Below are 141,979 nucleotides of genomic sequence, written 5' to 3' on the forward strand. Positions count from 1 at the left end.
TGCCAATGAAGAGAGCATCATTTTATACATCTAGAGAGCATTTGATCGATGCATACCCTGCATCTAGCCATATGAAAGTGGTTCAGAACCAACTGGCCCAGGTGAGGAGAGCTGGGCAGGGAGTTGTTTCTCTCCTGCTCTGTCTCGCTGTGCCTCACCTGCTGGCCTGACCCTTTGACTTCTGCACTCGGAACACAGGATTTGAGGCTGGCCGCTTCTCCTTGGTGTGAGAGTGGAGAAATGTGACTCATTTTTAATCTGGAAAACAGACCCATTCCAAAAGGCTGAGAGGTGAGTTTGCCAGACCTGCCAGTTAAAAAGATAGGATGGAGGGTATATAAGCAGCAAATCTTTCAATGCCCCCCAGTCCCTCGAGCCAGTTGGACAAAAACTGTTTTCCTTTAATGGTGAGAGGGCAGGCCTTGTGGCTCTGCAGCCCGGTCCTCCAGCTCCTCAGGAGGTGGGGACCTCGCTCGAGCGTCTGATTCCATTGAAGTCTCTCTGGCTCACCCCCCTCCCCCCACCCCAGCTTGATTCTGTCACTTTAAGTCCAGCCCCTGAGAGATAGCCAATGGGAGCCAAACCATACATCAGTCTCCCAGCCTTAAAGCTACAGTAGGGTTAGTGGGCTCCAAGTCTCTGGTGCCCGAGCGAGCCTCCTCCACGGCTTCCTGTCCCCTCTGCCCGCTCGGAGTGTGTGCAGGAGTGGGAGCGCGGGGCTGTGCGCGCACCGCTCTCCGCCTCCGCCTCGGCCGGCCACGGCGCTTCCTCCCGCCCACCGTGCCGGCCCGGCCCGGACTCGCACCTCGCCCGTGCCCTTCACTCGCTCTTCCGCGTGATTTCCCCGCCGTCTTTCTCTACCAACTGGGAATGCTAAAACGGGCCTGATGGACGTGTCAGAACTCTGCATCCCGGACCCCCTCGGCTACCACAACCAGTAGGTGCTCGCTCCTCCGTGGTCGGTCGGTCTGTCCTGCCAGTCGGGATGTCTCTGTCCCGGGTGTCGCAGTTCTCCTAGGCATTCTCGAAGTGGCCAGGATGCCGGGGGCACTTGGGGAATGTCGGAGGGGAAAAGCCTCACACTTCCTGGGTTTCCTTCTTGGGGGTGACCTGCACCTAACTTTTCCAGCACCCTCGCCCCCTTTACAAACTCTGACTTTCAGAGCAGCGCCTTCTCATTCACTCTTCCTCTCACGGAGAGAAAATATTTGCGTTTCTGTGGAATGGGGAGGAGCAAGCCCAGAACAGGTGCAGGAAAGTCGCAGAGATGCCCTGTCCTGTCTGAGAAAGCCTCTCCGCTGGCGCGTTGACTTTAACATTCATTTCCACACTGGGGATCGAAAATGATCAGCAAGGAGGCGAAATCGAGGTGGTGTGCGGGCTTGGAAACTGCAGGCGGCCCGCGCTACCTCGGCCCGCGGTCTGGGTGAGGAGCCCCGAGGGCGCGGACGCTGCGCGATTCCTAGAGCCAAGGCACTCCAGGGGTGCGGGTGGCACGGCCCGGGACGCACTGCGCCCCGTACGCCCTGAGAGGGGAGCCCGCATCCCGCCAGGAGTCGGGACACTGGCCGGCGCTGCAGCGCAGGCAAAGTTGGTTCCGGGCTTTGGAGGAGGCTGCGCGGGGCAGAGCAGGCAGGCGAGATTTCCGTGCCCCGAGGCCTCTTTCTCACCTGGCGGGAATCTGGGGTGGTCCGAGAGAGGCGTGGGTGTAGTTGGTGGCCAGGGCTGCGGAACTGGACTCCCAGGAACGCGCGTTCCCGGGCTTGGGCAGCGCGCCGTTTGCGCAGAGTGGGGAAGTGGGGAACTGATCGCACGTCAACCCTGAGCGGGGGCGGGGGTTGCGGGGCTGCCCGGGAGCATCCAACCCTGGGCTCCCAGAGGCCAGGCTCTGGCCACCCGCGGTTTCCTCCCCAAGGCCCCCGGAGTTCAAGCCCCACCTGCCGGGGTACCTGCGCGGGTCTCCCCTCTGGCGCTCCGCGTCCCGCTGCTTCGGGGCTGGGTGTCCCGGCGGCTGGATGTGGGAGCACGCAGTGTGGTCCTTCGGAATGTTTAAAAAATAATAATAAAATGAAAACTCTAGGTTCTCGAGGACCTGCTCAACTTTGTGCTCTTCCCCTTTTTCCTGAAGCTAACTAAACTATCAAAGTCACTGCTCGCTCTGCCATCCTTTCTTTTTTGTACTCCTCCTCCCAAGAACCAGTACTTCCCTAAAATAAATACTCTGGATAATAAATGTAGGGTTCCAGGAAGTGTGTTTAAGGGCCCCCCTCGCTGCACAGACTACCCCAACCCCTGGTGAACCATGCGTGAGAGAGGAAGCAACTTCCCAGCGGCATCTCACGTCAGTGGCCAGACTGCCCCAGCCTCCACGCTGACCTTTTCGGTTCTAGTTTTAGGAGCTCCCTGGGTGCGGGTCCTTTAGGTGCCGCCAGAATTTAGACAAGAGTGTCAGAAGGCGGTGAATGGGTTGGGAGATGAGGGGAATACTTAATTATAATGGATTCAGATTTCCATCAGTTTGAAAAGTGGCTTTTCATTCTGTTTAAAGGTTACACTGATCCTAGCTTGTATGGCTGGTGGTATGGGGGTTGGGTAGTGCCATAAGATGCTCCCTCCTAAAGGCTTGCTGGTGGGAGCCTGAAAGAAACCTTGGGGCGGGTAGGTGAGGCTGTGAACAATGTCTGACGCTTGCGGGGCATTTTCTCCCATAAAACTACCAAGTGCGACAAATATTTGATATTTAAATTATTTAGACTCCCTCACTCCAGAGGTGACTTCTTTAATTGAACTCGAAATATCTGTATATGTGTCCCTGGCTCAAGTCACAGACAATAAATATGAAAATTCGAATGGGGGGGTACATCCTCTGACTATTTGAAAGCAAGGAGAGGGGAAATGGAGGGTTTAACAGCTGGGTAATTCATCGAGTTGACGGCAACCCTGGCTTGAGTTTGAAGAGAAATATGGGTAAAGAGGGAATGTCAGGGGAGCAGCGAAGAGAAATCAGGGGGCTGAGGTCCCGGGTGTCTGGGAAGGGGTTGGCGTGGGCATCATTAATGAAGTAAGTCTGGCCATAGTTTGGATTCCCTACCCTTCCTGGTTTCTCTGCAAAGAATTAGCTTTGCAAGCTCCATAGGGTGCAAGTAAACCCATAAAAATACCCACTGCTGCCACCGAGGACCTAAACATCCCTGTGCGATGCCCAACGCCTGGGTGAGCTGGCCCCATGTACAGGTGTGTGCCTCCTGGTGAGGTTTTGTCTGCTGTAATACTGGGGTACAAATCTCCAAGGACAAGCCTGCGGAGGTCAGCGGCTGGTGTAAGGGGAGGCAGCGTTCTGACCCCAACCCCCGTGCCTCGTGACAAGTAGCTCTAGAGCCATGGGCTGCAAAATAACAAAACAGGACAGCGTTTTTTGGTTTGTCAGAAGGACAGTAGGACAAATCCATTCATTCCAGTGCTGATGTTTCTCAGGGAACATATACATAAGTGCGTTCGTGTGCTCTGTACACACAATTTCTACCCATGTGGCTAAATCAACGCTCCTGGACTTGAGAAAACCCACGGGCGCGGGGACCACGGTTCAGCCCTCCTCACCTGCTAACACGCAGAGAGCAATTTTTTAATGCTTTAGTGTTGCCCTCACTTCCCCAGGTGAGAAATTCCCCCCCCCTCTCTCTCTCTCTCTCTCTCTCACACACACACACACACACACGTACCTTCATACCTTTCTATCTTTCATTTTCATTTTCCTGTAGCCAGTCCTGTAGGTGACTCCATTACCATTTCTAATCAATATTTTATGTACATATATAATCAGCTGGAGTGGGAGTGAGTACGCTGGCCTGTATGTGCCTGTGTATAAATGTGCCTGTGGCCCACCCAGCGGGAGACCCTCGGCATAAAAACCCGGGGCGGGGGGGGGGGGGGCTGCCAGTGACCACTTTGTTACTATTAAAGAAACAAAGAACAAATTGTCCCGAAGGTAAAATATGTGGCTTCACACGTAGGAAAAATGCCACATGGTAATTCAGAATCAGTGACCCAGAGAAAAACAAAGGGGGAAATTAATTTTTAATGGTACATTTAAAAATAAATCAGAGTGAGTACATTAGTCTTGGTTTTCCAAGGGAGGGGCTCTAGGAAATAAACCTCTGTGTCTGCCACCCTCTGGAAATGCAGGCTGCCACAGAAGGGGCTGGGGTGACAGGAGGCTGGACTTGTTCAGGCCCAAGGGTGATAAACTAGGAGGAAACAGTAGACCAATGGGGAAGGGCCCAGTCCCGGAGAAGGCCCTTTCCAGCTCAGTGAGATCCTGACATCGACTGGAAATTTCCTCCCGGGCTTATTATTTCCCCAGTTCCCTTCATTTTAGAAACTAGTAATTGGGACATATGAAAAGATGTTTCATACACAAAGATGTACACACACACACACACACACACACACACAACCTGGCCCACCAATAAATATCCCCTTTAGTCTATAAAAGAGGGACGGAGGGGACTTCTCGGGGAAAGCACTGTGAAGGAAGTGGCTGGGAGAGACTTCATGTCACAACCCTGCCTTCTCAGAGTGCCCCCCGCCCTAGCTCCGGGGGCCCTTGTAACTTGGTTTCGATTCATGTTTCTAATAACTGGACATTTTGCCAAATGGTTTTCAAAGATAATCTAAACTCACTGAAAAAGTTCATCTTCTTCCTCGGTCCTCTGCAAAATGCCTTGTTTCTTTGGACCGCTTGGAACTGGAGAGATCTGTGCAGGTCTTCGCAGGCCGGAGGAAAGGCGGTGCGGGACAGAGACATTGAGAACACGCGTGCGTGGGGGGGAGCGAGGACGCTGGCTGTGTGAATGGGCAGGACGCAAAGGAGAGAGCATTCGAAGACAGAGACAAGAGGCAGGATGCTTTTGAGCGGTCTGCGGTGCCCTTCTCTAGAACTTGTCTGCTTTAGTGGCTTCCTCGACATGATTCAGATTATTTGTGGTACTAATTTAAGGGGAAGGGACAGCAAAGATTTAGACCATCCTCTATTTCTTCCAAGTGAAGTCTAACCCACACTCTGAACACACCTGCTAACGCCTTCCCACACCTACGGGTCGTCCTGGGGCTCTTCCCATCGCTCCTGCAAGTGAGGCCCTCCATGTGCTGGCCCAGCTTGACCAGGAGGTGCGCCCGGAATTAGCCAGAACTCTCTACAGCTCTGCTGGGAGCTTCTGTCTTAGAGTCTGGTGACTCTTGATCAAATGTCGCTGTGGGGACCCCAGCACAGCTTAATGTTCAATCTTTGGTGTCCCTCATAGGCGCTTAGTTCCTAGAGGGTGTGTGGGCCAGGAAGGGGCTTCAGCTAGAGGGTCCATGGACCATGCCGGGAAGCTGAGAAAGGTGGAACTTGGGGGTGTGCTGGAACCATACAAATCTGAGCCCACATCCTGCCTGTTTGCCCTTGAGGCCATTTGCTGGTTTCTAGGGATAAATCAAAGACCTTAAGTATTAGTGACCGCTGACTGGGCTTCATCTCTGGTGAGTCCCCCTTTCTTAGTCCCAGCAGTCTCAGACCTCCGGGAACATACATGTGGTCTTCTTCAGAGATGGGCCCATAGGCTTCCTCTGGTCCCGGGGTCCCCTGGCTTGGCTGGTGTGGCCTGGTCCCTGTGCAGGGAGGTGGTGGTATTTATAATTGCAAATGTAATTAGCAGACCAGCTCTGGGGGACTGGGATGCTCAACTTCTCTGCACATCACAATGACCCTGCGATGGCCGGCAGGGCAGATTAACTGTCACCGGGCCAGCCTGCCTCCTGCCCCTGGTGAGGCCACTGACCTTTCACTGACCGTGCAGAGCTGTCCTGGGTAAGGGTTGCGGCCAGACCCCCTCCTCAGAGGGGATGCCAGGGCAGTGTCTGAGAGAGCTGAGTAGTTGGGGAGTTATTTCTTTCCTAGGCCAGTGGACAAGTGACCCTTGCCTCTTGTGACAGTATCACCCTGTGGGGCCGGCTTCTCGGGGGCATCTCCTCCCTCTCTTCCCCGCACACTGCAAGGATGTGACAGGAAGACCTTGGGCACACGCTGGTCTGTACCTCTGGGGGCCTTCTTGGAGAAAGGCAGGCTCTGAAGAGGATGCATCATGACTTCCAGCATGTGCTCACGAGGCTCAGTGGGCAAGTACCTGCCTGCTGGCCCCTGGGTTCTGCCGAGCTGGATAGCCCTGGAGGTCCCGCTCGGGAAGGGACTTATGGGGAGGCCAGTCCCAGGAGGGCCCAGGCTCAATTTGTCCCTGGGGGCAGAAGACCCCCAACCAACCACCCAACAAAAGATACTGAAAAACCAGACAAATGGAGAGCCACGGAGACGCGTGGACCCCCACCCCCCACCTATGAGTGTTTGTGTCTGCCTATCTAGAGCATCTTTCTGTACTGATCAGGATTAGAATAGAAAGGATCCTACAGCACCTTTATTTATAAGCAGCGGCTTAAGGGAGTGTCAAGCCCTTTCTCGTTGCTGTTAACGCCCCTGTTGTAGAGGATATCTCTGAACCCCGAAACATCAAAAGCTGCATCCATTCCTGGGAGAATTCCCACTGGAGGGTCTGCATGTATGTGTGAGGGAGAGTGTGCTACAGTGCTGTTCTCCTTGAAGGTGGGAGGAAGAGGGGGAAGGGGTCTGCTGTTTCCACACAGCCCCTGCTGCCTGCGAAACCGGCCTGGGCCGAGGTCAGGCTGTGGCCACATTCCAGTGGGAGCTGCGGAGCCGTGGGGTTTTTCCATGGTGTGGAAGGGAGCACAGAGGGACCCGAGCGCTGTCCCTGCGCCCGAGCTCAGTCTTATTCTAAGAGCCTCTCCGGTGTTCTGGCCTGGGCAGGGCTGAGGGACGGCGGAGAAAGTGGGAAGACGGTCCTGCCCTTCCCCGGGAGGACAGAGGGCAACGCTCAGAGAAGCGTTGGGCAGGTCTGGTCCAGTCCCGACGTCCCCTTCTCTCCCGGGATGAAGCCATTGACAGTCTAGAGCTGAAAGGGCCTAACATTTTCTTAAATTGAGGAAAATCATACTGGTTAAGCTGCCCCTGGAATTGGACAAGGTAGAAAAAAGAAACCTATTGGCTGAATGTCTGAAATTCAAATTTGTATGAGCTTGGATTAAAATAAACCCAAACAAAAGTTTTCCCGGGGATTTAGAGACATGATTTTTTTTTTCATACTTTTAACCTATATACATTTTAGTCCCAAAGAAGTTCTTTCTCTCTCTCTTCCTCTCTCGCTCTGTACTTTAAAATATTCTATTCAATTTTGTCGCTCAGCATCTCCGGGATTGAGCCTTTTCTGGGAATGGTTTTCTGGATAATGTTATTTTATTTCTCAATGTCATTCCATCCAGAGGTCAAAAGGCAGTTAAACAAACTCTGACGAGGTTTTGTTTTTATCTTCTGGTTTCAAATGTGATCAATTTTCATTTAAAACTATATCAGGGTCCTCTTCTGCCAATTACAGCAGCAGGCAGCCTTATGCCGGACTGTCCGTGTTTATGAAAGACCATGTTTAAAATTGTACGAATGCAAAGTGCCAATCAGAGTCCAGCCTTTGCATCTAGGAAACTAGGGATTTCAGAACCCCAAACACTGACTGTTCTTTTAACTTGGCTCTCTCTCTTTTTAAATTGTTTGAATTAACTTGAATTTATGTTAGCTTTTTGTTTTATTCTTTTTCTTAATTAAAAAAATTTATTACATTTACTTAGATTTAGTTTTGGTATTTTTTACCTGATGTGTATATATATTTTTAAGATACCTGGTAAATGGTGTGTGAGCATCACTGGCCTTTCCGTGTGTTCTTGGTTTCCGAAGGGCAAAGACAAGGAAATACAGTCATAAGGAGATGCTGTGGGGAGGTGGGGGCTGTGGACGGTGATATTTTAGATGAGATTTGTCTCGTATTCTACACTTTAACATTTTCCTTTGTCTTGACTGATTTTTTTCCACCTCTATTTTTATTACAAGTTCCTCTAGTTTACCCTTGTCCTTTTATCCCTCTTTGACTGTATATGTTTTGGAGGAAGGGATATAGGGTGTGTGGGTCTGTGTGCGGGTCGGTGCGTGTGTCCACCTGGACGCGTGAGTGTGTGTGAGTGCCGAGTGTGTGGGTGTGCTCCAGCACCTGAGTCAGCGGCAGTACCCTCTGCGCTGTCCGTGGTCTGCTCACAGGCAGTGGAAACAGGGAGGGAAGGGCCTGCTGTTCACAGGCAAAGTCCAGGTTCGCTGTGCCCCTTGTCTGAGCACGGGGTGGGTGAGGATATCAGGAAGCACAAAACTTTACTCAAAACCAATTTTTAAATCTCTCGTCTCATCTCACTTCCTGGCACTTGGAGCTCTCGTTCGGGACCTTGATGACGAGAGTAAATGAGCTGGTGTACCCTTTTGTTTTTGCCTTCCTAATCGATCAGCAGAAAACGCTCCCTTTTGATGGTGAAACATCCCTTCAGCACACACGCGGAGTGCAGTATTCATCCTTTTCCTTTTAGCCTCACTCTGTCATTTGTCTCTTGGGCGTGTTGACATTGTCTACCTAAGCAATCAAGCTAACAAGCTTTGGCAGGAAGAACACTGCTTTTACAGAAATAATAGCAATAATGCGACGGTTGTAATAATTATGATAACGGTAATAACAGCTTGCAGCTTTTTCTTCCCCAAAAGTGCAAAGCAATTCTCCTAACCAGTTTCTCATAGTAACTGGATGAGGGTCGCTGTGTCTCTTCCCTGAACATAAATGTTTTTCTGCAAACATAAACATACATGTCTAAATTCACCCAGGAGCGAAAACCACCTGGTCTCTGAAATATGAACCAATGGGCAGAGGAGAGTCCGATGTTAGCCGCGGGCCCCACCCTGAGACACGCCGGGCGTGCCTTTGAATTAGGAGGGGAGGAACGTGTCCTGTAAAGGGTGCTGTATCAGGTCTGACCCACTGCCACGAGCTTCTGAGGCCCGCTCTGCCTCTAGATCTCCCCAAGTTCCTTGGTTCCTCTGGCTGCAATCTCAGGAGCGATTTGCAGACCAAAGGCACACAGAGGACGAGGGGGAGGGGGTGTTATGACTTGGCGCATGTGAATAGCTGGGAAAAGAACTGTGTGAAGAGAGAGGCAAAGTCACCTCAACACCCTTGATTGCCTTCTTGGCCATTCAGCTTCTCCGAGGCTGTTGTTCTGCTCCTGGGTACCTCAACCTGCCCTCTGGAGGCAAAGATTAGAGGGAGGGCATCAGGGAGCTGACCTCTGGATGCCGTGACCCCTCGTGTGACTCTTCAAGCCAACTCCCAGACTCGGATCTGCTCATCTGCAGACTGCTCATCTGGGCAATACTTTTAAAATCGGCCTGCTTTTGTTACTTCCTCTCATCACCCCCCCACCCCACCCCCGCCACACACACACTTTTTGTTATGTGCCTTGGAAATAGGAGGCAGCCTAATACTATAATAGGAGGCACCTAATATACCAGGGTCCCTCAGCTGTCTGTATTTTTTTCTAGTTTAATTTTCTTACTCGTATTCTTATTCACTTTTTTTTTCTAAAAAAAAAAAAAAAGAAAGGAAAGAAAAAACAGCCCAAAGCTTTGGTTTTAATTTATTATTAACTGATTTAACAAACAAAACAGCCCACCCCCCCCCCCCCCAAGGATCCCAGCAAGAGTCTGGCCATGCTGCTCAGGTCGAGATCTGTGTTCCCCCCTCCATTGGTGAGACACGCTATAGCTTCAATTCCCTTGTTGGACCCTGAGTAAAAAATTAATTCATGAATAATAAAAACCAATCAGTCTTGTTGAGTTTAAGAAGGATTAGGAGAAAGGGTGGTTTTTTTTTTCTTACAGAGAACATTCAGAATCTGCATGTCATTGTCCCCGAGTGTTGAGATGGCTTGAGCATGCCTTTATTCTCAGCAAATGAGCTGTTTATTATCCCGGGGTGGAGCGCATCTCCCTCCGTTGTAAGGCCAACTTACTGAAGACTGTTTTGGGTTTCCCACCCACTTCTCTCCCACAACCCCATACCCCAAGCCAGCGACGATTTATTGAAATTAAGACAGTTGCCTGTGGAAGTGGCACATAACCAAATAGCAACAGACCTGGCGTTGCATTATTGGTTCTCCTCCCCTTTCTTTCCCTGGGAAGTAATTGACCAGAGATGCATGTGCCTTTGTAAGAACTACAGAAATTAGACCTGTAGATATTCTTTCAGTTTCCACTAATAGTTTCTACCTTCCAAGGTTGCGGTGAAGATTAAACGGAATTCTTCACAAGTGCCAGGACGTAGTGGGTGTACATGAAGTGTTCGTATTCTTCTTCATTTCTTGATAGTATCTTTGGGAAGTTACTTTTTCATTCTTTCGACAGAACTCCACAATGAGAGTCCTCAGCAGTAAGATTGGGGTGCTTGGACTGATTACTTTGTTTATGCGATCAAGGTAGCTTGGGTTTCCATACGTAACACAGGGATAAGAGAAGGAATTATGATTTGGGATGAGGTGTGGGGGGTGATGAATAGGACATTTCCTCTGAATGAATCCCTGCATCCTCAGTCCTGTGGGCAGAGTTGCCCAATAGAATATAGGACACTGAGTTTGGGCTTTAGATAAACTGTGAGTAATTTTTAGTATGTGTATGTCCCATGCAATATTTGCTAAATCTGGAAACTCTGCCCATGAGCATTTTTCCTAAGTTGTTCTGATTAAGAAACACATTCCCCTTATTTTGTGTGTGTGCGTTTGATGAAGCCCAAAAGAATGATTATGTGTTTAGTGTTTTCAGATTGTTTTTTAAATGACTATTTTTAACTTTTTGCCAATATGAACTTGTTCTGTTGATCATGTCCTTAGAAGTTAGTGGGTACGAGTAATTTCCGTCATCCAGACATATGGATAGAGTTGCTATTAGGAAAGTAAATCTGCCAAATGAGGTCTCTTAACACGGGACCCAAAGCTGTTTAATTTTGCCTTGGGAGGAACAGGGTAAAAGCCCAGTCTTTTCAGGAACCTGTCTCTGCATGATGCGTCCCTGACAAGTAGGTTGGGGGCTGGGCTGCTAGAACCTGAGATCCCAGCAGTTGGAAGCTACCCTTTTACACCTTGGAAGCCAAAGCAATGATCTCTCCCTGCCTTCCCACACAAGGACAGGAGGCTGACCCTTCCGAGGCATTCTCTAGGTAGCTGTGGAGAAACCGCCCCATCAGTGTTAGACGGTGGAGTAGGAGGACAAGGGGCTAAACCTGAAACAGCCAGCGGGGAGCATGGATGAACTAGGGCTCACTAGTGGGGGACCAGCGAACCCCAGTTTCTCCTCCCCAGCCTCTTTGAGCAGCAAAGTCGTACAGCCAGGGTAAACATACCATTGTTTTAAGCCTGGTACCTTCACAGCCGGGAGTATGGAGAATGGAAGAGCTCTAGAGCCCCCTACAGGCGCTCGGCGGTACTGCGCCTCATGGGCCACTATGGAGCCTTCCCAGGGTGGGAAGGAACATGGAGGATCCCAGCAGTGAGCCTGCAGAAATTCGGGATCCTGGAGGAGTGAGCACACAACTCCTGCTCCAGAAAGCAGCTCTGGTTTGGGAACCGCCTTTCAGAGCCATGCTCTGTGCTCTTTTGTGCGCGCGCACACACACACACACACACATACACTCACGGCACACTCTGCGTCCAAGGCTTGCCTGGCCTCCAGACAGGCTGGAAAGTGCTCAGGCCTCCTTCCGTCTGAGGAGCCCTACGGCTGCTGGATATGCAGAAGCAACACAGCCAGCGACATTTTCAGAGCCCAGTGCTTGTCAGTGCTTCTCAACCTTCCGAAGGCCACGACCCTTTAATACAGTTCCTCATGTTGTGGTGACCCCCAACCATACAACTAGTTTCATTGCTACTTCATAACTGTAATTTTGCTAACGAATCGCCATCAGAAATATGTTTTCCAATGGTCTTAGGTGACCCTTGAGAGAGGGTCGTTCGACCCCCAAAGGGGTCGCTACCCACAGGTTGAGAACCGCTGATTTTGAATTCTCTTCTCTAAGACACCTAACTCTCTGGGGTCACTTTAGGGTTTGCTAGAAGAAAAAGTTGTGGGGGAGACAAGAAAGCTAAAAAAATAAACTGTGCTGTCAGAGGCAGGTAGTGGTAATAATAATAATAGTAGCCACCACTGACATTTATTGAGCACTTACTATGTGCCAGGCTTTGCCTAAAGAGCATTTCATGTATTAACTTATTTCTTCCTCACAGCAACCCCGTGAAGTAGGTCCTATTACCATTGACAGGTAAGGAGACTGAGGTACAGACACATGAGGTCACTTGCCCGAGGTCACACAGCTGGGATTCGCTCAGGGCCAGCCGGCCTCTCCCGACCACCGTGTGAAATGTCACTCATCGCGTCTGGAATTTCAGCTTTTCGACGCCGGCTCTCCGCGCACCCTTCTTAGCTGTGTGGGTCAGACACATAGGGGACGTTTAGAGTGGAGGTGGAAGGGAAAATTGGGCCCCATGTCACTTTTCTGAAATGGCAGATGGAAGAACTGCCACAGTGGATCAGGCCTCTCCTCCCCCTCAGCCTGCGAGATTGGCACAGGGGAAGACACCTGCGCTTTTGTCATCCTGAGGTCATCCTCCAGAGCACCCGATGCTCTGCCCCCTTCCTGCCTCCCTCCGGTGTGTCATAAGTGTATTTTGAAGCCAATTCCTCTTCCCAACCTGTACTTTCTCCCACCTCACGCCCCTCCTTGTTCTCTCACACCAGCACATGCAGGATGCAGCTGCAGCATCGCACCCCAAGCCTGCTTCTCCCCACATCTTCCTCAGCTCTCCCTCCGCTGACACAGGGGCTCCAGGCAAGACATGGGGAGCATCTTGTTCTTCCCTCTCTCCCTTCATCGTCCAGCCCCCTCCTCAGCCTGGGCAACTTTGATCAAAATATTCCTTTCTTTTCATACTACTGCTGACTCCCCCAGTCTGCCTGGCAAACTCCTGTTTATCCTTTAAAACCCTACCCATGTATGCCCCTCTGAGTGAAGCCATCCCTGACCGCTCTTCTGCCAGTTGCAGTCTGACCCATGCGCCTGACTGGTTGTAACTTGTTGGACCTGAATACATGCTTATCTGTTCTCACTAGATTATGAGCCCACAGGGTATAAACTTGTCTCTGTGTCCCAGTGCTTAGAATGGCACCTGGCACAGGGTAGGTGCTCAATGCATACTAGTGGGGTTAACCCAGGGAGACGGAAAGTGGGTACAGTAAAGGGGAATTTCAAGGGCACAGAGAGAGGTCAAAGCCATGGAAAAAGTGGCCAGGGGGACCTGGTTCTACAGCGTCCGTACCTTGTTGATCAACAGGGGTAAAGCTGGCTGGCTGGGGGGCATCTGCTTCCTTCTCGGGGGCAGGGCAGTACAGTGGTTAGGAGGAAAGAGCTGTCTCCAGACTGACGGAGCCCAATCCTGGCCCCAGAGGTGTGCTGGGACCAGCTCAAACTGCCTGGGGAGGGCTGATTGTTCAATTTTCAGGCATTTGGTGAGCTGATGGTTAAACACAAACATTATTCAAAAATGAAATTAAATATACTTGCAATTAAATACAACCATTATTAAAAATAAAACTATAGCCCTGGCCGGTTTGGCTCAGCAGTTAGAGCATCAGCCCGTAAACCAAAGTCTCGGGTTCGATTGCCAGTCAAGGGCATGTACCTGAGTTGCAGGTTTGATCCCCAGCCCTGGTTGGGGTCATGCTGGAAGCAACCAATCAATGTGTCTCTCTCACATGGATGTTTCTCTCTCTCTCTCTCTCTCTCCATCTCCTCTAATGGAAAAGTATCCTTGGGCAAAGATTTAGAAGAAGAAGAAGAAGAAGAAATTATATACACTTACATTAAATGCATTGTATTAAAAACAATGGTAATAAGTACTCCAAAGTCAGTACTTCCTAGCCCTGGCCATAGTGGTCGGGTTGGTTGGGGGTCATCCCATGCACCGAAAGTTTGCCGGTTTGATTCCCGGTCAGGGCACATGCCTGGGTTGTGGACTGGATCCCTGGTAGGAGGCGTGCAGGAGGCAGCCAGCCAATCTATGTTTCTCTCTCTCTCCCTCTCCCTTCTTCTCTCTCTAAAAATCAATAAAAAATATTTAGTCATTACTTTCTAATATTTTACTACTTTGGCTTTACATTCTTGAAGTCAATTTACATCTAATGTATCTGTACGGTGTACAAACTAGATGATGGTTTTTCAGGGGGCCCATCTCTTCAGAGTAGCGAGGTGTCAGTGATGTTGCGTTGGTATCTAAAAACTGGCCTCATTGGGAGTATTTACACCATGGAGATTGGCAACTGCTTCAAAGCAGTCCCCCCCCTCTTACAGCCAGTTGCTGAACCTTTACCACCACCCCTCTGCCTGGCTGCATGACATCCTGGCTGTGTGACCCAGGATGAGTGACCGAACCTCTCTGTGCCTCAGTTCCTCATCGGCAGTGATCCCCTGGTTGTTTTAAAGATTAATCATTGATCAACATAAAGTACTTAAAGCAGAGGCTGGTACACAGTAAGTGCTCAATAAATTTTGATTCTTTTTAGTATTTCTTCCTTGTAGCTCCAGGCATGTCCCTATCCAAATTCTATCAGAACGAATGACCTTCCTAGGTGGAACGTAACTTTTATGCCTAAAGTGTAAGGTTATTGCTTTTCCCTGCTGGACTCTTGCCCATGGGGTTTAACTGTAGTAGCTAAGAGCCGGAAGCACAAACACTAGTTTTTCAAGGGGACAGGTGGGGAGGTACGCTCAGTCCTCGGGCCAGGAGAGGGTTGTGCCCAGGGAGGAATTGGGACCATAGCAGCAGCCTACCTAGCTGAACAGGCGAGGCCGGCACAGGTGAGGTCAAAGCTAATGCCCTGGCCGGTTTGGCTCAGCGGTTAGAGCATGACCCTGGGACCAAAGAGTCGTGGGTTTGATTCCAGTCAAGGGCACTTACCTCGGTTGCGATTTGATCCCTGGCCCTGGTTGGGGTCATGCAGGAGGCAACCAATCGATGTCTCTCTCTCCCTCCCTCCCTCCCTCCCTCCCACTCTATGTGAAAATCAATGGAAAAAGACCCTCTGGTGAGGATTAAAAATAATAATAATAATAATAATTTTAAAAAGCGGATGTTAAGAATAGCCAAGCTCCGGGGTGAAGGGAAGCTCAGCAGTTGGCTGTAGTGGGTCCCTAAGACCATGAGAGGGGTAGCTCCTCTCCCTGAAAACGCTGGAGGGTGCAGCCCTGCCCACAATGGCCAGGCCCCTCTGGCTCTGGGAGATGAGGGAATATTCCAGACCATTCCCAGGTTAGCGCACATGCTGTAAACAGCTTGAGCTGCAGTTGCTGGGGAAGCCACAGGCCAGAGCATCTGGTCTGCAGCATCCCGGACGGCGTAGGCCCCGGAGATGGCCGCATGCGCTAGGGCTCCCCTAGACCCTTCCTTGACAGGGTCCTCGGCCCCGGCCAGCTCCGGCCCTGGAGGAGGTCTTGGCCTGGCAGGGAGTTTGCACCAGTCACTGGGAATTGCTTCAGGCTCAGACCTTTGGCAGCAGGAGGCTCAGCTCAGTGGTTACACACAGCTCCCGGCCTGCCCTGCGGCGGCAAGTGAACTGCGAGCCTGCAGACACCAGGTAGCGGCTGGGTCTGCCCAGCTTACAAGCCAGAAGGTGAATCTCAGTGCCGGGGCCTCATTGCAGTCTGAATCCCTGGTCTGTGGAGGAATGCCCTTGCCAGAGAGGAGACAGCCTTGAGAATTAAACCCTCCCTCCTATCTCTCCGAGAGAGTGTTCCTTGGAGCCTGAGCCCTCATTTTACAGATGGGTAAACTGAGGCCCTGAACAGGTGAGGGCCTTGTGTACCGTCCCGGAGCTCATGGGCAGAGCTAAGTCCAGGCCCAGCCTCTTAAGCCCCAGCCCGCACATCACCGCACACGCCTGTCTTTCCGAATGTACCTTCTCTTTGCCCTCAGCTTCAGTAAGGACCCCCATGGCCTTGTGGTCTTAGGGACGTGGAACTGTGACCTCAGGGCTGGGTGGTGCTAATCGAAGACCCCACATTCCACTGTCACACTGGACCCAAGCCAGCCACGAGACTGCAGGAGCCGGACAGAACCACAGGAGGCCTAGACAGTCTAATGCAAATAATCTCAATTTTTAAAAAAAAATCAAAGAATTGGAAGAGTATCAATAGATGGACATTGGTAGATGCAGGATGAGCTGACCTTCCTGGCCGGGTGCCTCCTTCACATGGGGCTGCGGCCACTGCCCCCTGGTGTAGGCGTGTGACCCCTCATGCTCCTCTCTGCTGGCCTTCTCTGTCCTTGGTGACAAAGGAGCTCCTCCTCCTGGGGGCATGTGGAAGGGACAACGGGAGACATGAGGGTATGAGCTTCGTGATACTAAAGACCATGCTCTCTGCCCGGCTCACCCTGGCTCTCCTGGTGCCTTGCCCGAGGCTGCACGAAGATAGGGATGCACTGCCCTGCTGCAGGTCCTGTGGGTACTTCCAGGGAGCATCCCAGCTAACTGTCCCGGTCAGCACCTAACCGGCCGCACCTGATCTGAGTTGTTCATATGGAAAAACAATACAGTGATTAATACATAATAATAAACTCTGTGTTTTGTGTACTCACAACTGTAATTCGACTTTTGCCCTACCCTGTATATAGTAAAATCACATGGATGGTTTTTAAGTTTCAATTGCTGGGCATAAGCCTTGGAAACTTCCAGAAGGAGACACAAGAGGCTGTCATTAGAGTCACCTCTGGGGAATCTGCTTAAAAATCCTGGAATTGGGAGAGAGTGTTGCTTTTGATTCTACTCTTTGGATTGTGTGCGAGTATGTATTCTGTAATGAAAACAATTTTAATTTAAACACCGAGGAAGTTGAAGCATGCAAGCAAACTAACAAGCCCTCCTAAGAAACACATCGAAATAAAAGAGGGTCCTTCTGCAAACCTGGACGCCAGTGTGCAGACAGACCAACTTCTAGAAACAGGGCTCTGTCCTTGCCCGGCTCCCGCCACCTGCTCCCCCTGGTCCCCTGCAGTGCACTTCTCACTCACCAAGGGACCTCTGCTAGCAGCCCCACAAAGGCAAACCGGATGGGGCTGAGCCCGCAGGCTGGGCTCCCAGCGGTGGTGCTGACTGCATGAGCAGCCCAGCGGGCTCTGCCCGTGTTGGCAAGGGCTGGCCTCTCACCAGCTCCTTTCTACACTTCACGCCTCACGGAGCCAGGCTGAGGGAGTCACTGGAGGATCGTGACTGGACGAGTGGGCGGCTGCCCCCCTGCCTGGGAAGCCATTAATCTTGTGTCTCCCGGCCCCTTGTGCTCCCACCCCGCCGCCCTGGCACAGACTGACTCAGGAAAGGACATGAAAAGGGGCCCTGGGCTTCTCTCCATGGTGGACCATGACCCTGGAAAATACCATCTGGCTTTTCTGTGTGTCTTCTGACGCCCATTCCCCAGGTCGGGACACATCAAAGGGAGCTGTGGCTGGTGGCATTTCTCATTGTTATTCCTTTGGCAGGGCCTTCGCATTCAAGGTCACAGGTAGACTCATGCTTCCAGAGGCTGCCTGTGGGACCTGGGGCCTCCTGTCCCAGGACACCTTGGAAAGGGGCTTGTAGAGGGTGACCCAAAATGACGCCAAGGGCGAGACCCTCTTCCCTGCACCGGACAGGCCTGCGGGGCCAGGCCAGGCAGCAGAACTTCCTGGCTCTGCATTTCCTACCCTGCAGTCTGGCGCTTCCCACACAAAATAGCCAGTGTGCCAGGTACCTGATCTGGGGTGTCAGCAAATGTGCACGGTTTGACCTTGGCCCTAGGAATCTCGGCTTTACTCTCAGATCGGCGTTTTCTTTAAGAAAGCGAGGTTGCTGGCTTTCATTTTTTTTTTTTTTCCTGTATTGGTTTTTAGAGAGAGAGGAAGGGAGAGGGAGAGGGAGAGAGAGATAGAATCATCGATGAGAGAGAACATTGATTGGCCACCTCCAGCGTGCCCCCCACTGGGGATTTGGCTACAACCTGGGCATGTGCCCTGACTGGGAATCGAACCGGTAACCTCTTGGTGCATGGGTCAATGCTCAGCCACTGAGTCACACCGGTTGGGCTGAGGTTGCTGACTTTAGAGTAATTCCAAAGTAGAATTACTTGGTGTAAAGTCAGTTTGTGTAAAGTAGAGGGTCTTTGATGAACCCGAATGTTTGGTACTCAGAAGTGGACTACCTTCTGCGAAGTGAGTCCTCCATCTCTGGAGGCATGTAAGCAGAAAGGGACCCTGTGTGGAACGTTATAGAGGCTAACGTCAGCTGGCAGGAGATCGAGCACTCTGTTGTATATGTTCCCCTTCGGAATAAACCCCCTCACTTCCTATCAGCAGGGAGCAGATGGTGGGCCAGTGTGGGGTCGCACTGGACATCCTGTCTCTCTTATTTTCACATCATCTAACTTACCTTCTCACGTGGGGCGGTGCCCCCGAGCCAGCTTGCACTTGCTGGAAAGTTGGTTCCATGACCCTCATAGCTAACACATATCTGTGTATTTTCTCTGTGCCAGGCCCAGCACTGCCTTTACCGATTTTGTTGTTGGTGGTGGTCTTTGAATCTCAGTTGTACTGCAAAACAGGCACATATATTTTCCTCATTTTACAGAGGAGAAGAGGGGGACTCAGAGAAGGTGAGGAACATCGGCAAAGTCACAGAGCTAATAAAAGGCAAAGCTGGGATTTGAACCCAGGCCCACTTCCAGAGTCCACTGTGGGGACACCTCTGTGGATGGCAAGTGATTGCCCCGTATTCATTGCTCTTTGTTGGAAATTGCGTGGCCCTTGTCACTGAGTATGCCTTCAGGGTTCGGAGGTGGTCAAGAAACTGGGTGGTCCCTGCTTGGCTGCTTCCAGCCTGGACAGGTCCCTTGGGCAGGAGGAGGGCCGGAGTGGGGGAGGGGTCAGAGGCACCGCCCTAGGTAATTAGGGGGCGTTGGTTCGGGCAGGCACCAGTGCGCATGCTCATTGAATCCCACTGGTCCTTGGAGGCGGAGCTCTCCTGGCCTTGCGGTACAAATGTCGAAACTGAGGCCCAGAGAGGCTGCGTGGTTGGTCAGCTAGTGGACAGTGGAGTCCAGTACCAATCAGGGCCTACTTGGCTCCTAAACTCAGTGTCACCCCCACCCCCCCTGCGTGTTATGCAGTTCAGCCTCTGCTGTTGCGTTGAATGGATAGCAGGGAACAGACAGGATGCAGTTGCACAGGTAGGGACGATTTTAATCCTCCTTCTCCAGATGGACGCCCGAAGCCCCACGGTGTCTTGTTGAAGTCAGAGGTTGGGGACTGACGTTACCATCAGCCCCTCTGTGTCCCCCTGTGGTTTGCATACAGATGGGTCCAAACCCCAGATGCTGATCATTGGGAGGACATGATCACGTGGCCATGTGCAAGGGGGGCAGACTGATGATTAGATGGCCGGCTGGGTGTGTTTTACCATCAGTGCACACATCTGCATTTGAATAGATGGAGTGCTTTGACCAATCCAACAGGAAGCTCCCGGGGGTGGAGTCCCAGGCCCTGGAGGGGCCCCTTTGGTAGATCTGTGATCTTAGACAAGTCACAGCCTCGGAGCCTCCATTTTCTGGGCTGCATAATGGGGACAATAGACCTGGCTTGATGGGTACAAGTGAGATCTGGTTCCCTGGTAAGTGGTTCCAGCAGCACCTCCGTCCCTCACTCCTCCCTGGTAGGCGTCAGAGTCCACATCTTCTCTGAACATGCTCGCCGGTGGCTAATCTTCTTTCTTTGGGGTGGATTTAATTTTTAATGCAGTCAAGGTCGTTTGGAGGCAAGTGTAGGGAGTTAGCTGGGTGACAAAGCTGAGCAAAGCGATTTTTGATTACAAAGAAAAGTGAGGCTGTGACTCTGTTTCTCAGATAATCTGGCTGTAAGGCAGTTCCCACGAGGAACTCCAAAAGTGCTTTAACCTAAGACAACATCACGAGGAACTGGGATGAGATGCCCAAGGTGGTCACATTGAAGGGACCAGCACTCACCAGGTGTATAAATATCAGTTGGTCACAGTTGGTCTCCTGACTTCACAGTCACACCCCACTGCTCCTGACCACTTCATGGAGCAGATTTGGTGGGGGCTCTGCAGGAATCCAGGGGGGACATGGGTAACTGTGGCAGCCACTGGTCAGGCCCAGGCCCTGTTCCATGCAGAATAAGTCATGGCCCAGCAAGATGCCTGCAACATTCTCGTCTTACCAGCCGAACCTGCAAACTACCCAGAAGAACCCACACTGCTCTGGCCAGGGAGGTCGAATGAGCGAGCGCTTTCCAGAGTCCAGTGGAGGGCAAAGGAAAGGAGGAGCCCTCCCCGCCCCCAACCTGCTACCTCACGGCTCTTGAGAGCTAGCCCGGCAGCGGGAGGCGTGGAAGTGGGCACTGAGTTCCCCTCGGCTTGTGCTGCCATCCCTGCATTTTGCTTGAGTGAACTTCTGGAGAAACTATTCTGGGAAAGGTAGAAATAGAGAATAAGCTTGAATAAGAAAATAGCCAAGAACTGCCCTGGCCAGGTGGCTCAGTGGGTTGGAGCGTTTGGTATACCGAAAAGGGCACAGGTTCGATTCCCAGTCAGAGCACATACCCTGTTTGTGGGTTTGATCCCCAGTCAGAGCTCGAATAGGAGGCAACTGGTTGATGTTGCTCTCTCTCTACCACTCTCCTCTCTTTCTCTCTCACTTTCTCCCTTCAAAACCAATAAAACAGCCCTGGCCGGTTTGGCTCAGCAGTTAGAACGTCAGCCTGCGGTCCTGAGAGACCCGGGTTCGGTTCCCGCTAAGGGCACATACCTCGGTTGCAGTTTGTCCCCGGCCCTGGTCGGTTGTGCGGGTGGCAACCACTCGATGTGTTCTTTTCACATCGATGTTTCTCTCTCTCTCTGTTCCTGTCTCTCCTACTCTACCTGAACAAAAAATGAAAAAAATGTCCTCGGGTGAGGATAAAAAAAAAAGAATACAAAACCAATAAAACAAAACAAAAAAACACCCACACCCACTCTGGCCGGTTTGGCTCAGTGGTAGAGCATCGGCCCACAGACCAATGAGTCATAGGTTCAATTCCAGCCAAGGGCATGTACCTCAGGTGCAGTTCGTCCCCCGCCCTGGTTGGGGTCAGTAGGGGAGGCAACCAGTCACATTGATGTGTCTTTCTCCCTTTCTTTCCCTCTACCTCCCTCCCACTCTATCTGAAGATAAATAGAAAAATATCCTCAGGTAAGGATTAAAAACACCAAAACAAACAAACAAAAAAACACCACACATACCCTTAGGTGAGGAATATAAGAAAAGAAAATAGTGAAAAATGTAATCTGGGGAGAAAGGGAGAGCGTGGGGGTGAAGTCTGAATGGTGGCAGACAGACCCCAAATGTGGATCTGAAGGTTAGAAGCTAGAACAAAATGGGGGAAGTCGGGGGGGTGCCGCGAGCCTGCCCAAAGCCCTCGTTCACGTGGAAGGTTGTCCTTTACTCTGAGACTGGGGCCTTCCCCATTTGGGGTGTGAAAATGGTTTTGCTTTTATGAAATGATGATTATACGAGATTCTTTTTTTTTAATGTTCTCACTTGACCAAATAGTCAACCTTGTCTGGGTTCCCAGATTCGGTGGTGGTGGCATGGGCTTCGGCCTGTGGATTGGGGAATAGGGGATCACTGGCCTGGAACCCAGACACCAGCTGTCCTGCTCAAGCTGGAGCACAGGTCTGCAGGGAACCTGCGGACAGAAAGTGCAGACACGGGAACAAGGTCCCCACATCCTGCCCACCGAGCGGAGGCTCCTGGGAGATGGGTCCGTCGCCTCCATGAAGCTCTGCTCCTCGCGCCCCTGGGGCAGCCAGTTCCAAGTCACAGAGATGGCGGATTTCGTCTGCTTTGACTGAGCGCCTCAGAGAGAGCCACCGTCTGCTCTGAGGTCTGGCCTCCTGCGGGGAGTTGCGTGTTGGAGAAGAAAGGATCCTGTTACCCTTTGTCATGAATGCAGCTCAGGGCCCGCCACTGCTGAGGCCGGCTCAGCCCGAGGTACCCACATGGGAGTACGGAGAGGAGAAAGGCACCGAACTCCTTGTGTCAGAGACGGGGGCAGGAAGGGGCCGTCTGAGCAGACTGGGGATTGTCATTCACGAAAGAGCATGCCTTCTTAATCCCGGGGCCTGAAGGCTTCGGATTAAAGCGATCACGTGAAGGGGCCCACAGTGATGCATTCCTTCAGAGGCACCCCAGGTGTAGGCTGCAGGGAGCCCCAGGGCAGAGGCTGACGGTCCTCTTAGATTCTGACCCTCAGCTGCAGCACTCCTTGAAGCCGTTATAGAACTTAATGACTGACTGCAAGATGCTGTTGGGGGCAAGTATTCGGTGCTGTATTCGTCAGGGTTCTCTGGAGAGACAGCACAAATGAGGTGTGTGCATATGTCTGTCTGTATGTGTATACCTCCCACGCACATATTTTCATATATAAAGAGATTTTAGCGCTGGCCAGTTTGGTTCAGCGCTTAGAGCGTCAGCCTGCAGACCAAAGAGTCCCGGGTTTGATTCCGGCCAAGGGCACGTGCCTCAGGTGGAGTTCATCCTTGGCCCTAGTGGGGTTCGTCTCCGGCCCCGGTTGGGGTCATGCAGATGGCAACCAATCAATGTCTCTTTCTCACATCAATGTTTCTCTCTCTCTCTTTCTCTCTCTCTCTCTCCCTCCCTCTCACTCTGTCTGAAGATAAATGTAAAAATATCCTTGGGTGAGGATTTAAAAAAAGAGAGAGATTTTAATGAACTGACTCATGCAATTATGACTATAGACAAGTTCTAAGATCTACAGGGTGAGTTAGCAAGTCCAAAGGCCTGAGAACCAGATACTGGTCGTATAGTTTGATTCCAGTCCAAAGGCCAGCAGGCTTGAGACCCAGAAAGAGCTGATGTTTCAGTTTGAGTCCAAAGGCAGGAGAAAGCTGATGTCCCAGTTTGAAAGCAGCCAGGCAGGAGAAATCCTGTTACTTGGGAAAGGGTTAAACTTTGTGTTCTATGCAGGCCTTCAACTGATTGGATGAGGCCCACCCACATTAGGGAGGGCAATCTGCTATTTAAATGATTTGATATGATATCCTTGTTAATCTCAGAAACAGCCAGAACAATGTTTGACCCAATATCTGGGCACTTGATTCTGTCAAGTTGACACATAAAATTAACCATCACAGTGGTCAAATGAATTTGGGAGATTCTGTATACCACAGCTCTGTTTCAGTGTGTGTTACTACAGACCTTCCAGTGTGTGTTAGTGTATTAAGGGTTCGGAGAAGTTCTGCAGTAAATAAACCTATTTGAGTTTGGCCAGTGTGGCTGTGGTTGAGCAGTGGTTGCACCAAGAGGTCGCTGGTTCAATTCCCGGTCAGGGCACATGCCCAGGCTGTGGGCCCGATCCCCAGTGAGCGGCATGATGGAGGCAGCCAATCGATGTTCTCTCTCACTGATGTTTCTATCTCCTTCTCCCTCTCCCTTCCTCTCTCTGTAAAATCAATAAAGGAAAAAAAAACAAAAACCTATTTGACTTGTTCACCCAATTGTTTTCCTTATTTTTTGACAATGGCACTTTTTCTTTTTCTTTCTCTCTTTTTTTTTTTTTTGGCAGAGGGGGGTGGGGAAGGGACAAGGTACTTGTTAAAATCCCGTGGGACTGGATTCTATGGACCATACATGGGGACATTGCCCTGGACACGGCAAAGGAGACCTCACTGGTCCTCAGAACTTCCTCTGCCACAACCTCCATCCCTGAAAATACTTGATTTTGGCTTCTTGGGCCTCTGCTCCCTGCTGTATGCGGTGCTGAGCAGGCTGCAGCAGGGGTCTGTCCCTGACCGGGACCACTGCGCAGGCCGCAGCAGGGGTCTGTCCCTGACCGGGACCGCTGCGCAGGCCGCAGCAGGGGTCTGTCCCTGACCGGGTCCGCTGCGCAGGCCGCAGCAGGGGTCTGTCCCTGACCGGGTCCGCTGCGCAGGCCGCAGCAGGGTCTGTCCCTGACCGGGTCCGCTGCGCAGGCCGCAGCAGGGGTCTGTCCCTGACCGGGTCCGCTGCGCAGGCCGCAGCAGGGGTCTGTCCCTGACCGGGACCGCTGCGCAGGCCACAGTCTCCGTGCGCTGTCATGGTCACACCGCACCCAAAGGTGAAAGGACTCGAGAGAGAACTTTTGCAGAGGCCTCAGGCTGCGTTCATTGGTGCTTACTCAGGTGGCCCTGCCTCGGTGCTCCGCTCTTTGTACGCATCATCTTGTCTGATCTTCCCAACCACCCTTTGATTTGGGAGCTGGCGTTTCAGTCAAGAAATAGGCACAGAGAGTTCCCGTGACCTAGCAAGTGAGAAGTCAGGGTTTGAACCCACGCCCGTTACCACCCTACCACCCTGATTCCCATTGTGTGGCTGGGTAACCTTTTGGAGCAAAGGAAGTAGAGGCCACACCAGGCACGTGGTTTGAAATCGAACAGTTTATCTGAAAGCCCTTACCTGACAAGGTGCCTTTTGATGGGAAAGAGAACGTGGGCGAGATTAGGGAACCGGAGGAAGCCAGTCAGGGGAGAGGGAGTTTGAATGTTTGTAAAATGTGCTCACGTTCCAGAGGGAAAGCAAAGGAATGTCAGCTTAGTATGTCCTGGGCCACCCTCCTCCTTGCTGGTGACAGAGAGACCCTGCCCAGCTCTGGGTTTCACTTGGTGCACGAATGGCCGGGTCCCCCGGAGTGGTCCCTGAGAGAGCACTGGACAGGAGGTGATGATAGGCGGCGAGACTCTGCAGCTAGGGAGCAGGACTTCTGGGCCAGTAATTGATGTGACTTGGACAAGTCTGGGTGCTCTCAAATACCTGGCATGCTGTCTGCCTGTCTGTAAGTGAGCAAGGGACCAAGGTCACCGCATCCAATTTTGCATGAGGGAGTTCCGTAGAGGAAGAGTAGTGTGTGCAGCCCTGGGTGACTGTGTGTCTGCAGCAGCCGGTGCGCATCAGGGGCCCAGCCGCTGCCACAGGGGTGCCCATGAGCAATGTGCCCACGCGTGTGCGCGTACCTGTCACCCTAATGTGTTCCTGCATCACATAGTACTTTAAACTATTTATATTCCATTACATTATAGTAATATATAACATGATGTGATGAAGTGATAGGACATAATATATGATGATATGATTAGATATGATATCCTTGTTAATCACCTGTCTCTCCCACTAGAATGAAAACTGCCTGAGGTCAAGGACCTTATTTTCACTGTCAGACCATGTCCAGAACACTGAAGTGCCCAATAAATATTATCAGTAAAGGAATGCAGGGCCAGACTGCTAGGTACCATCTTTCAGTAAATGCCCCAAATCTTTCACCTTCATCAGAACTGCACCCTCTCAGGAGAGGCCCCAGGAAACTGTCCCAGCCTCCGTCCCCTCTCCTCCTCCTCCTCTCCTCCCCCTCTCCTTTTTTCTGTGCCTCCCTTTCTCCTCTCTCACTCTTCCTCTCCCCATCTCTTTTCCTTCCCACTCCCCCTCCTCCCACCACCTCCCCTCCTCCCGCCACCTCCCCTCCTCGCGCCATCTTCCCTCCGTCTCCTCATCTTTTTCACTCTTCCTCTTCCCTCTCCTCCCCTGGTCTCTCCTACCCCTTCCCTTTCCTCTTCTCCTGTCTTCTCCTCCCCCTTCTCCCCCCCAGTACCCCCTCCGCTCCCCTCACAGCACTGTGCTCAGAGTCTTCTCTGGCTCCATCCCAGCCTCCTGAACATCCTTAATGATGATTTTGACTTTTTTCCCCTAAGAGACAAAGTCATTTGAAACCAAGCCTATGAACTAGTTTGTCGGCCAAGTTAGTCACTAACCCAGAGATGATAAATGAGGTGCAGTAATCAGACACATATTTTTTTGAATACTAATAATATTAATATATTTGCAAGAGGGCTCAGTGCCCAGAGGATAGGTTTCCTTGTGAGGTAGTCCGGGAGCTTCTCCTTGGACCGGGTTCGTGGGGTGCTCAGAAGAGGGTAGCGCGTGCCTGGCGGTTTCTCCCGGTGACCCTGCGGCGAGGCATTGTCCAGTGTCCACACACAGCTCAGACAGGGAAATGGACAACGTCGACAGTCTCCAAGGGCCTGCTGTGCTCAGGCAGGTGAACCACCCTCATGTCAGGGTCACTGGGAGACCTCTGCAGGGATACCCCACTCTGATTTCCTCTCTCCTGTGCTCCTTCCCTGCCTGGGAGCAGCTGTCCAGGAGGCAGGCCCTTCCCCTGTGGTAGATGGTCTCTGCAGGGCCGGCCTGCTCCTGGGCACGCAGGTGGAGTGGGCGGAACGCCTGCGCCCTGCCTCACACATCCGCCTCGCCGGGCAGCTCCTCATTCTGCCCACAGCACTGGCTCTTGGGCTGCATGGCCACTTCCTGCCCGAGCTCCAGGAGCCCCGATCCTGGGCACTGGGCTGAGCCTGGTTTGGAGCCGCGGTCCCTGCTTCCGCTCGCGTAGCCTCCCGCAGGGCCGTGCACGCTCCAGCCAAGGCCGCGCCAAGATCCCCGCCAACCCGCACCGCAGCGCGTATGTTAGTGTTCGCCCCGTTAAATAATCTTCGTCGTAACACTTAGTTGGAAGTATTAAAAACTATTTGGAATGTTTGGATGTGAATAATACACCGAGTTTAAAATAGGCTCTGACTTCTTGGAAATCAAGGCAACAAAGAAACTCTTATTAAGAAAATCGAACCTACCAATGTTTTCAGATGTGATGAAATGTCTATGAATACATCCTAAACGAAGCAAGTTGACATGTTATGCTTTATGGACATTTAATTGAATGTTAACCTTTTTTTTTTTTAGTTTGCTTTTTTATGTGTGTAGATTAAGAATATTTTGCAGATTTCCAACATGAAAGTTTTGGGGCAAATTCACAGGCCAGAGGCTCTGTGTATAGAGCTACATGGACAGACCGACCCTATTCCAGCCCTGAAGGCTACGGGGTAGGGAAGGAGCGGGCAGAGGAGGGGTGTGGGCTGGAGACGCCAGGCTCTCGGGGAGCCCACTGGTGTGGCCTGCGGGCCTGGCACTGTGAGGCTGGGCAAGGCTCCGGACTCTTCACTGATGTTTCGTCAACTTAATCTGTAAAAGGGCTTTTGAGCCTTATTCTGTCTCCTGGAGTGCCTCTCCCTTAACTCTCCAGATGCCCATTTAGCTCCCTCCCTCCCTTCATTCAAGACTCGAATGCCCTCTTAGTTAAAATGGTGCCCCACTCTTCTTGCATGTGATCTAGTGTTAGGAAGCCCTTGATGCTTGATGACAAAGCCGCGTAAGGGAGTAGGGAGTGTCCTGTCGTGTACTCCAGTGCCTGCCGGCATGTAGTCTGTCCGGACCTACTTCCTGAGGTCCGGGATAGCTTTGCTCACCACAGTGGCGTCTCCAGCACCTGGGACAGTGCCTGGCACCTAGCAACTCCACACAGGAGATAATTGCTGGCTCCCTAACTGAGCAAATGAATGAACCTTTGCCCTGCCTGCCTCCAGGGGCTGTCGGGAGAATCGGCTGAGAGAGGCATGCTTCAAACGGTAAACTGATGCGCCAGTGGCCCAAGCATCAGAGCGCATTTTCTGCTTGCAAAGAGCTTTCCCGATATTTACTACATGGCTGGCAGAGCAGTGGTTCTCAAACTTCCATCGAGTAACAGTCATGTGGGAAGCATGCTGTAGTGCAGGTTGAAGCCCAGAGATTCTGGTGTGGCAGGTCTGGAGCAGAGCCCGGGCATCTAAATTTAATAAACTCTCTGGTGGTACTGACGCTGCCGGCCCCCAGACTGTGCTGGGAGAAGCCCTCGCCAAGAACTAGTAACTCTCACCGCATTGTGAAGCTAGGACATAAACCTAGACGCATGGGCTGTCTCAAGCTGGAATGCAGTGTGACCCAGGAGCCCATGATTCCGGAGTTGGGAAAAGGGTGGGGATAGGGGGCTGCCCCCCTCCGTGTTTGAGGGCCCAAGAGCCTGCGTGGGGCAGAGCCACCCACCCCTCAGTGCTGGAGTTCTCGTTTTCCCACGTGTTTTTTTAGACCAGAGGGTTTGGGAGCTTCAGGCCACACAGGCTGTTCATGCACATGGGGTCCTGCAAGGACGTGCAGCCTGGTTCACACTCAGCCTGAAGCCCTTGTTGCTGAGCATTGATGGGGGCAGGAGTGGGTCTGGGTGCCTCCAGGCGGGCATGGGTACCATACCTGATGACCTTGGCACAGGGCACAGAGGTGTTGGCATTGGAGGCTGGGCAGCCAGTTTGCTACTTCCCCCAAACAGGACGGATCCTCTCTGCCAGATCTGCTTGTGCCAAGCTGCCTGTGAATTCCTCTGGTGCCACCCCTGGAGGGTGACTGTTGATGCTGAGACTGCAGGTCCTGGCTACCCGGCCCTGTGACAGCACACAGCATGCAGGGCACACATACACCGGCAGTCTGGGAGGACAGGGTGCCAGGCTGCAGTCACTTACATCTCAGACCAGACCCCGACCTGAGTCACCAGGCAGGTTGGAGGGGCCATCAGGCCTTGACCCAAAAAGGGTGCCCAAACCAGGCCTGCCGTTGCCGCGGGTCATCTGGCTCCATTGATTCATTCCTTTGTTCATTCCACAAAAATTTATTAGGTACCTTTCAGGAGGGCACAAAGATGAATAAGACAGTCCCTGTCCTCGAGGGACTTAACTGATAAATGATGCCCAGAGCACCAGAACTACAGAGCAACCAGCACCCCGGGCACTCCGTCAATCTCTGTCCAATGAGCAAGTGCTGGAGGAGAATCAAGGAGAGTGAGGGCCAGGGCAGGGTTTTCTATGAAGAAAGAGGGAAAAGACATTCAGGAGAAAAGGTGTGAAGTCATCAGATATTTGCAGAATGACCAAAAATGTTGGTGTGAATGGCAGCGTAGAGAGAGAAGTAAGAGCTAACGTTGATGAAGCATAGCTCTAACCGGACAATGCTCCGAACCCAGTACCCACACCGTAACCCTTCGAGACGGGTCCCATTGCTGTCACTCTCATCTTCCAGTTGTGTGACCTGGGCCCGGGGAGGTTACAGCCTGCAGGTACCAGAGGCAGAGCCAGGTGTCAAACCACCCCCCAGCCGGCACTTAACCGCTCTGAGCCTCAATTGCTCCATCTGTAAATGGGACATCCAGGCTTCCCTTGCAGGATTCTGGGAGGGATTAAGTAAGCTGTGCATGACTGCACACGGAAAATCTGTGAAAAAATTACATGAGTCACACAAAAAAATTTGGTTACTTTGGGGAGTCTGTCTAGGGGACCAAGGATTAGAGGAGAAAGAATCGCATTCCAATCACTGGATCACTTCTCGGACCCTCAGTGAAGAAAGGTGACAAGGAACCTTAAGGGGAAGGAGTTGGGTGGGGATTCAGTTTGAAGAGGAAGGGGAAGTTGAGGCTGGTGTTCCTGAGGTAGGGATGGCATTTGTCCAGTGGACACTCACCCTGCGCTCCGTTCCTCTCTCTCTGAGGAGAGGGACACTCTGGCGACAGGCTTCCTCTTAATACAGTATGTATGCTTTATCTCTGCAGGCTTCTTGCAGACTTGGTTTAAAGATCTCAGCTCAATACCATTAGTGTATATCTGCAGAGGGCCCTTTGTAAAATTGATTAGAAAGTGGGCTTTTGCATGGGGGTGGAGGGGTGGGTGGGACCTAATCGGATTTGAGCACTAGATGGTATCTCATTCCCTGCATCTACCTACTGGCCTGGGGACCACCCAGGGAGCCAGGGCCCCTAATTTGGTTTGCGAATACATTAGCCAAACAAGCTGAGGGGGCTCCTTTGGGGAGTGAGTTTTGGGGGGATGGGGCCAGGAGATGGTGGAGGCTGAGGGAATGAAGAAGGGGTGCTTTCTGTGTAGACCCTGGATGTAAGCTGTACTCTACATCACCAAGGGGATGCATTTCTAGTGGTTTTATCCTGTCCACAGGAATGAAGCAGACTTTTAAGGGGACTTATTATTGTATGACCTGTCATTTCCTGAGTGCCTGTATGTATACTTTTTCATTTTTCAGTTTTAAAAGAAGTAATATTCATGTCTAATAAAAAGTCCGACAGCACCAGAGTGTACGCAATGACTGTGTTATTCTTTCTTCCCGAATCCTTGATCCCCTAGACAGACCCTCCAGAGTAGCCAAGTTTTCTGTGCTTCTGGTATCTTTGCATAGACTTTCTATTCACCTTCACGCACAGCTTCTCCATCCCTCCAAGAAGCCCGCAAGGGCAGACTGGGTGTCCCATTCTACAGATGGAGAAATTGCGGTTCAGACTGTTAAGTACTCGTTTGTGGGTGGCAGGGCCAGGACCCAAATGGTCACTGGTCTGGCTTTAAATCCCAGGGTCTTTCCACGGAATCCCGTGCCCTGCCTGAAAAGAGAGGGACCAGCTCAAAGCTGAACAAGAGGCACTTGGGTTTTTATGGTCCGGCTCCTCACTTGGGTCACCCATGTGCTATCATTTCATCTACTTACACCTACGCATCCTCAAAGCAGAATGGAAGCCTCCCAGGCAGCTGTGTGCAGCGCCTCCTCCCATTCAGCAGCTCTGTGAGAGTGAGTGGAGTCCCTGGCTGCTGTCAGGTGCTTCAGGTGGCCTCCATCTGCCTCTCCCTGTCAGGCCCCTGTGGGGCGTGGGGGGCGGGGAGGGGCCACTGGCTGTGCGTGCTGTAGAGCGAGGGTGGCATCAGAACCTAGGGGCATTGCCAAGCTTCTTACAGATAATAACAGTGCCGCCCTCAGAAGGTTCTTGCGAGGTCTGAATGCTATGATGTCATGGTACATGGTAAGCTCCCAGTTAATATGAGCAATTATTAGTATTACTAGCTAGATAAACTTGACTACATCACTCATCCACTCTGTACAAGTTAGGTCAACCAGAATAGAAGAATAATATTGTTCTTATATTATTATACTATTTTAAAAGATCTAATATTAGGTAAAATATAATTGTATTTACCTAAAAAAAATAGTGTTGTCTTAAATAGGATTAGCGCGATGCCGGGCATACAGGAGGTGCTCAATGTGTGTGAGTTTGCATTTTTGTTCCCTTCCCTTTGCCAGCTTTAGATCAAGATCTTGGTTCTCTTTTTATCCCTGTTCTGAACTCAATTTCTGTAAAGTGAACCCGTTTTAATTCCTGGTCAACACATTTATTGAGCACCTGCTGTTTACTTGGCACTGTGCCAGGTGTTGGGGACACACAGGCCAATATAGGCCATGGACCCTACCATTTTAGAACAGAGGGGTGACTTGCAGTCCAAGCTGTTTGGGGGAATTGGGGGTGCCAGTGGGGTAAAGAGATAGACTTATGACTTCATGCTTTCTAGTACCTCAGTTTCCCCTTGTGAATGAAGCTACCTCCCTTTTTGTTGCTTGGTGTTTGGAAGAAGTGGTACAAGTTGGCTGATGTGATTTAAGTCTCGTGGAGCCAGAGGGCCTAGCCCCTTTCTTCCTCCCACCCGCTGCTCCCCATCACCAAGTACCCTGTACCCCATGTGACCACTGCTGGAAGCCTGGGGCCTGGCTCGTTCGACCACCCCTCCCCATGCAAGCTGCACCTTCTCAACAGTTCTTTATCCCCACCCCATCTTCTCCCTACACGGAAGAGTTCGTAGGGACCAGAATCCCTCAGCCTCAGTGCTGTCTGTAAAACCCAGAATTATGTAACAGCTGGATTATGGGTGATTAGTAGCTTTGCTTAAAGATGTTCCGTTTACACAAGGATTAGCCGCGGGGTTCCTTTAAATAGCTGGCTTTGCGAATGCGTTTGTATTGCAGAGAAAGGGTAGATGGGAAAAGTGTGGGGAGGGGCAGGACTGGGAAACAAACTGTTGAATTCTAAGCCAGCTGTGTGACCGTCATTTTACTTCTTGGGGCCTCAGTTTCCTTGTTGAGGACAGTGAAAGCGGCTGCCCTGCCAGTCTAAGGCCGCGGTGGTTCTAACTGCAGGGCCTTTGCGTCAGGTGAAGGGGACCCTCCCAGCCAGCCCCACACAGGCTCCAGGATCGCTGCGGCTGCTCCCACAGGGGTTTCAGTCCAAACCCCTAAACTTAGCACCCAAGAATTTTCCAGAACTGGTCCTGGTTCATCTCACTACCTGGATCTCCTGCCAGGCCCTCACCTGACATCTTCCTGGCCCCGGCCCCTGCCACACACCTTTGGTCCCAGAAGTCCCAAGGTACCTGCACTTTCTTGAATGTGTATGCTGTTGGCCACCTCTGTGGTTTGCACATGCTGGTCCCAGCTGTCTGAGAAACCATTCCACACCTGCTCCCTTTATTGGCCTGGTTAACACCTTGCTTGTCCTTGAAGACAGCCCAGAGTCCTCCTCCAGGAAGTCTTCCCTGATCGCCTTGTCCTAAGGAGGATTAGACACCGCTTCTCTGCTTCAAGGGCTCCTGTGAACACGTGTGTGTGACTCTATCATCACTTTGGCCACATGGTTATAAGTATCACTTGTTTGTATCTGCCATGAGCTGCTGGGCTTGGGGGCAAGGTCACTGTTGTGTAGAAATCAGTAAATGTGTGGTAAATGAAATTACATAAATAAATGAGCAGTAACTGCTTTTATATGAGAAAATGTGTTTCGTCCCCAGGCACACAGAGCACCCCACCTTCCGGGAAGCAAACGGCATATCCTTAAGGGAAAAATCCTGGTGTTAGATAACAGGAGTTCGAATAAATCTTAGCTGTACCCCAGTCGTGTGGCCAAATGTCTTTGCCCTCAGTTTCCCCACTTGTAAAATGGGATCATAATTGTTCTCTGGTCTCTTTGGGTTGCTGTGAAGATAAAATGAGTTAATATGTGTGTTGCACTTAGAACAGGGCCTGGACATAGTTTTGTGTTTGGTAGTGGGTGTTTTTGAGGACCCTGAAATTTGTCCCCTGTGGGTCCTCCCAGGCCCCCAGCGTCCCCTCCTAGACCCCCAGCGTCCCCTCCCAGGCCCCCAGCGTCCCCTCCTAGACCCCCAGTGTCCCCTTCCAGGCCCCCAGCGTCCCCTCCTAGACCCCCAGCGTCCCCTCCCAGGCCCCCAGTGTTCCCTCCTAGATCCCCAGCGTCCCCTCCTAGACCCCCAGCGTTCCCTCCCAGGCCCCCAGCGTCCCCTCCCAGACCCCCAGCGTCCCCTCCCAGGCCCCCAGCGTCCCCTCCCAGGCCCCCAGCGTCCCCTCCTAGACCCCCAGCGTCCCCTCCCAGGCCCCCAGCGTCCCCTCCCAGACCCCCAGCGTCCCCTCCTAGACCCCCAGCGTCCCCTCCTAGACCCCCAGTGTTCCCTCCCAGGCCCCCAGCGTCCCCTCCCAGGCCCCCAGTGTTCCCTCCCAGGCCCCCAGCGTCCCCTCTCAGGCCCCCAGTGTTCCCTCCCAGGTCCCCAACGTCCCCTCCCAGGCCCCCAGCGTCCCCTCCCAGGCCCCCAGTGTTCCCTCCTAGATCCCCAGCGTCCCCTCCCAGACCCCCAGCGTCCCCTCCCAGACCCCCAGTGTCCCCTCCCAGGCCCCCAGCGTCCCCTCCCAGGCCCCCAATGTCCCCTCCCAGGCCCCCAGCGTCCCCTCCCAGGCCCCCAGTGTCCCCAAGTTGCTGAGCTGTTTCTCTCTTCCCTCGCTCCAGTGAACTTTCTCACTTTCCTACCCACCCCAACCAGTCAGCACAGAAATAATCCAATTTTACTTGATTATTAGTCATTACTTTCTGCTGCTGTTTTTGTTTATTACTTGTTTTTAAGCATTTTAGATTTAATTGAGTTGATTGATTAACACAGCCGCTGGTTAGGAGATACTCTGTAACCCTCTCCTTCCCCAGCCTGTCCGTTCCCCCGGAGAGCCCGGGGCTGCCGGCTGGGGTCCAGAGGTGCAGGGGTATGGCCGGATGGGCTGGGAGCCAGGTGCCTGGCCCTGGCTAGCTGAGTGACCCGGGCCAGGTCCTTATTCTCCCTGAGCCTGAGGTCTTCATCTGTAAAACGGGGATTGAACTAAATGAGCCTTTTGATCTCTTCCAGCCCTAAAATTCTATGAAAACTCTACCTCTACACTCCCCTGCCTTCTCCTACATTGCGAGCCATCCATTCATTCAGCCTCACTGAGAGCCTGCCCTGTGCCCAGCACTAAGCCAGGCTTCCAAGGATCCGGTGTGAGCGACACAAGGACCCTGCCTTCTAGGAGCTGGCGGGGGAGGCTGACCCCATCGACCTCTAGTGTCCAAAAGTGGCGTGGGCAAGTTCTAAGTTCAACAGGAGTCCCTAACTCCGGAAAGTTGTAGAGGGAGTGACATTTGGGTTTAGTCCAAAACAAAAACAAACAGTGCAAACAAACCTGAACAGACTGTGGTGGGAAGTGACCGTTATGGAGGCCACCCCTACATGGCAAGTCTGTGCTAAGCACTGTCCCCTCGCTTTCTCTCTCATCCTCGCGCCGCCCTCTGCATAAGGGGACGTGGTATCGGTTTTTACAGACAGAACACCTGCCGCTTGCAGAGGCTACGTGGCTTGCCTAAGTGAGTGGGAGAGATAGATGTCGAATAGATGTCAAGGCATATCTCTTTATACAATTCCATACCATGTGACAATATTAAATAATCTGGGAAATGTTTTTAAAAGTTCAACAAATTCCCCAAATATCACTTTCTTTTCATTTTTGCACATTATCTTCCATATATACTCTTTTATTTTTTTTTTCAGTTTTTCCAAAAGAGTTTATTTATTCTTCCTCTATAAGAATATGTAAGAAACGATTTATTGTTACTGAAAAAGGTTAGAACAACATTGTTATACCACTTAATTGTTTCTAATCATTGTTTTATGATTCTGTAACACCTAGGCAGCTTATTCACATAGTTGATCATATATACTCTTTTAATATTGTGTATATATGTAGCCAGTGCCAGGGCCCCGGGCTAGTAATGCTCTTGGCATATGTGGGGCAGGGCAAGGAGGCAGGTGTGCCGGAACGCGGGGGAAGGGCGGGAGGTGACGTTGGGAGGTAGCCAGGGCGGGTTGCAAAGGTTTTTGCAGACCATGGGAGAGACTGTCTTTTATTTCCAACATGTTTTTCCGTTTTATTCCAATTCCCAACATTTCAGCCATTCCACAATTGAACCCAGTGGGTATGACCTTATCATCCAGCGTTAAGGTTGTTTTCAGCAGTATGTGTGCGCTTGTGGGTGTGTGGACACGTGTGTGTTTGAATTGAATATTACAGGTCACATTTCAAGCATGTGGCTTTTTGTTTCTGAGGAAATATCTCAGACTAAAATGACAGGAGTGAGGTAACTGTCCGAAGGGTTTAGTCCTCTGTGTGGCCCTAGACGGGTAAGGCCCCGCCCATCATGAGTGCGGGTGGAGCGCGGGGGCCTCCCGGGCAGTGCACCTGTGTGTGCAGAGGAGCACCTGTGTGGGCAGAGGAGCACCTGTGTGTGCAGAGGAGCACCTGTGTGGGCAGAGGAGCACCTGTGTGTGCAGAGGAGTAGAGCTAAGGCAGAGCAAGGAGGTGCTGGCAGTCAGAAAGCAGACGCCTCCTGAGGACAGGTCAGCACGTGTCACGTGGCTCTTTACCTTCTTCTCTTCAAGAAGCAAAGTTGGAGCTTTTAAACTTCTTTCCAGTTTTGTCCAGCAGGTGTGGCTCAGTGGATGGAGCCATCCCATGGACTGAGAGGTCCCGGTTCGATTCCTGGTCACGGCACATGCCTGGCTTGCAGGCTCGATCCTCAGTGGGGGACATGCAGGAGGCAGCAGATCGATGTCTCTCTCTCACATCGACGTTTCTCTCTCTCTCTCCCTTCCTCTCTCTCTAAAACATCAGTGAAAATATATTTAAAAAATAAAAATAAAATTTTTCCAGTTTTAAAAAACCTTTTTATTAGCAGTTTGCATTTATTTATGTTTGTATTTGCAGAAAAATTGCAAAGCCAGTGCAGACAGTTCCATATACCGCTGTCCATTTTCCCCGATCGCTGACTTCTTACCTTACTGTGGTTCACCGGTCACAACGAAGACCCTGAGGTCGGTGCATTACTGTTAACTGAACCCCATACTTTATTCAGATTTCATTCGTTCTCCCACTGATGTCCCTTTTGTCTTCCAGGACCACAAGCCCACATAGTGTTTAGTTGCCATGTCTCTTTCATCTCCTTTGGCCTGGGACAGTTTTTCAGACTTTTCTTAGTGTGTGACCTTGAAACTTGGGAGGCATGCTGGCCAGGTAGTTTGCTTTTTCCTTTTAAAACTATTTCTGTTTGGAATTGTGATCTTGAGAGGCTGTGAAATGTTGAGATCAAGCTCAAAACTCAGAAGTCGGAGGGACCTGGGTTCAAATCCTATCTTCAGCCTACAAAGGGACATTGAATGAGGACACCCTCTGTCCTCGGTTCCTCCACCCTTACAGTGGGGGTGAGACCGTTTACCTTGGTTGACTGGACAGACACGTAAGCATTCATCAACTCGGGGTTCACTTTTGGTTTCATTTGTGAATGGACACCTACCTGACGGGACTGATTGTTTTCCGAAGAACTTGTTCCCTTCCTCTTCAGTATCCAGGGCTGTGAGATGCCAGAGTGAGGATGGGGAGGGTGTGACAACACTGCAGGAGGCTGATGCTCTGCAAAGCTTTTGAAACATAATATCCTAATTTGATCCTTGCAGTAACTCCATGAGGTAGCAAGATGGGTTATTACTGTTTCATTTTCTTTGTTTTTAACTATGTTTTTATTGATTTTTAGAGAGAGAAGAAGGGAGAGGGAGAGAGAGAAACATTGATTGGCTGCCTCCTGCACACCCACTACTGGGGATCAAGCCTGCAACCCGGGCATGTGCCCTGACTGAGAATTGAATGAACTAGTGACCTTCTGGTGCAGGGGACAATGCTCAATGCACTGAGAAACACCAGCCAGGATGGGTTATCACTGGTTTAGAGATGAAGAAACTGAGGCCCAGAGGAGGTCAATAAGTTGCTGTAGGTCATGGAGGGCCAAGATTTGAACCTGGACCAGAAGAGCCCAGATTTGGGTGGCTACTCCTCCCCCTGTAGCCTCACCTGAGCTGAGCGGGGCAGGCAGCTCTGCGTGGATGTGGTGGAGAAGCCCTGCTCCTCCGAGCCTGGGCTGGAGGAGGGGGTCTGTCGTGGGGGGCAGGACTGGCGTTTGGCTTGGCAGACACAGGGTGGGAGACCAGGGGGGTATGGATTCTCAGTCTGTACATGTTATATTGATCTCAGGTCATTGTATTACAGGGAGGGTTTCATTTCATAATGTGGATTTTTTTTCCTTTAGGTGATTTCATTTTTAACCCTTGAGTTACCTGTGAAACCAGCATGAGCAAAAAGCTTGTGACTGGTGCCCAGCTTCCCAGGTTAACCTCGGGACCAGCCGTTCCCGTACCTTCCAGAGGGCCCACTGTTACCTCCTGTCATGTGTCTTCAGGCCTCTCTGGCACATGGCTAAGGCCTGTCTCCATTTTCCAGAGAGGGAAGTCGAATGACTGGGGCCAGACAGGGCAAGTGACTATCTCAAGGACACACAGCCTCAGAGCTGGGGCAGAAGCCATATTGGTTAGTCGCTGGGTTCTTTTGGCCAGGCATAATAAGAACTCAGAAGACCCTTCTGCTGGTTATTATTATTATTTATTTATTTAATCCTCACCTGAAGACATTTTTCCATTTTTTTTGTTCAGATAGAGTGGGAGGGAGGGAGGGAGGGAGGGAGAGAGAGAGAGAGAGAGAGAGAGAGAGAGAGAGGGAGAGAGAGAGAGAAACATCGATGTGAAAGGGACACATCAAGTGGCTGCCACCCGCATAACCAACCAGGACCGGGGACAAATCGCAACCGAGATACGTGCCCTTAGCGGGAACCGAACCCGGGTCTCTCTGGACCGCAGGCCGATGCTCTAACCGCTGAACCAAACCAGCCAAGGCAGGTTATTATTATTTTTAAACCTGAGATATAAACTGAAATTGCAATTCCACCCTTGAAATGGGAGCTGGGAGATGTGTGTGAGAGACAGACAGAGTGAGAGAGAAGCACATTAGGTGAGTACGTTATGAGGACAAGAAAAAAACAGCCACAATTTATCCTCAATTTCACCAAGACACAGAGTTTGGGGGGACAGTCCTTTTCAAAAGGGGGTCCCGGGACCTGTGGCTGCCGTTCCCTTGATATGGGGCGTTCCTATTCCATCCATTTTGAACTTTCTCCATTTGGGGCTCACAGCCCCCCCCCCCATAGCTCTGCATGCACATGACAGAGCCCTGGCAATTCTTCTGGTTCTAAGTGACATCTCCCCATCTGTCCCCTGCATCGAGTTGCGCCCAGGTTTGCAGATCTCTGGACAGCCTAGTGTCTCACTGAGTAGACTGTGTGCACCCGCCCCTTTGTCCTCTGGGCCCTGGTGGCTGGCCGTGGTGGTCCAGAGACCGGTTTCAGTTCAGGCCTGCTGTCTTGGTCCGTTCGGACTACCATTACAAGATGCCACAAGCTGGGTGGCTTATAAACAATAGACATTCGCCTGGCCGGTGTGGCTCAGTGTCTGAACATGGACCCGTGCACCAAGAGGTCATTGGTTCGATTCCCAGCCAGGGCACCTGCCCAGGTTGTGGGGCAGATCCCCAGTGTGGGGCATGCAAGAGGCGGCCAGTCAATGTTCTCTCTCATTGATGTTTCTATCTCTCTCCCTCTCCCTTTCTGTCTCTCTCTAAAATCAATAAAGAAAGAAACAAACAAAAACAATAGACGTTTCTCACAGTTCTGGAGTCTAGGAAGTCCCAGGCCATGGCTCCAGCAGATTCAGTCTGATGAGGGCCCAGTTCCTGGTTCACAGACAGTGTCTTCTCGCTGTGTCCTCACACGGTGCAGGGGCCGAGGGGCTCTCCAGAGCCTCTTTCATAAGGGCGCTGGTCCCATTCGCGAGGGCGTCACCCCTACGGCCTCGTCACCTCCAGAAGGCACCTCCCAATACCGTTACAAGGGGGGTAGGTTTCAGCACTTCAGGTGGACACACATTGGTCTACGGCACCTGCCATCCTTTTCTGCTCCTCCTTCGAGCCTGGACCCGCCCGGAGGACAAAGGCCGGCTCTCTTCTGCCACCTTTAAAGGCCAGTCTGGCCTGGACGGGAAGACGTAACCACTTGGAGTCACCACACTTCTCCAGAGTCAGTTCTTGATCTTAGCGTGTGGTGGGGGAACCCCGAGTGGCTGGGCCCCCAGACATGGGTGTCAGAATAAATTCGAGTTCCACACTTTACCCTTTAACGTACCGGAGACGCTGTGTGATCCGTGACACTCAACGTCTTTATGCCTCAATAGATTTTCCCATCTGTAAACTAGGACTAAAAATCCAGAGTTATCATGAGGATTAAAAAAGCGTACAGGGGCCCTGGCCAGTTTGGCTCAGCAGTTAGAGCATCGGCCCCTGGACCAAAGGGTTTGATTCTGGTCAAGGGCACGTACCTTGGTTGCAGTTCAGTCCCCAGCCCTGAGCAGGGTCGTGCGGGAGGCAAACCAGTTGATGTGTCCCTCTCACATCCATGTCTCTCTCTCTCCCTCTCCCTCCCCCTCTATCTAAAGATAAATGGGAAAATATCCTCGTGTGAGGATGAAAAAACAAAACAAAACCAAAAGCTTATATGTGTCAAGCACGTTGCACATAGCTAAGTGCTTAACAAGAAAGGAAATTTCATGTTATCATCCCATTTAATGATACAGTAGCATTAATGTCTTTTTTCCTCACTGTGTCCTCACAGCAACCCAGAGAAGTAGGGTAGCTGTTCCTGGATCCGCTGACCAGCCCAGCAGCTGAGGCCTGACTCTGAGGTCCCAGGGGCCACTGGCTGGGTCAGGTGTGTCCATTCTGGCTTACCTGCAGCCACAGGGCAGGACAGCTGCGCCGGCCCCTCCAGTCCCCACTCACCCTCCTCCCGCGCCCAAGGCCTGCTCTGACCGCCGGGGAGGAGGCCCCAGTCTCTTTGGGGCTGCTCAGGCGTGGCTCCACCTCTCACCCGGTGGCCCTGGCGGGCTGGTGTCATTGCCAGCAGCATCTTGGCAGGATGAAGGTTGCATTAGTGAGCAGTCATTGAAATGCAAAATAACATTTTGATCGAGCCAGTGGGCTGTTTATTTATCAGATCAATAGTCAAAATGCTCCATCTGGAGAAGTCGGCGTGACAGTGACAGCTTTCCAAGGGCAAGCCTGGTGACTCCGGTGCCTGCCCACAGCCCAGGGGACCGCCCCAGCCCTGCCTCCCCTCTTCCACATTTTCTCCTCAGATCCAGTTTGTGGAGGAGATGACTGAGACCCATAGTGTCAGCCCTCCTTGCTGTGGCTGGAAGGACCTGCACCCAAGAGAGCTGAGGGATAGCGGCCACAGCTCACGTTCAGTGAGCACGGACACTGTGCACTGCCGCGGGGCGTGCTTCACGTCCACTGTGCCCTTCCGCCGCAGTAACATTCGGGGAGGTCTGGCAACTGCACAGACCGGTTTCGCAGATGAAGACACTGAGGTGCGGAGAGGTTAAGCAACTGGTTGAACAACCAGTAAGTGACAAGGGTGGGATTCGAATCCAGGTGGTCTGGGCCCAGAACCCGTGTTCCTGGGCCCTGGGCCGCCGTCGTCGTCGTCTTCTTCTTCTTCTTCTTCTTGGGCCTTCTTCTTCTCCTTCTTCTTCTTCTTCTTCTTCTTCTTCTTCTTCTTCTTCTTCTTCTTCTTCTTCTTCTTCTTCTTCTTCTTCTTCTTCTCTTCTTCTTCTTCTTCTTCTTCTTCTCCTCCTCCTCCTCTTCCTCCTCCTCCTCCTCCTCCTCCTCCTCCTCCTCCTCCTCTTCTTCTTCTTCTTTGGTACGTGCCGCTAGTGGGAACCGAACCCAGGACTTTCTGGTCCACAGGCCAGTGCTCCAATTGCTGAGCCAAACCGGCCAGGGCAGGGCCTCTTCTGCCTCCTCTCCCGAGGGGTGGGGCAGCGGTGTACCCTTTTCACTTATGCAGAGTCGGGGTTCTGGCTCTGTTTCTCTAACCCCGCTCTCCACAGATTTTCATAAATTACGTTGATTCTTGTGTTAAAGCATCTTTTATAACATTTCAAAACCAGATATTTTGATAAGTGGGACTCAGACTCTAGCCTCTATGAATTGCTTCCAAACATATTTCACAATTTTGGGTGCTTTGAAAAAAAAAAAAAAGAGCCCCGGCCAGTTTGGCTCAGCGGTTAGAGCATCGGCCTGTGGACCAGAGAGTCTCAGATTCGGTTCCCACTAAGGGCACGTACCTCGGTTGCAGTTTGTCCCCGGCCCTGGTTGGGTCGTGTGGGTGTCAACTAATCAATGTGTTTCTCTTGCATCTGTGTTTCTCTCTCTCTCTCTTCCCCCCTCTCTCCCTTTCACTCTATCTGAACAAAAGTGGAAAAATGTCCTTAGGTGAGAATAAAAATAAAACGAAAGTAAAAGCCATACATCTTTTGTAAAGTCTTTAAACCAGGATTAGCAGGGTTCAAGGAGAACTGGTTGATCCTAAGGGTCCCTCAGTGGGGACGGTGGGACTCGGGTCTCTGAGCTCTGTCCTTCAGCACGGGCCTGACCACCTTGCTCTGATGCTGGTCCTGTCCTGTGGCTCAGGCCTGGGACTGTCACATCCTGACTAGGAATTGGCCTTGGGGACTCATATCCCACCCAACTCTCGGGCCTCCTCAAATATGTATTGAGCAGCTGTTGTGTGCCTGGAAGCGTCCCAGACGATGGAGAACAGCAGAAGAGAAAGCCGACACAGCCCTGCCCTCATCTCATGGCCAGAGGTCTCCAGGTGGGGGCACACAGTCAAGGAACAGCTCCAAGGCCAGTGTGGCTGGCACAGAGACCACGGGGACAGCGGGCAGCGGAGAGCCTCACGGAGGTGGCAGGGCCAGGCCCCCAGGGCTTCCCAGCCGCAGTGAGGATTCCTGCTCTCTGGGAGTGTGCTGGGGCGCTGGGCTGTTTTGAGCAGAGGACTATTCTAATTTAGTTCCCCTTTGTTTTTAAAAAATTTTTTTTCTTTATTGATTTTTAGAGAGAAAGGAAGGGAGAGAGAGAGAGATGGAAACAACGATGAGAGAGAACATCGATTGGCCGCCTCCTGCATGCCCCCCACTGGGGATTTGGCTCACAACCTGGGCATGTGCCCTGACTGGGAATCAAACTGACGACCTCTTGGTGCATGGGTCGATGCTCAACCACTGAGCCACACCGGCCAAGCAGTTCCCCTTTGTTTTTTTTGTTTTGTTTTGTGTTTTAATCCTCATCCGAGGATATTTTTCTATTTATCTTCAGGGAGAGAGAGAGAAACATTGATGTGAGAGGGACACATCGACTGGTTGCCTCCCTCACGACCCTGACCAGGGCTGGGGACGAACTGCAACCGAGGTACATGCCCTTGGCTGGAATCAAACCTGGGACTCATTGGTCCACAGGCCGATGCTCTAACTGCTGAGCCAAATCAGCCGGGAAGTTCCCCTTTGTTTTGTAACTCACTGTAGCACCATCTGGGTGTGTGACCCCTGTAAAGATATTTAGCCCCTCTGACCCCCAGCTTCCTATCTGCAAAATGGGGAAAATGGTGAAGTACCTACTTGAACAGGTTGTTGCAAGGAATCAATGACGGAATGCGTCTAGTTCTGTGCTCAGCATAGAGTAAGGCCTTCATCATCACACTGTCATCAACATTACAGAGGTCAGAAGCAGGTTCCCAGGTGGCTGTAGTGACAGGCTCCCACCTGTCCACACCCGTTAAGATGTCTCTTTGTCATCTGCCTGGTTGCTCATTAGCACAAAGACTGAAGAATTGAGTCAGGAAGAGAAATGGATGCTGGGAACCTCAAGCTTCTTGTGTCATCTCTGCTGTGCATAAGGCCGCACAGAAAGGGCCACTGCCATGACCAGGCGGTGGAGGGGAGGGTTGTCCCCCTCACTGTGTCTGAATGCTGCCCCGTGGGAACACACGTGGCGAAGCGGCAGTAAGGCCCACCAATGGCACACATAAAAGAGACTCAGGTGTGTGATCAGCAAGGATCAGAGTGGAAGCTGGCAGTGTGAACCATGTGCCTTAAATGCTGATTCCATCTTGGATTGCATCAACAGAAGTATAGAGCCTAGGATGAAGGAGGTGTCCATCCTATCCTGCTCTGCGCCGGTCAGAACTCAGCTGAAGGGCTGTGCTCAGTTCTTATCTTCTCCTTTAGGAGGAATAGACAGAGCAGATGGCTTCTTCTCAAAGGAGGGCAATGTTGATCCTGCTGAGGAGAGGGCTTGTGGGGAGCAGGAAGCCACCTCCAGCAATCCGGAGGGCCTAGAATCATGCCGTAGGTCCTGAGAGCTGTGTCAACTATACTGGAAGCTCCAAAGGGAAGAAATAGTTTGGGTCTTGACAAGAGCTTTAAAAAAAAACAAAAACAAAAAACAAATGAACAAAAAAACCCAGAACAATCTGAGCATCTAAAGAGGGAAACAGCTGTGTCCTGAACTAGTAATCTCCCAGCTGGCCACAGGGGCAGACCCTTGGAGGTCCCGGGCTGGTCTGGGCGCCTCTGGCTGCCATCCTCAGAGAAGCCTTCTCCGGCCACAGCATTGGGACACTCCTTCATCTGCCATTGTTCTTGTTCTTCCTTCATAGCACTCCTTACTACCTGAATCAGCGCTATTTGGTTATTTATTTAGGGTGGGTGCCACTAGCTATTATTACACACAACCCCAGTGTTTCAGTGACTCAACACAGCAGAAGTTTACATCTTGCCCACCCAACATTCTGGTGAGGGTGTTCAGGGGTCCGGATTCCTTCCAGTGTGTGGCTCTGCCATCCCCCAGGGCCTTGGAGCCCCCTCCTGGATCCTTGGCCTGAATCCTCAGCTTGAGTCCCCTGGAGCCTTTGCCCAGATCTTGCGTGGCCAGCGGAATGGAGCAAGAGAGAGGAGACAGGGAGTAGGGGCAGGAGTACCATGGAGACTATGGGCCAGAAAGGGGGAGTGGCTTATATCACTTAGCCCACATTCCATTGGCCAGGACAGTCGGTGGCTTACCAAAAGGGAAACTGGGAAATGTAGTATTTCTCATGTCTAGGAAGAAAGAAATTGCTTTTGGTGAGCTCATAATAGTCTCAACTATACTTATTGTATTTTGTTGACTCTGTATATCATCTGTTGTTAAAGACACCATTATTTTTGGAACCACTGAAAGGGACCTTCTCGGTGGAAGTCCCAGTATGCAGAGAGACATGCAAATACACGATTAAATGGGAGGCTGGGTAGATTCACAGATGGATGAATGATGGAAGAGAGGGAGTAAGACAGTCTTGCTTGCTATGGGATTGAATTTTTTAGAGACTCCTCATTACCAAGAAGGGGTGCGAGGAACTGCTAACATTTATTGAGCACTTGCTGTATGCCAGGCACTGTTCCAAGCTCTTTCCTGTATCAACTCACTAATCCTCAAGACCACCCTATGAGACGAATATGATAACTATCACCCCATTTTACAGATGAGAAAACTGAGACACAGGAAGGGTAAATAACTTGTAAGGGACAGAACTGGAATTCAAACTCTGGCCGTCCAGCTGCATCCACTAAGCTCCAAGGCCCAGCCCCACGACTACTGTGAGGATTTCATGCCGTGTGGAAACGCCGAGTCTGATCCATGACAGTAGGTGGGATGCTTATGCCACATCAGTACCTGGGGGAGGGTGAGCATAGAAACAGCTTCAGGAAGAGTTTAGATACATTCACAGAGGTCAGCTCTCCAACAGCCACTGAAAGGAAGGATGCTGGAGGTGTGTTGCAGTGGTTCTCAACCTGTGGGGGTCAAAGGACCCTTTCACAGGGGTCGTCTAAGCCCATCGGAAAACACATATTTCCAATGGTCTTAGGAGCCGAGACACCGCTCCTCTCTCCGTCTCTAGGCGGGTCCGCCCACATGCAGATACGCCCACAGACAACATGGGGAACGGCAATAGGGAGGTTGAGAAGCACTGGTTTGGGGCGTGTTCCGATGTGTGATGCTGCCCATCCTCTAGGCACTTCTGTGGCGTTCAGAGCCCAGAGCTCAGAGCCCTGAGTGGGCCGAAGTGAGAGCCACCAGGTACTTTTGGGTCCTGCGGAAGGGCACTCGACAGAGAGGACCAAGGTAGGACCGGTCCCCCCGGGTGGGGCTCTAAGTTGCACGGAGCGGTGGTCTGAGCCAGCTGTGCATCCACAGGGGCCTCCTGGCCTCCTGGGCACGGCTGGCACCCAGGCATCTCGTCCTCCTTTGGCGGCGCCTCTCCTCATCATGATGGATGCAGCCTGGAAGAGCGTGGGTAAAAGTCCCGATTGAAAGGCACTAATTACCCGTCATTATTTTCCATGCCGTAATTGGTGTGGAACGAGATTCCCATCAGTTGTCCGGGATCAGCCTGGTTTTGACTAATCCTTCTAACGACAAGATGCTTAATTACAGATTTTTGCCCGAGCTCCAGCGCACAGGGGAGGCAGGTTCTCACTAAGCCAGTTTGCTGTTGGGTCATTTTGCAGTCCTGGGTCCCCGAGGGGCTCCTAAGGGGAGAAGAGAGTGTTAGGAAAGTATGAGTGAGGAGACCAGGTCATACGGAACTACCACCGGCAGTGGTGGTGGCAGCTGGCGGCGGGCCGTCTGAGTCAGCTCGTTCTCCCAGGCAGGCCACCAACTCACTGTGCTCTCCCCCCAGCCAGCCCCAAACAGCCTGACCTTCCAACTAGTGACTTTGAGTAAGTCGCAACTTCTCGGAGCTCTAGTTCCTCATCCGAAAGCCACCAGGGTAGGCAGGAGAATCTCCGGGAACTTACGATTCACTGGCTTCAGCTGTGTTGGGGTGTCTGTCCAGAAAAATGGGTCTATTATTGAAGGATACACATATGCACGATTTCAGTCACACAGTTGTGATAAAAACCCATTTATTAAAATAGGCGATTCAGACTACTCATGGGGAAGGTCATTTTGAATTAAAGAAATATCTGGGTTTAAGAAAAAAATGTGTATATATAATTAATGGATCTCAGATGCACAGAATTTGATTAATTATAATCCTTGGTTCATAATGCTCTTCGTTGGCCTCCTCACCCACTCTTCCTTTCTCCCTCCCTCCCTCCCTTCCCCCACATCCCTTCCTTTCCTTCCACAGAATAAGAGCCACGTATTCGTGTCCCAGTAGCAACGCTGAGGCCTTGACAGGTGCTCGCAGTTGGCCACGTGGTCCTCCCCGTCGTATCCCCTGGGAAAGGCATGTTTTGCATTCTTTAATCATATTTTATTTTTATTTCTAAACTATCTTTATTGATTTTTTTTTTTTAGAGAGAGGAAGGGAGAGAGAGACAGAAACACCGACGAGAGAGAACATCGACCGGCTGCCTCCTGCACAGCCCCACTGGGGATCAAGCCCACAGCCTGGGCGTGTGTCCTGGCTGGGAATCAAACCGGGACTTCTCGGTGCAGGGTCGACGCTCAGCCACTGAGCCACACTGGCCGGGCTAATCATATTTTAAAAGGAAGTTTAGCTGTGTTACCTTCAGGTGACTGAAAAGCTGATTTCTAACCAAGTCTGGCTGGGGGGTCTGAGGGTCTGTCTCAGTGAGTAGCTCAGGTGGGCCCTGCTTAGCAAATTAATTACAGAAATGCACATAAGAGTCTCTCAAGTATTCAGAAACCATTTTTCTTCTGTAGAATGGATCCCCATTTCAGGCTTATTTATCCCCTTAATTTGCCTAACCAACCACTTTCCCTCCTAATAAATGGCAAGTCCTTGTGGAAAGATCTAGTCTATATCTGGGAACTTGGTTGAGGGAAGAGCTTCGCGGGGTCTAAGCACGGGCCTCCAGCGGCTGGACTTTCTGGAAGGGGTTTCCTGAGTGCTTGCTGGGCACCAGGACGCTCAGTCTGTTTTGCGTGAATTAGCTCATGCTCACCCAGAACCACCCAATGAATGAGGTGTTGTGATTGAGCCCATTTTACAGATGGGGACCCTGAGGCCCAGAGAGGGTGGCCTGTTTCCTCAAAGTGAACAGCTACTATGTGATAGAACTGGCTGGTCCGATGCCAGAGTGCAGGCTTGTAACCAGTCAGTACTCAGCTGCTTGTCTCTGCTCTTAAAGGGGTAGCCCCAGCGAAAGAGGGCCCTGCATGTGACCCAGATTTCTGCATGTGGTGGGTGGACACTACCCTGTAGAGGAGAGCAAGCCAGTCCCTGGCTGATCAGGTCAGTCCATCCCTCTTCTCCAGGGGTTTCTGTGCCTCCAGAAGCTTCTCTTCTGCTGCCTGCCCACCAGTAGGCCACCTCAAGGCACATGGATCCCTGGGATGAAGGCTTTTATATGTATAATTGGCCCTGGCTGGGTTGGCTCAGTGGTTAGAGTGTTGGTCCGAGGACCAGAGTCGTGGGTTCGATTCCAGTCAAGGGCACTTATCTCTGTTTTGGTTCAATCCCTGGCCCTGGTCAGGGTCATTTGGGAGGCAACCAGTCGATGTGTCTCTATCACCTCGATCTCCCCCACCCCCCTTTCCCACTCTATTTGAAGATAAATGGAAAAATGTCCTCAGGTGAGGATTTAAAACAATGTACAGTTGTTTTGTGGAGATAGCCTGGAATTCTCTTCCTCTGGAGGACCATGGGAGAGTATCTGAGTAGTTTGGGTTTCACTCAAACTCCTGGATTCTGTTGGCCTCTGTGTTAGGACATCTTCAGCCCACGGTGTCCAGCAGAGGCAGAACCCCCAGCCAGCTCGGCGGCCCTGGGGCCCAGGGCGCCGCACTGGACACTCGGAGGGCTGGGGCAGGCCGCGTGGGCGGGAGGGAGGCCCGGCCTCATCAGGGGGTGAAATCGAGGCCAGGGCAGCGCGGGCCGTGCCCTGTCCCGAGACGGATCACGGGAAAAGGGTGCCCTCGGGGGCTTTGCCCGCTGACTGCTGCTCTTTCAAAGGCTGCTTAATGTGGCATCTGTCCCTCGTGGAGTCAATAGTCATCGACCCCGTTGGGAACTGGGTCTCAGCCAGCCACAGACAACGGACTCAACATGACTCTCCTCCCCGCATCCTGAGGGGCTCTTCCCACACGCCCCCTTGGCCACCCACCCCACCCCCAGCCACACCCTCCTGGACCTGCTATTGCTTCGCCTCTGAAATCTCCCCTGACCCAGTCCCCTTCCTTTCCGTGTACCCCCTCTTTCTTCCTGCTGGACCTCAGCCTCCACCCTCTGGACACCGCCGTGCTCTGGGCTCTGTTTCTCCAGTTCCACCCTTTCTGACATCACTCCCCTCTGCCCTGAACCCGCACCGTTCATTAGCCCAGCCTCAGTTACTGTGCCCTTGTCCACCCTCTTCCCTCGTACATCGAAGTCAGGGGTTCTCAGCTGGGAGCGATTTTGCACACACACCCCCACCTTGAACATTTGGCAATGTCTGGAGAAGGTTTTGGTGGTTGTCTCTGAATGAATGAAGCGAGACTGGGGCGTGGGAGGGAGCCCCATCCGTGTCGTATCCACTGGGCCCGTCCTGGAGTGCTGCACACTTGTGTCTGTTGAGTGTGTGTCCCTCCAAGAGCTCCTGGGATCCTGGCTGCGCCTGTCCGGTTCCCATTGTCTGGCAAGCACTGAGCGCAGAGCAGGAGCCTGAAATGCAGAGGGACTGTCCCTGAAAAAGACACTGGAGTGGGGCCAAAATAATGACCACAGATATGAGCAAGTTGCAAAAATAAAATCGTTAGAACCCCCCTCCCCCCCAGCTGGGATTCGAGCATCAAATTGGCACGGCTTTTGGTGCCAACTCTAGCTGGTCGGGTTTGCTTCCATCTCAGCCCAGGGACTCTGGGCCTGGGGGCAGGATCTGGACTGTCTCTGACCTGGGCCTGGGGGTAAGGTCTGGACTGGGCATGTCGTGGCTGCACCGCCCACTGCAGGAAGCTTTGGGCCCTTCTGAACCAAGAAAGAGAGGGGCAGGAAGGGAAACCAAGGCTCAGGGGACTGTCCGCCCTGGGTGTCCGTCAGGGTTGTCGGAGCCATGAGGCGGGGGAAGGGAGTGGGGACGGTTACGGCCTGCTGTCCACGGGGCAGCTGCAGGGCTCCATCTCCTTTCCTCTGGCACGTGCTTCTTGTACATCCAGGGGCAGGTCTGAAGCGGGTGGCACGTAACTCACGCTCGCTAAATAGTAGTTGCTGTAATTACTGTTTATGTCAAGTGTATCTCCTGGATCTCTGGAGATAAGGGGGAGGGGTGAGGACGGAGGGCTGGGGCTGGGCGCTGTCTCACCCAGCCTGTTTTATCACCGTGGGCCTGGGATGTTCCCGGGACCTGCAGCACGACAGCGGGCTGGCGGGAGTTACTAATGAAGGAGCACCTGGTCAGCTCTCTCTGCCTGCCCCATGCAGAGTTGTGGGGAGGGACCCACAGGTGCACTTGTGTTTGCCAGGTTGATGGTGAGGACAAATCAGGACCCCCTGCTGGATGGGGGGGGGGCGGGGGAGCAGGTGGCTGTGAGGAGCCCAGGGAGATGCCAGGGCACCACCTAGTAATGTCAAAGGACCCAGAGGGTACCCTCAACTGGGGGACCCTCTGCCAATGGGACAGAAACCTGGGGCTGATAGCAGAGGTGTCTCCATGGACTTGAGGACTCAGATATTCGATGTAGAATACAAGAAACTCGGAAGCCTCTGTCTTCAATCACTACATTCCAGTAAATAATAAATTTCTTTCTTTCTTTCTTTTTAATCCTCACCCGAGGATATTTTTACATTTATCTTCACACAGAGTGGGAGGGAAGGAGAGAGAGAGAGAAAGAGAGAGAGAGAGAGAGAGAGACATCGACGTGAGAGAGACACATGGATTGGTTGACACCCGCACGACCCCAACCAGAGCCAGGGACAAACCGCAACCGAGGTACGTGCCCTTGGCCGGAATCGAACTCAGGACTCTGGTCCACAGGCCGACGCTCTAACTGCTGAGCCAAACCAGCCAGGGCAATAAACTTCTACTTTGTTTTGTTTCTTTATTTTATTCTGGATTCTACATAAGTGAAATCCTATGGTATTTGTCTTTCTTTGTCTGATTTATTTCACTTTGCAATTTGCATAATACCCTGTAGGTCCATACCTGTCGTGGCAGATAATAAGATTTCATTCTTTTTATAACCAAGTAGTATTCCATTATATATATACCACAACTTTTTATCCACTTGTCCATTGATGGGCACTTGGGTTGCTAGGGCAATAAACTTCTTAAGAGTAGGAGCCTTCTGTGTATCTTCTACCTTTGTATCTGCAGCGCCCAGTTTCTGGTTAGAACTGTCTCTGGGGCAATAGACTTCCTGTCACTGGACATCTTCAAGTGCAGATGAACGGGACAGCCCCTTGGGAAGTGTGTTAACTATGAACTCACTAGTGGGACCAAGGACCGTGGAGTCCCCTCCCCATCATCAGATTGCAGGTGGTGCTCTGGATGTGTGACCAAGGTTGTGTTGTAGGGTGAGAGGCGGCCTCTTCCCCAGGTGGAGGCCAGTCCTTTCTCCAGCGGGCTGCTCAGAACACAGGGGCTCCTCCGAGCAGCAGGAGGTAGGCTGCGGCCGCTCCCCCAGTGGACCCTGCAGCACTGAGACCCTCCCTCCCAACCTGGAGCCATCTTGCCACTCGTGGGCTGTATGCTGACCTCTCCAGCCCTTGTCCGTCTCCGGGGTCTGTCCTTCTTTCCTTCCACCTGCTCTGCAGGCACAAGCCTTGGCCTCCTCTCTGCCTCCACATGGCCAGGCCAGGCCAGGGACAGATGGACCCTGACCAGCCCTCTGGTTCCTGGTCCTGGCCCCAGAGGTCTGGAGCAGGGGCTGCCGCTGGGCTTCCCCAAACGCACACCATCATCTCCCTGCTGTGAGCTGCTCTAGCCCATTCAAGAGAGGCCTCTCCTCTCCGTTGGGAGCTGGGATGTGGGAGGGTCGCACCCTGCTGACCTGCTCACCTGCCCAGCAGGGTTCTAGGAGGAGGGGCTCCTTACGGGAACAGGATGCTTCCTAGCCATTCTGTCCTGTTGATAATGCTCCCGGTGACTCTCCCAGTGGGTGAGGCAGGGGCACTTAAAGGTGGAAATTTCCACTTGAGAAAAACAGCCGAGGATGCAGGGAGTTGGGGTTGGAGGTTCCCTGGTGCTGCCGGATGGAAGCAGTCTCTAGGGGGAAGGGTTGGGCAGAAGACTGTCTGCTCAGAGTCCAGGAGAGAAATGGGAGAGGGGTCCTGGAGCCGCCCTCCGGATGTGCCCTGGGCCACTTGCAAAGTCCAGAGGGCAGCCCGTTTAGCTGGGGACCTTTGCCACGGGCCCTGCCTCTGGCCCTGGCTGGGTGCCTTGGCATCTCTGGTTTCGATCCTAGTGATGGTGGTGGGCAGGGGGAGCTCCAAACTTGGACCTGCTTGAATGAAGTCCCAGTGGGACCAGGCAAAATGGGTTACCAGGTCATTGTCCTGCGGGTGCCTGGTCCAGGGCCTGGCATGCCTGGACTTTCAGGTGTAGCCAACGTGCTTTATTCTTGTGCGGCCGGTTTGCCAAATAGTTGGGCCAAATTGTTACCACTTTTTGTCCCCTCGAGCCAGCAATTTGCAAAGGGCTGGGTGCCTAATCTGAAGCTTATGGATCAAACATTGTTTTTTGCTTTGAGGACTCAGAAGGTGCTGGGGGAATGGGAGTGGGAAGGGAGTGTAAGACCAGAAACTTGCTCTAGGCTGTGCAGTTTCAGGACCAATTGACCTCGCTGAATTTTATCTCACTGAAGCCTTAGCATAGAGCCCCTCCCAGCCGCCCCACCCACCTGTGCCCGGAGCCCGGAGCTCATTCCTGGGGACAGTGTCACACCCGGGCCTCCTCAGATCTGACTTTCCCGCTGTGTCCACAGGCTGCTGAACAGAATGTCTGCAGATGACCGGCACCTGAGCTCCAGCTGTGGCTCCTTCATCAAGACGGAGCCATCCAGCCCGTCCTCGGGCATCGATGCCCTCAGCCACCACAGCCCCAGTGGCTCGTCGGACGCCAGTGGCGGCTTTGGCCTGGCCCTGGGCCCCCACGCCAACGGTCTGGACTCGCCTCCCATGTTTGCAGGCGCCGGGCTGGGAGGCACCCCGTGTCGCAAGAGCTACGAGGACTGTGCCAGCGGCATCATGGAGGACTCGGCCATCAAGTGCGAGTACATGCTGAACGCCATCCCCAAGCGCCTGTGCCTGGTGTGCGGGGACATTGCCTCCGGCTACCACTACGGAGTGGCCTCCTGCGAGGCCTGCAAGGCCTTCTTCAAGAGGACCATCCAAGGTGCGTGGCGCCGAGCAGGGCGCGGGGGGTGCGGGGTGCGGGAGGGGCACCCAGGCCTGCGGCCGACAGGAACCCAGTGATCCCCGAGAACTGCCAGGCCAGGTCTGGGCGCAGGGAGCAGAGGTTCTCGGGCCCCCTTTTCTGTCTCAAGTTTCCTCATGCTGGGAGTCGGGATAAGGACTCTCACTCTGGGACTGTTATTAAGATGGCATGCACCCCCATAGGGTGCCCTATAACCCCCCAAATCCCACACAATGCGTCACCAAAAGTGTTCCTCTCTCTGGGATGGGGAACACTGTCAAATGTGTGTCCCTCCAAAGCTGATTTGGGCAGGAAATAGCATTATTTGCCCTGCCATTCCAAACCTCTGGCAATATCAAGCGCCGCTTTCTTTTTTTTTTAATTGCACAAGTGAAACATGACTTTTCTCCGTTGTGAAAGGCTCAGGCTGAGCAAGAGAACGTTCCCCCGACCAATCCCATGGCGGGACCCCGGTGTAGCCTGTTTTCTAGGGCTTTTCAATGCATCTGCATATCAGCTGAGTCAGTCCCCACGGCTGGGGTGGGGGGGGGCTGCCTCTTTCAATGGGGACTGGAGCAAATCATTCTGGTGAAGGCGTGCAAGAGCCCTGGTGGTGCCCTCTGCAAAATGACCCCTAGTTCAGCTGGGCCTGACGATGGGCTGTTATCAAGTTCAGCGCACAGGCTGGGTCAGAGATGGCTGGGCACCCAGTCGCGGAGACTCGCACTGCAGCGGGCCGCGGCCACTCTCACTGCTCCATTCAGCCAGGGAGCTGCCGAGCCCTGTTCAGGGGCTGGCGACAGGACTGACAAAAAGCCCCGTCCTGCAGGAGACGGAGATGAGCTGCCGCCATGCCGCCGGGACAGCACTGAGAACCAGGCAGGACGAAACCCGGGGACACCTGCCCTGTCCCCAGCCCAGACCCTTCATCCAGGGCTTGCCTGCCTGTTCTGAGGGAGTCCTTCCCCCCATTTCCCTTTGGAAGAGACGGGCTGAGCTTCCCCGGGATAATTCTCAGCTTATTCACTCAGCAACTGTTTCTTTACTGAGATCTCGTTAGAAGACAATTTATTAAACCAATTGAGGGCATTAAGATTGGTCATGTTTCGATTCTGCGTATTAGTTGAGACTGGTGCAGTGGCTAGCCACCTGGCATGGGGTCAGACGGCTCCATCCATTACCCGACGGCCAGGCCTTGGGTCTCCGATTCTCTCCCACCTTCAGTGAGAGAAGATCGTCCCTGCCTCAGTAGCGCTGATAAAGGAAGATTAAGGGAGTTAATATATATCAAGCACTCAGACTATTCGCTAGCACCTAGTCAGTACAAAATAAATGTTTGCAATTATTATTTTCACTTGTGCAATATCGCTTAAGCCATAGTATTACTAAGACAGTGGACATATAACTTATTTTACCTCACAGAGCAAGCTTTTTATAGTTACATGTATTTAAATAAAACTCTAATTATTTTGACTTAACAAGATTTCAATTACATTAGCTATTTTAGTTATAGATAGTATTTACTTTTCTTTTTTTTTTTTTGTACGTGCCCCTAGTGGAAACCGAACCTGGGACTCTCTGGTCCGCAGGCGGATGCTCGAACCGCTGAGCCACACCGGCCAGGGCGATAGTATTTACTTTTCAAAAGGAACTTTTTAAAAACCACAAACATGGCAACAATTCAAACAGTACAAACGACTAGAAGAGTAGAAAGTAAGTTTTGTGAACACTCCTGACTCTGGTTCCCTGAACCTTCCCCAGAAGGAGTCACGATAATAATTTTAAAAAAATAATAATTTTTTTTTCTATATTGATTTTAGAGAGAGAGGAAGTGAGAGGGAGAGAGAGATAGAAACATTGATGAGAGCGAACACTGATTTGGCCCACAACCTGGGCATGTGTCCTGAGCAGGAATCGAACCGGTGACGCTCAACCAGTGAGCCACACCAGCCAGGCGATAACAATTTTTTTCAGCAAATATTTATTGAGCACATCCGAGTGAGGCTCTGCCTGCCTCCAGCGCAGCCAATGCATGCATGTGGTCCCTGCCAGCTGTGTACCCCAGTCCGGGAGAGGCCCTGGCATCTCTAGATTTGAAAAGCATTGCATGGTGGTTCCACATCTCCTGCCTCAGCCAGGGTTGAAAACCTCCAGTCTCATTTCTAATCAATAGCATCAGCTATTTGACAAATAAACATGAAAATGTTTGAAACAATTTAAGTTACGGAAATAGCATTTTTTTCTTCCCAAATCAAGAAGTGATCTTGGTAAGATTGACTCTTGGAGGTCAGTTTCTAAAAAATTGCTTTTCAGGGGACAATGACATTTTCTTCTCTCCAGTATGTTCTTTTTTTCTTTGAACAAAGTTGTGGGCCTCACACTTCCTGATTTCAAACTTATTTATTTTTGGTACGTGCCCCTAGTGGGAACCAAACCCGGGACTCTCTGGTCTGCAGGCCAACGCTCCGACCACTGAGCCAAATTGGCCAGGGTCTCCAGTATGTTCTTAACTGAGCGGAATGGAGAGTCCTGGATCAACGTTTTGAAGGCAGAGGATGGTGTACACTCAGAAACCCTAACACACTCTCAACGGAAGACCAGTGCTGAGAACGTCCTTAGCAAGTCAGGGGCCCATGTGAAGGATTTGTAAACAGTCTTAATTACTTGCTACCCCGAATAGGATAATGATCTCTTCTGAGAAGTCAAAAGACACACAGCGGCATTTCAGTGCAGCGCAAACGGAACTGCTGTTGTCTCTTTCTCACGAGGAGCTTCCCGTGTATAACCAGAAGAGGTTTCTACCTCGAACAGGGAAAGGCAACGCGGACGAAGGCTGATGAGTTGCTCTGGGTAGTTTCTTAACTTTTTGGTGTTGTTCTAACAAAGATCCTGATTTTGTTGCTTCTGAACGTAATCATTGTGGAAAAAAATAAGAAAAGTCTAAAAGGTGGGGAATGACCTGTAACTGATGGACAATCACAGAGCAGAGCTAAGAGGAACTGAGCGAGCAGGTACTGAGCCCCTGCTCGGAGGAGGGACCGCAGGCGGCGGAGAGCAGGGAGTGTGCTGCCTGTCCTCCGGCTTAGAGCATCCAAGTCTGCAGGTGTGGCCCGAGGCAGTTTCCTAAGCACCCGCCCAACTAAGAAGGATATTTCTTTAAAAAGTCCAACTTTCACTGAGGGCCTTTAGTCCTAGAATGATCCATGTACCAAAAAATGAAAGCTCTGGAAATCACGCCAGCTCACACCCGCCGCCCTCCTCAGGTCCCTTGAGTCCGCTCAGTTCAGTGGTTCCGCCAGCATGGAAAGAAAGTTTGCAGAAGCAAGGATGTCAGGGCCGATTTCGGAAGACAGGCCTGTCGTTTCTTCTCCACTGACGTGTCCATTGAGCACCGACTGTGTGCTTGGCTAGTGCTAGCTCTGCCGTGGGGGGCGGGGGGCTCGGGCAAGTACAGCCTGCAGGCTGGCCGCCGGCTTTTGTAAATCAAGTTCACTGGGGCCAGCCACACCTGTTTGTTTTTACATAGAGCCTTTGGTGATCCAATAGCAGCACTGAGTCGTTGCAACATAGACCTTCTGGCCTCAAAGCCCAAAACATTCAACTATCCAGCCCTTGACAGAAAAAATGTGCGCACCTTTGTACTCCAGCTTGAACGAGGTAGATGCGGTCCCCCGCCACCCCCGCCCTCAGGGGGCTTGTAGTCAACCCCTATGAGTGCCTGTTAAGTGTTTATGACAACTCTGCCTTCCCTATTCTTTGCTATGAAAAAGAGTTTCTTGTCACTGCTGAGGGTTGTGGTGACACCCACAGTAGGTGAGCCCGAGATGGACATAAACACACCTGAAGGAGCTGCCCCTCCACCTGATTGGATTGACTAGCATATCTAAAGGGGGGAAATGTGCCCAATCAGGATTGATCAGCCCTGGGGGCATAGCTCAGAGGCAGACCTTGGCTAAGGCACCAAGCCCTCGGGAAAGGGAGTAAGCCCTCGGGAAAGGGAGTCGGCCCTGGGGACAGTCTGATGTGATCAAACAGCCGGTTGATCTGATCTTCTGCTTGGCGTGCACTTGCTGGCTGGGCCGACTGCTGGCGAGCCCGACCGGTTCCCCTTTGACTTGAGTGCACGGACATCTCTGGGCCTCCACGTGCGTTCCTGAGTTTGAGCAGTGTGAGTCAGGGATGGAGCCCCTTCCTGGCGGGCGGAGTGAAGCTTCTGCACTGTGATACGAAAGCCTTTGTAGTGAGTACCCAACTTGAGGGCAACTCTGGAGGAGCCACACTGGGACCTTTTCCAAGCCCCACTCCTTGGACCCTGTCACTCATTCTCAGCAGTGACCCTGCCTCCTGGAAGCCTCAGGGGAAGTCCCTCAGCTTGTGGCCACGAGCCCAACACGCCCATCTGCGGCATCTTTCATTCACTGATTGCGGTTATTTATAGCTCCCCATTCACTGCTGGAAGAAGCCTCCTCCCCCAGGCTCTGCCCTTCCCAGCCTTGGAGTCTGTCTCCTCCCTGCTTCCCAGAGACCCTCCTACTTATTATCTCCTCTTTTTTATCTTCTTTTCGCTCTCTATAGTCTCCTGTCCATCAGCATTTAAATACCTCTAGTATCTCCAGTTTAAAAAAAAAAATTATGTATCTCCCCTGAGCCTTCAGCTTCTAGTAGCCCCCTCCCCTTCCTCCCCTCAGTTCCTGACCCACCTTACCAGGCTCTTGATGTGCCTACATCCCTCCCCTACCCATGGCTGCCGCTGCCTCTGGAGTCGGGATGGCTCCCGGTTCCATAGCTCTGGTCCTCAACTTCCCCTGAGCTCCAGCTCCTTTAACAGCCAGTGAACATTTCCACTCGAATGTCCCAGAAGCACCCCAAACGCAACAAGTCCTAATCAGAAGCCATGTCTCTGCCATCAAATGTTTTTCCTTGTATTCCCAGTTCCGTGTCTGTACCACTCTTCCCGTGTTTAAGCCAGAAATGGGTCTTTTCTTTAACTTTGCTCCCTGCCCTCAGTGCCCTCCCCCATTCTAACCAACAGCTCCTCTCTGTCCCCCCTGCCTCTGTCCGGGCCACCACCGACTGCAACAGTTTCTGAAATGGTCTCTCAGCGGCCAGCTCACCCCTCCTGGGCTGTTCTCTTCAGTGCTGCCTGAGAGACCTTCGAACTTCGAACTTCTAGCTTCTGTGGGTAAAATCAAAGCCCTAGCACATGACTGGGGATGTCCTCTAAGATATCCCCATGTTGACCTTGTGACCTCATCTTGGGCCCCTCTCCCTTGCAGGCTGAAAGTCAGCCTGACACTCTATTTCTAGTTCCCAGAACTTGTCCCATGCGTTCAATTTCTAGACTTTGCACATAGTCTTCTACTCTTCTCTTTGTTCCTCATCCCAACCCCCAGTCTCTACTTTTGTCCATTAGATCTCAAGTTAGCTGGCATTTCCTCCAGGAAGGCTTCTTGGACTTCCTCCTCTCATTGACATGTGTAGCTCCCTTCCTGGGTGCTCCTGTAAATCCCCGGCACATCAACAATACTTACCACGGTGTATGGTTATTGAAGTTACTTGTTCGAGTCCCACCTCCACCCACAGTACCTGGCACATAGGAAATCCTTAGTGTGTCTGAATAGAAGGTAATCCCCAAAGTGATCCCCCATTTTCCCAATGAGGACAAACCAAAGAAGTTTGGCCAGTTTGCATATATAAACTTTTTTTTTTTTTTTATCCTCACCCGAGGACATTTTTCCATTTTTGTTCAGATAGAGTGGGAGGGAGAGAGAGAGAGAAACATCGACGTGAAAGGGACACATCGAGTGGCTGCCACCCACACGACCCAACCAGGGCCGGGGACAAACTGCAACCGAGGTACGTGCCCTTAGCGGGAACCGAACCCGGGTCTCTCTGGACCGCAGGCCGATGCTCCAACCGCTGAGCCAAACCGGCCAGGGCGCATATATAAACTTTTAGGGATCTAGATAAAATAGTCAAATGTCGACACATAACAATGTTATTTTTTGTCGTATTGCATATTTTAAGTCACAATGTGCAAAACTATATATATGTATATATTGAAAAACTTTTTCTACTTACATTTTATAAAGCGAGGTTTATCAAACTTTGCACATGGATCTTTGAAAACAGTGCCTTTGCCTTCTCTGGGGCTACTTTTTGAGTCAGTATTTTAAAGCATAGTCTCTCCACTTCCATTTCATTTGCTTGAGACTTTATGAGTGTGTTTGGGCTGCTACCCCTAACAATTTTACTTTGAGCCATAATTACAGCCTCTAGAATCTAGGGAATCGAGACAGTTCTTTTCTGAGTCAGTTTATGACCACGATTTCCACAACGTGGCAGGTCTGTGCTGCTTCTGACACTCACCGCCTGTAACCGTGAGGTCATGTTGTCAGGAATAGCTGGATTTGTGCAAAATGTCTTTACCTTCCTTGTTATTGATTCCCTCGGTGACTGGCACTGAATGCGGTCTTCTCAGGTGGCACTTGTTCAACCTAAAGTGATTGACATAGCACATCTAATCGGAGACTCAAAGAGACACAAATGTTAAGCAGCTTCCTTTCCTGAAGGACAGTGTGTGGGGAAAGCGGCCCTTACGTCCCAGCTTATGGAGCAGTGGTTCAGTCCCAGCCATTGTCCTGGGAGCTGGAGATGGAGCAGTGGCCCCCACCTCGGCGGGCTGGTGTTCCAGCCCAAGGCAGACAGGACATAGGCTAACAAATCAAGAAGTGCAAGTATTGCAAGAAAAACCAGAGACTAAAGGTGATTAAGAGAGGGGTCTAATACAAACGGAGGGTTAGGGCAGGCGTGCGAAGAAGGTGACTTTCAAGGTAAGGTGAAGGGCGGGGAGGAGCCCTGGGACAGCGCTTCAGGCGGAGGACACAGGGGTGCTTCAGGACCGCTGGCCGCAGGAGTGCGCGAGGCCCCGTGGAAGGAGGTGGGGCTGGGGAAGTTGGCGAAGTCACGGCCGTGGTGAAGGCCTCACTTGGAGTTTCTTCTAAGCGAATGAAGCTATTGATGAATAAGTGAACACACAATGCATGACCAGGAGGGGCTGTCAGAGGGTAAAGCCGCCCTGTACCCTTCTTTAAGTTCCCAGGGCGGGTGGCCAACTTTGCAGGTCACTGGGAGGCCCCTTGAGCAGCTCCTGGGTCTGTGACTTAGAAGAGGAGAAAGTGAGAGAGAGGCCCTGGCACAGTGCTCCGTCTGTTCACCTGGGGCCCAGATGCAGGCTTGGAAGGAAACTCCCCTCGGAGAGAGGCAGGGGGATGATTGATGGGTCATTCTGCCTTGGCCCACCTCCAGGCCTTTTGTCCTGGAGCATAAAGCTGGAGGATCCCAGGGGACACAAGACGAGGGGGCTGCAGAGACAAAGCCAGGAGTGGGTAGAAGTTGGGTGTGGGGTACCACTTGCCAGTCGGTTGACCTTGGGCAGGGATTTAGGTCCCTGGCCTCAGTTTCCTCATCTATACAAAAAGAGTCAATGAACCCACAAATTGTATGCTGTCTGGAGGGCCCTGAAGGAATGGGAGGAAGAACAAATCACAATTCCTCTTTTCAGAGACACAGCTGGGGTGCAAGTCAGGTGAGACACATGGGTCAGATAGGGCCCGGAGGGCTTCCCGGAGGAAGGGCCATTTAAGCAGGAGTGAAAGGTGAACACGTATGGCAGCAAGGGCAGCAAGAGCAGGGCCCACGGGAGATGAACGCGCTTTGCTAAGGACGTGGGGACTCTGGTAGCTGCCGGGCTGGGAAAGCGTCACTGAATGTGCTAGGAAGCGTGTAGAGTGATAGTTCAGTTTGAGTGTGACTTCACCTGGCTCAGAATCCCAACCTTATAATTTCTTAGTTGTGTCAACTTGGGCAAGTTCCTTAGTTTCCCTGGGCCTTAATTTCCTTGTCAAGAAATCGGGACTAATGTGGCTAATGAGTAGTTCCTGCGCCTAGAACATTATTACAGAAACTCAATGAGACACACTCGTAAAGTGTTTAGCTCCCTACCTGGCACATGCTAACCATTAAACAAATAGTAATGGTTTTTTTGTGTGTGTTTTTAAAATGTTTTTATTGATTTTTTTTCTTTAAGAGACAGAGGAAGGGAGAGAGATAGAAACATCGATGTGAGAGAGATACATTGGTCGGCTGCCTCCTGTACGCCCCCCATTCGGGATCGAGCCCACAACCCGGGCATGTGCCCTGACCAGGACTCGAACCAGGACCTCTCAGTCTATGGGAGGACGCTCAATTCACTGAGCCACACTGGCCTGGCCTGGTTTTTGTTTTTTATGTTTGGCAACAGAAAGCCACTGAAGGTTTTTGAGCAGGGAGTAAACCAAGTCTCCTTTTAGCGAGATGATTCTGGCAGTGATCGGGAAGATGATCTGGGTTTGGGGGAGTCTAGGGGCAGGTAGACGAGCTGAGCGGCGCCTTTAACAGTCCGGTGAAGGGGTCTAGGTAACAGTCTATTTAGAGGCATCAGGACCAGGATGGGGCAGAAGGGTTGAAGGGGAGGTCAGGCTTGAGAAACTTTAGGCCATGGAGCCAGAATAAAAACAAGAGTGACTAACCCTGGCCGGTTTGGCTCAGCAGTTAGAGCGTCGGCCTGCAGACCAGTGGGTCCAGGGTTCGATTCCAGCCAAGGCCACGTACCTTGGTTGTGGTTCGTCCCCAGCCCTGGTCAGTGTCGTAGGGGAGGCAACCTGTGATGTGTCCCTCTCACATCGATGTTTCTCTCTCTCTCTCTCCTTCCCACTCTATCTGAAGATAAATAGAAAAATATCCTCTGGTGAAGATTAACAAAAAAAAAGAACAGTGAGTAGTTATGAGCCTGACTCTTAGACGACTGATTTCAGCGGCTGGGAGACAGTGAGGCCACGGCGGGAAGAAACCCGGGTTCTGCTGGTGGCGGGGACAGGCAGGGAGGAAGGGGCTGGGATCGAGCTGGGCACATGCTGAGTCCGATCAGTTCACCAGACTTAGCCTGGAGCGTTGGGAATGGGGCCTAGAGCCCAAGAGCAGAACTGAGGGGTTGGGGTCTACGGAACTCTCCTAGGGCCGTGGTTCTCAGAGCGTGGTCCCCAGGCCCACAGCACCGGCCTCACTTGGGACCTTGTTGGAAATGCAAATTTCTGGCCCGCCCCAGACCTGCTGGGTCTGAGACTCTGGGGGTAGGGGTGCAGTGACCTGATGTAGCACACCCTCCCAGAGAGACTTGTTCCCGGGAAAACTGTCCAGAAGATGGGAAGGGGTGGGGGGGCAGGAGGAGGGACCCTGTGAAAGGAGGGGCCGGGGAGGAGGAGCCCTGAAGCTGCCAGATTTCATCAGGTCTAAGATGCACATTCTCTCCAAGTGACCTCCCAGAGTCAGGCTGTGTGCTGTCCACTAGGTGACAGCTGTCTATGGTTGTTACTGCTGTCACATGCCTGTCAAATCGCGCAGACAGCCCTGGCCGGTTTGGCTCAGCGGTTAGAGCGTCGGCCCGCGGACCACAGAGTCCCGGGCTCAGTTCCCGCTAACGGCACGTACCTCGGTTGCAGTTTGCCCCCGGCCCTGGTTGGGGTCGTGTGGGTGGCAACCAGTTGTCGATGTGTGTCTCTGTCTATTTCTCCCTCCTGCTCTATCTGAAGATAAATGCAAAAATGTCCTTGGGTGAGGGTTTAAAAAAAAAAAAAAAAACACGCAGAAAGGGACCAGTGACCCGGAAGGAAACCCTGAGACACAACGGACATGCTTACGAAGCACAGCTCCCTCGTTAGCAGAGAGGAGGATCCCGCAGAAAAACACCACAACGATAACTGTGGTCAAAACAGATCCAGGAGAATCACACTCTGAGAATTTCCCCCTATTTTCTCTTTCATGAATGCACAAGAATGTGACACGGTCGAATCTGTGTCCAGGGCGCCCCTAAGTGCTCTTTGGGTAGGAAAGAGACGGAAAGGCTGGTGGCTATGCTGCTGGTAGGGAAGCCCAGTCCGAGCCGGCAGCTTCTTCCTTCTGTCGTAGGGACAATGGAACGATGCTGCAGTCTTGTCATCAGAGCAGCTTGGATTCGTGTGATAAATACAGAGATGGTCAGAGATGTTGCAAGTCCCTGCAGAGAGAAGCGGGGAAATCTAACAGAGGTGTGAGGGGTGTCCCTGGCTTCAGGAAGGACCAGGACAGGGAGGACCGAGGGGAAGTGATTGCATTTGACGACCGGGAGGTCACTTGTGAATTCTAGGTTATTTTTGGTGGGGCTGGGGGTGCTTGCTTGCAGTTCATTTGCTTTGGTGAACAGGTATTTTCAGGTGCCGGGCTCTGTACTTGAGATACAAATAGGGAAGACCTAATGGCCTCTATCTCCAATACGCACCCCGTTCGGAAGGGAGGGTGACGTGGGAGACTTTGATTATGAAACTCGAAACTAGTTGCTTTCAGTGTGTGGGGGGAGGGGTCAGGGATGGCTGATGGATGAGACCTGCAGGGGCACACCCGAGGGAACATGTGTGCCTCCCTGGGACAGAGGGACGGGAGTGTCACCAAGAAGAAAATGTGAGGCCTGAGACTCCAAGGATGTGGAAGAGTTTGCCAGGAGTCTTGGGCAGAGGGAGGGATGAGGCTGGGAGGCTCCATGTGGTTTCCTGGAGCCTACACACCAGGGCCCTGTGAAGGGGGAGATTAGGGTGGACTGGTCAGAGGAGGCCAGGTCACAAAGGGCCTGGAGGTTAGATTCCATCCTTTACACCTTGAGGAGCAGTGGCACACTTTCTTACAATTTAAATTAATTTTTAACCTTCGTCAACATAATGTATGCACTTAAGTTTAAAAAGTAAATGGAAGTGTAAATTGTACAACGAAAAATGACTGTCCCTGGCCCCATCCATTCTCTCCCCTCCCTCCATGATCCAGTTAGCTGTTTAAAAAAATCTTTCTTCTAGCATTTATCTTCTTAGTTCTTAATATGATTTTATAGCTATATTGATGGAATTAGCCATTTTGACATTATTTTTGACTTCCTATTATAGAAGATGAAGAGTTAGCTCCCATAGCTCAACCTAGCTCACACACATACACACACACACACACACACACACACACACACACACACACACAATCTTCCCACTATGAAAATGGTTCAATTACAATTTTTGGTTAAATCTATTTGCTCACTGCCATTTCCTCCTTGAAGTGCCCTTGACTTGCCCTGGGGTTGATCCCCTGTTCTCCGGATCCCACCTTCACCCTTCCTGTTTCCGGTCTCTCCCTGTTTGGGGAAGCACACGTTGGAGACGCACAGGGGAGGTAAGACTGGTGGATGTGTGGGAAGATCGTCACTCAACCCTTCAGCCCACATGTTCGATCCATACCTCGGCCTGGTATAAAATTCCAGTTGAAAACAATTTCTGCCCAGAAGTGGGATATTATCTGCTCTGTCTTCTGGCTTCTCGATCTGATGCACCCACTTGGAAGATGGATGTGGAGCCCTCGGTCCTTCCCAGACAGGGTTCTGGGTGCCAGCAACCTCAGAGAACAAAGCAGACAATAAAGATAAAGAAACGAAGTCAGAGAGGACGTGCAAAAGGGGTGTGTGTGTGTGTGTGTGTGTGTCCCATGCAGTTCCATCGCTGTGAGGACTCCTGGGACCACTGCAGTCAAGGTTACAACAGACCCACAGCCCAGGACGCCTGGCACCGCTCCACAGCCGGGCCACCTCCCTCTTTCCCTGGCCCTGGCCCTGGCCGCCAGTTTCTCCTCCACTTCCATAATTTCCTCCAGGCCTTTCTTCGTTCACTCTTCTGGGCTCTCAGCAGGCCTTCTGGTCAGGAAACTCATGTTCTTAAATCTTAGATGTGTTCATCCCTCCCTTTGTGATACTGCCCTCTCCACCGTTTTCTCTTTTAGAAACCCCTGATGATTGGACACGGAGCTTCCGGTATCCGTCTTGTGATTCTTCCATCTTTTCTAGCCTATTGTCGGTCCAGCTCTTTGGTTTTTGGTCTGTTCTAGAATAAGTAGCTCCTTAGACAATTCTTTTGACTTTTTTTGTGGTTTTCGTGCTTTTAATTTCTACGCGCCCCATTTTATACTTTTTACTGTACCCAGTTCTTGTTCCAGGAATGCAGTATTTTTTTTCTCAGGCAACAGTATACTAATACTGCTTTTGGAGGTTTATTTCTGCTGCCTGGTTTGTCCTGCTTTTCTCCCACATGCTTCTCTCCCATTTGTTTTGATTAGTCTTTCATATCGAAGGCTTTTCATAACTGGATTGATAATCCTTGGCTGTCTTACATGCAAACAGGGGGAAAAAGCACAGAAGGAGCCCTGGCCAGTTTGGCTCAGCGGTTAGAGCATCGGCCCTCGGACCAAGGAGTCACAGGTTTGATTCCAGTCAAGGGCACGTACCTCAGTTGTGATTCGTCCCGGCCCCCTGGTCGGGGTCATGCAGGAGGCAGCCAGTCGATGTGTCTCTTTCACATCAATGTTTCTCTCTCTCTCTCTCTCTCTCTCTCTCTCTCTCTCTCTCTCTCTCTCTCTCCCCCTCTCTCCCTCCCACTCTATCTGAGATAATTGGAAAAATACCTTTGGGTGAGGATTAAAAAAAAGCATAGAAGGAGCGTTCCCCAGGCTTGTCTTTGTCTACTGGGCTCTTCTCTGATGCTGTTCCTTCTCCCTCTTTGGGAAGACTCCTCCAAATTCCTATCCTCTCCTTGGAGGGGTGGTGGATACTCACCTGGTTGCTGGAATTCTGGGAGTGGGCTTGGGGTGGGCTGGGTGGTCTCATCATTCAGTATACACTATTTATCATCCTCTTCTCAGCCTCACCTCCCTTCTGCCCCGAGGGGGGCCTGAGTCCAGACTTCACACGCACATATTCTCCGGGGACTGTGTTGGCTCCTCCTGTGTAGGTCGTGGGAGGTACTTGGTGGCCAAATGGAGTGGCAGCTAAGTGCGCCTTGAGTACACACTTCCAGCAAGTTCCCATTTCAGCCCCACGCCCATTCCCTCTTCGCTGAGTCCTGAGTCCTCCACACCGGAGGCTTTCTGAGGTTCTGCCGGACACGGCCTCCTTCCGATCCGGAGTCCCCTCCTCCGCCGCGTTGGTTTCCACCTGGTCCCTCTCTGGCAGCTCTCGGTCCTGCACTGCCCTGGGAGGGCGCGGGAGGGCACGGGAGGGCACGGGAGGCCGGCAGACGTGCTCCGCGTGCGTGATGAACCAGAGCGCCCGCAAGGGATCGGGCACAGGGAAGGGAGCAGTGTGCCCAGAGGCAGGCGGAAGGGGGGCCGAGGGGCTGGCACACTGGAGGTGGGCGAGAGGGGCCGAGAGGGGCCGAGAGCTGAAACTGCTGAGGCAGAGGGGAAGGAGGGAGGAAATGGCAGGGAACGGGGATAAAAAGAACGTAAGAAGTATCCAGGAGGCCACCTCAGCGTCTGACCTGGGTGGGTGGGGCGGCCGGGGGGCCCCTTTGCTGAGACAGGGAACACAGTACGAGGAACCTGCTGGGCGAGGACGGTTCAGTTTGAGGAGAGTGAGGGACCCAGGGGACTTCCAGATGGAAGTAAGCAGCAGGTAGACAGCTGTCGGGGTGAAGCACAGGCAGTCGGTCTGGCTGCCCGTCTGTCCTTGCAGTTCTGTGAGAGCTGAAGACAGTGCAGGGATGAGGTCATCCAGCTGGGGGGCGGGAGGAGGGGAGAGAGGAGCGCGGAGGCAGCGGCCCCACAGAGGCAAAGGGGTAGTCTGTGTCCTCCAGGAGGGAGAGAGAGGAGGGAGCGGAACCAAGCGACTCCCGGCCAGCCTGTTCGCTCCTGCAGCTGAAAGTGGTGGCCATCCAGGCTCTGGCGCCAGCCAGCAGCCCCGTCCCTGAGCCCCAAGAGAGGAGTACTGCCCCTCCCGTTGTCCCAGGAGGGCTAGCTGGTGGGGGTGCCCCCGGGCTTCCTTCTCCTGGGGCCCAGGATCAGGGAGAGTAATGGTGGGGGTGTCCCCTCTGCCTCAGGTCAGGTTCTGGGCATTCCTGCCTCCCTCCCACAGGCACACACGGCATCTGCTCTGCGCTCTGCTGGGGAAGGCTCGTCTGAATGTTCTTCGTGTCAGAATGGGCAGCTAGCTTCGGGGCTGACACCCGGAGAAGACTACCCACCGCCGTCTGGCCGTGTGTGCCCCGGCAGCCCTGTCTAGATGGAAAAATAAGCCCAGTAGCCGATTGCTTCTTTGCCCAGACATGCGCGTCCCAAAGCCCTTTCCGTGCTCCGTCACCCAATCCGCACAATTGTACGAAATGGGAACCTACGGTGCCCATTTAACAGATGAGGAAACTGGGGCCCAGAGAAGTGAGGTGACTTGCCCGCGGTGGAGTCTGCCTGTGTCTATACTGGGCACACTTTCAGGTTAGAACCCTGAATCTGTGCTAGCCAGTGCCCATGTCACTGTCCTGTGAGAGCCCCCGCAAAGCTGCCACGCCTGAGCTCGGTGGTGGTGGTGGCGGCAGTGTGTGTGTGTGTGTGTGTGTGAGAGAGAGAGAGAGAGAGAGACTAATGCCCCCTGCTCCTGAGCCCTCCTAGACGGCCCTCAAGAGACCACAGGAACTCGGATGAGTTAATCTCATCACTTTATCGAGAAGGCACTTACAGAAATTACAAGGCTACCAGCCTGGCTTCGCTGGCAGTCAGCCGCTGGGGCCATAAAAGAAATTGAAAAGAACAAAAATAAATAAATAAAATTAGAAAACTCTCTCTCTCTCTCTCTCTCTCTCTCTCTCTCTCTCTCTCTCTCTCGGTCGAGTGTGGCTCAAGTTCTTGTTAGTGCTCAGTCCTCTTGTCCTTGTCCAGCATCACATCAGCAGATGCCATGGACCCTGTGCTGGACCAGCCACCCTGGGAAACCTGGCACCACCCTCCCTCAAGGGGTGACACGCTGGCTGTGCAGCTGAGACCAGGGGACGTGAACAGGTAGCAGCGTGCCTGCAGGTGGCACCCGAGGCGGGTCCTGGGGCTCACTGCAGTGCTTCAGAGCAGAGGCTGAAGCAGACCTCCCGGGTTCGAGTCCCTGCTCTGCCTTGTGCAGGACGCTGCTCACCTTGCTCATCTGTAAGATGGAGAGAAAGGTGTTTACCTCCAGGGTTGTTGGGAAAGGGACAGGCTCAGTGCACGGAAAGCAGAACCGTTGCTGCTTCATAGGAAGCACTAGGTAGTGCTAGCACCTACTGTGTGCCAGGCACTTCAACTCCTGGTCTGGGAGGAGACGGGTGGTTGCAACACAGGTGACGGGATTGAGAAGGAACACCTGCCTGAGTGGGACCCAGAGGTGCGCACAGGCCAGCGAGGCGGAGCTGGAGCAGAGAGGGCTTGTTCTAAGCAGCCGGAGCCAAGGCCTGGAGGCCTGGGCCACTGAGTCCAGGAACCGATAACCACGCAGAGCCACAGGGGTGCCGAGGCTGAAGACAGGGGTGCAATAGGTGGGGTGGGGCAGGGCCAGGTTCCGCAGAGCTTCTAAGCCAGGATAGACTTGGATAAGTTAGTTCATGTATGGGTTTTTTTCTTTCTGTCTATCTGGTAAATTTCATCGTGCGAGCATTGAAACTTTCCCAGGGCCACACAAGCCAGTGACCTAGGAGATGGCGAGAGTTCGGTAATAGAGGAGAGGGGCACATGAATCTTCATCCCTTCCCTTTGGGCCCCGCCCATCCTCAAGCACAGAGGTTGACCTTCAGCCCCCTCCCTGCAGGATGGAAAAAGGTGTGGGCTGGCTGGACTTCAGAGAGAGGGCAGGTGAGAGGGAGAGGGAGAGAGACAGAGGAGAGAGAGGGAGAGAGGGAGAGGGAGAGAGACAGAGGAGAGAGAGGGAGAGAGACAGAGGAGAGAGAGGGGAGAGAGAGGGAGAGAGACGAGGAGAGAGAGGGAGAGAGACAGAGGAGAGAGAGAGGAGAGAGAGGGAGAGAGACAGAGGAGAGAGAGGGAGAGAGACAGAGGAGAGAGAGAGGAGAGAGAGGGAGAGAGACAGAGGAGAGAGAGGGAGAGAGACAGAGGAGAGAGAGGGAGAGAGACAGAGGAGAGAGAGGGAGAGAGACAGAGGGAGAGAGATCTCAAAGCTCCCCTGGGCAGATTGTCCTCTGTGAGCCTCAGTGTCCTCCCCAGCACAGAAAGGGGCCAAGAACACGCACGGGGCCGCTGTGAGTACTCAGTACATAGTCAGGCACGTTGTCACGGGGACTCAGTAGCTGTGTCACTTCAAAGGACTTGGTCGTTGGTGGAAGCTGGCTCATGCGTGTTCTCAGAAAATCCAATACTAAATGGTTTCCATGTGCCATGTGGGGAGACTGATGTACACTGCAGCCTGAGGACAGCCCCTCAGGGAGTTTTGATGTCCCAGCCCCGCGGGTGACCCCCTGGCTTCCGAGCTGTGGCCTCCTGGCTCGCCCAGACTCGAGAACTGGGTCCCCATATTTAGGAGAGTTGGAAACATTTGGACGAGCACCTCGGAGCACCTACTTTGAGAACCGCTGGCCTGTGGGAACCTCGGCGCGGGGGCAGTGTGGGTCTGGCTGGGTAGTCCCCACCCAGCCTTGGCTGGCAGGTGGGGGCCCTGCAGAGCACCTGGCAACGCTGTCCGTGTCTGCTTACAGGGAACATCGAGTACAGCTGCCCGGCCACCAACGAGTGTGAGATCACGAAGCGGAGGCGGAAGTCCTGCCAGGCCTGCCGCTTCATGAAATGCCTCAAAGTGGGGATGCTGAAGGAAGGTAAGAGGCCGCACCCTGCCGCGGTGCGCCGAGGGGCCTCAGGGCCTGGGAGGACACCCTCAGCTGCGGGCCTCCCCGCCAGCGCAGGTGCGCACGGTCCGTGGGTCCTCGTACCCGAGACGCCCCTCTGCACGTCCGGGCTGGGACCCTGCCCCGGGAGTGCCCGTCCTTCTCCCTCACGCCCTGTGCCAGGTTCGCAGCCTCCAGCTCCCGCCCAGCTCTCCGCTCCTAAAGGAGACACGGGGCGTCAGGAAGGCACCCCACGGGGGCCCTAGGAAACTGGCTTGGCGCTCTGCTGAGGGTCCTCCTTTAGGGCAAGCCCCTCCACCCTGGGAGGAGGGGGCTGGAGGTGGTTTCCCTCCCAGGAGCTCGTGGAGTTGGGGTGCGCAGAGCAGAGACATGTAATCACGCCTCACCTGCGAAGGACAGCCTCTGCTTCCCGGCAGGTGCACAGGACATCGCTGTCCCCTTGGGGACAGTCCCCCTTCCCTGTCCCTCCTCCCAGCCCTCTCACCCCCCTTTCCTCTCTTTCCTTTGCCCTCCTCCTCCTCCAGAGCTACAGGGCGATGCGAGCCACGGGTTCCGAGTGCAAAATCCGTGCCTGGTTTCAAAGACCTACTAGGATGATAGAAGGAGTGTAAAATAGCATAGTAACAACTTTTCAATGGAAAAGTTGAGATGACAACTTTTTGAATATACTGGGTTAAACAAAACATGTCATGACATGAATGTCACATTCTTCGCTTTACCTTCTTTAGGACGGCTTCCAGGGAGCTTAAGGGGACATGTGGTTCCCATTATTGGGATAGTGCTGTTCCAGGTCCCCTCCTTTTTGCCTTCCCTGTGGATTAGCTCAGGTTGACTCTTGTGGGGTAGCACTTCTGGGGAATGGGTAGGGTGTGTGTTTCTCCCCTTCCCTAGCTTTCAAGGGGAGCCAGTGGGAGTTCTCACAGGTCGGCTTCAGTGGCCGGGCTCTGGGGTCCTTCCAGGGCGGGAGGAGCAGTGTGGGCTGATGAAGGGGTGGTGGGGAGGGGCTGGGAGAGAAAAGGAAGGGCAGGACTAGAATGCAGCCTGGAGGGAGTTTCCGGAAGCCCAGCCCAGCCTGTACGAGCCCCTGGGGCACCTTCCCATCCTGCTCTCCAGGTGTGCTCTGGGCAGGAGGATCCCAGTGTAAGATGCTTTGTCAGTGGGTGACTCAGACCTTCTTGTGTTGTGGAAATGGGAGGCCCCGCCCTCTGGCTTCCATTCCAGGTGCCACCTTGTTCTGGGGAGGCGCTGTCAGGACGCGGGGTCAGGCAGGATGCCAGCCGTCCGGTGGCCTTTCCTGTTTGGAGAACGTGGACCTCTGTCCACTTTACAGCTTCCGACGAGCTCGGAGCAGAAAGAAGTGCGTTGCTGTCGACATGCTCCTACATTTTAAGGGTGAAAAACCAAGTTCTGTAGGGGTTGGGGAGAGACGACTCCTACCCTCAGTCACACGCTGGTTTGAGAGGAGCTGGGCCCAGAGGCTGGAGCTTCCCGTGTCTGCCCGCCATGGACAGGTCAGGAATAGGGGAGGCTTCTAACCCAGGCCACCTAAGCCTGGGATTGTAGCCACAGAGCAGGGGAGGGAGAGGGAGAGATGGAAAAGTGGGGACCACCACTCAAAAGCCCTGGGCCACCTTGGAACAGTGAAGAGTCTCTTTAGAAAAGGGGGGTACTTCCTAGTGCCCCCCCGAAAGGGAATGATGAGGGGGATCCACTGATGGCAGAGAAGCAGGTGGCCAAGTGCACCACTGACCAGCAACCACAGCCGAGGTACCTGGCCACCCGGTTAAGAGAAGCAAGAGGGATGCTGTGTGTCCCAGGAGGATGGGCTGGGGGCGCGGGGGGACGCGGCCTGAGAGAAACCGGGCCGTGGGGGTGGGTGCCAATCTTGACCAACCCCTGCTGTAAATAGTCCTGTGGTTGGTCCAGGACCAGGGCACAGGACGGCTTCTAGGCAGGGTGGCAGCCTGGGGCACCGAGGCTTTGGCAGGAGCGGACTGGTGTGCAGAGGTAACTTCCTGGGGTCCAGTCTGGAGAGGCCCTTTCAGGAGCTGTGCCTGGAGGAGGAAGGGGCGGCCCCCAGAACACCCCCCCCCCCAGCACTGGCAGTTCTGAATCCAAGGGGGGAAGGATGCCCCAGAGTCTCCAGTGTGGATGAAGGGAGGGCCTCCGCCGGTTCCGCCCCAGTGCAGAGCCCGGGAGAGGCCCTCAGGGGGCACGTGCGCATCGAGGAGCCGGGTCCCTGCCAGGCAGGGGCTCTTGGCAGCTGCCCTGGCTCCTGCTTTTGTTTGGATGTCCCCCGTGATGTGCAGGAGCCTAGGCCCCAGGGACCAGCACGGGCTCCCTGCCGCCTTCTGTCTTTCTCTGGCTCTGCCCTGACTGAAAGGCAAACCCCAGCCTTCCCGGGCTGCTCCCTCTGAGACTCCACAGTGGGCCTCAGCTCCGGGCTGGAGTCCTGGGTCTGGGGGTGCTGGGGAAGAGGAGAATGTGGACGCCAGCCTCCCCTTCCTCTCATCTCACCTCTACATCTGTACGCTGACCCTTCTTCCACGGGACGCTGCGTGATCTGGGGTGTCCCCAGGCTTGACCAGGTGGGACCTGGCTTCCGTCGGCTCAGCCCCTGCCCGGAGGCTGCTGTGGGCTCTGGAATCCATGGCGGTGGGGTGTGGCCCATGTCCAGGGGCCTCTCTTGCTTTAAGCAAACTCAGTTTATAAAAATCTGTATTTTGGGGGCTAGGGGGAGTCATTATTGTCTTTATAGAGAATTGAGTAGAGAATCTGCACCGGTTGGGGGTCGGTGCCTGGGGGTCGGGTTGGAGGTCCTCCTCCTGGCTCTGGGCTTCGGGCTGTGCATGCTGTCCTCACACTCCTGGGCCTCGTTTCTTCACCTGCAGAGCAGGGGTGCTGGCCCCGACTTTCCGTCAGCAGGTCAAGGTGGGGACCACGTGGACAAGTCCTCGTTGCTCTCAGGACAAGTCCTGCACTGGGGTTGCTCTCAGATGTCCGCTTTCTGGGCGTGTTGCAGTGGGATTTGACTCAAAGGCAGTCTTGTTTGCACTCTGCTTTTCGGTGGCCTGCCCATTGTGTGGAGTCGTGGGGGGAATCTTAGGGGTGTCGTCTCGGGTTGGCCCCGTCTGGGGTCTAAAATCCGGATGAGAGGTTCCCCTGGGAAGCCAGTGGGGCTCTCGCCCACAGGCGGCTTTGCAGCCTGGCCAGGGTGTGGCCTGCCAGCCTCTAACCCAGTAGAACTTGGAAACACATTTGCTGCATTTCGCAGGGCCCCCCAAGGCGTAAGGACAGCTCTGGGGTTCCAGCAACTCTCCCTAGACAGCTGTCCCTGCAAACTTCTCCTCACCTCGCTTTACCTCCCTCAAGTCAGCAGCCTCCGGGTCCCACTCCGCTGCCTCCTCCCTGAGCTCCCGCCCACCTTTCCCCAAGTGTTTTCTGGAAGATATTTGATTTCAGTGAAAGCTAGGCTGACGTCGATGCAAAATGCTCTCACTCTCTTTGTGCTTGTGGGAAGGCGGAGGGCTCCTCCGGGGATTCTGGGTAATTGGGTTAGTGGCCAGCTCTTGTCAGGAAATTAAAAGGAGGCCCCGATCAGGTTCCCGCTGCATGGGATTGAATGGCTTTGTATTTAAGGAGCATTCTGCCTCTAGCCCATGCCAGAAACACCACTTTTCTGGTCCTTTGAATGAAGACAGAGGATGAGAGATGCTTACCTTTAAAAAGTCTTTTCCTTTTCCGAAGTACATTTGTGTTCGAAAACACACCAACTCTCCTGCACTTCAGAGGATAGCTTTGAACTAGAGACAGAGCTCTGATGTATGTTTGTATCCTTGGACCACTCTGCATCCTCCATGCACACACAGACACACACATGCACACACACGTATGTCTGATGGTTCATAGGACCATCCCTTGTGGCCTGAAGCCTCTGGGCCACCCAGGCACGAGGACCTGCTGCTCTCTGGCCAGAAAAGTGCTGAATGGAAGAATGTAGGAGATGATCTTATCTGTGCTGAGTCTTTATTGCTGCTCATTCAAGGCTTTCGGTGTTTCAAAGCACTGGTAGCAGGTGTAGTGGTCATACAGACCCAGTAAAACCCCAGCATCACCACTTACCAGTGCCTTGGGCGGTTTACTTAAGCCTCCCTTTCCTCCTCTGTAAAATGGGAATAAGAATAGCGCCATTTTCATCTTGTTCCCACTGTACCGGGAAGGCCCCTAGAGTTGTACCACAAAGTAAGGTGCTGGCCATTGATTTGAGGCAGATACTCTTCATCCTGTTATAAAATTGGTTTTCCTCTGAAGTCCATAAGGCACTTTTGAATCTCCCATAGCCTTTCTCCCTGCTGCATCCACAGATCTACCTGCTTGTTTTCTGCGTCCATTCCCGCTAGAGCCAGGCTCGCCCCATCAGACGCCAGTCAGCCCTCCTGTGCTCTAATCGCTCTTCTCTATCAAAATTAAAATGCACAACTGTATTTTGACTCCTTATATCTATCCAGCTACTGCTCCCTTTCGCAACACAACTTACCCAAAAAAGTTGATGGCACTTACTGTATCCACTTCCTTATCCCATCCACTTTAAAGAAAAAAAAAAAAAAAAACTTCCTTAAAAAGTAAACATTAAGTAGATCCAGAAAAATACATATAGTACTGCATATTATATTAGTTAAGGTAGCCTACGCTTCTATAAAAAAGGGAGAGAGATACTCCTTTTTGCCCTCGAAAACAAAAACAAAGAAGCAAATCCCCCCAAGATCCAGCAGCTTAAGGAGGATAGTTTAGTTCTCTCTCATCTGTCATGTCCACAGTCCAACAGTCAAAGGGTTTCAGGGTTGATTGGCAGCTTGGCCATCCTTAGCAAGTGGCTTCCATCTGTGGATCCAGTCCTCCATCTCTTAGTGAGAAAGAAAGAAAACCTATGCTGGATTATTTGAAGGGTGGGACCCAGAAGTGGCACATGGCCCTTCCATTCACAGTCCATTGGTGGAGCCTGGTCATATGGCTGCACTGCTCTGCAAGGTAGTCTGGGAATTGTAGTCCTTAGCTGGGATACCATGTGCCCAATTAAAAGTCTTGATATGCCAAAGGGAATAACATATTTTAGAGGACAAGCATTGTTATTTACAAAAAATATATGTGAAGTATGAAGAATACCGATACCTTCTATCCACAGTAAGGAAAAGATTATCCTTACTTCGGAAGGTCCCTCTGTTCTTCCTCATTTTCATTACCCTCAGAGGTAACCATTATCCTGATTTTGCATTATTTCCCCCTTGACTTTCTCTATAGTGTTGTCGCATATTTGTATCTCTAATGATTTTTGTTTAGTTTTAATGAACTTATACTATAAATATTCTTCTGCATCTTGATAGTTGAGTCAATATTTCTGAGATGACTGCTTCTTGTTGCATGGTGCTGTAATTTATTCTCATTTCTGGATTACAGAAGTCAAAATGTCTCTGTCTTAACTATATAACTCTGCTACTGTAATGTGAACGCAGCCACAGACAGTGTGAATGAACAGGGCTGCGCTCTGTTAAAATCGGCAGAGGGCTGGGCTGGCTCACCGACCGTAGTTAGCAAACTTCTGCTACACAGTATCATTGCAGGAGTTTAATGGAGTTTAGTTAGCCTTTCTGCTGCTGATGGGTGTTTTGGCTTCTGGGATTCTGCTATCACAAATAGCGCTGTGCACGTGTTTCTTGTGGCACATATGTAAGGACTTACAGGCCAGGTGTAGCAGGGCCAGATATGTACATCTTCAGTTCTAAGAGATGATGTTAAACTCATTTTGATTTAGTTGTACTGATTTACCACTTGTGTTCAAATGTTCTGGTTGCTCCACAACCTCACCACTTTTATGTTTTTGCTAGTTGTGTAAAGTGGCGTCTTCTTACTGCTTTGACACGTATTTTCTTGACACTGAGATAAGCATATTTTACATGTTTATTGGACACTTGGGGGTTTCCTTTTCTGAGAGGTGTCTTGTCCAAGCCTTTCCCGTATTTTTCTATTTCTTAAAAAATCATTGGTTGTAGAAATCTTTATATATTCTGGTCATTTTGTTAGTCATTTCTCAGTTGTTGGTTTTGTCAAAACCTCGTTTGTCACTTTCTTCTCTTTGTGGAGTCCTTAAGTGAACAGAAGTCAGTAATTTTAATAAATAGAATGTATCCATCTTTTCCTTTATGGTTTGCACTTTCATGGCATTAAAAAATATCTTCTCCTGACCTGCTATTATAAAGATGTTTCCTTAATCTGCCTTATCCATTTAAGGTTTTGATCCTGCCAGAGTTTAGTTATTTTTTTAGGATTTTTTAATTGATTTTCAGAGAGAAAGGAAGGGAGAGGGAGAGAGAAAAAAAACATTAAGGTGAGAGCAAAACATCGATCGGCTGCCTCCTGCATGCCCGTTGCCGGGAATCGAGCCTACAACCTGGGCATGTGCCCTGGCAATGAATTGAATGGGCAACCTTTAGGTGCAGGGAGGATGGATGCCCTACCGACAGACCCACACCAGCTGGGGTTGGAGTTGAGTTTTGAGTATGATGAGCTGGTCACCTGTAGTCTGCTCCAGTCGGCTTTACTCCTAACCACACCCTGAACCTGCCCGACCTGGTGCTTCTTGGCTCCCGTTACTCAGCCTCAGCAACATTCCAAACAGTTTCCTGCCCTCCTTGTACCCTTTCTCTTTGCTCCTCTGACAGCCCGCTTGCCTTACCTCTCTGACCATGCTTTTTAGTGTTTGCAAAGTCCCCTTCTTTCCTCGTGACCTTCACCTTTTGGTGTTATTCTGGATGTGGGACCGGGCCCTCTTCTTCTCCTACACCCACAGGTGGTCACTTCTAGATCCAAGACTAGACACAGAGGACCCTCGACCTTACCCTCCATCCCAACTCCTTCCTCGCATTTAAGACTCCAGTATCTAACTGGCCCGCTGGCGTCTCCACTTGGGTCCCTTATAAGGCATCATAGATTCAACATGTCTAGAGAGGAACTCTAGATTTTTCCCATCCCCAGGCATTTCCAGACTGGCACCCCTCTATGACCACTGCTCAAGCAAAACCTGGAAGCCAACCTGGACTCCTCCTGAGTCCATGTCCAAAATGCATTTCAGATCTGCCTACTTGTCTTCACCTCTATGACCATGACCCTGGTCCAGGGAAGCAATAGTTTCCAAACTGGACTTCTGATTCCACTCTTGGTCCTAAGAAGCTAGAGTGGTCTTTTAAAAGACTATTATGATTCTGTTACTTTGCTTCATATTATCCAGGGACATTCTATTGCACTTCGAATAAAATCTCAGCACTTTACTCTGGTTTTCAAGACCCTGCACCGTCTAGCCCCTCCCCACATCTTCAGCGCCATCCGGCATTGTTCTTTCCTGCCCGCACTCCTACTCACTCTGTTACGGCCCCAGCAGCTTACTCTTCACTCTCAAGCATGACAGATCTTAGGGTCTTCAGGCTGTTTCCTCTGCCTGCAATGGCTCCTCATCCTCTGGCCTCAATGTGAAAGTCATCTCAGAAAGGCCTCCTCCCCACTTCATTACTTTCTATTGTACCCCATTGTGTACATCCCCCGGATTTCTCCCAGTCTGAAATGATCTTACTTATTCTTTTGTTTGCCCGTGTTCTTGTTCACTCCGACAGCCTGTTACACAAGGGTTCTTGATTTAGGAACTCACAAATCCTTTTCAAAGTCCAGTGAAACTCCGTTATAAAACACACAAGCACCGAAACATCAAGTTTTGCTGACAATTTAGGAGCTTCACAGAACCGAGAGGTTCCTGAAGCAGATTGAGTCCTGTTGGTGCAGAATCAGACTTTTAGAGGGAGACAGGACCCGAGGAACCATCCAGACTCCAGGATGGCAATTGCCTTTAGTTGGACCGTCAGTCCTAGGACGGGGAGTGGCTGCCCAGAGTGCACGATTTGAAAGGCTTCCTAGGCAGTGTCTGGGAGCCAGAGGCAGGAGTGCGTGATTGATTAGCGATGTCTGCCACAGACTGGGGAATGGAGGGCAGTGGCACTGCCCACAGCTATTTGCCATGTCTGACCTGGTGCATCTGAGTTTAAGTGATTTGCCCAAGGCCACACAGTTAGTCAATAGCAAAGCTGGGAGGAATCCAGTCTCCTGGGTTATGTAAGAATTCCTTCTAAGAAGCCCATTTCAACTCGGCGTACATGGCTTTGCCGGAGCAAAGCCCTTCGCCCTTCCTCAAAGGGGAGAAGAGGAAGGGGAGACTGCGCTGGAACCATTTTTCCTAGGAGGGTGTATAGTTTTGGGGACTTCTTGGCAGCTGGGAATGCAGCCTAGCACAGGCTTGTCTGAATGTCCATGGGGATGTGGTCCCCTGGGTGAGAAGGATCCCCAGGAGAGAGCGACACGAGATGGACACCTTCTCTAACAGGCAGGAGGCCAGGGACTCGCCTCTCAGTCCCATGTCACCCACCTGGAGCAGCGGCACAGCCCTGGAATATATGGTGTGTTTCTCCAGCTGCTGGCTTTCGCTGAGTCCAGAGCGAGGAACTCTGCACCGTGATGATGGGAGCCAGGGTAGGCGGCAGCCCCAAGTAGCCATCCTTTCTGAGGCCTCAAGGTGAGCTCACCTGTCACCCGGAAATCCCCACAGGACAGGTGGCTGCAGGCAGTCACACACACGCAGGGGATGTGGATGAGTGGGTAGGGCATTCTCCTGGGGCACCCATCCGCATGCTCACAAGACCCACGACCTCTGGGCCTCCGGAGCCAAGGGTACACACATCACTCCTCGGTGGTTTGCTCCTCCTCCTGGAGACGGGTCAGCTATACGCTGGTAGAACATAGAGGCAAAGAGTCAACCGCCAAGGCTCCCTGGGAAGAACGTAGATCAGATAAAAGAACTGGAAAAAAAAAAAAATAGGTTTGACACAGTGCCCCCCTGACCTGGGAGATAATCAGAATCATTTGAGGAGCTTTGAAAAAGTACCCATTCCTGGACATCACCCCAGAGCTGCTGACACAGGGTAAGTCCTCAGAGTCTGTGGAGCTCAAAGGCTTTTCAGGGCATTCTGTGATCATACAGGACGGAGCTCTCAAATTCAGGGCAACGGAGTTAGGGCTGGGAGACCAGGGTGCAGATCCTCCCGCTGCCGTTTCCTGGTTGTGTGACCCTGAGCAAGTCACCTGACCTTTCTGAGCCTCATTTTTCACATGGGAAAATAATAATGTCTTCCAGCTCCCTTCACACTGGTGTGCAGGTCCAAGGAGATAGGGAAACAGCTCTGTAGCTGCGAAGCACCGCATTGCACACCCGTGAATCTGCTTCACCATTGATATGCCAAGGACATCACATGGGAGGGAGGGGAGAGGGGTTTCTGGGTTAGGGGAAGGAAGGGTCTTGACCATGGAAGCGTTGCAATGTCAGGAGAGATCCTGCCCGGGCTGTGAGACAGCCCTGCAGAGGAGGCCGGAGAAAGGACATACAGGCTCAGAGGCCTCGGCCGAGCCTCTCCTGCAGGGAGAGAGAGGTGACAGGCAGCGCCTGGGACAGGCGGGGGCAGGTGCAGGGCCAGCTTCTCAGAGCGCTAGGGGTTATTTTTAGTGCCTGGGTGTACATGAAAGAAACCTAAACCGCCCCCTGCTGCTGCCGCCCTGCACTCTGGGCTATTTTTGCCTCTGAAAGGCTGGGCTCTAGTCCAGCTTAGGGAGGGAAACTGAGAAGGTGGGGGCGGGGGGCGGAGTGGGGGCAGAGAATCAGGAATTACTTTACTTCCATTAAGAAAAGCGTCAGAAGCCCGATCTAATCAAGTCAGCAAGTAGGCATCTGATCCCGGACGTGGCAGCTGCCAGCGCTGGGCACCCTGACATACCTGCAGTGGGTGGGAGAGGTCAGCAGATGGGGCACGGGTGGCCAAGGTTTGGGGAGCCCTGCTCCCCTCCCCCCAAGGAGTTTCTGCCCCAGAGGGAGCCTACAGCTTCTTCCCTACTTCCTGGGCCCTAAGCCGGGAGATGGGGTTGGACGCTGCAGACAGGGGACAGCAGCCCAGTGATGAGACTGGTGGGGGGTTGGCGGCCTGGTGTCTGCAGCCAAGGGCAGAGTCTCTGCCCTCTGTCCGGTGGGCACATTCAGGAGAGTGCCTGTGTTGGAGCTGTGTGCCCCTGGGCACAGCCTCTCTGGACCTTGGTTTCTTATGGGTGTTTGTTGAACACTTCTGACCCGTGGCAGTTACAACTAAGGAGGTGTGTTTCTCTCTTCCCGGGAAGTTGGTGGGCAGTTCAAGCCAGACCCTACCACCTTCAATAGGCAGATGAAAGGAAAGAAATCACTGCTAAGTGACTACTGTGTACAAAGCACTTTGCTCTGGCTCACTCATTTTATTGTTGTTAACTTGACTAACTTGACAAAGGTGAAATATTTTTAAAATCTTTTAATAGCTTTATTGATAAAATTCACCCATTTAAAGTACACAAATCAATGTTTTTTAGGTATATTACATTATTAATATTTTTATTTATTTTTGTTAACCCTCACCCAAGGGTATATTTTTTCATTGATATTTTTTAGATAGAGTGGAAGGGAGGGAGAGAGAGAAACATCGATGTGAGAGAGACACATCGATTGGTTGCCTCCCACACTACCTCGAGTAGGGCTGGGGATTGAACCTGCAACCCAGATGTGTGCTCTTGACTGGGAATGAAACCCACGACCCTTCAGGCCACAGGCCAATGCTCTAACCCCTGAGCCAAACCAGCCTGGGTGCATTATTAATGTTTTTAATTATGGCAAAATATATATATCAAAATCCCCACTTTAAAATCCATTTTTAAATGTACGACTTAGTGACATGAAATACGTTCACAATGTTTTGCAAACATCACCACCATTTCCAAAACTTTTCATCATCCCCAACAGAAACTGTACTCATTAAATAACAACTCCCATCCTCCCTTCTCTCTAAGCCCTGGTAGCCTTCAACATACTTTCTCTCTTTCTAGATATTTCTTACAAGTGAAATCATACATTAGCTCTCATTTTGTGTCTGGCTTATTTCACTAAGTATAATGTTTCCAAGTCCATCCATGCCACAGCACATGTCAGAACTTTATTCCTTTTTACGACTGAATAATATTCCACTGTGTGAAGCACGTTTTGTTTATCCATTCACCTGTCAGAGGCATTTGGGTTGCCTCACCTTTTGGCTGCTGTGGCTAATGCTGCAAAGAACATTGGTGTACAGGTGTCTGAGTTCCTGATTACAATTCTTCGGGGTATGTACCTAGAAGTGGAATTGCTAGGTCATATAATAATTCTGTTTAGCGTTTTGAGGAACCACTAAGCTGTTTTCCGCAGCAGCTATGCTATTTTATATTTCCACAAGTAGTTAAATGTTCAATGCACCTTTTTATTTTAAGATCATTATAGAGTCACGTGCAGCTGTAAGAAGTAATACAGAGATTCCATGTTACCCGGTTTCTCCCAATGGTAACGTCTTGTAAAACTCCAGGACAGTAGCACAGCAGACTATGGACTTGACTGTGTCAATCAACATGTAGGACAGTTTCAAGGGCGAAGTATTTTTAATATTAGCTAACATTTCTTTAGCACTTCCTAAGTGCCATCTATAATATTTTAAGTGCTTCGCATGTATTAACTCATTTAATCCTCACAGCAATCCTACAAGGTAGGTACTATAGTATCCCCATTTCACAGTGCAGAAATGGAGGCACAGAAAAGTGAAGAAGTAGTAAGGGGTCCAGTCAGATCTTTCCCTGAGTCTGGTGATTTTTTCTTCTGCTTTAGAGGCACAGACATCTCTGGGCCCCCACATAGTTGCTGCTGCCAAAATAAACAGTCACCAGGGAAGCGTAGGAAGCCACAGTCAGGAAGGCCCCTGGGCGCTTGCATCCAGGTATTACGATGGAGCCTCTCAGCATGGACAAGGCTACTCCGTTCACCTGGTCTTGCCCCCTGCTCCTTGCCAGGGTGACCAAGCCCATCCCACCTCCCCGCTCTTGGTCAGGGCTGGGCAGGAGCAGATGTGAGAACCGGGGCTGCATATAGAAGTCAAAGGCTCAGCCACACCACGGCCCCACGGGGAGGGGCAGAAGTGGTGGGGTTCGGGACTAAATGCCCCAGATTCCCTGCTCCCTCATCCTGGGAGGTGCCTCCAGAAGCCAGAGGACAAGGGGTCCCGGGAGGTGGGGCAGGGCCGACAAGGGTAGCGTGTGGAACTGGAGGAGCAAAGGAAGCACAGCCCCCCACCAGCACAGAAAGCTGCTCACGGGGCACCGTCACGGGCTCTGACAGCCTGGGTGCCACAGCCGGGTCTTCGGTGCGTTACACACTGTGGTTCTCAATCAGCCTCAGGGCAGGATCGACCCACCAGCAATGAGGGGAGCTGTTCTCAGCTGGGGCCACACAGGCTTCCCCGTGCTGTGCGGCATCTCTGGGGGCACCATACTGACTGAACTGTAGGTGATGGTGCCCCAGGAGGGGTCTCTACACTGCTCGTCTTCTTTCATGAAGACTCTTGGCACGTTGAGAGATCAGGGTGCCAGAGTGGCCGGGAACCTGGGCTCCGGAGTCAGACTCCATTCCTACCCGCGTGGCCTCAGCCAGTCACTCAACCTCTCCTGGCCTCACTTTCCCCGTCTGTAAAATGGGATAACAATAGCAGCTACCTCATCGGGTTGTTGCCATTTCTAAGGGAGGTAATATCCATGTTCAGAGCACAGGCCGGCATCTGGCAGCAACTCGTCAGTAGATGTGAACTTCTGCTTGTACTTGTGTCTACAAGATTTAGGGGGGTTGCCGAGAAGGGGGACAATCCCTTATCCAGTCTTGAGTTCAACTAAAGGACTCGGTCTTCACAGATACATATATTCAAGGATCATCATTCTTTTTCATGTTCATGGGACCCTTACGAATATTTAAATTTTGGTCTGTATAGTAAGAGATTAAACCGTGTTGAACAGCGGTTAAAACAAAGGATATGTTTATTATAGGATTTGGAGATCTGGTACACTTTACAAATGAGTATTATTAATGCTAGTTTAAATTCAGAAAGTATCAATAAAATGATACAATCTCATAATCCCAGGCAGTAATTGTAAATTAATTAGTATTTTGATACGCTCCCTGAGCCTACATTTTAGATATTTTGCTAATATAAGGACACAAGCAGAAAGCCAACTCTCATTTCAAGTTGAAGTCTCCCTTTTTTTTCAGTTTGGTATTTGTAAGACTTAAGCATCCTAATCTAAAAGTAATTGCCATTGTATCCATGGAAATTGCTCTCTGCTGCAAGAGACAGGGATCTTGACTGCTAGTGGCTTAAGCACTGATGGATGAGATTGATTTCCCCACTAACAAGAAGTCGGGATGGGCAGTCGCTGGCATTGCACGGGTTTCTCAGGCACAGCATCAGGAGCCCAGGCTCTCTCGGGGGTCCTTTGCTGTCCTCATGTGGCTGCCTCATGGTTGCAAGGTGGTTGCAAGCTCCAGGCTTCACCTTCCAGGACGGGGTAGGAGAAAGGCAAAAATACCTACATCCGTGTGTTTGACTCTTTTATCAGAAAAGCAAAACCATTCCCAGAAGCCCCCACCATGGAAGTTCCCTTACATTCCTTTGGCCAGAACCAGGTCATATGACCAGCCCCTGTTGCCAGGGAAACCGGGAAAGTGGGGAACAGGATTGTTGGGACTGACTGGGGCACATTGTCTCCACAAACAGAATCGTGGTTCTGTCAGGATGGAAGAGGGGGAATGGAATGAAAACTGGGTAGACAGCTAATAATGTCTGCCAGAACCAACTGTTAGAATTTGGTGATCCATTTCTAAAGGTTTCATGGTCCAGCCCTGGCCAGTTTGGCTCAGCGGTTAGGGTGTCAGCCTGCGGTCCACGCCCTAAGGTTCAGTTTCCGCTAAGGGTGAGTACCTCCGTTGCAGTTTGTCCCCGGCCCTGGATGGGTCCTGTGGGTGGCAGCCACTCGATGTGTCCCTTTCACATCGATGTTTCTCTCTCTCTCTCTCTCTCCCCCCGTCCCACTCTATCTGAACAACAACAACAACAAAAAATAAAGGTTTCATGGTCCAACATCTTGCTCTCAGGATGAAAACCCAGTTCATACCTCTTGGGGAGGGGCTTCTTCCTGTTTATTAAAATTATGAGCAGCATATTCAAGAAAATACAAAAACATACTAACCGATAAGTATAAACGTAGTTGAGCAATGTCTGTTTCAGTAGAGTGTAGAGACATTCAGACTTCTGTCCACTGTCTCTGCCCTTGCGGAGCTGACCCTTCTCAGTTCAGAGCAGATCACATCAATAAAGACAAATGCATAGAATTCAGGGAGGTGATTGACCTAAAAACTCTGTATGAATAGAAAATACAGAGCACTTGGCCATGGAAGGAGGGTGCCCAAAGAACTTCGAGTCCATAAACGGTTGTATTGTGGAAAGGTATAGTCTTGTTGGATGGGATGAGGGTAGGAAGTGATTCAGAGACAGAATTCAGCTCAATGAAAGGGGGAAATTTCCTGAGGAATGGGCTGCCTTGAGGGAGTGAATTTCTGGAGGCTGGAGGGACAAATGGAAACTGGAGAAGAGACCAGACCCTGAATTCTTCTGTTTCCTAAGTCTGAGGGACTTCATTTTAGCTGGCATATCATTTTACTCAGACACTGGATTGGACTACAAAGATGAATGAGCCCTGACCAGTGCTGCTCAGTGGATAGGGCGTTGGCCAAGCACCAGAGGTTTGGTTCCTGGCCAAGGGTACATACCTGGGTTGCAGGCTCAATCCCCAACCTGGGTCAGGGCGCATGCAGGAGGCAACCAATCAATGTGTCTCACATTGCTGTTCTTTCTCTCTCTCTCCCCTCCCTCCCTCCCTTCTACTCTCTCTAGAAATTAATGGAAAAATATCCTCTGGTGAGGATTAACCAAAACAAAGGTGAATGCAAGTCCTTGCCCATAGCCCACCAGGGAGCTGGGCGTGTGATGTACTGGGAAGAGTTGTTTGACCATGGTTACCGTAGGAGAGGATGGGCAAAGGGAGCCCAGGAAGGGTGTGGCCAGCTATGCCGGCAGAGCCTGGGAGGACTTTCCAGTAGAGATGATGATTGAACTGGGCCTTCATACACTCAGGACGTGAATCTCCTTTGGGAATAGTGTTGGCAGGAGGGATAAGGTCACTTCCCTTAGGTGGGGGCCCATCTGCCCCACCCTCAGTCCATGAGGAGGGGTCCCTGGATTGCAAAGACACTTCTACCGGAGATGATCATTAGCAAACCCTGCCTGTGGCACAGTGTGTGGGGTCAGGGGGAGCTCAGAGGGGAGCAGACCTGGGCCCTGTCCTCTAAGAGCCCATCGAGTTGAAGAGCTGATGGGAATAGAGGGAAACATGCAGGAGGCGGCATGAGAAGAGCCAGCGACTGCCCGGTCACAGAGCGATGGGAGCGACAGCCTCACCTGGCCTGTTGGAACCACTTTCCGATTTACCGAGCATTTTGCCATTATTATGTCATTTGATTGCACAGAAGCCAGATGCCGTGAGCACTGTCGGCATTACCATTGCCTCCTCCCTGTACCTGACGGTGAAACCAAGGCTGTATAACCCCTAAGGGGCAGAGCCGGGCCTGGGGCCTTGGTCCTCGGATCCCCTGGGCTGGGTGACGCTGGGCGTGTGCACAGGGAAAGCAGACAGGAAGCAAGGAGGGCAAGCACAGCTCACTCCGGTGTCAGCTGGTACACGATCAAAGCCAACAGGGTTCTTACAAAAAATAACCTGATAATTGATACATTTATTGATTGGAGCCATTGACCACTGTGCTGTAAAGATCTGGAGGAGAAAATCTCGAGGAGAGTTTACAGTCTGTGCCCTGGGAGGTCATACCCTGCAATGGCAAGGAGCTTGGATGCTGGCGCTTTTTATTGGGCAAATTACTAAAGCTCTCTGAAAAAAATGGGGATCACTGGGATGATGGCACCTGCTTTATAGGCTGTGGATTAAATAGGACAATGCATACAGAAGGTTTTTTTGTAAATTAGTGCTGTTCATGTTGTCATTATTAATGTGGTTTTCCAGAGAGATATACACAATGCTGGGGAAGAAAAATGATGATTATGATGAAAGTAATAGTTATAATTTCTTGAGCATCCAATGCACATTGGGGACCACGGCAGACCCTGGAGTAGGACCCAGTGCCTGGGTGTGAAGGGTGCTCGATGGTAGGGGAGCCGGTTTGCTCTGGGGGCCCTGACAGAGGCACACGGCCTGGGTGGGGCGGGGAGGAAGGCGGTACCCCCATTGCTGTATCCATCAAGACTTCCTCGTACTTTCTTGTGTCAGGACAGAGAACACCCCTGCCGGAGGGCAGCTGCCATCTCCTTGTCTTGCTGAGGGATGGATACCTCTTTTCACTTTTTGTGGAGAAGTTTCTACTCCTGTTGACTGACAGCTGCCTGGGGTCAGGCAGGCTGGGTGGGAAGGGAGAGCTCATGGGGGGGCCTTCTAGGAGAGGAAGTCGGGGAAGTGGGGAAGGGGCCTCCTGAACTCCACGTCAGACCCTGGCTGGTGGTAGGTGCCCAGGAAGGGGGTCCCCGCTGCCCTTTATGAATGAAGCTTGGCACTCCTACTCTTGGTCCTACTAGCTCCGAGGGGAAGCAGAGCTGGGTGGAGGGCAGGCTTCTCTCTGGTGTAGTAGCCTGGGGAGCTGCTTTGCGGTTGTGTCATAGGACGGGGCCCGGAAAACTCTGCCAAACAGAGAACTTTTCCCCAAAAATCTTCAGGGGAGGAATCACCCTTCCCGCGTTTGCGTGCCTGCTCCTCTGCCCTCTCCGAAGGGGCTAGGAGGGCGAGCGGGCAGACGTGAGCCGAAGCACCAGCACGTGTGTCTGGGTTTTGTGCTAGACAGGACTCAGCTGTCCCCTCCCAGGTCCCGGGGACTGGTGGAGTTGACTGACAGCGGCATTTGCCAGGATGCTGGAGCGCAGGGCTTCTCAAACGCTGGCTTGCTGGGAATCACCTGGTTAAAGTGCTGGCTCTGCCTCCTATCCCCGCCCCCCTTGAGATTTTTGCATTTCGAACAAGCTCCTCATGCTGCTGATGCTGCTGCCCTGAACCACACTTTGAGAAGGGAGGCAGCCCTGGGTGCTCACTCACATCGCCTCAGCCCTCTGTCGCGTGCTGACGTGCTGGTCGGCCACCAGAGCTGCCTCCGCCTGGACCTCTGAAGTGCCAGTGAAGGGGAGAGGTGGCTGAGTGCCCCAAGCTCCTCATCTGCAGCAGGGTCGCTGGGGCACGTTCTGCACTGTCTCCCAGGGTCCTCAGCTGTCCTTAGCAACTGCCTGGTCAGGAGCCCTCATGATTGCCTGTCTTCCTGAGATGGCCCCTCAGATACACTGCCTGCGAGTGCACCCTTGTCAGGGTCTGCTCCTGGAGAACCCCACTACAGACGTGATCAGTTACAACCCACTCTGACCCCTGAAGAGAAAGGGGTTCACCGGAAGCCTATCAGGAGGCTCAAGGACCACCCTCAGAAGGCAGACACGGACTAGGGAAGTCCAGAGAACCCAGCGCCCTGCTCCCTCTGTCCTGGTGACGTGCAAAGCCAGTTGGCCTCTGCCTGTGACACCAGTCCATGCTTCCACCTCAGGTGGGGGAGAGGAGGAGGACCTGAGCCGCTTGGAGATCCATAGTGGGGGTGGGCACAGGCCCCCCCAACAAGATGACCCATAGTAGGGGAATTGCCTTTACATAGGAAGCAGGATGGGATGCTGAGTTTCCAGGTTGTAGGTTGAAAAGGAGGCTGCAGATGAAAATGCTGAGCAGCCACTGGCCCCCAAAAGACAAGTCTCAGGCAGTCTGCTGGGCATAGTCACAGCTTGCTCCTCGCCCTCGGGAGGAGGATGTGGTCTGAGCCCTTAACTGGAAGCCGGTGGGGATGGGCAGCCTCATCCCTGGAAGTTCCTGCAAGGCCATTAGCATGAAAGAGCCCGGCCCTGCCCACGCTGTGAATAGTACTTTTACTTTCCATTGTTCTCGTGCTCTAGGAAACTTCCTCTCCTGTCCCGGAGTTGAATTTAGTAGCTGTCCATCCTAACAAAGAAACAGCCAAGAAGTCAGCCCTGGCGTGAATGGGACATGAATCCCCTTTCTGTTAAGTTCCTGCTCCCTCCCGGCAGGTCTGGGCTGGTAGGATGAGCCCACGCCAGGGGGTGGAAGAAGCAGAGACCAGCAGGAGGGCGCAGGGAAGATGGGCCCTGGAGAGCTCAACTGCCAGGGTGGAACTTGACCTTGAAGGCGGCCAAGGGGCTGCTGAGCTTTCTTCCTCTCGGGACTGTCTCCCGACCTTTCGTGTGTTTCAGTCATGCCCATGTCATGGTAAGGGGAGGAGAGCCGTCTGTTTTCTGTGTTAGTTTCCACTTTGGAGCTGGTGTGATGGTCCTGTCCATCTTTGCAGGTCAGGCACACAGGCCGGTGGCCAGTCTGAGCCTGTGTGCCCTGGAGGAGGAGCCCAGGCCCTGCCCTCTGCCTGCGGCGGGGGTGTCAGGTGGTACCATGTGTCTGTCAGGACAGCAGGAGCTGGGGATGGGGCCGGTTCCTTCTGAAGGCGGTGGGGACCCAGTGACAACACGATCTCTCTGGGACTGGCCTCTCTCCTGGGGATGGTGTCAGTGTGGAGAGGCCACACTGCCTTTGCACCTGCTGCCGAGGCCCTGCTTTTCCAGGGCCACCCGCACCCCCGTCTGCGGGGCTTCGTGTGGGTGACCGGCTCGAGAACTCTGTCCTACACTCTGAGGTGGGATCCGGACATTGACATCTATCATGAGTGCCTGCCCAAGTGCTTCTCAGGTGAAAAGTTTGAAAATCCTTGTGTGAACTCTTCTGAGGTCCCTGCCAGTGGTACCCCTCTTGACAAGCTGACTCAACCCTCCCCGGACCACGGCGGATCTGAAACAACGCGTCTTCCTTCCCCGACACGTGGGGGACGCTTGGGCTGCTCATTCCCTCTTACAGGCAGACAGTCTCGTGAGGGTTGTTTGGGATGGACTTCGGGAGGGTGCTGAATCCCGAGAGGCAGGAGCAGGCCTGTGGCCACCGGGGTGGGCCGTTACTGTAGAAAAGGGTTTTCGGGTTGTCCAGCCACCTGGCCTGAGGCTGGCCATGGGCAGCTGAAGAGGCCATCTGGGTGTGGCCCCGAAGGACTCAGCCAGTGCTGAATCCCAAAGTCAGTGCTGACTGACTGGTGACGTTGAACAACTCTTAGACCTTCTCCCTTTCCTCCCCAACAGGTGTGCGCCTTGACCGGGTGCGTGGAGGCCGCCAGAAATACAAGCGACGGCTGGACTCGGAGAGCAGCCCCTACCTGAGCTTACAGATTTCCCCACCTGCTAAAAAGCCATGTGAGTGCCAGGGCGGCCCCTCCCCCTCTGCCGGCGTCTGTCCGGGGACATCTGGCGTCCCGTGGGGAAATGCCACCTTCCCAGCGCTGGGTTATGGGACGATGTGGATCTCGGGGAGGTGACCCCATGCCTGGCCTTGGTGTCAGGCACTTCAGAATGATACTTTCCTCAGAAGGTCTTTCCCTACGGTACGCCCCAGAATGTGGTTCCAAATGAAGCGTGGTTCTGAGAAGGCCCGAGCTCCGGCGTCCAGAACAGGCCCCCCTAGCACCCACTCGAAGTAGGTTCCTCTTGGGAGATTTCACCAGGCAACTTTCCTGGGAGAAAAATTTCTCAACAGCCTGAATCACCACTGTCAGCGACTTCGTGGAGTCAGAAAGGGGGGGAAGATTACAGCTACATTTGACCTTTCTGGGCTCCTCAGTAGCTGCCTTTCTTCCTGACCCATCCCAGGCTCCACCCCGCCCCTTCCCTCTTTCCAGACACTGACGTTCCTGCTTTGGTCTTTGCAGTGACCAAGATTGTCTCCTACCTGCTAGTGGCTGAGCCGGACAAGCTCTACGCCATGCCTCCCCCCGGCATGCCTGAGGGCGACATCAAGGCCCTGACCACTCTCTGTGACCTGGCGGACAGAGAGCTGGTGGTCATCATCGGCTGGGCCAAGCACATCCCAGGTGAGTCACGCAGGACCAGGGAGAGCGTGGAGCCAGGACCTCCAGCCACTGTCCCCATAGCTGGCTGTGGTTCTGGTGCACGGGAGCCCGGAACTCAAGAGCCCTGTAGAATCTTGGCGAGCCTGTGTCTTTCTGGTTTTATTTTCTCTCCTTGCGGCGTTGGAGTTGAGCAGGTGTTTGGGAGATTCCGTAATGTTCCTACACCGCTGGGGACTTTTCAGAACTGGTTTTCATTCTAAAGTGGTTATGATTGCATCGACAATAGGTGATATGCAAAAGGCAAATGATCTGAATCCTTCTAGACCTTTTGGACATGCTGGAAAACAACGCAGAAGAGGGATTGGATCTCTAGCCTCCCGTTAGACAGGCAGGGTGGAACCGTCAAGAATATAGCTTGGGAATCAGATTGGGATTCAAATTCTGGGCCTGCAACTTACTAGCTGTGTGACCCTGGACGGCTCCACCCACTTCTCTGTGGGAAGGACCTCCTTGGCGGGCTGCGCGAGGCTGGGACGAGGCTGGGACGTGGGCATGCGGTGAGCACGAGGCGCGTGCTAACATCAGTGTGTGCTCGCTGCTGCCACTTGGCCGATCTCTAAGGAAGGCCTGTCTCCTTGTGCGGATTCTGCGATTCGATGATTATGTCTGGCATGGAGAGTGTGTGATGATTGTGTTTCAGCTGGTACAGACTTTTCTTCATTGCGTGCGGTCCCCAGCCCCTCTTGTAGACTTTCCTGTCCTGGATAAACGCTGGGTGCTGATTTTTCATTTTGTCCCTGTAGACACTGATACCCACATGTTTTCCATTACATACATGGTGGGGCACTTTCTAAAGTCTGCAGGTTATTCCTTTGAGGTTCTAGCAAACTTGGCTCATAGTGTGGCGGAGACATCCCATTGGACTTGGATTCTTATTAGCTCTGTGGCACGGACACTTGATCTTGTCTGTAGGTCCTTTTTCTGTTTGTCTGTCATGAGCTCTGGTTCTGGAGCAAAGGTGTCCTAGGCTTTAGATGCCAAGACCCACAGGTGATGGGGGCAGTGAGAAGGTCCAGTGTAAGACGAGTGCTCAGCTCAGGGGAGGGGCCTTCCCGCAGGCAGGGCTGGTCACAGCCCCTGTGGCTCAGGTGGTGCTGGTGTCACTGAGCTGGCAGGATGCCTGGAATTCCCACTTGGGAGGCTCCCTGGTGGCCGGAGGTGTTTTGACTCAGGAGTGGGTTCCCTGGGAATCTGGACTGGAGTGCCCTTACAAAGGAGCTCAGCCTCTCGGGATTACACACTCAGTAGTTTTGAATCTGTCTTTTGCTGGTTCAGCACAGAGGGGGGTCAGGCCACTGCTTAAGACACCTCAGCCTGGATTGCTCCACTAACCCAGGGCCAAATCAGGCACAGTCCCCGGCACCCCTCCCCCATCACACACTCCCCTTCCAGGTTGAGCAGAAACTATATCCAAGCAATGGCTCAGGGGTGGCTCCTGGTGGTCCCCTGGGTCACTGCTTCCCTGTCCTACCACCCACCCCTGCACCGCCTCCAGGAGGGCACAGCACAGCCAGGAGCACTGTGTCCTGCACCCATTCCCTCCCCCGTCCTGTGTTCCCAGCTCTGTCTCCTGTCTGTGCCCAACCAAGAGGGCAGTGGGCAGACAGAATGGTCCTGGGGACACAGACCCTTGACTCAGACGGACCTGGTTTCTGATCCCAGCTGTCCTTACTGGTATTACAAGATATGTCATTTTTCTGAGCTTCAGTGTCCTCTGCTGTGAAATGGGACTCAGAGTAGAGCCCCTCCCTGCTGTCCTGGAGGATCGGCCCACTTGGCCCCGGCCCCCACGCGGCAGAGACCGTGTTCAAAGCCCCCCCCGCCCTTTGCATCATCGTTTCTTCTTGTCCAAAGCTGAATTCTTTTTGATTAAAAAATAAAATAAACATAGGGGCTCACTTGTCTGCCTCAAACGCTAATTTGTCTATTTTGCATAAATCTGCATGCTGAATTATTTGGGCCTGACCTTCCAGTGTTTAAGGTAAAATTAATTAATTGAGTCTTCTGCCACTGCATGTAAACCTCATATTAAGGGCGACGACACATCAAGTGCCTGATATATTTAAACTAATCGACTTAATCCCATCTTAGATTAGACGGAAAACTCATCTGCAGGCCTGCTCAACAGCCCTTAGAGAGAGAGCAGGTGGAGTTGGAGGGGTGCACGCTGGGTCCCACCTGGGACTCGCTGCTCCTGTCCATCTCGGTTCCCGGACAGACAGGGGGACTGGCTCCCAGGACTGCTCAGGAATAGAGCTTTGAAGAGGAGCCCAAGCCTCCTCCATCCTTAAGCAAAGGAAACCACATCTCATGCCTCGGTCTCCTGCAGCCTCCAGCCCAGAGCCCAGCGCCCAGAGGGTGCTCGGAGCTGCCGTGGCATTTATTGGGCATTGACTGTATGTAAGATCTCTCGCTAGGATTTGTGGCTGGTACAGAGAATGAGATTAATTCCTGTCCCAAGGATCTCACTTAGGAATAAGACAGATAATCCTTCAAAAAACTTGGTCATGGACAATTTTATTTATTTATTTTTTTTTTATCCTCACCCGAGGATATTTTTCCATTTTTTATACAGATAGAGCTGGAGGGAGAGAGAGAGAGTGAGAAACATCGACATGAAAGGGACACATCGAGTGGCTGCCACCCGCACGACCAACCAGGGCCGGGGACAAACTGCAACCGAAGTACGTGCCCTTAGCGGGAACCGAACCCGGGTCTCTCCGGACCGCAGGCTGATGCTCTAACCGCTGGACCAAACAGGCCAGGGCGGTCATGGACAATTTTAAACAAAGGTAGGGCAAAGAGTACAATGACCCTGCCTGTGCCCATGGCCCTGCTTCAACAATCATCTCCCAACGGCCAGCCTCGTCTCTACCCGCCCACTTCCCACCTCCTGCTTGCCCTGCGTGAGACGGGCACGTGGAATGCAGCGAGAGGAGCCCAGGAGGGAGTGGAGGGCAGGAGGGGTGTCATAGGCTGCAAGGGGACAGAGCAGACGGAGTTAGGCCTGCGGGATGGTGGGCAGAGGCCACGGAGGACAAGCCCAGTGCAGAAGCGATGTACTCATGCGGGCGCTGGGCGGTGCTTAGCCAGAGGCAGGACCATGTCAGCACGAACTGCCCCCCTTGCCACAGTGGTGAACGCACGGGGTGAATCCCGTGGGGAACTCAGGCCGGCTGGGATGTGCTCCGATTCACAGCCGCTCTTGGTTTGAGTCAGGCTGAAGTCACCCTCCCCCAAATGTTGATGTTTCCAAGTACTGGGCTGCCCAGAGGGCAAGCCCGCGTCTCCGGAGTGTCCGCCCCTTGCTCCAGGTGAGTGAGAGGTTAGGACAGGAGCCCACGGCCTTTCACAGACAGCAGGCACCACCTGATGGATGGCAGCCTCGGGCGGCCCCAGCCTGGGGTACCTTCCCCTGCCAGCCTCAGGGACCCCCACGGGCCCTGCCCACCCCGCTGACATGTGCATGGCCTCCGCAGGGGACCCCAGAGGCATCCTCCCAGAGGCCCCTCGGCGGCCCTGCGCCCAGGGAGCCACGGGCTGGCCCCGCTGGGGGAGCAGGGCGCCAGCGGCCGATGAAATATGGGCTGCCGAGTGACAGCAGCTGTGTCTGGAGTGGCCTCAGGTCCCATAATTACATCTCCCTTTATTACCTCTGCTAATGGCCCTCCAGGTCGACAGAAACGATAATAAATTAACAGATTATGAACTCCACTTGCCACAAATTATGTGCTCTTTTTTTTCTTTAAATTCTAGGAGCTGTGCTGTCAAATCACTGGGGGCCGGGGGGATGGGGAAGAGCCTGAGCGTTATTAGATCAGTTGGTGCAGATAAAGCAACTTTCTGGGGGCAGCAGAGCTCAAGGTGGGAACCCTGGGGGGAGAGGCCAGTGGGCAGGAGCTTCGGCACCGCCTGAGGGGGCCAGGGCCCTCGGGGTCAGCCAGGCACAGCACCCCTCCCAGCAGCCCCCTGTCCCAGCATTGCTCATGACTTGCCAGAGGAGGAGCCCCACCCCAGCATGGAGAGGCAGACGTGAGGGGTGCCCTGCTGAAGGGCAGGAAGGAAGGGCTCAGCCCCTTTGTTTAGGTTTAAATCAAAGAATTTGTGCTTCTAGTAAAGTTGTAGGATGTGATGGGGTGGAAACTAGGAGTTCCAAATGTCTCATCTTTCTTGTGCACCTTCTGGGGGTTTCCTGTGCACAGACAACCACCGTGTGTGTGTGTGTGTGTGTGTGTGCGCGCATGTGTGTGTGTGTGTGCATGTGCGTGTGTGTGTGTGCGCGCGCGTGCGCGCCCACCCCCTCCATGAGTCATACTGTAACATTGCTTTACCCGCTTCTTTTACTTAACTAGATACAGTTGTAGCACTTACCATATGCTAAGCTGTTTCTGGGTGTGTGTTACAGGGGTTACACTTAGGTGGTTTCCTGCTTTGGACCACTTCAGACTGATCACGCAAACACCTTTACACATTTATCTGTGTGTATTTTTGTTGTTGTTGTTAATCCTCACACAAGGATATCCTTCCACCAATTTCTAGATAGAGTGGAAGGGAGGGAGGGAGGGAGGGAGAGAGAGAAGCATCCACGTGACAGACACATTGATTGGCCGCCTTCTGCACAACTCAGACCAGGGCCAGGATCGAACCCAAAACCCAGGCATGTGTCATCGACTGGAAATTGAACCCTCAACCCCCCTGTCTGTGGGCCGATGCTCCAACCTCCGAGCCAAATTGGCCAAGGCTACCCCTGTGTATTTAAACATACTCTCCTTTCTAGGAGAAATCCCTAGCTGTGGAATTGCTGGATTAAAAGGAGCCTACCTTTCATTTTGCGCTTGATTTAATTTTGTCTTTGGACACCTTAAACACCGACAGGTTCAAAAGCCCAAAGTAGGCAGAAATGTGTACACAGATGTCTCGTCTCTTGCCCGATCCCCTCCCCCTTCTTCCTCCTAGAGATAACCGTTTTTATTTCTCATTTTTTCCTCCTCGTGTTTCTTTTTTCAAATATTAGAAAAGGTCAAATATTCCTCCTTCTGGCACAAAAGGAAGCAGCCGTGCGCTGCCCAGCACTTTGCATTGGTTTTCAGAGCTATTTCCAGCTCCTTTGGAAGATGCTGGAGGAGGAGTCAGGGCCGAGTTCCCTACTCAGGCAGCCGAGCAGGGAGGTCTGGTTGTGGGCCTCCCAGGTACATCCTCCAAGGTTGGCACCGCCCCCCCCCACCACGTCTGCCCTGCCCCCTCCCCAGAGGGCAGCCCTGGCTCTGACTCAAAGGCAGATAAACCCACACTCCTGTCTAAAGGACTAAGAGGGACGAACCCAGTTCCTTGGGCACATTTTCTCGACATTCGAGCAGCAAGGCCCAGTGGCATTTGTCCATTCTCTCCTCTGACTTGAACACTTGTTGGGCACCCTTTTGGCACCAGGATGGGCGCTTGGCAGCGGGGGTGGGAAGATGACAGGCAGCTCAGCAGCCAGGGCGCACAGACACCGAGGCGCTGCCGTCGGAGGCCCCTCGTCACCCTTCAGAGCTCAGCCCCAACGTCTCCTGCAAAGCCTCCCAGACGCTCATTGGGCCACATCCCCTGGCCGTGTGTCCTCAGAGCCCTCATCTTGTCAGGGCTCTCCCTATCGTCCTAACTCCACTGTGACACGTGCCACTCAGTGTGTCTTTCTCTTTTGACCGTGAGCTCTTGAAGGCCAGCCCCGGTTCCGGTCTGCGCTTGCCGTTCTGTCCCCGGGGCCTTGCACAGGGCCTGGCGCTTAGTAGGTGCTCAGTAAATGTTTGTTGAATGAATAAAGGGGCAGAAGCGAGTTATTCTCATTCTTCTAGGGATCACACCTGCAGGAAGAACCTCACAGGGGGCTTCTCTCTTTTGTTTTCCAGAGGCCTAGACCTACCTCACCCTCCCTCTCCGCCACCTTCAGTTCAACTGTCTGTTAATTTTGCCCCATCCTCCTCCTACATCCTTCCTCCCATTCAGCCTGCTTTCAGACCCCCACCCCCACCCCAGTGCAGTCCCGCACTTCCCTAGAACACACACCCTCGTGGACGGTCTGATTGGTATCTGTTAATTAATGTCGCCCGAGGCCTCTCTTGCTCAGAAGCCCGATAAGGGAAATTGGATGTCCATTTCTATCTATCTTTTATTACCTCCCGGCTCTCCCCGCCACCACAGGGAGCCAGCCACACACCGGCTCCCACACCGGGATCCAGACAACACTCACGCACCTGACCCCGTGCCACAGCCTGTCACCTGCGAAGGGGCATCCATCCAGGCTCAGCCATGTCATCAGCGTAATTGATCCGGCTCTTTTGTCGGTCACCCCTGAATGCCAACAGCCAGGCGTTCATCCAAGGCCTGTATGTGCAGGTCGGGCCCAGGCACTGCGATGCGTGGACTCAGGGTGCTCACAGGGGAAGGGCAGCCTGCCAAGTACAGGGGGACCCGGCCCCAGGAGCGCCCCCTAGAGAAGAACACATGCACCGGTTGGAAGACAGGGAGGGCCGGTGGTTTTTAGAGCCAGGGGACAGCAGCTGCGGTGGGGATGGGCTCCAGGGAAGCCCAGAGCGATGGGCCAGTCCTGCAGCTCAGGACCACCCCGGCCGCCAGTCCCACAGGGAGGAGAGAACCGTGCCAACAGCATGCTAACAGCATCAGTGATATAGCAACAACAACACCCATCACCGCCGCCTGGCTCAGTGCTTTCACTCACCATCTTCATCCTCACAGCGCGCTGCACCCAGGCAGGGCTAGGTTCTGGGTCAGCAAATGAAGTGATGAGTCCTACATAATAAGCAAATTACCCTGCAAGTCCCTGAGTTTCAGGTGCCGTGATACATGGTACCAGTGGCTTTGTGGATACTGTTCCTTCTTTCAGCACATCTGGTGTGGGCCGTGTTGGAGCCAGTCCCTGAAGTTGCCACCCATGTGTAGTGACCGGCGACTTGAAAATCAGTTCCCTCCCTCCTTTCTTCCTCTCGCTCTCTTTCCTGTGTATCACGATGCTAACTGACTTTGCACAAGTTAAGCACATTTAAGGCAATTCCAGTATATTATTCTCATTTTGCAGATGAAGACTTTCATCTCATCAGTAATAATAACTGTGCTGTGTGTCCTATAACCACTGGCTCATTTAGACCTCACCAGCCACGCTCTGAAGCAGGCACTACTATTACACCCATTTCAGAGATGAGGAAGCTGAGGTTTGGAGAAGCTGAACAGCTTTCCCAAGGTCAGCCTACAGCTAGTAAACGGGGAGTCGGGATTCAAGCCCAGGCAATCTTTAGACCACACTGGACAAGGCAGTGTCACAGTCCCGGAGCATCCCTACGCCCAGGCTCACAGGATAGACTGCTGGGTCATTGTGTTTTTCTTTTTTTTTTTTTTTTTTATCCTCACCCAAGGATATTTTCCATTTTTTGTACAGATAGAGTGGGAGGGAGAGAGAGGAAGGAGAGAGAGAGAGAAACATCGACGTGAAAGGGACACATCGAGTGGCTGCCACCCGCACGACCAACCAGGGCCGGGGACAAACTGCAACTGAAGTACGTGCCCTTAGCGGGAACCGAACCCGGGTCTCTCCGGACTGCAGGCCCACGCTCTAACCGCTGAGCCAAACTGGCCAGGGCTCATTGTTTTTTTCTTTATTGATATTAAAGAGAGAGAGGAGGGGAGAGGGAGAGAGAGATAGAAACATCCATGAGAGAGAACATCGATTGGCCGCCGTCCTGCATGCCCCCAACTGGGGATCAGGCCCACAACCTGGGCATGTGCCCTGACCAGGGATCGAACCAGTGACCTCTTGGTACATGGGTTGACGCTCAACCACTGAGCCAAACCAGCCAGGCGCATGCTGGGTCATTGTTAAATGGAGAGTAATGGGCCTGGGCAGCAGGGGTCTGACCCCTGGGGGAACAAGCTGCCCCGTGACAAAGTGCCCCCTGACCCTGGGGCTCCTGAGCATTTTGTAGCCCCAGGTGGTGGTCACCGGAGGTCACTGGCCGGGAACAGCTGAGTCCTTGTTCCTGGTTGGGCCCCTGGGTCTCTGCACTGAGGGTCAGGCAGCCCTTTAGCACATCAGAACCTTCCTGGCTTGAGCAGCCCGGGAAGCCTGCGACCTCCCCAGACTATTCCGTGAACTCAGTAACTCCTTAAATTACAGATGCGTTTCATTAATCAAAAAGCCTCTGCAGACGTTTGAAAAATACCATAGAACTAATAGTAATGATGATGATAACAAGAGTCAACATTGACTGAGCTCTCGTTAGGTACGTCTTTTCCACGAAATCCAGGCCTGACTCATTCGCCAAGGGAAGGGCGAGGAGCCCTGAATCTACAGAGGGAGGGGCAGGGGCACACCCTGGCCCACCCACCTGACCATGCTGCCCTCCTGGCCCCTCTTCCCTCAGGCTTCTCGAACCTCTCCCTGGGCGACCAGATGAGCCTGCTGCAGAGCGCCTGGATGGAGATCCTCATCCTGGGCATCGCGTACCGCTCGCTGCCCTACGACGACAAGCTGGTGTACGCCGAGGACTACATCATGGACGAGGAGCACTCCCGCCTCGCGGGGCTGCTGGAGCTCTACCGGGCCATCCTGCAGCTGGTGCGCAGGTACAAGAAGCTCAAGGTGGAGAAAGAGGAGTTTGTGACGCTCAAGGCCCTGGCTCTGGCCAACTCAGGTAACAGCGAGTGTGGGACCCGTGGGTGGAGCTTTGAGACATCTCGCCAGGCCCAGGGAGCATCACCCTGAGGCCTATGTGAAGATGCTGGAGCCTCTTGTCACCAAAGATTGTGCAAGGGGTGGTCTGGGGTTAAAGGATGGCGATGAAGGCCGGCACTGGCGGAGTGTTTCCTAAGCCCTGCTTGCAGGGCACTGTGCTGGGCCCTTGGTCTCCAGACCAGCACGCTGGTTAAGGACAGATCGCAGAGCTAGGTCATTGAGTCAAATCCTGCTTCTTTCACTTGGGCAGGTTGTTCCACTCTGTGCCTCAGTTTGTCTGTCAGTAAAATGGGGACAGTAAACAGTCCCTACCCCACAAGACTATGGAAGGGATTTATTTGTACATAACTATATTATTCTGACAACATACCTGGCCCATAATAAGTGCTCAACCTGGTAAATAAATGAGTGAACTTATTTCACTCTTACAAACAGCCCTGTGAGCAAAATTCTTATTTTAACCCCGTTTTCACGGATATGGAAACTGAGGCTCAGAAAAGTGAAGCAAATTGTCTAGGGTTACACAGAGCTAGGAGTCAAATCAAGGTCCTATGATTCCAAAATCAACCTGACCTAATGCCCATTCCTTGAAGCTCACAGTCAAATTGCTTGGGCCCACGAGAGAAAACCTTCCAACTGAGCTGTTGAGTCTGGTGTCCAAAGGAGGCCTCGCTCCATTTCTTTAGCTCCCACCAGCTTCTGGGAAGAAGCTGGCACAGAGGAATGAGCTTGCATGTCGTCGAATCTGTGTCTACATGTGGCATACTCTTGATGCAGGGGACCACGCCGGGGCGTAGAAGGAGAAAGGCGTGGTCTCTACCCTAAAGACAGAGTCAGCACACACACGTGATTCTGCTACAAGGGTTACCTGTTCAAGTCTGGGTCAGATCGACCCAAGTTCACATTCTAACTCTGATCCTTGGCAGCAGTGTGACTCGGACACGTCGGCACCCTTCCTGAGCTCTGTCCTGGTCTGTAGAATGGGGGTATCCCAGGGCCTCCTCCAAGTGCTGTTGTATGAAATGATCGACTGAAGATAAAGCACTTAGCCCAGTGCCTGGCCTGGGGGAAATGTTCAATAAATATTAATTTTTATCATTATTATTAATAGAGGAAACAGTGTTATCAGCATGCAGAGGAGGGAGAGCTGGCTCCCGGATGGGGACAGTTCAGACAGACAGTACAAAGAGGGCCACCAACTGGCTTGCTTGATACTGTTGTACTTTTCCTGAAAGTCCCCTTTCCCAGGACACATCAGTGCCTGGCTAACCGGGTCAGTGGGTCCCCCTAGCAAATGGCTTCACAGAGAACGATCAGACCCCCTTTCCTGGGTCCATACATGGGGGCCCCGCTGCTGACAGCTCACAGGTGCCCCCTTCGCCAGAGACTCACCCTCACCTGCCAACAGGAGGGTTACCTGCCACACCCACCCCCCGGCACCTTCAGCACATGGTGGGCCCACACAGGGGAGCAGAAGGCTGAATCCCTTTCAGGGTGGGGTCAAGGGGAAGCCCAGGCTTCCTTGTCTTGCAGGTGCCCAGCCCTCTGGTCAAGCCCCCCTCTTCCTCTCCTGAAAGCTGCCCTTTATACACCCCATGTGTCTGAGCCCCTGCCGCAGCCTCTGCTTCTGGGGAATCTGACCTGATACAAAGAGGGAAGCATTTCTTAGTTCAAATCCCTTTTATTAATAAATAACTGCAAAATAGTAATTAAAATGTTACATGCTTCTAGAGAGACCATTTCTACCTTAAGATTCCCACCTTGTGATGTGTGTTTTGTGAGAGAATGCTGATGCTGTTAGGGTTTTAGTACAGTTTTAAAAAATTATTTTCTTTATTGATTTAAGAGAGAGGAAGGGAGAGGGAGAGAGATAGAAACATCAATGAAAGAAAACGTCAACTGACCGCCTCCTGCATGCCCCCCACTGGGGATCTGGCCCACAACCTGGGCATGTGCCCTGGCCGGGAATCAAACCGGCGACCTTTTGGTGCATGGGTCGATGCTCCACCACCGAGCCACACTGGCTGGGCAGTACAGTTTTATTTTTTTATTTTATTTTTTTTATCCTCACCCGAGGACATTTTTCCACTTCTTGCACAGATAAAGTGGGAGGGAGAGAGAGGAAGAGAGAGAGAGAGGGAAACATCAATGTGAAAGGGACACATCGAGTGGCTGCCACCCGCACGACCAACCAGGGCCGGGGACTAACTGCAACCGAGGTACATGCCCTTAGCGGGAACCGAACCCGGGTCTCTCCGGACCGCAGGCAGACGCTCCAACCGCTGAGCCAAACCGGCCAGGGCGGCAGTACAGTTTTAAATGGACAGAACAAGCAGATGGTATACAAGTCCATAAACCCCCTACCCTGTACCCAGTTCCCCTATTATGAGCCTCTTGTATTAGTGTGGTAATTTGTTACAATTAATGAGCCAATATTGATACATTATTATTAACAAAGTTTCATAGGTGCCATCAGGGTTTTTACTCTGCGTTGTTCAGGTCTAGAGGTTTTGACGAATGCATAACAACAGATCTCCATTGTCACATGTCATACGGGGTAGTGTCACCACCCTCACATCCCCCGTGCTCACCTGTTCAGAGGGCAGCGTCTTAAGCAGCATTGCAGAGGGGCTGGGAGTGTGGATGGGCACAGGAGGCGAGGGGCCACCGTGAGAGCGGAGGACACAGGGCGACCACAGTGAGACAGCAAGGCTGGCAGGCCGTTTGGATCCTCCGGACCACCTCACAGCAGACTGGAGCTCCAGCTTCCCAGCTGGGAGGAGACAGTGGAGCTGGGAGGCCACTCAGCTGTCACCTTCCTCCCTCCCGTCAACATCACGCTGCAAGGGCTGTCGGGAGGTTCTTCAGTCCAGACATACAGGCGTGCACTCATGCTTACAGATACTCGCACATACACACACACACACAAATGTACACACACACTCACACGAATAAGCACACGCACCACCTAAGGACCGATGGTGGTTTGGTGACATGAGCCCATCAGGAGTTTCTGTGAGCATCGCACTTTGCCTAAATACACACTTGGTCATGTGAGACGAAGTTCCAGGAATCCAGACTTCATGCCCCAGTGGCACCTACCAAGCCATCCTGCCGCGTATGTGCAGGTACAAGAGGCTGCAGGCGGAGGGTCTGACGCTGTGGCCCTGGCTGCACAGTGAGGCAATCAGCTTCCGGCAGAACGGGGGAGAACAGGCCTGTTTGGGGGTTAGGCTAGAAAAGCAGTCTGGGGTCATAGAGGCTCCCGGCCTGTGAAGGGATTGGGTTGTAATAGGGTCAGTACAGGGAACCATGAGAGTTGGGGGGGGGGTGATCTGTCCCCAGCAGCAAGGTAGGAAAGTCACCCAGGCAGACAGTGTGTTAGCTGGAAAAGAGCCAGGAGCCAGGAGATCATTGCCGGGGTCCTGGTGGCAGCCCCGGTGGACACTGTGGGTGCCAATGCTGACGCTGAGTGGATGGGACAGGACCACTCAGATGTGGCTCAGGGCGCTAACACTAGGCCGGAGGGTGAAGCACACAGAGACAGGCTGTGGCCCCAAATCATGGCCCCTTGAGAGCCTGCCGGCGACTTTCATCCCGTGTCCTGGCCCTCTCCAAGGCTCCCTGACAGCAGAAAAAAATCATAGCCATTGATTTTGTAATTAACAGTTTATCAATGCCATCGATATGGACGAGCTGATGGATTGCAAAGAAATTAATCTTGCAATGTTATTTTATTTCATTTTTGGTCGAAGGCAGCTGCCAATTTTGGCCTCCTGGGTAGGGGGGAGGGGGAGGGGGAAGGAAGCTGGCAGGAGGCAGGGCATCTGGACGGCCAGGTCCCAGCCTTACAGGGGCCAGCATATCTTTAGTGCAAGCTCTGTAAACAGTGGAGTGGAGCCCTGCTTCCTCTGCAGCTGGCACAGGGTCCTCACTGGGAACAGGAGCAGAAAAATGTGGAGGGGTCTTGGGTATAGGGCCAGTAATAACCCAGCTCTGCAAGGGCACTCACCCCCAGTCTGAGTCCTCACAATAATGATCGTAACATTTATTGGGTGCTTACTAAGTGCCAGGTAACGTGCTACTTCATTTAACCCTCACACCACTCTGTGAGGTATGCACTCTTATTTGCTCCATTTTGCGGAACAGGAAACAGTCTCAGAGAGGCTAAGTAACTTGCCCAAAGCCACACAGCATCTAAGACTCCAGAGTTTTATCTAGCTCATCCTACTGCTATCCTCCCAAGAGAAAGAGGCAGAAGCCTTGAAGGCACAGGCTGAGCGTGGACCCAGAAGGTCGGGGGGCAGTCATTGGTATCATCTGGTTGGTACAGTTGCCCTTGGCAGTCTGGTATCTAAACCAACCAACATGCAAAGGAATTGCCCTGCTTCTTTAAGCACTGAGCCAAAGCGGCCAGGGCGGGAATTGCCCTGCTTCTTTGAGTGATTGAGGAAACTTGCCCAGCCTTCCTTGGATACACACCTGGAGCTTCAAGCTCCCTTGACGCGCATGCTTCCGTTCCCTCCCACCTCTGGCGGCACCGGGGCTGCAGTTCAGGATGGTGGCTCAGGATCTTTAAGGAACATCAGAAGAAGGCTGGTTATTTTTCCTGAGGCCAGGGAATGGGCTCCAGGATATTCCCTTAGCTTCAGCTCAGACCTAACTGTAACCCACCCATCAGTGGACACCTGACCTGCTGAGATTTAGGTAAATTTTGTTTGAATCCCCAATTCATGGCCAGAGTTCAAAGCTCTCCCCAGGGTTTTAGATTGCAAGGGTCTCTTCCAATAGCTACCTTCACCACTGTGCCCATGTGTCCAGCCATGCTATCTCAGAACCCACCACAGGGCACCCAGACACAGCTCAGCCTCCTCGTCTGTCTGTATTTTGCAACCAGCATTTTGTGAGGTTAGCGATTGTACTAAAGGCTAAAACGGGTGCCTGGCAGCGGTAGTGTTGATGGTGATGATGGTGGTGATGGTGATGATGATGGTGATGGTATGATGGTGGTCATGATGGTGATGGTGGTGGTGGTGGTGGCGGTGATAGTGATGATGGTGGTGATGGTGATGATGATGGTGATGGTATGATGGTGGTCATGATGGTGGTGGTGGTGGTGGTGGTGGTGGTGATAGTGATGATGGTGGTGATAGTGATGATGGTGGTGATGGTGATGATGATGGTGATGGTATGATGGTGGTCATGATGGTGGTGGTGGTGGTGGTGGTGGCGGTGATAGTGATGATGGTGGTGATAGTGATGATGGTGGTGGCAGTGTTGATGGTGGTGGTGATAGTGATGTGGTGGTCATGATAGTGGTGGTGGTGATGGTGATGATACTACTAGCTGGACACTTACTTTTTATTGTTTTAAGCCCTTGACCTGTATTAACTCGTTTAACCTCTTGAGGTAGGTACGGCTATCATCTCATTTCCCAGTGAGGAAAATGGGGCACAGAGAAGTTCAGTAACTTGCCTAAAGTCACATAGCTAGCAAGCGAGGGATGCAGGGTGCCGCCTCACCGGTCTGCCCCAGAGCGCACCCAGCACCAGCAGGGCAGTGGGAGGTCTGTCCCTGTCCAAGCCCTCCCGGGTCTCCGCTTCTATCTCTTGGTGGTTTCTCAAGAAATGTCCTCCATAGATAGAGATCTGTCCCCGGCTCTGTGGACTCTGTGACTTCAGACTTGCAGCCCAACCTCTCTGACCTTTGGTTTTCCTCTCCCTAAAGTGAGGACTTGGATGGCTTCCGAGCAGAGCCCAAGGTCCTGTGGTGGCCCCTTGGTGGCGCTTTCCACCCAGGGCCGCTGACGCTCGCCCTTGTGCCCACAGATTCCATGTACATCGAGGATCTGGAGGCGGTCCAGAAGCTGCAGGACCTGCTGCACGAGGCGCTGCAGGACTACGAGCTGAGCCAGCGCCACGCGGAGCCGCGGAGGACGGGCCAGCTGCTGCTGACGCTGCCCCTGCTGCGGCAGACGGCCTCCAAGGCCGTGCAGCACTTCTACAGCGTCAAACTGCAGGGCAAGGTGCCCATGCACAAACTCTTCCTGGAGATGCTGGAGGCCAAGGTCTGACGGCCCACGCACAGACCGACTCCTGCCTGTGGACAGACAAATGGACGGCCGGTGCAGAGACCTCCACAGCCGCCAGCCTCGACCTGCAAGCCCTGTGTCACGGGCATGAGCCGTCCCAGAAGAAGGGGCTTCTTGCCTCCTGGCCGTGTGCAGAGTCCTGGGTGCTGTGGGGCAGGGGAGCAGGGTGGGAGGGCAGGGCCTGGGGCTCATCTGTAACTGGCTTTTTCTTTGGTATGATTTTCCTTCTCCATGGGCAGTGCTGAGGCCTGGGCCAGGGCTGACATCCCTGAGACTGGAGACCACCGAGGAAAGGCCCCTTTCCCCACCGAACCACCAAGAGGCAGCGCAGACATTTCCTGACCCCCCCCCCCCCCAGCCCTGGCCTGGTGGGCAGTGCTAGCGTCTAGGACCTGGCACACTCAGCCTGTGTGCCACCTGCGGTGTTCCTTTCTCAGAGGGCAGGCCCTGCTCCCAGAGACCCTGCCTACTCTGAGGTTCCCAGGGTCCCACCAGAGGCCCCACGTCTTCCCCAGGCCGGCGGGCCCTCCCTCCACACTTCCCGGGCTCTGCACACGCCCAGCTCCCAGCAGGGACTCGCCGTCGGGAGAGTAGCTGCTAGAATGCATTTTCCTGAGCCCCACAGCCCCCCTCGCCCCCACCTGGCAGTCCTCTTTTTCCTATTCTCCCCCAGGAGCCCCCCTGCTACTTCCAGCCCACTCAGAGCTCAGACCATGGCGCAGCCAGCCGAGGTGACCACCCCAGCTGGCAGTGCTGACTCCCAGAAGAGCGTCCGAGAGCCGCCCTTGCTCCCTGCTTCCCCCTCTGTCAGCCTCTGGAGCAGGTGGTCTGTGGGAAGCGGGGGATATGCAGGACCCTGGCCCCATCCAAGGGCACCCTGGGCACCCCGAGTCCGGGCTGGCAGTCCTCGGAGGATCCAAGCAGGATGTGGAGAGACCCAGCCCAGTCTCGCCTGAGCATGGGAAAGTCCGGAAGCAGAGATGAGAAGGCAGGAGAAACCTGAAGACCTGGAGCTCAGTGGGGGTCAGCAGCCAGGACAGGAGGGGTAGCTCCTGCCACCCTTGGACTAAGGAGGTGTGGGGCACTGCGAGCGTCCAGCTCTCTGGCAGAACCACCCCAGCCCCCTCGCTGCTGTGCGGGGTGACCAGACACCCCAGTTTGCCCAAGATGTTCCTGGTTTTAGCACTGAAAGCCCTGTGTCTCAGGAAACCCCTCCGTCTGGGCACATGGGGACAGTTGGTCACCCGAGTGGCCATGAAAATCCATTGTAACCCACTGGGGGAGCACAGCTCGGGGCACCCTGCCTGGCGTGCACAGGTTGCTGAGGGCGGCTTCGAGATGCCCGAGGAGGAAGGGTTCCCAGCATGATGGAAGATGCCCTGCTAAGCAGCTGCCTTTTGAAGCATCAGAGCCACCCCACCTGGGACACTTTTCTGGGGAATTCACATCCATTCTAACTCAGCCTCCCACCGCTGGAGAGGCAGGCAGACCCAGCCACCCTCGCTCAGACACCAGGAGGCCAGGTGCCCTCACCTACAGCCACATGGTTTTCCTAAGACAAGCAGCTGGTTCCACCCCCATCACACACACACACACACACACACACACACACACACACACCAGTGCTTCAGGCACGGGGTTGTTTAAAACCCAGCAGCTGGAGAGCAGCTGTCTGATGGCCCCACGCAGGAAACGTCAAGGGTTCCCAGGGACTCCGACCAGTGGTGTGTGCTCCCTCCCCTCCCCTTAGGCTGTGGGGAACCAGGGCCACAGTCAACTGGCAGCATTGGAATTACCCTCCAGGATGCTCCATCCCTAGCTCTGGGGGTCCCCATTGTCCCTGGTCTGGGTGGACACACAGTCACCTCAGCATCAAGAATCCAGGGCCAAAGCCGAAGTCTAACAGCCGTTAGCGGCTGTGCCCTGAGGTCTGGACTGGAGAACCCTGGGTCTGAGAACTTGGGTCTGCCTCTTGCTGTGCCGTGTGCTGGAGGAGGCGGGGCCCAGGTCGGCACTGTCACCAGGGCACCCACCCCGTGCAGTGTCACGTCCTCTCCAGCCTGAGGCCCACACCGCCTGGCACGGCGGGGCTCGTGTCCGGCTGGCATCCACAGGCCATCTCTAGGACAAGGTTTGCTGGCTGCCGGGCCCGTGCCGGCGCGGAGTGGGGGCGTTCTGCACACAGGACAGCTCTGCCTCGTGGCACCTCCCTCTTTGGCAGGTCTCCTGGCACCAGATCCCCTTTCCAGCAGAGGGGCGGCGGCCTGAAACCTGGGTGCTGATGAGGGGAGATGGATGCTGCTGATGCTTATGCGTAAGAACTAAGGCAACAGGAGTGTGTCAGTAACACCAGGAGCTCCGCCCTGGGCAAGGCCGCTGCACACTTGGTGGAGCCATTGACCTTTGGAGAGCAAGTGCGGGGGAGGAGGCCTCACGCTCTGGGACCTCCCTGGGAAGAGGGCGGCCCTGGCTTAGTTGGGGATGATGAGGTGAGGAGAGTTTAGGACACCTGGCCCTCCCAAATAGGACAGAATTCAAGTTCACCCCAAAACCTGCTGTTCCCGGAAAACCTGTGAAGCGGAAATAACCCTTCTCAGTTGTATTCTCATGATGCAGGTCATCGACATGAACCAAGAAATAAAATGTAAACATCCAACCTGGAGAAAGGTGGTACTGACTGGGTTTTGTTTCCCCGTGTCCCCACCCTTTCAGAAGCTCCCGAGCTGGCCTTGTCACGTGAGCCCGGATGGTGGCTCCAGTTGTGCACCCAGGAAACCACTTACTTCCCAGGGTACAAGTTAGCCCAGTGGGAGGCTCAAAACCAGAGTGGGGATGGGCGGGGGCGTGGCAAGGCCTTGGAGGAGCCTGCACCTGCATGCACCCCTGTGTTGGGGCCACCTGTCCCTCGGGGCTCTCCCCCTGCAGATGGGGGGTAACCTGAGGGGGGTGATAAACCTCCCACAAGGAGACGGCGGGGGGGGGGGTCCCCATGCCCACAGGACAGCACCAAAGAAAAGCACCATGTGGAAAGATTGTTTTATTTTCTAATAATGATGATGTGGCTGGAATATCTTCTGAAGATGTATATATATTTTCAAAATGGCAGTCCCTCCTTGCATCACCCACCTGTACGTACTTCCTCCTCTGTGTGTGTTCCCCCAAAGACCCCGTGTAAATGAAACACCCTAGGAGTCTCCAGTCCTGGTCCCATGTATCTGGAATCTAATAAAGAAGGAACGGCCTGGAGAATTTCTTCACGTTATCTTTTGGGCCAGCTGTCCCCTGGACAGCACTGCTGGCGGTCCCGGCTCATGCCAGGAGAGGCCGTGGGTCAGCCAGCTCAGCCTGAGTTCTTGGCATTCACGCGTGTTCCGCAAACGAGAAAGCAACTTGAGACGTGTGGTACAGGTCAAGGAGCTGTCTACTGCTTTTTAGACTCTTAATATTAATGGTGAGGCACTCTCTGATTTTCATTAATGCCAGAGAAATGGAACATCAGATGTACGGGTGCCAAAAGCAGTTCATTGCTTAGGACTTCGAAACGCACCTGTGTACGCATGCGCCTAAGGCCCACTGCACGGAGAGCCCACGTGTCGTACGCGGGCGCTCCGACCAGTGAGAGGGGAGGGCAGGGCCTGAAAGAAAGCAGAGAGACTGTATCAGGGTGCCTTTTGCTGCAAGTCGAGGAGCACAGGGCACACTGGCTCCCGGTCCACTGCCTCGGGTACGCGCGGCACTGGGAAGGGCGCAGCGTCAGGCAGGGTCTGGTGCGGAGGTTCGGAGTCAGCAGGGCTCTGGCTCCACACTGAGTCCCTCTGCCCTCTTCCGTCTGTTCACTTTGTTCGCTTTCATGGTACAAGAAGGCTGCCGCCTTTTCGTTTCGCATCATGGGGAGAGAGTGAAAATCTCATTCTACAACCGTGGAAATACCTGGGCTTCTTTCTGAACCTCGGTGGTGGTTGTGCCTACCCTCCGGTGAATCACTGTGGCCGGCTTGGGGTGGGGCCAGCCCACGCAGCAGTCCGGCTGCTACACAGACATGGTTGGGCCGGGAGTCTGGGCGACAACCAGCCAACCACAGTGCCCACCGGACCACCCACCCGCACAGCTGGAAATCTGGCCATTCAGTGAGCCGTTTGCCAGTGTCCTGAAGCTCTTGGAGACAGGATCCACGTGGCAGGCTTAGACCTCAGACCAGGCATGTCTGGTGCACACGCTGTGTTACGTATTGTAGGATAGAAGTGCCTACACACAGCTGGTATTCATGCTGCTGCCTTCAGAAGAGGGTGACTAGGAAAGGGTCAACCACAACATCCTCGGCTGTATGTTAGGGTTCTCTGAGCTCCTTCTTCTTGCCCAGATCACTGTGCTCACACCAGCTCATAGCTCCTCTTTTTCCAGATTTCGGCCTCTATCTCTCCTTATTCATTCTCCAAAGAGTCTCTCCTTTTTGTTACCAAAGAAGTGAAAGGGGAAACACAACTAAGGGTCATCCATTCATTCAACAAATCTTTACTGAGGGTCTGCCCTGTGCCAGGTGCTGTTCTGGGGCAGAGACCGTCTCACTAAAGAGAACAAGCACAGTCTCCATGGCACACAAGTCTAGTGGGAGGAAGACAGAGGCAGTGAGCACAGTGAATTATAAAATTCCATAGTTTGTTAGGTGATCAGTTCTGTGAGGGGGGAAAAGCAGGGTATGGGGGATCAGGAATGGAGAAATGGGATATAATTTTTCAAGGAGTGCTCAAAGCAGACTCAGTGAGAATGTTACATTGAACAGTAAATTGAAAAAAGTGAGGGCCATGTGGGTGTCTGGAGGAAAAGCTCTCCAAGCAGAGGGACCAGCACATGCAAAGGCCCTGGGGTAGGAGTGTGTCCGGTGCATTCCAATGATACCAAGGAAACAAGTGTGACTGAAGTGGGATGGATGAGGTAAGGGGGATGGGGCAAGTCATGTAGGGGACAGGAGGCCAGAGTAAGAATGACTGTCACTCCTCATGGAAGATTTTGAATAAAAGAGCTTTCAGCTTCTGTGTTGATAACAGGGTGTAGAAGGACAAGGGTGGAAGAAGGGAGACCCTCGGAAACCCCTGATGTGGACCAGTGGCAGAGGAGAACAAGTGTTAAGAAGCATTTGGGACCTGACCAGTTTGGCTCAGCAGTTAGAGCATTGGCCCAAGGACCAAAGGGTCCCGGGTGTGATTCCTGGTCAAGGGCATGTACCTGGGTTGCAGGTTCGATCCTTGGCCCCAGTCAGGGTCGTGCAGGAGGCAACTGATCAATGTGTCTCTCTCACATGATTTCTCTCTCTCTCTCTCCCTCCCTCCCTTCCACACTCTCTAAAAGTCAATGGAAGACTATCCTCTGGTGAGGATTAACAAACAAACAAAAAAGAAGTGTTTGGGCCCCGGATCTATCCTGAAGCCACCAGGACTTGCTGACATTGGATGTGGAGTGTGAGAGGAAGAGAGGAGACACGCAACTAGGAGGGCAGGGACGTCACCCACTGAGGCGGAGACTCCGTGACGGCAGGTGTGGGCCGGGAGGGAGAATCGGCCATGGTGAATTCGGGATGCTCCTGAGCCTCGGGCGGGGAGGAGCCAAGAGGGCAGCGGACCATGGGGTCGGCTACATGGGATGGGGAATGAGCTTCCCTCAGTGGCAGATGTGAGCACGGAGGACCCTCACCAGCGGCGATCTCCACCCTTCCCGCTCATGCCCAGCCGGTGCCGCCATCGCTCTCTGCCTAGCCCCAAGGGCAGTGCATAAAACTCATCTTAGAAACCCAGCTTTTGGAGCAGAAGGGGCTCTGCAATCACCTTTTTATGTCATTATTTTGACTGGAGTCGCCTTTTGTTGTCACTCCGGGGGTGCTGCTGGCATCTCGTGGGCGGAGGCCAGGGATGCTGGCATCCTATGGTGCACAGGTGCCCCAGCCACATCAAGGGGTTATCTGACCCAAAATGTCAGCAGTGCTGAGGTTGAGAAACCTCGATTCGTACACATTCTGGTCATTATCAAGAAAATATGCCCAGGATTCCAGGGAACAGAGTTTGGGGGTATCAGCTCATTACCAAGCTCCTCCCACAACCAGATGCCACCTCTACCTCCCTTGGGGCAAACACCGCAGGCTTCACGTGAACGGCTCCTGTGCAGGCACCCAGCTGTGGAGGAGAGGGGGCCCCGGACCGCAGTCTCCCTGTGGTCCCCACCGGTCTCCTTTCGTCTGTAAACATTGGGTTTGGGGAGGAACACAGCACCTGCGGCTTCACGTGTGGAGGAAGCAGGGACCCCTCTGCAGACCCAGGTGCTCCCTGTTTAAAGGGCTAAGAACAAAGGTCACTCCTGTCCCCCTCCTCCTCACCCACATGGCCCTCGCCCATGGTTGTCCCCACATTTCTGCTCCGTGTTTTCTTTCATTCCTCCCCTAGCCTGAGATGGGCAGGGAAACCTGGGCTCAGCCGTTCAAACTCCATCCAGTTTCTGGTGGGCAGAAGCCTTCTTCTTTACAGGAGGGGCGGGGTGCAGCTAGGAGTCTTTAGGGACCTTTTCCTACTTACTTTTTCCAAGACATTGGTGTCACTTCTGCAGGCATCCCTCCCTTGCCAGCCCAAATGCCCAGTCCATCTGTCAGAGGTCTCCTCGGCAGCAGTCACAGGGCAACGCTAAGGCACGGGGGCTCTCACTCGGGTGCTGGAGAGTCTCCGCCTCCCCGTGGAGAAGAGGGACAACCAGAGCCTCCAGTCCCCTCCTCCCGCAGACAGACATGGCAGTGCCCGTGATCAAGCTTGGAGCAAGGCTGAGACGGGCAACAGAAAGGAGAGGGCCAGCCAGGCTCCTCAGCTGCAAGGCCCGAGGACAACCCACCCCCCACATGACCGCAGCCGCACCCTGTCCCCATTCCCAAGGTCCCTCATGCAGTGCATGCCCCTGATGGTGCCCCGATGCCACGTTCAACGCCCAGCCTCTCACTTCAAAGAAACCACAAAAGAACTAAAGTGACCCAAGTCTTACCCTGAGCATTGTCAGCATCACCAGTGGGATGTTAAATTATTAATGCACAGCCAAACTTCGTCAGAAACCCCCCTCTTCGCCCCTCTCTCCCAGGCAGCAGCTGTTCCTGACACCTCTCCTGGGCATCTCCACACTGCGCCCAGCCCCCCAACTCAGCCTCCGCCGACGCCCAGATCCAGCTCCCTGTTGTCTAGATCAGCTCAGCCTCTTTGCTTCTCTCCACTTTTCCGCACAAGCTAGAGAGCCAGAAGCTGATCCAGTAAACAAGTCTCTTCCCAGTGAAGGCTGTGGGGTGGGGGTGGTGGAGGAAACCACCTCGTACATTTCGTTTTGCCTCTGTTGCCAATTCACTTTGCCCCAAAGAACAGGCACCGCGCGGGATCCCACACAGCCGCCCCTCACCTGGCCGGAGGCCGTCGCGCAAAGGCACTATAGTGCCACAAAACCTGGACATGCCCTTCTGGGCGCCCACCTCCAGCCATGAAGACTGGCAGTTGTTTGAAGTCCTAGTTCGGCAAATGCCCAGAAAGGCGCACCTTTTCCGATCTAGGCTGTGCGCTGGCTCCTCAGTTAGCCTTCGTGTTCCTGACCGATTCTAGACATTTTGGCCACTCTCTTCACTCTTTCACTCACCACCTGGCACGGGGCTAGGTTTGGGGGCACAGTGGGGGCTCCCGGTTGAGCAGAGAAGATGGACATCAGACTGGTGGTTCACAAGGGCATCCTACACAGGAGCCTTTCAGCAGCACAGGGGAGTGTGCAGCAGGGGAGCCAATCTGATTGTTAGATGGGGAAGGGTTGTCCAAGGAAATCACGCAGGGACGCAAGTGGAGGCTGAGACCCGGAGGAGTGGAGGAAGCCAGGTGAGGCCGGGGGCAGCATTTCAGGGAGAGCACTGTTGAGGAACAGAGCGAGAGAGACAGGCGGATGTGCTCAAGAAACTGGAAGAAGACCATCTGATTGCTTGGTTGGTGGCAGAGGGGAGGAAGAGGAGGCTAGAAATCAGAGGGGCCAGATGGTCAGGGTTTGGTCAGCCTGGATGAGGACATTGCTTTCTATCCCAGGTGTGGGAAACCCTGGCAGTTTTAAGTAGGGGAGGGACACGGTCCGATCTGTCTCTCCCGCCTAGAGACAGTGGGCCAAGCTTCCTGTGCTCCATGGATCAGCCACCAGGGTGACGCATGAGCTTTGGATTTAGACTGGCCTGGGCTCAGAAGTCCCTGCTCTGACCTTACTGGAGGTGTGGCCAAGGGCCACGCACCTGCCTCTCCATCTGCATAGTGGCCACACCCTGAAAGATGCTAACAGGTTCTATCAGTGGCTGCTAGCCACGCCCCCGACATCTGACACACATTGTCCCATTCATTTCCCACAAGGACTGTTTGATGTAAATACTACTGCCTTCACTTTATGGGCGAAGACTGCTCAGAAAGGCTAATCACCTTGCTTAAGGCCGCAGAGTCCAGGTTTGAGTCCACACCTGTCACGGTGCATCTCTTACCTGCCACGCCCTCAAAGGGCCACACGGGGCGGGCACCCAACAATGTCTGCTCCTTTCCCACCCTCCTCCCGCCGCAAAGACCTCATGGCCTCTGCTCCCACCCAGCACAGACGTCTGCTCCCACCCTGCCAGGGACAGCGTGCTGCCCATCCTGGTCGCTCACTCACATCTCCCGATGGACAGACAGGAAGAAGGGAAGGGGAAGGAGCGTCTGAGAGCACAGTGGACATGCACTGTCCCAAGGGGGCTCTGGAGGGGGCACTGCTATCCAGTTTGGTGGTTCAAGTCATGTGCCCTGTAAGTGACTGAGCCGGGGTAAGGCTACTGGCCTTCAGACCACATAACCGGGGACAAAATTCCAAGGACTGCCTACCTTATTCCCACTTGTCTTTGCAGGAAAAAAAAAATTCAGCTTAACATTATGGGCCAATATTATGGTGACCTTTTTATCATCATCCTAAAGGTTCTTGGAGGGAGGTGTGGGGTGAGGGGGAGTCTTAGACTCACGAAGAGGAAAAGTCTCAGCTGTATGATATCAGAGGTCAGAGCTTAGAAGAAATCCTGTGTCCCCAGACAAAACACGGAAGATCCAAGGGGTACCCTTGGCTTGTATCTTGGGAGGGTGAGGGGACAGGGATGTCTGGAGCAGATATGTTGTGTTCCTCAAGGCCTGTCTCAGAGGTGGCCGGTTCCAGCTAATGTTCCTCTCGAGGCCAGGTCTGAGCATGGGGAGGGGCACCTGTGCCAGGCCCAGAGGAGGGGCTGGGCAATCCCTGCTGCCCTGGTCAGACTAGGCACTACCCAGGAGGTGGGGCGGGAGTGAGGAGGGAGCAGGAGGCCAGCAGAGGAGAGGGATCTGGGACAGATGTGGGGGAAGTGCCAAAAGGCAAGAGAATTGGACTCAGAAGAAATGTTCCTGGAAGGAGACAAAGCTCCCCAGCCTCCTCTGGAAATTGCTTTGTTTAAAATGCAAAGTGCAGATGTGTTTAGATGACATCTCAGCATCCATCACCCTATGCAAATGCCGACCCTGGGGAAGAGCAGCCCCTGTAAGTCACTCGGATCCCCCTAATCGAGTGTGTGTGATGGCAGGCCAAGGGAACTGTGCAGGGGTGCGACAGCTCGCCACCCAGGAGAGGGCTTGATGGGGGGGAGGGTGCCCAGCCTTGGGGGTTGGGTTGTTGGGTCCACATCTGTGCCAGCAGTAGGAATGTGCTCAGTTCCCTGTACCACCACCCCCTTCCAGGCTAACTGCTCTGGGATGTGGCTGCAGGATGGGATGCAGGCTGCAGGGTGCAGATGGCTGCAGGATGGGATGTGGCTGCATGATGGAATGTGGCTGCAGGGTGCAGATGGCTGCAGGATGGGATGTGGCTGCAGGATGGGGTGCGGCTGCAGGATGGGATGTGGCTGCAGGGTGCAGGCGGCTGCAGGGTGTGGGCGGCTGCAGGGTGTGGGCGGCTGCAGGATGGGATGTGGCTGCAGGATGGGATGCGGCTGCAGGATGGGATGCGGCTGCAGGGTGCGGGCAGCTGCAGGGTGTGGGCGGCTGCAGGATGAAATGTGGCTGTAGGATGGGGTGCAGCTGCAGGATGGGATGCGGCTGCAGGATGGGATGCAGACTGAAGGATGGGATGCAGGCTGCAGAATGGGATGTGGCTGCAGGATGGGATGTGGCTGCAGGGTGCAGGCGGCTGCAGGGTGTGGGCGGCTGCCGGATGGGATGCGGCTACAGGATGGGGTGTGGCTGCAGGATGGGATGCAGCTGCAGGATGGGATGTGGCTGCAGGATGGGATGCGGCTGCAGGATGGGATGTGGCTGCAGGATGGGTGTGGCTGCCGGAGGGATGCAGCTGCAGGAGTGGATGGGACTACAGCATGGCCCCCTGCCAGGGATGTGGAAGCGGCACGCCGCAGGGCTGGATCCAATGGGCACGGCGGGCTGCAGGATGGGATGTGGCTGCAGGATGGGATGCAGGCTGCAGGATGGGATGCGGCTGCAGGGTGTGGGCGGCTGCAGGGTGTGGGCGGCTGCAGGATGGGATGTGGCTGCAGGATGGGATGCAGGCTGCAGGATGGGATGCGGCTGCAGGATGGAGGGCGGCTGCAGGGTGTGGGCGGCTGGCATGGGTGTGGTCGGCTGCTGGATGGATGCGGCTAGCAGGATGGGGTGTGGCTGCAGGATGGGATGCGGCTACAGGGTGGATGCGGCTACAGGATGGGATGTGGGCTGCAGGATGGGATGCAGGCAGCTGCAGGCCACTGCAGGGCAGAGCTCTAAGCAAGGAACTGCTGCCATCAGGCTCAGGGACAGAGTGAAATCTGTCTGGAGAGCAGGCAGGATGCTCCTGGCCTGAATACTCTGCCCCCGGGAAACTGGGGAAATTGCCAGCCTGGCTGGGGCTGGGGCAGGGGCAGGGGCAGGGGCAGGGGCAGGGGCTGGGGCTGGGGCAGGGGCAGGGGCTGGGGCTGGGGCTGGGCAGGGGCAGGGGCTGGGGCAGGGGCTGGGGCAGGGGCTGGGGCTGGGGCTGGGGCAGGGGCTGGGGCAGGGGCTGGGGCTGGGGCAGGGGCTGGGGCTGGGGCTGGGGTAGGGGCTGGGGCTGGGGCAGGGGCTGGGGCTGGGGCTGGGGCAGGGGCAGGGGCAGGGGCTGGGGCAGGGGCTGGGGCTGGGGCAGGGGCTGGGGCAGGGGCTGGGGCTGGGGCTGGGGCTGGGGCTGGGGTTGGGGCTGGGGCTGGGGCTGGGGCTGGGGCAGGGGCTGGGGCTGGGGCAGGGGCTGGGGCTGGGGCAGGGGCTGGGGTTGGGGCTGGGGCAGGGGCAGGGGCTGGGGCTGTTAAACTCCATCTGATGCCTTGGTCAGTCATCATCCCACAGTCCTCAGCGTGCTCTTCCAGACTGGGCCTGCATATCTCCAGTGAAAAAAACTGAATGCCCTGATAGCATTTCCAGACATAATCCAAGATGCCCCATTAAATTTGAATTTCAGATAAACAAGGAATACTTTTTAGTATAAACATGTGCCAGGTATTGCACAGGGTTATTTGTTCTTTCTCTGAAATCCTGACACAACGGGTGTCCTGTGTTTCTAGTCGCTAAGTCTGGCAGCCCACACCCTGGACAGTCTGTTCCTTTTCTTCTCCTTTTTTTGCTCATACCTAATCCCTTTGGCATGGATGAGCCCACCTCCGCCTCACTTCTCACTGTACCCACCCCACCTGAACCCCAGCTTTGCCTCTGGGCCACACACAGCGGCTCCCCCCACCGCCAGCACACTTCTTGCACCCCCAGCTCAGTCTTCGCCTGTCTGCGATCCTCACCCCTGGGAAAACTGCCCAGCCTGGCTGTTAGCTCCACTACAAACACATTCTTCAACGTGCATTCCTGTGCTCCATGAGCATCTGTTAAGTTCTCGCTATGTGTCTGACCAGGGCTAGACAGAGAATACAGCTGTAACAGGGCAGGTGTGGCCTTTGTTCCCCTGGACTGACATAGTAGTTGGGTTAGATGGAATTTTTAAAAACAAGAAGCAGCATCTAATAAAGTAATTAGAAGTGTGAGGAATAAAGAAGCTGAGATGGAGAATCATGGGATGGGGGGAACCTACTTTAGTTGGGATTGCTGGGGACAGCTCTGAAGAAGTGACATTTAAGATCTGAAAGATGAGAAAATGCTAACCATGCAAATAGAGGAACCAGCATATGCAAAGGTCTTGGGGTGTGACTGAATCTCAGCAGGGGCCTTGATGTTAGACAGCTCTTTCATTTCCCAGAAATTTTATTTTATTTTCTTAGTTTATACCTTTATTTTATCCTCAGCGGATATTGCAAATTCCAGTGTTCTTAAGGTCCCAAGCCAATTCCATCCTTTAGCAGGTGACCTCACCTCCTGATTCACTAGAAGATAGAGCCCTGGCCGGTTTGGCTCAGCAGTTAGAGTGTCAGCCTGCAGACCAAAGAGTCAAGGGTTCGATTCGAGTCAAGGGCACGTATCTGGGTTGCGATTCCGTCCCTGGCCCTGGTCAGGTCGTGCAGGAGGCAACCAATTGATGTGTCTCTCTCACATTGATGTTTCTCTCTCTCTCTCTCCCTCCCACTCTGTCTGAAAATAAATGGAAAAGTGTTCTTGGGTGAGGATTAAAAAAAAAGATGGAGCCTACACAGCTCCCTTTTATCACCAACTTTCCCCACCAAGGTCACACACCCATTTCTTCCTTCCTTTGTTCTTGAAATTTGACGCGTCTGACTTCCCTCCACAGCCAGACCTTCCCCTTCTTGACAGCCTCACCAGCGCCCTCGGGGCCTTTGCTCCAGCAAGTATTTCCTCTCTCTTATACCTTTGACCTTCCCGTCCCCCTGGCTCCTCCTGTCACCCTCAAACCAGCTCAGATAGAAGGGCTGCTCTTGCAGCCATGACTTCACCTCTTTCTGTGTTCTCGGCCATTTGTTCCTGAAGATATGTGATGGTCTCCATCTCCCTCACCACTCTCTGTTCATCCATGCCCCTGTCTTCTGCCATCAGCCACCCAGTTGCCCCTGCTCTTTCAAAGACCGGACTTTCCACACGTGTGTTTCCTCTACCTTGCGCTGAGCACGCCCGTGTCGCTGCCTCGACCTGCACAGCTCTTTCCTTGCTAGAATACAAGGTCCTTGAAGTCAGGGGCTTGACTTATTTATGTTTTACTACCCAAAGCCTGCAGGATGGAATGCAGGCTGCAGGATGGGATGTGGCCGCAGGGTGTGGGTGTGTTTTACTACCCAAAGCCCCAGGCACAATTTTTTGCTGAGGACTTGCTCAGCACATGTGTCGATCAATCGGGGTGTCTCTCGGGGTTCCGGGAGCCATTATGGGAGAGTGTCATCTGGGGTAAATACGAGAGGGCTCCCCTCAGTGGTGGGGGACAGGTAGGCTGAGGAGGTTGGATTGGAGGTGAGGGTTGGGAGAGTGAGGAGGAAGGGGGAACAGGAGGAGGGTGCCAGCTTCCACAAGAGGATGATAAATGATAACAGCGCTGGGAACAAAACCAAACATCCTTCATGCTGTCAGAACAAGAAGCCAGCACGTCCGCGATGCAGGCACCAGGCAGTGCTGTGTTTTCGGGAGAAGCATAGGCTCTCAGTCCCCTTCTGCTCAGAGCCAATAGCCCAATTCATCTTCCTTGGGGTGTCTGATGAACCTGGGGGAGATGGGTATCCTGGGGCTGGTGAGAGGGAGGGACGTCCACCTGAGCCAGCTGGCCTCCTCCCCGTCCCCTTCCTGGGGCGGTCGTGTCTCCTGGGACCCTGTGGTCCCTCTATGCCTGGGCCAGCCAGCTGGAGTTGGCTTCCATTAGTGTTGCGGGGCTTTCCCCCCATCCTGTTCAATGGAGCTTCATCCTGCTCCATAAAGTGTTCAAGTAAAGGTGCCCTAAGAATAAGCAAATGAAAACACACCTGCTGGGGGTGATGAGAAGACCCCACAGGCTTAACTGTCGCTCGTGTTCTCCCTTGTCCAGGAATAGCTGTGAAGTGGAGGAAGCCCTGCTCGGAGAAGCGGGGAACCTGCCTGGATCGGGGACCCAGCGTTGCCACAGAAGAGCCAGGAACCCCAAGCAAGTGAATTAACCTCTCTGGGTCTTGATTTCTTAATCCCTAAATTGTTGGCTTGAGTAAATGAACTCTGTTACTTTTTTGTTTTCTCATCCTGTTATTCCTTATGCAACTCGGTAATGGACACCTGGTTCTCTCAAGCCAACCCTACCTTCCTCTCTTGGTGACAACAGTTCCCTGGGTCCTGGTGAAGCTTCCATTATACTGCCCTCCCCTGTGAGGGGTGGGGCCAAGGTCTGAGTTTGGCCAATCAGACTTTGGGACAGGGTCACAGGATGGCAGCTCCCTAAGGGACCTGCTGCGGTTCCAGCTGCCCAGCTGCCAGGTTTCTGCCCTTCCTGAGGTTGGGTTGTCCATCTCCTCCTTAGTTCTGCACACTTGCCAATGTTGCGCTAATAAAATCCCCTCCTCTTCAGGGTCAATGCCTGGTGCTTTTAATGAACGACCTTGATGATACCCTGTTACAATCCTGAATCCAGGATCAGAAAGTGACTGTAGATGACACAGATCAACTTGTCAATGAAGTTGCCTCCCCGCTGGGGAGACTTTTAATAGGGAAACAGGGTATGACCTCGCTGAGGTTCACTGCCTGCTTCCTGAGAGAAAGGGGCACCAGTCCAGCATGCTCAACTGGGGATCCCCCCGTGAGCATGCCAGACATATCAATGACCCATTGCATTTCACACCAGCGATTCCTCCAGCCCATGCCCAGGCATGGGTATGCCTGTGACCTGAATGATGCTTCCCAACCTGAGCAGGTAATTAGTAGTTCACGTCACCTCAGCAACTGCCCTTGACCCAACACCATCTAATAGCATTTAACAAGTAAGGAAGTAACCATGCATGCCCCCCATGGACTTCTAGAGCGTGCTTTGCTCACAAGAAACCCTACAAATAAATGTCTTATTGAATGTCTGAACCCTTGGGTAGCTGGAAAGAAAAGAATCTGAACAAAAGTGGAGGTCAGAGGCTACATCTTTGCTAAAAGGACCTGAGTATAAAAATGATGAAGGCAGGTCATTTGGCCACTAGGAAGCAGACCAGAAAAGAAACAACTTTGAACTTAGTCCTTCCTTACAGAACAGTGTTTCTCAAAGTGTGGTCACAAGATGTTTTGGGGGGCATTTGAACATTTTTTTACATTTTATTTTTAAATCTTATTTTGTTTTATTTTATTTTAATGTATATTCGAGAAAATATCACTAACATATCTAAACATATAGTCTACAGATATTTTGCTTAGGAAGAGGCAAAAGTAGGTATATAAGACTTCAAGTGAGTTGCTTTAAATAAATAGTATTAAGTAGACAGCAATAGGAGAGGCACTGGGTTTGGTGGATTTTGTGAAGGTGGAGCTGGAGTGAATGGAGTTGGGTAGCACCTGTAAAGAGAAGTCTGGTGTCCCCTGCCTCTAGCCAGCCCTGTCCCTCCTCAGCATGGTTGGATGAAAAACCCATCTTGCGACTGAGCAGGGCTTCATTCGTGTTGAATTCTCTGTGTCTAGTGCGCAGCCAGCAAATAGAGGGACTGACAGATAGCTTTGTGCCCTGCCTTGTTCTAGAAAACAATCAAAGCAGGCACCACCGAGCAGACTTGCACAGAAACAAAGTGTAACACAAATTCTAGCCTTTCTTTCATAACACGCTCACCCTGTCCAACTGGTCAACCACTCTTGTCTACTTAATAAGGAGCTTAAAACCACCTGCTTCTGTCTAGTGTCATCCATCCCCATTGCTACTACCTGGGTCAGGCCACCAATATCTCTCACCTGAAATACTCTCTGCTGCCATCTCCTCACTGCTATCCCTGACTCCAGTCTTATGACTCCATCTAAGTAATTTTTTTTTTTATCCTCACCCAAGGACAGTTTTCCATTTTTTGTTCAGATAGAGTGGGAGGGAGAGAGAGGAAGAGAGGGAGAGAGAAACATCGACATGAAAGGGACACAACGAGTGGCTGCCACCTGCATGACCAACCAGGGCCGAGGACAAACTGCAACCAAGGTACATGCCCTTAGTGGGAACCGAACCCGGGTCTCTCTGGACCGCAGGCCGACACTCTAACAACTGAGCCAAACCGGCCAGGGCATCTAAGTAATTTTTTTTTCACATGACAGCCAATAGGTTGTTTTGAAAATGTAGCCCAAGCCCCCCAGGGCTTCTTGCTGCCCATAGGATGAAGTTCATAGTCTTTAGAATGGTGGACAAGGCCTTCTGTGACCTGGCCTCTGCCTCCCTCCAATGCCATTTCTTGCCCCTTGTGTTCCACACCATGCACACCAGCCACATTAAATTTTGCTCTGAAAGCACCTTGCTTCTGAGCCTTTGCACACCGCATTTCCTCTGCTTGAAATGCCCTTCCCTTTCTTCTTCTGCCTCACTCCTTAATCCTCAGGATTCACTCACATCTCCTCCTTTAAGAATCCAGCCCAGACTTCTCAGTCTGAGTCTCATGTTCCCACAGCACCTGCATTCATCTAAGCATTACAGAGATGCATCCCTATTGCTTATTTACTTGTCTGTCCGCCTTACAGAAGTCCTTACGGTCTTTGAAGGCAGGGATCATGGCATAGTCACCTTTATGCCCCCCCCAAACCCAGCCCAAGGACAGACTGGAAGTACACTCTTAGCAAATATTTGACCATTGAGGAGCTGATGGCCATGGGCCTGAGAAAGTTCATGACAAGTGGGCTCGGGTCCGTGGAGCTTCTTAAACTCATTAGTGCTGTTAACCAAATATTTCTAACTCCCCACCTGTTTGGCACACAGAAGGATTGTACTCCCTGGCCCTCTGGTGGGTGGTGGGGACCATGTGATCATTCTGGTCAATGAGTTGAGTGGAATTACCAAGTGTTATGCTTAAGCTGAAGGATTTAATTTCCAGAGCTCTCTTTCCCTCTGCTCTGAAAACCTGCAATAATCCAGATGGTGGCTTCTCCATCAATTGGGAGCCTGGAGTGATGACAACACTGAGTGGAGCCCCCAGCCGACCTGTGAATAACATGTAGGATAAATGAGAATAAGCCTTTGTTACAGCAAGCTTCTGATATTCTTTTAAACCAACATCACCGAGTGTCCCAACTGACACACCCACATAGCCCACAGGGCTCAGAGGACTTAATTGAAACCAGATTCCATCCTTCTGTCCTTATTCTAGTCCAAGCTACTGCCTATGCTGACCCCAGTCTGATCAACCCCCTCTTCCCCAGAAATAAGGAGGGAGAAGGGGAGGAAGGGAGGGAGGAGGGAGGAAGGAAGGAAGAGGAAGGAGGAAGAAAGGAAGAAGGAGGAAGGAACAGAAGGAGAAAGAAAGGAGGGAGGGAGGGAAGGAGGGAGGGAGGAAGGAAGGAAGGGAGGGAGGGAGGGAGGGAGGGAGGGAGGGAGGGAGGGAGGGAGGGAGGAAGGGAGGAAGGAAGAAGAAGGAAGGAAGGAAGGAAGGAAGGAAGGAAGGAAGGAGGAAGGAAGGGAGGGAGGGAGGGAGGGAGGGAGGGAGGAAGGAAGGAAGGAAGGAAGGAAGGAAGGAAGGAAGGAAGGAAGGAAGGAAGGAAGGAAGGAAGGAAGGAAGGAAGAAAGAGAGGGAGGGAGGGAAGAAGGAAGGAACGGAGGAAGGGAGGGAGGGAGGTCATTATACCAGTAACCAGGAGTACAGATGAACAGCCACTAGGGAGACATGGCCTCAAGAGCTGTGAAGTCTATGGTGAGTTACCACCACGAAGGTAGACAAGCCCTACCTCAGACGGCAAAGAGAGAACTGGGGAGTTTACCTCTTTGTCTTCTTTGCAGCTAGTTATTTGGGGATACTTAAAACTCACAGGGAATTTTTACACCAAATTTGACCCTTGACCTAGTCCTAACTCATATGTATCCTGAGGTGGTTACACATGCCCCATGGGGGTAGGGGCTCACAACTAATAGTATCACACCTGTGCCACCTCCCAGACTGCTTTCCGCAATAAAAATCACAAAACATAACTCTACCTGTCCCCACCCCTCACCTGTTAAGGGCTATCTGTTCTTTTTTAAAAATCTTTATTGTTGAATGTAGAATGTATTACAGATGTTCCTCATTTTTCCCCCATTGACCCCCTCCTCCCCACTCCTGCCCACCTCCGACCTTTTCCCACACTATTGTCTGTGTCCATTGGTTATGCATATAAGTTCTTTGGTTTATCTCTTCCCACCCCCCAACGCCTTTCCCTTTGAGGTTTGTCAGTCTAGCAACCAATTTGTACTTCTTAATCCCTTCACCTTTTTCAACCATTCCCCCATGCCCCTTCCCATCTGGCAACCAACAAAACGTTCTCTGTATCTATGAGAATGTTTCTGTTCTGCCTGTTCATTTTGTCTGTAGATTCCACCGTCGATAGATATGTATTCATTGCCATTTTGTTTGTTCATATATTTTATCTTTTTCTTCAAAAAGACCCTTCATCGTTTCATACAATAACAGTTTGGTGGTGATGAACTCCTTTAACTTTTTCTTGTCTGGGAAAGTCGATTCTAAATGACAGCTTTGCAGGATAGAGTAGTCTTGGTTGTAGGTTCTTGCTTTTCATCACTCTGAATATTTCTTGCCACTCCCTTCTGGCCTGCAAAGTTTCTTTGGAGAAATCAGCTGACAGCCTTATGGGAACTCCCTTGTAGGTAACTAGCCGCCTTTCTCTTGCTGCTTTTAACATTCTCTCTTTGTCTTGAACCTTTTGCATTTTGATGATGATGTGTCTTGGTGTGGGCCTTTTGGGGTTCATCTTGTTTGGGACTCTCTGTGCTTCCTGGACTTGTATGTCTGTTTCCTTCACCAAGTTAGGAAAGTTTTCTGCCATTATTGTTTCAAACAGGTTTTCGATTTCTTGTTCTCACTCTTCTCCTTCTGGCACCCCCAAGATGCGAATGTTGGCACGCTTGAAGTTGTCCCAGAGGCTCCTTACACTATCCTCAGTTTTTTGGATTCTCTTTTCTTTTTGCTGTTCTGATTGGGTGTTTTTTGCTTCCTTATATTCCAAATCGATGGTTTGCTTCTTGGATTTACGTACTCTACTATTGAATCTGTGTAAATTATTCTTTATTTTAGTGCATGCCTCCTTCATTTCTGACTGTGCATCCATCATTTCTGACTGGTCCTTTTTCATGCTCTTGAGGCCCTCACTAAGTTCACTGAGGTTCTCGCTAAGTTCATTGAGCATCCTTATAAGCAGTATTTTGAACTCAGCATCTGTTAGGTTGCTTATCTTCATTTTGCTTAGTTCTCCTCCTGGGGTTTTGTTCTGTTCTTTCATTTGGGACCTGTTTCTTTGTCTCCTCATTTTGGCTGCCTCCCTGTGTTTGTTTCTGTGTATTATTTAACGAGCAGTATGGGGCTATCTGAGACCAGATGCTGCTTGTTTGAAAGAATTTAGGAAAACCTGAAGCAGGATCCAAGACAGGCCAATCCAATGGTAAAGCAACTGGCAACAGCTTGGGTGGGCTTGAAAGTTGGGTGGGGTGGGGCGGGGCCTCAGGGAATCACCAGGGCGGGGCTACCAGTGTGAGTCAGGTTGCTGGAGTCCCAGATATGGCGGCTGTCTGCCGCCCCAGGGAAGGGCTCACGAAAGGGACAAAGGCCTCTGACAGCACATTTGTCCTGGAGAAAGCCCCATCTCCAGCCCTAGCTCCAGTGCCAAACAGCTCTGTTCTTCCCTGTATGTCTCTGGCGTCCCTCGAGCTGCCTCCCCTCCAAGCTTAGAGGGAGAGAGTCTGACAAGTCCGTGCACGGGCCCTTTAAGGAGCTGCCTGGGCTGCGGTCCTGAGAGACCCGGGTTCGGTTCCCGCTAAGGGCACGTACCTCGGTTGCAGTTTGTCCCCGGCCCTGGTCGGTTGTGCGGGTGGCAGCCACTCGATGTGTCCCTTTCACATCGATGTTTCTCTCTCTCTCTCTGTTCCTCTCTCTCCCCCCCACTCTACCTGAACAAAAAGTGAAAAAATGTCCTCGGGTGAGGATAAAAAAAAAAAAAAAGGAGCTGCCTGGGGCTCCAGCCGCATCGGCTTCCCTGTGCCTCAGTTCGCGCTGGTTTTTCCAGCCAGAAGTTATGGGGATTCTCTTCCTGGCACTGGAACCCTGAGCAGGGCGTCTGGTGTGGGACGGGGACCCCTCAGTCCTCAGGGAGGACCTTCCCATCCGAGGTGTCCTCCTGATTTTTATCCACCACATGAGGGTGTAGGACCAGCCCATCCACCTCCACCCTTCCTACCAGTCTGGATGTGGCTGCTGATTTAATTCCATAGTTGTAGGACTTCCATTCAGCTGGATTTCAGGCGGTTTTGAATGATGGTTGTTCTGTAGTTTAGTTGTTAACTTTGATGTGATTGTGTGAGGACATGATACCGCATTTACCTACACTGCCATCTTGACCGGAAGTCCCACTAATATTTTATTAAGTGCCTCCTAAGTGCTAGCTACTCTGTATGAACCATCACAGCCTGATGAGGTAGGCATGATAATTCCCATTTTATATATGGAAAACCGAGGCTCAAAGAGGCCGAGACTTGTCCAGATCCTTCTTTTCCTAGAGTCTATGCTTTTTATCCTACACCAAGAAGATGCATTGATGGGACTTTCCAGGATTCTTCTATTTCAAAGCTGGATTCAGGATGGATATTTTGAACACAGGAGGCTACCTATTTGAGGAGAGGGAGCTTCAAACTCCTCAATCTCAAGAGTTGACCACTTCCTCCCAGCACATCTGGGTAAGTCTATGCAAACAAGTAATCAGAGCTTGGGAGGAAGAGCCTTCTACACGTGCTGATGTCCCCTGTGATGCCATGGGGGAGGATTGTGAGAATTATGGTCAATTTTATTCTTCTCCCTTTTCTCTCCTTTGCTTTGCCCTCTCCCACCCACCTTGCAGGTCTGATATTCTCTAGCTTGGCCGGTCCTTCCACGACAGTTATGATGTCACTTACCTTGCATGGCTGTCATGAAAACTAAGTGAGCAAACATCCAGGAGAGCTCCCCACAAAGCGTACACCCCATCAAGGTTATCCTCCCCCTCTCAAATGTGTCCCCATCCCCACTGGCAACACTTGATACCATGTTCTGTAACTGGCACTGAGAATCCAGTGACAAAATGCCAGAATGGGATGACCATCATGTCATTATCCAGTCAGCGTCTTCCAAGTTCCACAGAAAAGGAATAAAATTAAGCAAAAAAACCACACACACACACACACACACACAACCCTAAAGCAGCAAACATGTAGCTTTCCGCAGGAGTGGAGAAAAAGGAGGTGGGGGGAGAGGGGGAGAGAAGTGGAAATCACCATTATTCTTAATCATTACATGGCGCATTAGAATAATATGATTATTCAGTGCATTCTAATTAGGCTAAAGGAAGAGTAATGGGTGTGGGAGAAGGCCTGAAACATATATAGTTTTATTTAGTATATGTACCTTCCCCTGGCAGGGAAGCATAGGACCCTATATCAGGACCCCAAGTCTTGGAGGCTAGGACAAGATGCGACCTGGGCCAGCTGGTGTCCAGCTATAACTCCTGACATATATGGTTGCCAGGATTGGTATCTGGGGAACCATGTTTACCCCATGTATTAAAGAACAGATAGCCCGAGACTTCCGGTCAAGATGACGGCGTAGGTAAAAGCGGTATCGCGTTCTCACACAACCACATCAAAGTTACAACTAAACTACAGAACAACCATCATTCAAAACCGCCTGAAATCCAGCAGAATGGAAGTCCTACAACTACGGAATTAAAGCAGCAGCCACATCCAGACTGGTAGGAGGGGCAGAGGCCGATGGGCTGGTCCCACACCCACGTGTGGCGGATAAAAATCAGGAGGACACCTCGGCTGGGAAGGTCCTCCCTGAGGACTGAGGGGTTCCCGTCCCACACCAGACGCCCTGCTCAGGGTTCCAGTGCCAGGAAGAGATTCCCCATAACTTCTGGCTGGAAAAACCAGCGCGAACTGAGGCTCAGAGAAGCTGAAGCGGCTGGAGCCCCAGGCAGCTCCTTAAAGGGCCCGCGCACGGACTTATCGGACTCTCTCCCTCTGAGTTTGGAGGGGAGGCAGCTCGAGGGACGCCAGAGACATACAGGGAAGAACAGAGCTGTTTGGCCAGTGCACAAGGGCCGGAGAGGGGGCTTTCTCTGGGACAGACGTGCTGTCAGAGGCCTTTGTCCCTTTGGTGAGCCCTTCCCTGGGGCGGCAGACAGCCGCCATATCTGGGACTCCAGCAACCTGGCTCACACTGGTAGCCCCGCCCTGGTGATTCCCTGAGGCCCCGCCCCACCCCTCCCAACTTTCAGGCCCACCCAAGCTGTTGCCAGTTGCTTTACCATTGGATTGGCCTGTCTTGGATCCTGCTTCAGGTGTTCCTAAATTCTTTCAAACAAGCAGCATCTGGTCTCAGATAGCCCCATACTGCTCGTTAAATAATACACAGAAACAAACAGGGAGGCAGCCAAAATGAGGAGACAAAGAAACAGGTCCCAAATGAAAGAACAGAACAAAACCCCAGGAGGAGAACTAAGCGAAATGAAGATAAGCAACCTAACAGATGCTGAGTTCAAAATACTGCTTATAAGGATGCTCAATGAACTTAGCGAGAACCTCAGTGAACTTAGTGAGGGCCTCAAGAGCATGAAAAAGGACCAGTCAGAAATGATGGATGCACAGTCAGGAATGAAGGAGGCATGAACTAAAATAAAGAATAATTTACACAGATTCAATAATAGAGTACGTAAATCCAAGAAGCAAACCATCGATTTGGAATATAAGGAAGCAAAAAACACCCAATCAGAACATGAAAAAGAAAAAAGAATCCAAAAAAATGAGGATAGTGTAAGGAGCCTCTGGAACAACTTCAAGCGTGCCAACATTCGCATCTTGGGGGTGCCAGAAGGAGAAGAGCGAGAACAAGAAATCGAAAACCTGTTTGAAACAATAATGGCAGAAAACTTTCCTAACTTGGTGAAGGAAACAGACATACAAGTCCAGGAAGCACAGAGAGTCTCAAAGAAGATGAACCCCAAAAGGCCCACACCAAGACACATCATCATCAAAATGCAAAAGGTTCAAGACAAAGAGAGAATCTTAAAAGCAGCAAGAGAAAGGCGGCTAGTTACCTACAAGGGAGTTCCCATTAGGCTGTCAGCTGATTTCTCCAAAGAAACTTTGCAGGCCAGAAGGGAGTGGCAAGAAATATTCAGAGTGATGAAAAGCAAGAACCTACAACCAAGACTACTCTATCCTGCAAAGCTGTCATTTAGAATCGACTTTCCCAGACAAGAAAAAGTTAAAGGAGTTCATCACCACCAAACTGTTATTGTATGAAACGATGAAGGGTCTTTTTGAAGAAAACGATAAAATATATGAACAAACAAAATGGCAATGAATACATATCTGTCGATGGTGGAATCTACAGACAAAATGAACAGGCAGAACAGAAACATTCTCATAGATAGAGAGAACATTTTGTTGGTTGCCAGATGGGAAGGAGTATGGGGGAATGGTTGAAAAAGGTGAAGGGATTAAGAAGTACAAATTGGTTGCTAGACTGACAAACCTCAAAGGTAAAGGGGTTGGGGGGTGGGAAGAGATAAACCAAAGAACTTACATGCATAACCAATGGACACAGACAATAGTGTGGGAAAAGGTCGGAGGTGGGCAGGAGTGGGGAGGAGGGGGTCAATGGGGGAAAAATGAGGAACATCTGTAATACATTCAACAATAAATATTTAAAAATAAAAAAATAAAATATTAGTGGGAGGTAAAGTCAGTCTTTATTCATATGAAAGTGTATTATTAATCTTTAGACCTTAAAAGATACTTTCCCTGAGTATAGATTTTAGGTTGGCATATTGAAGATAACATCATCACTGTCTTCTAGTTTCCATTATTGCTTTTGATAAGCGAACCATAATCCAATTAGTCTTTTGTTTTGGGGAAGGGTTTTGTTGCTGCTGTTTAGGTGATCTGTCTTTTCTCTTGGGCTGTTTTAAAATTCTCTTTTTCTGCCCTGGCCGGTTTGGCTCAGAGGTTAGAGCGTCACCCTGCAGACCAGTAAGTCTCTGGTTCGATTCCAGTCAAGGGCATGTGCCTCAGTTGTGGTTCGTCCCCAGCCCTGGTCTGGGTCTTGCAGGAGACAACCAATCAATGTGTCTCTCTCATATGATGCTTCTCTCTCTCCCTCCCTCCTACTCTATCTGAAGATAAATGGAAACATATCCTCGGGTGAGGTTTAAAAGAATTAAAAAATAAATAAAATTCTCTTTTTCTTTGACGTTTTGTAATTTTATTGTGATGTATTTGAAATGAATTTCTTTTATTATACTTAGCATTTGTTGGACCTCCAGGATATGAGTACTGATGCCAGTCAGCAACTCTGGGAAACCCTCACACCCTGGCCGGTTTGGCTCAGCGGTTTGAGCGTCCGCGTGCGGTCCGGAGGAAACCCTCAGGCACAGTCTCTTGCAATACTGGCTCTTCTCCATTCTCCCTCTCTCTGGGGGCTCCTGTTAGGCCTTTTAGATCCTCTCCCTGTACCCACTCCGCCTCTGTAACATCGCTTCCATATTTTCCATGTCTGTGTCTCTTTACACTAAATACTAGAAAGTGTTTGAATCTGTTTTTCACATTAGTATTTTTCTTTTCAGTTGTGTCTAAAATTCTGTTTAATCCTTCTCCCATTGAGACTTGGTGGTTTTCCATTTCTATACGTTCCAGTTGTTTCTTTTTCATCTTTTGGTTGTTCTTTATACTCATGTTCCTTGCTCTTATTTGAAAAGTTTTGTTTCTTTAGGTATATTTGTAGCAGGCAGAACAATAGTTCATGTCCTAGTCCGTGGAGCCTAGAACATGATAGTTACATAGCAGTAGGAATTAAAGTGGCTCGTTCTTCCTTAAACATTCGGTAGAATTCTCCAGTTAAACTATTTGGGCCTGGAGATTTCTATTTTGGGAGTTTTAAAGTTACAACTTTAATTTCCTCAAGAGATAGAGGGCTATTCAAATTACCTATTTTTTATGGGATGAGTTGTGGTAATTGGTGTTTTTTGAGGCATGGGTTCCTGTCATCTAAGTTGTCAAATTATATGTGAATTGTTTGTGGTATTCTCTTATTTATGCTTTTGGTATTTTCAGCTTCTATAGTAATATCCTTTATTTCATTCCTGATAATGGTTATTTGCATTTTCTCCTTTTCACTTTATCAGTCTTGCTAGAGCTTTGTCTATTATTGATATTTTTCAAAGAACCAACTCTTTTTCCTATTAATTTATTTTTTCCTGTTTTTAATTTCACTGATTTCTGTTTTTATCTTCCTTATTTCTTTCCTTCTGTTTGCTTTGCATTTCTTTTAATTTTATTTTTCTAAGATCTTGAGGTGGGAGCTTAGAGTATTGTTTTAAGACTTTTCCTCTTTTCTGGTATAAGCATTTAATGCTACAAATCTCTCTCCTAGTGTGTCTTCAGCTACAAAACCACAAATTTTAATATGCTGTACTTTCATTTGCATTTAATTTTATTTATTTCTTTTTTGTTTCCCTTGAGACTTTCTTGACTCATGAATTATATAGAAGTGTATTAGTTAGTTTCCAAATAGTTGGAGATTGTTTCTGTTATTGATTTCTAGTTTGATTCCACTTTTGTTAGATAACACACTCTGAGTGGTTCCAACTTTTTTCAATCTGTTAAATTTATTTTATGGCCCAGAATATCATCTGTCTTGACACATGTTCCTTAGGCACTTTAAAAGAACGTGTGTTCTGCTTTGCGGAGTAACGTCCTGTATAAATGTTGATTAGATTCTGTGGGTTTATGGTGTTGAGTTCTTCTACATCCTTGTTGGTTTTCAGCTTAATTCTATTAGTCATTGAGAGAGGGGTATGAACGTCTCCAAGGGTAATTGTGGACTTCCCGACTCCTCTTTTCAGTTGTAGAAGCTTTTGCTTTATGTGCATTATAGCTTTGTTGTTTGGTGCATTCACATTCGGGCTTGTTGTGTCTTCCTGGAGGGTTGACCCTTCTATCATGATGCATTGTGCCTCTTCATAATTTTCTTTGCTCTAAAATTACTTTATCTTATATGAATAAACACAATTCTGTTTTCTCCATATTAGTATTTGCAAGACATATTTTTTCCATCCTTTTACTTTCAAACTCCCTATATTGTTATAGTATACAAAAAAAAAAAAAAAAACGGTTTTGTTTTTTTTAACCTCACCTGAGGACATTTTTTCCATTTTTTTGTTCAGATAGAGTGGGAGGGAGAGAGAGAAACATCTACATGAAAGGGACACATCGAGTGGCTGCCACCCGCACGACCCAACCAGGGCCGGGGACAAACTGCAACCAAGGCACATGCCCTTAGCGGGAACCAAACCCGGGTCTCTCCAGACCGCAGGCCAACACTCTAACAGCTGAGCCAAACCAGCCAGGGCTATTGTTATAGTATACAAATGAATTTCATATAGATGGTATATAGTTGCTGTTATGGACTGAATGTCTGTGTCTCCTACCTCAAAATTCGTATGTCAAAACCCTCCTACTTTGGGCTTTTAAAAATCTGTGCTTATTGGTGTTTTCAGGTTGCTGACTGCTTCCGCTTCAGTCTGGGGGATATGAAGCAAAAAGAAAACATGCTGAACTCATCTCTCCACCTTTCAATCATTTCATGTTTTATATGTGATGTCCAGGGTTTCTACTTACACTTAGTGGAAATAATAAGGAAATGTCGGTCTAGTCCATCTTCCCAGAGGGAGAAGTCCTACTACGTACCTTTTATAATTAGAAAAAAAGTATGAGTGTGTGTTTTGGGGAGCATAAGATATGGGCACATCATGTCTCAGTGTCAACCTCTGGTGAGGTGCCGGCACTGGGCTGGCACTGCAGGGACAGAACAAAATAAGGCACAACGCCAGCTCAAGGAGCTCGTGGAGAGGCGGAGCAGGCACACAGGTGCATGTGCCATCATCCTTATTTCACCTGTTCCACTTGCTGTGACAGAAATGGGCCGAGGTAAGAAGGCCTGGTCAGATCCTCCCGGGGCCTGGCTTCATGAGGAGATGCTTCAGCTGAGTCTGCTGGAGCTTCTAAGTGGTGGTGTAGAGCCATGATTCTTGAACTTCAATGTGCTGTGAGTCATCGGGGGGTCTTGTTAAAATGCAGACTCCGGCTCAGTGGGTCTGAGGTCGAGCCCAGGACTCTGCGTGTCCAACAAGCTCCCCACATTACATCATAGGCAATGCCCGTGATGCCATTAGTCCAGGGACCACACTTTGAGCAGCAAAGGTAGAGAGCATGGACTTTCAAGTCAGACAGTTTTCAAACCGCAGCTCAGGCACCAACTACCTGGGCAGGTCACTTAATCCCCGGCCCCTCAGGTTCTGCATTTGTAGAATGAAGACAACAGTTCCCGCCCCACCAGGGTGCAGAGAGGACTGAAGAGCCAATGTATGAACAGAGTCTGGCACGTGTCAGCCCCAGGTGAAGACGGAGGTCCAGGCGCGTCTCTCTGCGTTCTCCAGCTGCCCCCGGCCCTGCCCACCGGCTTCAGGGACTATAGGGGCCTGATGACGGCACACGCAGGGTTAACGCTTCTCCTCTTACCCAGAGACAAATGTTTTGTGTTGAGGAGTTGCTGCTGGGAAGGAAAGGGGGGGAGAAGGCCCCTTTTTTATTATTCTGAGGTGCATTTTAATTTGCACAAGCGACGTTGTGTCTGTGATGGATGACACAGAGGGAAAAATTACAGCCCAGGAAGCCCAGCAAAGGGGGGAAAAAATAAAAGAGATCCAGCAAGGATTAAAAACAGCCCATTGTGATGCTGCACCCTGATCGGGGGCTGGGGGCTGGGGCGGCTAGGAGGGGAGACCTGGGAAGGAAGGTACCAGGCAGGCAGAGCCAGTGTTTGGCACACTGAGAATTTGGGGAAAGTTTGCTTTTCTTGCTCTGGCCTCTCTTTCTGCATCTGACTCTCCTCCGTGGCATCGCCACCATCTCTGGGTCACCGAGCTGCTAATGTTTGGGGCAACCTCTTTGATCCCTTCTCTCATTAACAAGACTCGGGAACCTTGGAGCTCTGCTCTCCTGGGGCATCGTACAGCATAGCAATCCACGCAAGGGCAGAGTCAGAACAGCCGAGAGTTAGGCATCGGAGTGAGGCAGCTCATGTCCTGGCGGCTGTTGAACAGATCGCGAAGGCGCTCCAGGTGTTCTCCCTTGGCTGTGGTCAGCAGCCGTGCAGCGCCCAGGCCCTGGAACTGGATGCACAGACCTGGGTTCGCAGCCTGCCTTTTCTACTTACCAGCTGTGTGACCTTGGGCAAGTCACTTATCTCCTTTGTGCTTTTGTTTCTTTAACTGTAGAAGAGATGAAATAGCACCTCCCTCATGAAGGTTAGTGTGAAGATCAGATAAATAGTCAGCTCCTTCTTCTGCCCTGAAAGGAAACAGGCCGAGCAAGATCCAGGAGGATGAGTAGGGTTGGGAAGGGCGGTGATCCCAGCAATATTCCCGCTGTCTCCCGGGCAGGCAGGCGGCCTGCGTGCTCATCTCCAAGACTCTCAGGGAAGGAGACCTCGAAACATGCCTAATGGAGTAGCCAACCCAAGTCCTGACCTCAGCCCAAGTCCTGACCTCTCACTGAGCTCTTGGAGGCCAGGGAGCAGCTGGCCATTGTTTTCTGTCTAAACTCCAGCTGAACTAAGGAGGCTGCCCACCCTCTTTCCTCCGAACAGTGAGATTTAAGCAGATCTAAGAGTCTCTAGGCAAGTCCCTCCCTCTATAGCCTGGGGTCTCTCAGCCACCACGGGGCAGGAGAACTGTCGTGCAATGATCTTTCATTGTTGTCAGCTGACCAAATGCTGGTGGTGCAGGGGTAAAAACAACTGAGAAGTCTTAAGAAACCCTCGTGAGACACGCTTCCTGCAGACAGCAGCTCTCTCCAGGAGCTAGGCACCTTTCACACACTCACTCATTTATCCTCCAAATAGCTAACATCAACTGAATACCTCCTGTGTGCTAGTTTTAAGCACTTTGTATGTTTCATTCATTTCATGCTCAAAACAAGCAAAGAGGAAGGTACTGTTATTACCTGCTTTTTATAGATGAGAAGACAAAGGCACAAGGGAGCTTAAGAATCTTCCCAAGACCATCAGGTTCGGAGGCACCAGGGCCAGGACTGACGCTCGGACAGCCTGGCAGGGAGCCACGCTACCGGATCTCCGCTGCAGCACCAAAGGCACACCAGACGACTGTGGGTCATTTCTCTTCTCCAACCGAGGTGCATCTGTACTCTGAATACCAAACGTTGGAGAACTGATTGAGCTGTTTAGGTGGTATGTTTTAGGGTGGGCACAGTTCTCTCCCATGGGTGCCTGCACAGCTCTTACCAAGAAAGATCCTGTTTTCTGGGACGTAAGAGGGCACAGACAGGGCATAAATGTTCAATCAGGTGACTGCAAAATCAAAACCTGACGCTTTTAGAGACTCCGTGACACGTGTCCTCTTGTCTTCCTAGTGACCGGGTTGCCATGATTACTACAGAGTGTCCTCTGAGTCTTCTGCTCTTGGTCTGGGCTTGGGGGAAGGCTTAGAGCCATGGGAAAGTCTTCAAGGAATACGCTTCTAGTTGGGGGGATGACGTCCCACAAGCAGAACTGTCCTGCCAGTGCCTTTTGTCACACGTGGGACAGCAACAGAGGACTCTGACTGGAGGTGGATAAGCCAGGTTATAGAGTCCTGCTCTGCTGAGTGACCTCTTGAGCCTGAGTTTTTTCCTCTGAAGTGGGAGGGTGCTTATTCTTCCCGCCTCACAGATTATTGAAAGGTCAAACAAGATTGGTAATGATTATTGTTAGCTATAGTTCTATCATCTTATATCTAATTAGTCACAGAGGATGACTCCCTGTGGGGTATCAGCGCTGGGAAAGGTCCCTCTTCCCAAGAAGCTCTCCCCTGTGAACAACTCTTGGGGAGCCTGAAACTCTACCACTAGTGACGAACTTGTCTGGGCCTATCACCATCCTTTATTAGTATAAATCTTTCGGGAGGGATGATACCTTCAGTTTTACCAGGCTGTCCTTAGATAAATGATTCTTAATATTTCTGGAATTAAGACTAGACCTTGTTCGAGAGTCTGATGGAATCTACGGATGTTCTGTCCAGACATGCACAAATTGGTGGGGGGCAGGGTGTCAAAAATCGGCTTCCCTGGCTTATCCAGGGCACAGTCTCTCAGGAGCTCAGCTGAACTAGACAGCAGTGCTTCATGCCTGCCCTGCAGTCCTGTCCCCTGCCCCTTCTTTTCCCTTGGGGACGGTCTACAGCAGAGTGTCAATGGCCTTCCCATTTTCCCTCAGCTCACAGTTCCCAAGCACACTGGCGACTTCTTGCGGGTGCACCTGCGGAGGGCTCGCTCTGCCACAGAAACATGCTCAGCCCACATGCGCGGGGCAGGTAAGACGTCCTGGGGAGGTAATGTCCTCGACCAAAGGTAAACTGTGCATTGCTGGGTGAACACCCCACTTCCGCTTCCCAAGCAGAACAACTCCAAGGCTGCTTCTGCACAGCCTCCTGGAGGGCCTTGTGCAGCTGAGCGCCAGTATAACCTGCTCGTTAGTGCACCTTGTATTCCCTGTCTCACTTCCTTCTGTCCCCAGGGATGCCTTTTGGGACCACCTTCCAAATAGGATGCTTTTTGGGACCACCTTCCAAATAATCTACTTGCATTCAAGCCTTGTCCCCGGGCCTGTCTTTGGGGCAACCCAGCTAAGATACAACCTTTACACCATTCTTAGTTCATGCACCTTAGATGGAGCTGGTCCTCCCTCCAGCCCCGAGGTGGGCACCTGACCCAAGCTGTGCCAGTGAGGATCTCCCTGGCTTTTTGTTTTGTTTTGTTTGTAGTGGCTGTTAATCCTCACCAGAGGATATTTTTTCCTTTGATTTTTAGAGAGAGTGGAAGGGAGGGAGGGAGAGAGAAACATTGATATGAGGCACATGAATTGGTTGCTTCCTGCATGACCCCAACCAGGGCCAGGGATCGAACCTGCAACCCAGGTACATGCCCTTGACCGGGAATAGAACCTCTGACCCTTTGGTGTGTGGGCTGCCGCTCTAACCACTGAACCACACTGGCCAGGGTGGGAAAGTAACTTCTTCACTCTCACCAGAGAGCCACGCAAAGTTGATCCACTCAAGGGCAAGGAAGAACACAGCTTCCTGAGACTCTGTAACAAGTCACCGCAAACTGGTTGCTTAAAAGAACAGATGTTTATCCTCGTACAGTTTGGGGGCCAGCAGTGCAACATCAAGGTGTGGCAGGGCTCTGCTGTCTCTGAAGGCCCCAGGGAGAATCTTTCCTCAGTTCTTCCCGTCCTGCTGGCTGCAGAAACTCCTCGGCCTCATGACTCCAGTCTCTGCCTCTTCACATGGCCTTCTCCTCTGTCTTTTCCTCTTCTGATTCTCATCAGGACACTTGTCATTGGATTTAGGGCCCACCCAGCCAGTCCAGGATAATCTCTTCTCCAGATCCTTAACGTAATTACTTCTGAAAAGACTCTTTTGCCAAATAAGGTCATAGTCACAGTTTCGGGAGCATGGATATCTTTTTGAGGAGCCACCAGTCACCCCACGATAGCCATCTTGCGATCTTGAAGAAAGCCAGCCCGAGGACAACACAAACATGGGGGGGAGGGCAGAGCCAACCAATGGCAAACAACCTAAGCCAGCCCCCTGATCATTCTGTTCCTGAAGCAAACCTACCTCGGCCGTGCCCGTCTGTGAGATAACTCTCTTTGCTGCTTAAGGCAGCTTTTCTCTTACTTGCACCCCCTCTGGCTTTGACTCCCTGTGTGCGTCCCCATCCCTCAGGGATCTTGCCAGACACACACCTGGACGGAGATGTCTCCTGCCAGGTGGACCTTGGTTCTTCAGCTCTCGGGCACCTGCTGCACAGCACAGGCTGCTCCCTGGGAGTAATTCTGTCCTCTCTCTGTCTCCCAGGCTTCCTGCCCTCCCCTGTTTGTGTCATTGGCTACATTATACATGCAGATTTAATTGATCAGTCATTAACCTCACCTTCATGGAGACCGTCAGTGTGATCAGGCACCTGCTTCTGCTCAATTCCCCCCTGAGAACGGCAGCCCAGCCCGCCCCTCGCCCCTCCAGTTTGTGACTCTCATTCATCACACCTCTGTTTAGGGCCTTTCAGCGGAGCCCCATCTCTGAGATGGTCCCTGTCCATGCCCATTTAAATTAATTTTGCCAGTCAGATTTCATGAGACACTGAATCAAAGGCTTTACTAAAAATCAAAAAGCACTAAATCTTCTGCGGACCCTCTTCCCACTAATATTACAAATTAGTCCAAATAAAAGCATCACGGTTTCCCGGCAGGACTTCGGCGTAAAGCTGCCAGTTCGGTTTATGGCTCAGGCCTCTGTTACCCTCCAGCTGCTTACTGGATTTTCTCCTCATAAAATTCATCGTAAATTTTTAATCATAAAATTTGTTCTATGGCTTGCCTACAAACGGAACTTATGGCCTCCCTGGGGGAAAATTGCTGAAATAGGTTTCTTCCTGTTTTTCAAGTCTGGTCCCACGTTTCTGCTCTCTACCCTCTCTCTCGGGGTTCGCCCTTACTTTTTGAAAGTAGATGTCAAGAGTTCCCTAAGTTCATTAGCTAATTCTGGCCAGACCGTTCGGTTTGCTTGCCACAGGACCCCCTGATTTATGTATCTCCCCAGCATTTAATTTTTCTAAGTGACCCTTTACCTGTTTTTTATTATGACTTCCTAATTGCACCCATTCCCTAACTTTATTTTTCTTATTAAAGACAGGTTTTAATAGGTAGTTCATGTCTCAGCCACTTAAAGAGCCTGATTAATTTCACTCACCTCCTCGTCATTCAGGAATGGATCACCTTTCTCACTAGTGTTTCTTTATCGCTGACCTGACAGGTCTGGAGTTGGCACTTGACAGACAGGTGGACGCCTGGGGCTCTGGTTCCTGTCCTGCCTCCACCACTTCTTAGTTGCATGGAATTACTTCAAGCCCTTGCGCCTTGGTTTCCTCGTCTGTGGGGGAAGATGAGGAGCCTACTCTGAAACCTCCTGGTGGGGTCAGCCAGGAGAGCAAGCTGCCCGGGTGCTGGCACATAGCAAGTGTCTCGGAGACATGAACTGTGGGGGAGCCTCTCTCCATCCAAACGCTCTCATGTCACTCGTTATTTTCTGGGCAACTTTTATGTTTGAAGCCTTGAGCCAGCTTGAAGAGGGGGCGGTCACAGAGTGAATGCAATTACGTGTCCCCCACTCCACGGACCTCTGCCTTGGTGACAGCCAGGCAGGCAAACGACGGCCTCGGGGTCCAGGCAGAATGAAAGCATAGGCGGAGCGCTGAGCTCAGAGGAAAGCGTGTGTCACCCTCAGGAGGAGCGGGCGCTCGTGTCATGGAGAAGAAGGCGGGGCTTTGAGAGAGTGGGAGTTTGGTTGCAGAAGAACAAACAGAAAGGGCATTGTGAGGTGAGAGACCAGCCGGGCAAAGGCGTGGAGGTGTGCGCGTGTGTGGGGTATTTGGGAAATTCTCTGGTTTTGTGTGGCTGGAAAAGAGCCTGGTTGGGGGACTGGGAGGGGGGAGCCAGGGGCAGAGCTGAAGCCCCATTAGGGTCAGGTTGTCAAGGGCCCTCAAGTAGTAGTCTGCGCCCCCTACTGTAGGACAGCGGTTCTCAAAGTGTGGTGCCTGTACCAGCCGTGTCATATCACCTGCGAGCTTATCAGAAACGCATATTCTCAGGCCCCACGACTGAATCACACTCTCAGCGTGGGGCCCACGACCATGTTTTTACAAGCCCTCAGAGTGATTCTGATCAAGTCTGAGGACACTGCTGTTGGAAATGGTGAGCTCTTCGGGCTGGCCGTTGAGGCAAGCCTTTAAGGATACATGATCCCCTTTGTTTATTACATGACATTTTTCTGCGTATAACAGAAGCCCAAATGCAGTCGCTTACCCGATTAGGGGTTTATTTTCCTCTTGTAACCAGAGGTCCCGAGGAGTGTAGTTTGTGACCAACTACTCAAGGAAGTCATCAAAACCCAGGCCCTTTCTAAGTCCCTTCGCATGTGACGTTCATCCTCGTGCTTGTGAGTGGCTGGTGCACCTCCAGATTTCTCTGCCATGCTCCAGGCACAAAGAATGAGTAAAGAGCAAGGGACAACGGCTTGTGCCAGCTGACACTTGCTGGAAGTCTCCCTGGAAAGAAACAGTCTTCCCGGAGCCCTGTCCTGTAGTTTATTTCTCATGACTTAGAACCAGGTCACATGACTATTCTAGCTGCAAAGGAGTCTGGGGAAATGAGTATTTTTAACGGGATAAGTGAAATCAGGTTTCCATTAGTCAGGAAGAAATGGAGCCTAGGTGCCAGATGGACACTGTTGGTGACGGCCACACCCCATTCCCGGTGTGTCGCAGGAAAGTCCCTCCGGTGGAAATGAAAGGCTGGCTGAAGGAGGTTTGGTGGAGTGGTCAGACATTAAGCTCCAGAGCCAGGAAGTTTAATTTGAATCTCTGCTTGCCCAGCCAAGAAATCTTGGGCAAGTTACTGAATCTCTCTGTGCCTCAGTTTCCTCATCTGGACATAATGCAGTGCCTATACCTCAAGGAAATTGTAAGGGTTAAGGGAGTTAACACACATAAAGCCAATACAGAAAAACCAGGCTTGCAGTGAACTCATAAATATGTAACAGGGAGAAGATACTCGTGAAGATTATTGAATAGATCATTCAAGAAATGATGAGTACCTGGACTTGGACATCAGACATGGGAACAAAGAGAAGGGGGCAAGAGAGTATGTGACGAGTGTCACCTAGTATTTCCCTCCTCCCTCTAAGCACTTGGAAGAAGTCAGACATCTGACTCTTTCCCCATTATGTGGTCCCTACGAGGAGCTCAGCCTCCTGACCCATTAAATCAGAATCTCTAGGGTAGGACCCGGACTTCACTAGTTCTTACAGTTTCCCAGGTGATGCGAAAAACTACTGACTGGAACCCGTGGTCCCCAAGCCTTGGCATAAGTCAGAATCACCTGGAGGGCTTATTAAATCTCAAACTGCTGGGCCCACTCCGGTTTCCACTTCCGTAGGTCTGGGATGGGGCCCGAGGATGACATTAGATAATTATTCGATAATAAGCTGCAGCTGCTGCTAGACCGCACTTTGAGAACCGCTGCTCCGGACTGAATCATGCAGCTGGCACCCAGATACGGTGTCAGTCCCTGCTGTCACCCCTCCATGTCGTGAGGAAGAGAGGGCTTCAATAAAATAGACGTTAGGAAATGTGGCCTCAGATCAGCAGGGCTGATTATGAACTGAAAGGGCAGGGGCAAGACAGTTAATTAACTCGAACGTCGGTGCCACTTAATTTCCTACAGCCCGTCAGTAGAGAGAGGTGGTTCACCCTGCGGCCAGGAGCTTTGGTCTTACCGACAGAGCAGCCGAGGGACAGAGGCCAGAGCAGATCCGCCACTTCTGACTGCGGGGTTGTGACCAAGTTGCTTGATGTCTCCTTTCCCACTCTGCAAAGGGAGGGTTACAATAATACTTGCAGCCCTGGCCGGTTGGCTCAGTGGTGAGAGCATCGGCCCATGGACCAAAGGGGTCGAAGGTTTGATTCCCAGTCGAGGGCACATACCTGGGTGGCAGGTTTGATCACTGGCCCTGGTTGGTCTCATGTGGGAGGCAGCCAATCGATGTGTGTGTCTCTCTCTCCCCCTCCCTCCCTTCCCTCTGTCTAAAAATCAATAGGAAAATACCCTCAGGTGAGGATTAACAAATAATACTTGCTTCATGGTATAGTTGTGAGGATTCGATGAAGTAACACTTGAAAGTGCCTACTTAAGAAATGGTAGCTATTATTGTTACCATTGCTGTATTGTTATTCTCGGTTCTGCCGCTGTCAGCGCCCCGCCCCTCGTAAAGATGATCCGCAACAAATTCTGCTTACAGTTTCGTGTAGAGAAAGCTCCCCCATCCGATTAGCAGGGGTGCTTTTTATGGGTTGGTAGCAGCTGCTGTATTCACCAGGGAAGCTCAGGGCTAAATTCTATGAAATTCTGACAATCATCTTTAGCCTCAGTGTTCTGGTGTAAGTGTCTCTCCCCTTGATTATACATGATGCTCCTTTCTTTACTCATCACAACCTCATTCATGACCACTAGCTAATGTCGTCTCCCTGCTGGCTTCTACGGTCCCCAGAAGGTCTGCAGGTCCCTGCGGTGTCAGACTGGATGTCTCCCCAGCTGCTCTGATGCAGATGGAGTGAGAGCTATACATGAACACGCGTGATCGAAAACCCTTCTGGCAACGAGTGGCTTTTAAATGCACAGGAAACACGAGGACTCTGGGTCTCACTGGCCTCACCTGTGAGGTGGAATCAGTTCTAGTTTAACTAACATCCGAGGGGAAAGAGAAAGTCAGTACCGAAGTGAAAAGAAATCAGTGGTCCTGAGTTTGGGTTCCAGATCTACCAGTCCCTTCCTTCCCTGCTTTTTTTTTATCCTCACCCAAGGACATTTTTCCATTTTTTGTTCAGATAGAGTTGGAGGGAGAGAGAGAGAGAGAGACATTGATGTGAAAGGGACACATCGAGTGGCTGCCACCCGCATGACCAACCAGGGCCGGGGACAAACTGCAACTGAGGTACGTGCCCTTAGCGGGAACCGAACCCGGGTCTCTCTGGACCATAGGCCGACGCTCTAACCACTGAGCCAAACCGGCCAGGGCTCCTTTCCTGCTTTTTAATGGGCAGTTTCCTTAACCTCAGGTGTAAAATGAAATTAATGATGTGTCCACTGCAGCCTCCTGTAAAACTACAGGATCTGACATGTGTGGACACACCAGGGATAGTACCTTTCCCCTCGGACGTTCAGTTAACTTTTGGTTCCTGCTCTTGACTTCACCCTGCCTTGCAGGGATTTAGACCCAACAACATTGGCTTCTGCAGAGCCAGGCCTAGAGGGAGGCAAGCAGGCCGGGCACGGGCAGCATTTAAGGAGGCCCCTTCTCTCAGGATAGTGCAAGTGCAGGGTCTGAGCCTGAGAGGAGGGGCCTCCTTAAATGTTATCCCGGAGACACTTTGTTTGCAGCACCCTGTCCTCACCCTGGGCTTCTGGGTGACTTTTGATATCTCTAGACCCCATAAGACCCCATATATAATTGTATTTATTTATGTTTTCTTTTTTTTACTCCTCACCCAAGGATATTTTTCCATTTTTGTTCAGAGTGGGAGGGAAGGAGAGAAAAGGAGAGAGGAACAGAGAGAGAGAAGGAGAGAGGAAGAGAGAGAGAAACATCCATGTGAGAGACACATCGATGGTTGCCTCCCTCATGACCCCGACCAGGGCCGGGACGAACCACAACTGAGGCACATACCCTTGACCGGAATCGAACCCACGACTCATTGGTCCGAGGGCCGACGCTCTAACCGCTGAGCCAAACCAGCCAGGGCTATATTATTGTATTTAAATGACCATCATGAAACTGGCTGGAAATCCACTTTGGGGCTTCTCAAACCTACAGGAGTCTGTTGTTTTCAAATCCAATCAGCACAGATGGCCTGTAGTGGTGCTCGGCCCGCGTGCAAACGCCAAGGAGCAGGTGAGACTGAGCTCCTGTAGCTGTGAAGAGGTACAGGAGCTGACGGAGCCAGCCAGCCTCCCGACCCACCTGAACAGAGCTTTTAAAATCCATCCCCTACTTAGCTTGTCGAGTTCAAACTTCTCTGACCTCCACGATGTAGCCAAGTTTAAGCAATTAAGAGACAGAGAAATAAATGTTTTTGCTAAAGTCATAAAGCAAAT

At 52.1% G+C, this 141,979-nt stretch overlaps 1 protein-coding gene across 3 annotated transcripts; it reads left to right on the forward strand.

Annotated features, from left to right (window-relative positions):
* Window positions 1-633: 633 nt before the first annotated feature.
* On the forward strand, window positions 634-105,640 carry ESRRB (estrogen related receptor beta). 3 transcript variants are annotated; one of them, XM_036280985.1, is made up of 7 exons: window positions 634-937; window positions 51,927-52,336; window positions 68,956-69,072; window positions 88,395-88,505; window positions 89,018-89,179; window positions 97,633-97,902; window positions 103,772-105,640. In XM_036280985.1, the coding sequence occupies exons 1-7, from the start codon at window positions 888-890 to the stop codon at window positions 104,014-104,016; spliced, it is 1,365 nt and encodes a 454-aa protein (XP_036136878.1). In that variant the 5' UTR covers window positions 634-887; the 3' UTR covers window positions 104,017-105,640. The 3 variants fall into 3 exon arrangements, with proteins under 3 accessions (XP_036136878.1, XP_036136879.1, XP_036136880.1); XM_036280986.1 differs by having other exon boundaries at window positions 890-937; window positions 51,901-52,336; window positions 103,772-104,190; XM_036280987.1 differs by lacking the exon at window positions 634-937 and adding an exon at window positions 36,022-36,058 and having other exon boundaries at window positions 103,772-104,190.
* Window positions 105,641-141,979: the final 36,339 nt, after the last annotated feature.

Source organism: Molossus molossus, unplaced genomic scaffold (genome assembly GCF_014108415.1).
Source record: "Molossus molossus isolate mMolMol1 unplaced genomic scaffold, mMolMol1.p scaffold_m16_p_1, whole genome shotgun sequence".
Lineage (NCBI taxonomy): Eukaryota > Metazoa > Chordata > Mammalia > Chiroptera > Molossidae > Molossus > Molossus molossus.

Bases quoted from the DNA above. Each gene is read 5' to 3' on its own strand.
- ESRRB (XM_036280985.1), top strand. From the start codon at position 888: ATGGACGTGTCAGAACTCTGCATCCCGGACCCCCTCGGCTACCACAAC. The intron at 88,506-89,017 runs GTGAGTGCCAGG...TGGTCTTTGCAG, and splicing joins CCCACCTGCTAAAAAGCCAT to TGACCAAGATTGTCTCCTAC. The intron at 89,180-97,632 runs GTGAGTCACGCA...CTCTTCCCTCAG, and splicing joins CTGGGCCAAGCACATCCCAG to GCTTCTCGAACCTCTCCCTG.